Consider the following 144,179-nt stretch of genomic DNA (forward strand, 5'->3'; position numbering starts at 1 on the left):
ATCATCCCACAACATTCTTTGCTTCATGTGAGAAGAATTGAGGTTGTTGGCGTGAAGTGGAAGAGATGGATCTTAATGCATAGGATGATTTCTCCTTCTCTAGTGAGGACAATAAAAGAAAAATGTTTATTTGCGTTAAATGTTTTGAATTAGGGTAAGACAAGCTTTCTAATATCCCCTTAGCTTTCTTAGCCCTTAGCACCATCTGATATTGTATTGTTCAGGTATTTGTTTGCCTGGTAGGTTCATGAATTGACACATCCTCCCCCTAGATAAAAGCTCCGTGGTCCCTGTATGTCTTTTTCATTTCTATCTCCTCATGTGCCTGCTACGTACTAAAGCACTCGATAAATACTGGTTGAACGAACGGGATGGAGTAAGTAATGGAAAATTGTTGCTAAATTCTGAAATTGGTGGACAGGAACTTCTCTAGATGCCTTTGTTCATCTCTGATAATGAGGTAGATCTTCAGGAGGAAAGAGATTGGCCTAAATTACTCATCTTAGAATCTTTCTTTCCTCTCCTTGACTCCCAGTGAGCCATTTCCATTCATTTACTTAGCAAATGTGCATTAATACCTGCTACGAGCCAAGCACTGTTCTAGCTGCTAAGAATATCATGATGAAGACACTATGGGCCCTGCCTCATCCCTTTTGGGCCATACATGTGGCTTTCTCATTTCCTAGCTATTGGCCCCATTCCATCCAGTTCTTTAACAAGAAGAGGACTTTTTGAGTAGGTCCTCAATGTATGGCCTGTGTGTGTGTGGACCTACACACCCTTAGAGCAAGCATGTCTGACTGGAACGCTAACATATAGAAAAAACCAGCCTGGATATCTGGCCTTTCATTTATGATGGAGTCAAGAGGACTCATTTCTGGTTAATGTGAACCCCATTTCACACAATGTATACGCAGAAGACAACCACACCTCCACTGCGGCCAGAGACAGGGCTGGATCAGGCTGTCCCAGATGCTGCACATACAAAACCATCAATTCGTTGTAGAAATTCCTTCATGCATGCATTTATGCAGAAAAATAATTCACCTACTTCCAGGCAGAAATAGCATGAACTAACGCCCAGATGATCAATTGTAAAGAGTGTTGAATTTGCCTCGAGCAGAAGCTGAGGAAGACTGAAAGCAGACATCTATCACAGCTGGAGACAAAGGTCCTAGATGCCACAGAGCAGCCCAAAGATCAGCAGGCTCTCGCCAAGCAGGAGACTGGAAAGTTGTTCTCCATGGTTGTTAGTGCAGCAAAATCCACTTGCTGCAAATCCAAATGTCTAGAAACAAGCCTTTCAGCAGAATTGCTGGTAGTGCTTGTGGTTCAGTATGAACTCCTAACTACGCTTTCCTGTACATCATCTCGCACTCGCCAACCAGCCAACCAACAAAGTACCCAAACAGAAAAACAAAAATCATTTTACAACAAGACATTATATGATTATTCCTTTGAGACTAAAAGATATGATACTCCTTTGACTTGGAATATCAATTATTCAACTATAAAATTTGACTAAAGAAACTTATCTGATAAACCTACAATTCTACTTGTGGTCACCAGTTCTACTGGCTTGGAGAAAAAATGAGGAGAGTACTGTGCTTAATAGGAACTAAAATAATTAGAGAAACTAACACTGCATGTACCTTTTAGATTCACTCAACGTTTCCCCAAGTGTGGGGGATGTACCACCAGTAGTATGAAGATGGTATTTAACTGGTACATGGATGAACAATTTTAATAGTTTTACTTTATTTTAATGCATATTAGAAAATATACATCACTTCTTTAAGTCAGAGATGATTTAAATGAAAGTATTAAGTAAATAATATACTCACATGTGGACACGTATAGCAAACAGCATTAAGATGCTTCTCAAATAACTGAAGTTTGGAAATAATGGATGAATTTATTACTATTAGAGTTTGATGAGTTAGCAAAAAAGCTATTAAGATCAATCAATTAGTATACCTGTTCCTTCCATATTCCCATTTCCATTTTTTTCCCCAATGCATTGTGTCTTCATTGACTTCAAGTGGTTTCAAGAAGTATAGACATAAAAGATTAATATTGTGTTGGTATATAAAATAAGTCTTATTATTCTTGCAGTGTACATGAATTCAGTGTACATGAATTATCTTCACAAGGAAAAATTGTTTTGAATTAAGGATGTTTTCTCTGTTAATGAATAATATTAAATATCCAAGAAACATCAATTCTAAAGGGAAAAGTTTTGGATTATTGCACTGTGGATAGTGCCCTCGTGTGGCTTCAAAGTTCAGCTACATTGAAGGACTTAAAAACACATGTCTAACTTATGAACTCTAAAATATGGCAGACAATGACAAATGAGACATGTTAGAAAAGGAAACAGCACAAGAAAATGTGATAATTTGCCATTACCTAATCCTTTTGTCTAATGGAATGGGATACCAAGATGGCGGACAGGATGTCTGATCAACTGCTTGGGAATAATCATATATCCAATTCATACAGAATATCGCTTGTAGTAGTTTTGGGTAAAATGTTAACAAATCACAGAAGACATTTTCATTTTCAGTTTTATTTTTATCAAAACAAAATAATTTAACTATATAAAGAAGGAAATAAATTTCAACAAACAACCAAGAAGCCAATTGCTCCCATGATTTTGAACAATAGATAGAGTAGTAAGTTCTGAACAGTTGACTGCATATGTAAGACGTTGAGTCATCCTCTAGGACTCCAAGTGACAGAGGCTGACTATTTTCCCTGGCTCCTTTCCTTCCAATGGTGAAGCAATATGCTCAAATGTTTCTATACTTCTTCAGATTGAATTATATGTATTCCCACATAAGTACAAAGCATGGCTGAAAACAATTGTCCAGGGTACAAATCTAGCACACAAGAGTTTCTGGGTCCTGACACCTATATTTAATGAGTTCTGAAAGATAAGGACAAGAAATTGTGCTTAGGTATCGAGAAATGTAGTGTAGTGTTTCAAAAGCCAAAGAGTCTCCCTCATATAAACTATGGGAATTACAACTGAAGTGAGGGAAAATACACAAGCCCTGTTTGCTGCAGTTGTAGAAATATGATCGCCATAGAGCCAGGCAGACCATTTTCTCCTCACCATATTAAATTATGTCTGGGGAGTTGAGCAGCAGCACATTCCCATAATGATGACAGTTTCCATAACTATAAAAATCTGCTGCACCAGGCAAATTTTGTGCAAAATGCAAATTTCTATGCTGGGGAAAAAAATGAATAATGTGATCATTCTAAGTAATGAATGTAAATGCTAGGAAATACTTTTTGGCATGAGGCTGCAAATCGTTCATCTTTCATGCCAAGAACTGTGGTCACAATGCATTTTTGCAAGGCTACTCTGGCCATCTGAGCTTTAGAGGACGGATTTTAGGAAGAGAAGGTTTAACTTGCCCTCGGTTACCCACCGTGCTATTGGCTGGATTTTGATTAGAATCCAGAGGCACCTTTCCCATCTTTTTTTATCTCTTGGCAAATGAACCGTCAGTTCTCCTGGGTTGTGAATCAAGGGGATGTTAGCTTCATCCAGAATCTCAAAGGTTATACCTGACAGGAGGGATGAGTTGTTCTCCACCCTGCCCTACAACAAGGATGATCAGGTTGTCCGTTAAAAACCATGTGACTTTAAGAATCACTTAACAGTGCAGGTTGCCGAGTGGGGAGGTGAAACCTCTTTCCTCCACACATCTTTAACAAGTGAGATCTGGCCAGGTGTACGTACCGCTGGTAAGATAAACCTGCTGGTGAATCTTGAGCATCATGGCTCATGGTACTCATGTACCTCGCTCTGAGAGAATAGCAAAGAATTCCAAGTTGCTCTGATCTTAGTCCGTGCCAGCATCCCTGGAGCTATTCTCTGTGGAAGACGCTGAGGCATCAGTTCATTAAGACCCTTACTTGAAGTTACAATAAAATTAACAGCACTCGGGAAAGATCGGAATCCCTGATCTTTAAACTCTGTTTTGCCCTGTTCTAAAATAAATTTGTTTTCCCTTAACCATGGCAGAGTACACACTTGTAGAGTATAAAACTGCAGCAATTATCAATTGATAATACTGAAATTTTATTTTCAATAACCCAAATTGAGTTATAGGTCTCTGATGTTATCCTTAAAATATATCCCTATAATTGCATTCCGCTATAAGAAAGCCCAGAGGAAAATTAAGATTTATAAAATCAGAGATTGTTTGTTGCTTTATAAAAGGATTCTTCTTTAAAAAAAAAAATGTCTTTACCTTCGGATGATTTTCAATAGCCAACTCGCCTAGGGTCATTCAAAATACATTTTTTATTTGTTTTTTTAAAAAGCCACTGAAATATAGCTTTTCACAAATGCATGTTGATATGAAGTAAGGTATGCTTGTAAACATCGTCACCCACTAGCTAAATGGCCAGCTGAGACAGGATGGTTTGGCAACCTGCTCATCTTTATAAGAGAGACACAGGGAGCTAGAGATGGAATCAATGTTCTGCCATATTTGACCTGAGTTGGGAGGTGGCAACAGTGGCTCATAGAAGGACAGAGCTTCCACCACCATCCTGAGGTCAGTGCTATTTGGAGCTGTGACTTAACTGACTTAGGTCCAGTGATCCAGTCGACAGCTCAGTGGCAAAGGAAAGAAGGATCTGGAAGGTAGTGTTCTCCCCCTGACCAGTGCCTCCTAAGACAAAGTAGCCAATTCAGCCCACAGACATGTCTTCCACTCACATGGTAGTGTTCTGTTTTTGCTTTTAATTTTTGAATTATGAGCCCAAATTATAAACATGTATGACTGTACCCCCAAATCTGGAACTCTGGGAAAAAATTAGATAGAGCATCCCTGAGTCACGTTCTTCATGGCAGTAATTGGCTAAAGATATTTTTGCCTCAGTCGGCCATGGTCCCCACCCAAACTTCTTGCACACAGGACCTCTCCGTGTGGGGACCATCCCTGAACCACTGAGCCCTCGTATGTAAAGCAGAGGGCAGCTCCTCTGCTCTCACAGGGATCGGAGCCTGGAGACACATTCAGCTCATCCAGTCCGACTCTCTCCTTCTCAGTCAGAGAAACTGAGGCACAGACAGGGCACATGTCTCAACCAAGATTTCCCAGCTGTTTAAGGACAAAGTCAGGCCTTCATTCTCTCTCCCTCCTGGACTCAGACCACTTTCTGAGATGGCCTCTCTTATTACGGTGGCATGGATAATTCAAAGGGTAGATAATCACCACATCATTTTTGTTTGGCTTAAAAAGTACACAAAGTGAATGCCTAACATCCTTTTACCACCTTTCTAATGTTTTTCTTGACTGGGCTTGAAATCACTTGGCTATTTATGAGTGCATATGAAATGACTAGAGACATATGCTAAGTCACTGGGGGAAGCTGATCTTGCATTGACGTTTTCTATGAATAACCCTAAAATTGGAAAATTCACATGAAGACACTTGAAATTTGACCATCCTGAGTCACGGCCAAGGACGTATTAAAGTATATTCATATGTGTGAGATGTTTTGCATTGCTGCCTTGCCTTTGAAGTACAAGATGTCATATGAACATCATCACATCAAAGTTAAGCCAAAAGAGCTCAGCTATAAATTTCAAATTGTACAAAATCATACCAAAAGCAAGTATAAAATTTTATTGAAATGCAGCAGTGTAAATCTCTTTAAGTTTTTCCTCTCCCATTTAAGGAGAAGAAGAGGAAAGCAGTAAATCTGAGCCTTCGCTCACGGAGTTGGCTGACGTAGATCAGCTATTTTCTTCTGCACAGGGGTGCACTGGCTTGGAATACTGGGGAATTTTATCTGTACTGTTCTGACTTGCACAATACAGAGGCTGATTTAATTTGACAGCAAAGTAACACCAAGCCCCCAAAATAAAATTACTGAGATGTAAAACAGCGTCAAAACTCCAATTAGTTTTGTATCCTTGAAGCTTCTGGAGGAAATCTAAAAGGCTCCCGTCACGATGAGCAGGCATCAATTTAAGCTGTAGAGATTACTAAAATGTAACCCTCTAATTGAAATTGCTCAGAGCACAATATGACAGAAAGAATCAGAGGAAAATAAGTGAATTTTTCCCCCTCAAAAAATGACTCATTACAGAAACTGTTCTATTAACTTTTAACACAGCGTTCCTTTGCAAGAGCTGGAAAAACCAAGGGTTTCAGAGGTCTCAACAGAAAAGGCACCGGGAACAGGAGCGGTACATGCTTGTGTCACTGTGTCATACGTAAGCATCAACCATTTGTGCAACATTTAAAGATAATCAGCGTTTCACCAGATCATAGGCATTTTGAAGTATATTTACAACTTCCACCAAGGAGGCAAATTATTCTGATCAAACTTCAGTTTTTGAACGAATCTGGATTTTGTCTCCAGAATGAACAGAAGTATCTTGATGCCCAATTCACGCCCCATCTCCTTTGCAAGTTACCCCAATTATCCCAAGTATGCTCACCACCTTTGAAAGAAACCCTCAGCTTACTAATGGAGGAAGTCCATCACCTTGGCTCTGTGGGGTTCACTTGTTCATAAATGTGTCGATTGTGGCTCTCTTGGTTAATGCCATTTCACCACATGAGACAGTAGGGAAGTGATGCAGAGGATATGGCTGGGAGTCAAGCCACAGTCATTGTGTGTTGAGCATTCTTAGACTTTGCTTCCTTGCCACCTTTGCCCTGCCTGGCACCACGTGATCACCAGAGGAGTGTGCCCCAAGGGATCTGGGGAATGGTGAGGCTAAGTTGGGGGTTCAGAGTTGGTTGGGGATATCTTGGAAAGAACCCAAAATGGCTTTTCTAATCTGCAGGTGCTTCATGGATAGAGTTCAGTTCTCCTGCCAGCTTGACGACATTTACCCGTGAAGCATCAGCAGTCTTGGACCATAGACGCCATCCTTCTCTGGAAGCTTCATATTTCTATCACTAATCGGTCTTCGTCATCACTGCTGGTGTCGCTGAACTCCACTCGAGTTTGCTTTCTCATTCCTTCCAAACTCCTCTTCTTGATGGTTTTCAAAGGGGCTTCAGGGAGTTCTGTGTGTTGCCCTCGGTTAGAAGAAACCACACAATCCTTCAGAGTGATTAATCCAGATACTTGACATTTCCCACTGTCATTTCCTCCAAGAGGGCAGGGGACAACCACTTCTGCACACTCATATTGCCCCCTGGAAGGAAAAAATGTCTTGTGCTTCCCTTCCTCTTGATGTGAACTAGTTGAACCTGGTCCTGAAGCTGGTATTGCAAGATGAGTTTTTCCAGTTGACCCCAAGGGAACCGAACCTGAAATTCTTTGGCCAGATGAAGGTTTCCCTGGCAAGAGTGATGGTAATATGCCCTCTGCTCTAGCTTTTTTCTCTGGAGAGCTCTGTGTCAGAGTCTCCCCTGCAGCCCTGCCATGGTCTCGTCGCTCTGCATTGTGAATTCCCAGAGTTGTGTCACCTGCTCTTGCCCCCAGAGAAGTACAAGTGGCAGCTGCAGAGGTAGCAACGTCATAATGGGGAGGGGTTCCTTTGGACTCCAAAGAAGAAGGCTCTTGATCATCTGAGAAAATGCATGGTTTGGGATCTATTGAGACTTGCTCCTGGGAGGGCAGTAGCTGAGTCTCAAGCATTCTCACGTTGAGAACTTTGCCATGGACTAGAAGGCTCTCGTTAGCCACTGCCATGGAGGAGTCGGACTGCAGAGACAATCCTGACCCAACAGCAGTGTTCTGAGGATGACAGTCACCGTGCTCACCAGCAGATGGAGAAATATCCTGCAACAAAGTGCAAAGGAAAATAAAAGAGGGGTAAAAAGGTTAATTGGTACAAAAAAACTTGTGGTCATAAATGTGATCCTCAGTGAAAACAAGGTCTTGAGGTCATAATGATTCTTTACCTAGCGTGAACTTCAATATGATGTTCTCAATCAGTTTCCATTAATAACTAATTGATGCATTAACTTGAGTAAAATTTCCTGTTGACACAAAATAGGTTACTGAGATTGCCATGTATTTTTACCTGGCTTTGTGCAAGACCAAACCACTCAATTTTCCAACCAGTCCTGGGCATCCAATTTTAAAGGCTGCCAATGCTCCTGAGGTGGATATGCTATTTTACAGTACCGTGCATTTAAGTTTTTCCAGATTAGCATTTTTCAAAATGTGGTCTGGATTAGCATTTTCATAGTTTTTGACATGCAGTCCCCCAATCTACCTGGCAGTGAGGTCATGTCACAGTGACATCTACAGCATGGCAGCATCTCTATTCTATTCAGGTATGAATTAATAACTTAGGATTTTTAATAATCCATCAGATCGTTCCAATGGTTTCACAGCCGGAGTTGCCTATTCTTTCAGCACAGAATGTTTGGAGGTATTTGTTTGCCTAATGGGCTTTCCGTGCCGGGAAATTTCAGTAGGTGGTCCGAGCAAGTTCTGCCACACTGGACACAAACAAGAAGAAAAGGAGAGGCATAAATCTAGACAACAGACAGGCAGGGACAGCTCAGAGTCATAATTCCCACCTTCACGGTTACTTCATTTGTTTCGCCGACAGTCCTTGAAGTTGCTCTAGGAGAGAACTTTCCTGAGGTTTTTCCGCCGTCATCCTTCTCCTCTCCGTTTCCACAACGAGGAGACAATTCTGAGATGGCATAAGATGGCTCCCCTTGCAGATTTAGACCTAAAAGGGGGGAGGCACATTTATATACACCTGAAATTATGAACTCAACAAATAGTAATTTCCTAGGCGTTTATCTGTGTCTTCATGACCAGTTCTGAGCTCATTAACCCTCATCTCACATGGTGTGTACGAAAACTCAATTTACCTTGAATCAATTCACACAGTCAAATAAAAGGTCTCCACTTCTGCTAAGGAAAGAAATGGCAAAACCAATTCCCAAGGCAGAAAAATCCCTAAATGAAATATACTTAAAAAATATTTCATGTGGCTCTTGTTCATCAGAGTCATCTTCCTGGCCACATTTGTTTAGGTTCATTTTAGATTGGCTTGAATTCTCTGGCCATACAACGAGGAACTGAGAGTAGAAATTTCCCTCTATATCTCTTATGGTGTCTTAGTCTCCATCAGAGCAGCGGGCAGCAGGAGGGGAGGTTGGTTTTTGTTTTGCTGCTGTTTGGGGGTGGTTATTGCTGTGATTTGTGTGGGGAGAGGGGCAGCAAAGTTGTGCCCTTGACAATATCCACAAAACAGCATCCCCCTTTCATGGGAACAGCTGCCATTCCCTCGTCCCTCATTCTTACTCTCTCCTCCATTTTATTATATTGGCCTAGGATACAGGTCAAAAGGACCAAAGAATTTCAGAGACGGTAGATCTTACCATGGGATGAGATCAGAAAAACATTCTAGAAGGGCTGTGTCACCAGAGAAAAGCCTTAGACCCACTTTTAAATCTGCTTTTATTTCGATTAATGTTATGTATGCACAGCGTTGTAAAAGTCAAACCTTTCTGCTTATGAAGAAAAACAGCAACACCTGCCCACACACGCATCTCTTCCCACTTTAGATTCTTTTAATATTTATCTCCTTCACTCCTAATAACATGCTTACAGCACTACTATTTGATTTCTTGTTTTCAGTTTGGAGGATAGCTTGTGACTTCCCATGAGCGGAGAGGAGGGTTGAGGATGAGCTCCTCTCATCCACAACCTTTATCGCCCCCACACATACGCACACTGCCCACCCCTCTGTCCTCTCAACAGTTATATAACTATGATGTCATAAGTTTGTTTAGAATATTCGATGTTTACATTATTATGTTCAGGAACATGCTTTTTGCCACTGAGCCGTGTAGTATACTATGATTACATTGTCTTTTTTGCCAACACTGTTTTCCTTGGAATTAATAATTACTTTGTTTTTATCTTTTGCTTAGTTTTCTACGGACTTACTACTAAAATCATCCTCCAACCTCTTTCCCAGTTTGCCTCATTTCCTTAGAAATATCTCTCTTGAAACTTTCTGCCCTGCTCCCTGGCCCAATGCGTGGCTGTGCCCCTGGATCTCCCTCCACCCCATCCTGGCAATTCTCTTCACCTTCTTGGTTCCCAGACTCCCACACTTCTTTTTCCTTGGTTGACTCTCTTGTTTTCCTAACACAAAGCCTCTGGTAGCTTCAGGAGAAAGGGTGTATGAAATAAAATTGTTTAGATTTTAATTGACCACTTGTCTGGGTATAATATTCTGAATTGGAATTCATTTTCCTTCAGAATTGAAGATGTGGCTCCATTGAGTTCTAGTTGTTGAGAAGTCTGGAGCCAACATGATTTATGATTCATGATCCTTTGAGTGCAATCTTTTTGTCTTTCTCTAGAAGCTCCTAGACTCCTCCTTGGTCCACTGTCACCAAGGTCCAGGGTCTGTTTTCATTCATTGTCTGAGCACTCGATGGGCCCTTTCAATCTGAATCATGTCCTTCAGTTTTGGAAAAATAGGTTATTTCTTTTCCTTATATTTTGTCTGTTCTATCTTTCTAGAACTGCTCTTATTAGCTTATTGGACCTGCTAGCCTGATCTCCTGTTTTTCTTATCTTTTCTCTCCTATTTTCTATTCCTTTTCATTTTAGTTTACTTTTGGGGGAATTTCTTCAACTTTATATTCAAAATGGTATCTTTCCATTTCTGCTATCATGTTTTTAATTTCTAAGAGCCCATTATTATTTATTATTCCTTCTTTATAGCATCTTGTTATTATTTCATAGCTCTAACACCTTCTCTTACATCTCTGGCAATATGAATAATGATCTGCTGTTACTGTTGTTATTGCTGATGTCTGCTTCTCCCTACATAGTCTCTCTTCCTTCTAAGTTCCTTTGTTGCTGTTTGTTTTTATCTTTCTCTTTCATGTAAAGGCTTTCCTGAGCTATCCAGCAATCTTATCTACCTGCCCATGTTTAAGCAATAGGCACTAAAACATTGGCTGAGCACTCTTCACAAGTGCAATTTGTCAACCAGGGGCCACCCTGCAGGGTGATCTGGTTGCCCTGTTCAAGTGGGAAATCCTGAAGTAATTCTCTTCAGGTCTCCACATGGACTGACTGCCTTCTACACAAGGAGTCCTCTGGTCTCCTACCAGGAAAGTATAAGCCAGGCTGCCAACATTCTGGAGTTAAAATAGAGGTCGAGAGTTGGGGGCTCAATATGCAGTGTTAACGGTTGGGTTGAACCCTCTGTCTTCACTATAGGCCCCTCACTCCCTGCTGAACTAACCGTGCCTGGTGTCCCCCAGCATTTTGGACACTCTCTGGAGACTCAGCCCCTCGTATTCTGCGGGAAGAGAGCGAGGGAAATGACCATGCTCTGAGAAGTAGGAGATATGAAGGGTTTGACTGCTGCTTAGTCTTTCAAGCAATCTTCCTGTTTTCAGCCCCACCTGACAGCATGAATTTCTGCGTTTTTAGTGCTTTACCCACTGTTAAATCAGGATTAAGTTCTTGAGGGTCTGCTGAAGCAGTTGCCACTCCACCTCTGCACTCCAGCCTCCAAAATGAGGGCATCATTTCTTCTCCAGTCATTTTGTCCTTGCGGACCTGTGCATTACAAACATACTCCTCTACTAGCTTTCCCTGGGTTTCTAGAGGGAAGTGGAGGTAAATGAATGTGTTCTGTCCTCCATCTTGAACGGAAAGAACAGACCTACTCTTAGATCTCAGGGTAGGTTACTAGATCATCAAGTGCACTAATCCTGAGCAAAGGAACTTCGAAAATCTATCGAAAAGTGTAACGGTTTGGGAAAAGAAGCAATGATTTTTCCATTAATAGAATGTTCACTTTAGCACCTGCATGTTGGGATTGTCTAATGACACAGAGCCAGGCTTTTGGTATTCTATTCATTTGCTCAACAAATATGTCAAAGAACCAGGCACCATGCTCGACCCTGAGGAATTGGAGAAGAACAAGACACAAGTGATCTGGCCCTCAAGAGCTTTTGCTCCAATGGAGAAGAGAAAGAAAGATGAGAAAACTGGTAGATAAGATGATGTCAGGTTGTGACGGGGGTCAGGAAGGAAATAAACATATTGATCACAGAGTAAAGATAAATGAGGGTATTCCAGAGCATAAGGATAAACAGGGGTATTCCAGAAAGTAACAATAGGGGCACATTACAGTGAGTAGTGGGGGGTAACTGTTGTACACAATTGAGGAAGGTTTCTCTGAAGGTGACACCTGAAATGAGATCTTCTGGATGAGAAAGAACCTGCCCACAAAGGCCAATCCAGACAAAGGAGGAACAGGTGCAGAGGCCCTGAGGCGGGAAGAGCTTGGGGGGATTAAGGAACCTGTGGCGGCCAGCGTGGAAAGAGGGTGGTGAGCAGGGGGCAGGCGGCAGAATGAAAGTCAGGAAGCCAACAGGGGCTCCGGCCCAGTAGGGCGCAGGCACCCGTGGGAAGGGGTTTAGATTTTATTCTGCATTCATGTGAAGAAGCCAGTGTTTTCAGCAGGGCGTCTACATCTTTTAAAGATGATTGTTGCTACTATCTGGAGATGAAATTGGGGGCAGAGGGAGTAGAGGTGGGAAGACCAGTTACAAGGCTACCAGGGTCATCTGGGGACAGATGAGATGGCTTGGCTAGGGCAGTGGACGTAGAAATGGAGAAAATGGATGGATTCAAGATCTGTTTTCATTCTCACCCATGAAAAATCACCAAAAGATAATAACGATGATAAACGTTTCCAGAGCCTTGGAGTTTACCAAGCACAGGCGCCTCGCTCTAAGTGGATTAAGCTGTGTCCCCACGGTGACAAAACAACCAGGCAATTCATTCAATTCAATGAAGAAGTAAAACCAATTAGTATAGAGAAAATAATCAGATTGGCCAAATGTCTTCTCAGCAGGTTGTTTGGGTTTTTAAACTTAACGAAAGGCCATGTGCGCATTTGACCAATAACTTCTGACTCATCAGAGAAAGCCAGGCAAGAAAATCCATTGATTTAATTTGCTTTTGACCTACAGTCTACAGAGAAAAGTGAGTTATCTTTAATAATTGTGAAAAATTCCCAAATAATGTCACTGAAGTGTGTTAAACTAATTTGGATTATTGAAGAAGGATGCTAACTTGCTTTTAAATGAATGGGCCTTTTCAAAATGTAAGTCGTGCCCTGGCCGAATGTTAAAGCACAGAATGTGAGCTTGTTTAGGTTTTAGCATCACTGTATGAATCACTTCCTACCTCTTCAGAAATTACGATTCCGCCGTCTTAATGCAATCTTCAGAAATTTGACTGCTCTTACGCAATTATGTGAATCTTATTAGAGAAACCATCTCTCATCACAGCTCTGTGTGCTGTTCTGTTCTCTCTCTGATTAAAGCCTGCGTTTTTAATAATTTCCCTCAGAAATAATTGCCAAACCACATTTAGAGAGAGACTGCTGAAAGTGTTGCAGCAAATTTAAATTTAGCCATCTTGAAAAGGCTATAGGAAACTGTAAAATAATTAGAAAGAAAATGGAGGGAAGAAACAATATGATGAAACTTCCAACATAACCGTGGACATTTTTAATGCCGTATCTTCTCCCGACTGTCTGATTCCCAGGCCTTATTAAAATGCTAATAGACATATTACTCAAATATCATTATCCGAAAATCTAAGTAATTGGATACATTTCGTTTGGTTGCCACCATACACCAAAAACTCCATTAATTTGGAGTCCAAAGACTCTGATTTATAAGGAGAGGGTAAAAATGAGTCTACCACATTGGCCTTCTAAGCAAGCTATAAGTGTAAACAGGAATGCAGGACACATCTCCTAGACTATTAATTGATCAGAGACGAAACTGTTTAGAAGCATCCCTGCCATTGAAGGATGCATAATGTGCTAGCAATTAAAATTTGCAATTCCTTCAGGGACACTGGGCAGAACTCTAAAAGTAATCACTATGTGGGCAGTTATTTGCTCATTTATTCAAATATTTGTTGAGTCCATTTTTTTTTTAGAAATACTGGTGTTTTTTTTGTTTTAAGTTTTTTGTTTTTTTTTGGTGAGGAAGATCAGCCCTGAGCTAACATCCATTGCCAATCTTCCTCTTTTTGCTGAGGAAGACTGGCCCTGGGCTAACATCCGTGCCCATCTTCCTCCACTTTATATATGGGACGCCTGCCACAGCATGGCTTGACAAGTGACACATAGGTCTGTGCCTGGGATCCGAACCTGTGAACCCCAGGCCGCCGAAGCGAAGCAGGCGAACTTAACCACTATGCCACTGGGCCAGCCCAAGTCCATTTTTTTGAGTCCCTATTTTTTAGTGCTTTTTTGTGTGTGTGTGAGGAAGATTAGTCCTGAGCTAACATCCGTTGCCAATCCTCCTCTTGTTGCTGAGGAAGACCGGCCCTGAGCTAGCATCCATGCCCATCTTCCTCCACTTTATGTGGGATGCTGCCACAGCATGGCCTGACAAGCGGTATGTCGGTGCACACCTGGGGTCCGAATCCGGGCCACCAGCAGTGGAGAGCCCACATTATTGAGCCCATATTTATTGAGTACTGAGCACAGCCAATACGCTGTGCTGAACATAGGCAATTTATTCAGTGGCAAAAGAGGCAGACACGCCCTCATGGAAATTACAGTCTAATGGGGGAGAAATTCAGTCAGCAAATAATCACACAAAAAATTTCACCAAGCATGTGTAGTAAATACTATGAAGGAAAAAGTAGAAGGTGCTATGAGATGGCAAAACGGGGCCCTGACCCCACCAATACCTATATAGGTGAAAAGAGTAAAACCTCACATACTGTAAAATCGCTCCCACATGGCACCGTTTTGGCTGGTTTTCTCTCTACTGAGTCTGAATCATTCATTCATGTAATTATTCAACCAATATTTTTTAAGTCTCTATTTCATGCCAGACATTGTACTAAAATTTTTTGCAAGTGAATTCATTTCTTTACACAATCCTATGACTATTTTTGTTTATAAAGCCTCTATAGAAGAATAAATATGTGGCTAAAAATGAAGGAAGAAAGAGGCTTTCTTTCTCTCAGGCAGAGGCAAGGGGATATCGATCCTAATGAGAAAATGATCAGAAGGCGGTGGGCGGTGAGCGAGGAGGAGCAGCCTCAGACTTGAGTTCCACAGGCAGAGAGGGACTCGCGAGAGGACCAGGAACCACATTTATCAAGTACAGCCTCTTTAAGGGACTTCTGCACTATCCTAATGCAGTCTTTTGCAAGTTTGCCTCTAAGTAATCACAACAAATCTTTTATTTCAGAAACCACTTTTCTGAGTGGTTTTCATCTCTTTTCTATTTCTTTGATGAAAGGCAAGCAAGGCAGGAACTCTTCCCGCACAGAAATTCTTCACCTGAACCACGTTAGGGCAAAGCGGTGTCTAAAATCTCACTTTCCGTTAAAAGTTTTATCGTGCCCACAGAACAAGAGCGTGACCCTAAAATACAGAGCAAAAACAGGCTTATGAAATCACGTCAGGAAAAAGATGATAAAGGAAATGCCGTTTGAAGCATTCAATGCCGAGACTGACCCTAGCAAATCTACCTTATGTATCATTATTTTCGAAGTTTCTAGTTGCTAAATGGAAATTGTCTATGCGGGTCTCTTCCCTGGGACGTAATTGATATACTCGCAGCGGCTTCTCATCTTTCCTCAAGATTTACATCCTAGAATGAAGGAGAAATTATTCTGTTGCAGCAATTTCAGAGCACTATGACTCAACTAATAGCTGTAGGGAAAGAATTAATACTTCTCTATTAATTCTAATGGGAAGAGATGTAGGAAAGTCATTAGCTCCTGTCAGAGAAGGAGAGAGACGGCAGAGGGGGAGAGGAGCCCTGGAGACCCCCTCCTCAACCTTCCAGATTCTTCCCGACGCTCTGGAAGGCGGCTGAGGAGAGCTGTGTGAGAACAGGGAGCGAGAGGGCCGCCGAGGCCGGGAGGAGCTCACAAAGGAAACCGCTGAAGAGAACGGAGAAAACAAAGGCGACAGCCACCTCTATTCGGGGGATTTGTCCAAGCCTCTTCATACGGTCTTTAGAAATTGTCCCTTTTATGTGTGTGTAATTAGGTAAAGCTTTTACTGCAGAAACCACCTGTAATCACGGCCCTCTCTACAGTTCTCTTCCCGAGATGAAAGGAGAGTGTTTTGATCACTTTCTCCTCTCAGATATTTTCTCCAAACGCTGTGAATGGGGCTGGTTTGAAACATTTCTGTGATTTTAAAGCTTGGTCGTGTACAGAATTCAACAATGTTCCTTCATAAAGAGAAACGGAGGCTCACGAGAAATCACGAACACAGCTCAAGCACTTTTTGCTCGGAAAAGTTTATCGCAAAATCTGCAGAGGAAAACGGGTTTTGTGGATCTGTTTAAATCAGTGGTTCTCAAGCCGGGGGTGATGTCTGCGGACTTTGTGGTTGTCCTGACTTGGCAGGGGTGGGAAGTGTGGGCCGGGGATGCTGCTCAGCGCCCTGCAGTGCACAGGCCGGCCCACCTCCCAGAGCGACCCAGCTCCTAAGGACAGCAGGTCTGCAGTCGAGAAACCCTGGTTTAAACCAAGAATCACAAACGGAAATGCAACAAATAACCAGACAAATAACCTAAATGAGGAAAGTTGCCTGTGGTGAATGGAGGGCACATCCGGGCTCAAGGGCACGGCTGACCCTCAGCTCCTGTCGACTGAGACCGCCAAGGACCAAGGGTCCAGTTTTCCAAGAGAAATCTGGATTCCATGTGTTTTGTTTTGTTTTGTTTCTTAGTGAAGAAGATTGTCCCTGAGCTACCATCCATGACAATATTCCTCTATTTTTGTGTGGGGGGGACACTGCCACAGCATGGCCCGATGAGTGGTGTGTAGGTCCTGGCCCGGAATCCGAATCTGTGAACCCCAGCCCACCAAAGCGGAGGCTGTGAACTTAACCACTATGCCACCGGGCCGGCCCCAGATTCCATGTGTTTTTAGACACTGATAACAAATTAATTTTCAAACAACAGCACTGTGCTAACCAACATACCTGTGGCCTGAATGTGGCTGAGGAGAGGCCACTTGTGACCCTTGTTAGTTAAGAAGCTAACTGTGTGTGAGTGTGCCCAGCGTGAGGGCAAGACTTCAGGCTTCGCTCAGGCTTTGCTCTTTTGCTGAAGCAAAAGTTCTTTTAAAAAATACTGTTAAAAAACTATTTACAGGGACCGGCACCATGGCTTAGCGGTTAAGTGCGCGCGCTCCACTACTGGCGGCCCGGGTTCGGATCCCGGGTGCACACTGACACACCACTTCTCCGGCCATGCTGAGGCCGCGTCCCACATACAGCAACTAGAAGGATGTGCAGCTGTGACATACAACTATCTACTGGGGCTTTGGGGAAAAAAAGGGGGGAAAAAAAGGAGAAGGATTGGCAATAGATGTTAGCTCAGGGCCAGTCTTCCTCAGCAAAAAGAGGAGGATTAGCATGGATGTTAGCTCAGGGCTGATCTTCCTCACAAAAAAAAAAACTATTTACCAAAGAGTAAACCTGTTTCTGAAGGTAATTTGGTAGTATCTTAAAAAATGAAATATGTAATTATAAAACATGCGTGGATCCAGCAATTACTCTTTGGGAAATTGAGCAAGAACGTTTACTGCAGCAATAATTGTGGCAGCAAAAACAATAAGAATCAAGAGGAACGTCCATCCATAGGGGAAGGGTTGAATAAATCAGTTATGGTACAGCTATCCTGTGAGATTATATGGCATTATTGAAACAATCTATCTATGTATAATATAGGCCTAGTTATATATACGATATGTAAGAAGAAAAGAGTTGCAGCTTACTACATATGGTATGATCTATTTGTGTAAAACAACAACAACAGAATAAAGTGTCTGTCCATATTTGCATTTACATGGAGAAAGGTGTGGAAGGGACAGCAACCTAATTCTGGCAGCCTCAGGGGGCCGTGAGGCTGGGACTTGTTAAGCTCTCCTTGGATATGTCGGTGTTGCTTTCTTTGTTGCCACAGGCTTGGTATTGCTTTATTAGTTTGAAAGAAAGATAAGAGACAAATAACGACGTTGGCTCTAAAATTCAGACTGAAAATAATGAGGAAAAGCCCAAAATGTGCCCGAGCACGCTCATGTGAAGCCCAGGGTCAAGTCAGTCCAGTCAGAGCACACCGCTGACAGAGGGAGGTGGGTCCTCACACCCTCGTAACAAACGTGTAGCTTCTCAGCCAGAGAAAAGTTGAGAGACTCAAGAAAGGAAGAGAAAAATATAATTTTTCCATCTCTAACCAAATCTGGAGTATTTCTGTACTATCCTAATTTTTTTGAAATTACTCTACTGAGTAATCATTTTCCAATCTCTTTTTTCAGAAACCACTTTTCTCTATGGTTCGCATTTCTCTTCTCTTTCTTTGATGAAAGGCAATCAGTTTGAGAACACTTCACTTACCATTTTCTCCAAAAAAAAACATATTTAATGGGCAAGTATGCTTAAAATCTTTTGGTAAGTTGAAACTTTAATCATGCTCAGACAATAAGTGAATGCACCCTGAATAAAGAGAGGACAAATTGTGGGGAAGAAGAAAAACTAAGTGAAGAACAAAAAATTGCTAACATTATTTGAATTATTTAGTGCCAAAATTGAATCAAGAGAACCTACTTTACGGATCATTACTTTCAAACTTTTAACTCTAAATGAAAATTGTAGAGAAAAAAGTTCAGGCTTTGGAATATAATTGATGTGTTTAAGCAATTGCCTCATCATTTCTTAAGATTTACATCCTGGAGAAGGAGGTGCTATCCTGTCTCAGCAATTCTGTAAGCAATATTACTTAACTAATGGCTTTAGGAAAAGAATATCTCCCCATTAATTCTGACAGGAAAAATAATGGTGCAGAGCCATTAGCTCTAGTCAGAGGAGCAGGGAGGGAGTTCATGGATGAGGAACCCTGGAGTTCAGGCTGCCATTTTGTTTCTCTTAGGAAAACATTATGAGGTGATTTGTGACAGAGAGAGCAGGGTATGAGCAACACCAAGTTAGCCTCCCCAGCCCCACTTCTCCCAGTCCACTCATGGCCAACTACAGAAATTTGAAGGCTAAAAAGAAAAAAAAAATTCTAATCCACTTAACTTCAGAGAATTACATCACCATCCTCACATAACGTTTAGCCAGTCTACCTCTCAACATGATCAGGTAAACCTTTTATCTCAGAAAGTACCTGTCAGAGATGTTCTCTTTACCTTTCTATTTTTTCAATGAAAGACAGCTGCTTTGATAATGTTATCCCCAGAGGAATTTTCTCTAAACTGTGTGAGTGAAAAAAAAAAATCCAGTTAAAATATTTCAGTCACTTAAAAGCTTAGTTATGTACAGAATTCAAAAGAAGAGATTCTGGTGAGAAAGAAAGTAAATGAGACAAGGAGAAAGAATAGAAGTGCCCTCCTCACCCTGGAATTAAATAAAGGTTTATTGTCAATGCTGTAAGAAGCTCAATTCTACCTAGTTGATGTAGTATACATGTAGCTGACGAGAAGAAAATGAGGATATAACTGTACAATGATTGGTATTGTGGTAAATGTCACAAAAGAGATGGGTTATGAATCAGACTACAAGGACACCTAATCTGGCTGGAGAGTCGGAAGTGACCGGCCTGAGAAATCACTAACATGTCCCCTCACAAAACCTTCCAAGGAGAACTGATATGATGAAGAAGTCTCAACCCGGTTCTTGAGAGAGAACACAGTCGAAGGACCCATCAGAGGGACTGAAAAATACATATATCAAAATCTCACGACATGCCAGAGTATTTCTCTCTCCTAATGCAATTTTCTGAAAGTTTGTCTCTTAATATTTTATTTCAGAATCACCACACATTTTATTTCAGAGATGACTTTTCTTAGTGGTACCCATTTCTTTGCTATTTCTTTGATGAAAGGCAATCAATTTAAGATTTCCCTCTCAGAGAATTTTTTTTTCTCTGAAAGATGTTTAGTAGAAAGTCATGTTTAAATCAACCCTTAAGTTAAAAGTTTGTGCCCAGACCCTAAGTATGTACCTAAAATTTAGAGAGCAAATATGGACATGAGGTGAAAGGGAAAAAATACAACTATTGAAAATACCATTTGAAATCAATAATATCAATATTGAAATCAACAGTATCTACTCTTTGAATTATTATTTTCAATGTTTTTCATTACTAAATGAGTCTGTAAAAAACAGTCTATTTCTCGAAATATGATTGAGGTATTTGAGAGAGTTCATTTTTCCTCAGGATTTGCATCCTTAAAAAGACGAAATTGATCCATTTCAATGATAATAGCTGGGAAGAAAGATCTTCCCTTTTCTCCTTCATTAATCCTGATAAGGGAAAAAATGGACTAATTTCAAATGGGAAACAAAGACAAGAAAGAAAATATTGGAATTGGTCTCATCAATTTTGGTTTTCCAATCAATCTAGGAAAGAAAACATTCTGAGTCCAGTCTCTGGGAAAAGATCAATGTTCAGGGAGAATCTAGCTCTTTCCTCAAACCTAAAGTATAGACTAGTAAAACTTAATTTGACAAGAAAGCCAGGAAAAGGGGATGAGGGAACACTTTTCTGTTTTCATAGCATGTTTAGATACTCTATCCCGTGTGATACTCCGGTGCTTTTTTTTCCTCACCTCAGAACACCTGCCACCAAAGTTCTCTTTGCTTTCTGGAGGAAAGGCAAGTGCTTGGAAAGCTGAGAACTTTCTCCCACTCAGATATTCCTTCTAAACAGCATTAGTGGGAGAGCCAGTTTAAAGTATTTCAGTGACGTCAGATCTTGTACACGTACAGAATTCAATAGCATCTCTTAGATACTATTTAGGAGCAAGAGGACTGAAATAAAGGAAAAAGAATAAATGCGGCCCCAAAACACTCTTTAAAAACTTTCACACCAAAATTTACTCGAGTGGATGCTTTCTGGCTTATTTCATAAGTGCCGTTTTCTTCACAATAAAAGAAACTTGACTGGGTAGACTATGCCGTAATTGAAATACTTTCAACTGGGCTTCGTCTTTTCTCAAGATTTCTACCTCAAAAGAAAGAGCGCTTCTGTAACCGTAATCCTGAAGCAACGCGACTCGTGTAGTGAGTTTTGAGCAAAAGCCTCTGCGTGGTTTCTGTGGATCCAGATAGAAAATAAAGGAGGATGCTCATGAGTTCCTCCAGACCAAAGCAGGGAATAAAATATCAAGAGTTGGCTCTGCCCTGCTAGGAAGAGACCTCAGAGACTTGAACTTCAAGGCGATGAGTAACTCGGAAGCTGAGACGCGTAACAAAGGGGAGAAGAGGAATAATAGGAAGAGAGGAACCAAGTTCTTACAGAATTCGATGAAGTCACTCTTTTGTCTGCACACTGGCTTTAGAAATCCTGTCTTTTATGATGTGAAACTTGAATTACAGGACTTTTTTCACTTCAGAAACTATCTGCTAGATTCAGATCAGCACCCTTTATCTTCCTCTAAATTTAATCAGTCTGGTTAAAACGCACCGGAAATTTGAAAGTTCAGTTACACACACAACCAAAAGCTTACTTGAAAATACAGGTAGGACCATCAATGCAACATTAAGGAAAGAGAGAGAATAAAAAAGAAAGAATACTTCCCCAGAAATAATTTTTAATCCTACCAAATTAACAAATCTGATTTCTGGATTTTTTTTAGAACAGCAGTTGACATATTAGAACCATTTAGAAAGTCCACACTTTGAGGCATTTAAAAAATCTTTATACCTTTCCTGAAAATTTCTACTCCACCATCCACCAAAAGAGTCTGTTTTGCAATTCTAAAGACATATAGGAAAAGAAATTCATGATCTGACAGAAAATGAGAGGTGCCCCTTAACTCTTGTCTGGAAAAGAGTATAAACAACATCATGCACCCAGAAAATTCCACCCGAAGAAAGAGTGGAGAAAGAAGCAGGAGATGCATCTTGAGGCAGATACACAATTCTGCACAAATGACATACAGAAGCTAAAGAGGTTGTGGAAAGAGCAGAATTTAAAATATGCAAACCTTGCTAGAGGGAGAGAAGACAATCTTCAGAAACTCTTGCCTTCAAGCAGTTCCTGGAATCCTCCCTGGTGGTGGTCTCGGGCAGGGGTCAGGTTGGGGCATTGGTGCACCTTACACACAGCTGTCTGCTTGCTTTCTTGAATTTTCTTGAATGAAAGACAGTTAGGTCGATGAGATTACCTCTCTGAAATTTTCTCCCAAGAGAAGTCACAGGGTCTGTGTCAAATGTGTGCAGAAAGAAATGATAACTAAATCAAGTATATAAAACTACGGTCCAATAAAAAGAGATTAAAAGAGGGGAAAAAAACTGAACCTTAAGCAGTTGTCATCGAAAATTTATTGAGGAAATCTTTTTGAATTATCTTTAAAAATATGTTATTACTAAATTCAAATCAGAAAAAGAATACACAGCTTAAATTATCATGGAGTAAACTAACATAATGGCTTTGAAATAAAGTAGTTTACACTGTTTCTGTGAATGCTGTCAGAAAAATAATGAGAAAATTGCGTGAACATCCATCAAAGAAAGAGAGCTGGAAGGCACCAAGAGCAGGTCCTGGGAGGCTTTCTCACGCAGACCTCTCATGAAAGTCGAGAAAAAGTCAGTGTGGAGAAAGCAGAAGAAAAATGCGAAGTGGGCTTGAAGGGTGCTGGTACACGGAAAGAGAAAACCGACGGCAGCCTGCCAGGGAGGGAAATAATAATAATTATAATATCCCACGTGCTTTCTATCACTTCAAGGAATTTTGAACTTCTCTATGCAAAAGCAACCTTCAAAACTTCTATTTTGAGAAATTATTAGTCTATTTTACCTCAAATATTTCTCTTCTACAGAGGAAAACAAGGCTATCCATTTTCCTTGCAGAATATCCTCCAATCCTGTATTCACCATGAGCAACTGCCAAGTACACTTCATTATTATGAAAGTTCTCTCAGGGACAGAAATCCATAGCCAGCCTCTAATAAATACGAAGGGGAGAGGATGAGAGGAGATGAAATAGCATGAGGTAGATAATAAAATTTAAAATAGGTTTTAGAGTAGAAATACACCTTGTACATAAGATCACAGCTCCACTGATTACAGCTTCTGAGTGTATTTTCTGAGCAGAGTGGTACCGCTTTGATGCTTTCGCCCTCATGAATTTCAAAGAGAAGAGAAAATTAACCCCTTTCTTTCCATAGTTTAGCTTTGAAAAGAAAGTGAAAGTGGCCTTCCGTTATTGGTGAAACAGTGGGTGAATGCCCTGGAGGACCCCCACCTCCTTCCACCTACCTCTCCTCTGGTCGAGCTACCCCACAGAGAGGCCTCAGGCCCTGAGAAGGAAACCCCTTATTTGTGCCAAGCAACCCAGAAGGAAAAGACTAGCAGAGACACAAAGAGAAGTGAAGAGACAGAGAGAGAGAGATCAAAACGGACCAATTATAGGGGAAATTGGCGGGTCCCAGGGCCCAGGTGACCAGAACCAGCCTCCCACCCCTCTTGAGAAGTAATCACTTAAGAGTTTGAATAACAGACAGCCCAGAATCAACCCAATTGGAAGAAGGGCCCCAGGCAGACTGGACAGGGATGAGCAGGAACCCCAGAACTAATTGGGATCGAAGTGAAATCCGATTTCAAAGGAAATTCAGGGTACCTTTTCAAACATGCCAGAAATGTGGTCTGAGGGCCTTAAGGAGGGGTTGCCAGGTAAAATGTGGATGCCTGAAATTTGAATTTCAAGTCAACAATGAATTATTTTTAGCCTAAGTATGTCTTATGCAATGTTTGGGGCATACTTATGCTAAAAAATATCTACTCATTGTTTAGCTGAAATTCAGCTTTAACCAGGTGCCCTGTATTTTCCTTTGCTGACTTTGGCCATCTTGCCTTAGGGTGCAGGGAAAAGGGGGAACTGGCTGGGGACTGGTTGTCAGCAAAGCCTGATCGAAGATGCTAGGCTGGGCTCCAGGCCCTGTACGCTGTGAATCCAGGGATGGCTGTGGGGTCTGGATGGATTTGGGATGAGTAATTATTATTGATAAAGACATCTCCATAATCTTGATGAAGAAAAAACCCATAGGGGCTCCAAAACACCCAGAAGTCAAACCCACAGGCAAAAGGCAAAGCAAACACAGGTGTCGAGAGAAAGAACCAGCATCCTGCAGCCCTTCTACTGTTTTTAAGAATTTTTCACCACCACCATGAAAAAACAACCTTCAAGAAGTCTATTTTGAAAAATTATTAGTCTCTATGATCTCATAATTATTTCTCCCACTCCCATGTATACACAGACCCAAGGCTATCCATTTTCCTCCCCAAATGGTCCCCTAACCCATACCCGCTAGGCAAGACCATGGAGCACAGTTCATTATCATGAAGGTTTTTTTCTGGGTGAGAGACCTTGGCTAGCCTCTGATAACTGCGGGGTGGGGAGGGGGGAGGATGAGAAGAGCATCAGTGGCAGGAGGTAGATAATGCGCTGAAAAGGCCCATTATGTAGAAAAGCATTCTAGACGCCTGAATGCGCGGCCACACTCCAGCAACTGCAGGTTCGGACACATTTTCTAGATGAGAGTTTTGTTATGCTCATAACTTCTCCCTCAAGAATTTTAAAGCGAGGGGGGAGGGGAGAGGAAAAGAATAAACCCCTTTTCTTCTCTTTTTAAGCCGGAAGGGAAAAAGAGGGAAACTTTGGCTTTTATTGCTAAACTTGTCAATGGCATGTACTTCAGAAAAGGGCAAGCGTTGACTTTTTTCCAGCAGAAACAGCTCTTTCCTGTTCTTCTGAGGGCACAAGGCTCTTAGGAAGGCCCCCATCCGGAGGAGAGGACTCAGCCCTCAAGGGCAGGGCACCCTGTAGGGACAAATCAAGCAGCCCAGGAAGATGTGTGTGCATTCATTTCCCCTTCTGCACGTGGAGAGGAGAGAGAAGAAAGCAGAGGGACAAACAGAATGTGCGGTCCAGCGGCCAGCTGGACGGGCTGGAGGCAGACAGATATCCTCACTTTGGTGTTCATCGCATGGTTACACATCGTCAGAACAAGGTACAGCCACTTCATGAAAACATCTTGATTCTGGAGGGATCTCCGACAGGTCCAGCAGGAGGAATAAATTCACAAGGAGTTCAAATGGACACAGGAGGACACAATATGGAAAGTAAAAGATTGACGGATGGTCAGGCTGAAAAATCAGAATCCTATATCTTTCCTGTCAGTTCAAGACAATCTTAACCCCACTGTGCAAAAACAGCCTTCAAAACTTCTATTTAAAAAATTGTTAGTCTATTTACCTCAGAAATATTTCTCCGCCATATATGAGAACCCAAGGCCACCCATTTTTCTCATTGAAAATGGCCCTACCCTGCTACCTTGTGCTTGCTGGAAGAGAATTAGACGTGTGCTACATCACCATGAAGGTCTTCCGAGGGAGAGACGGCTATGCCCACCTGCCAACAAACTCAGGGAGAGGAGATGGGAGTCACTGAAACAGTATGGGGTAAACAGTAAGATTTAAAATAGGTCTCAGTGTGGAAATGTGCCCTATGGTTCTTTATTTTTTTATCGGTAACATCTCTCCTCCCATTATAGGTTCTGGGTGTATTTTCTCAGCGAGGATTTTAATGCAGTTCATATCACCTATTTTCAAGGAAAATAAAGGTAATTTACTTTTCCAGTAATGTTTTGGTTCGGGTAAAGACTATGGTGAACTTGGTCTCATGTAGCAGCTCCAGGTTATCCTCGCTCCAGAAACACGAATTACATCACCCATCACGGGAGACATGAATAGGCGGAGTGGGGAGACCCCTCAGGGCAGGGGGCAGAGTTTGCCAGGAAGGAAACCTCAGTAGAACAAGGAAACGGAGGCAGGTCCTGGACACTGCTGGTAGAGAGAAAAGGGATTCCTGTGGGTGAAAAGTCTAATGGCGGGAGCAGTTCTCAGGAAGGAACCCAAAAGCCCACAGTGGAACCAAAGTGACCAGAGGTAAGGAAAGCAGTGACAATGGGGGGTTCGTCTGGGTTGTTTTCTCTTTTATTCTTTTCCAGAAGGTGGGGGTAGGCTGGAGGAGGTGTTGGATACACACACACACACACACACACACACACACACACAGGCACTTCCAGAGAGAGGGATGAACTCGTCAACGGTGGACACACAATGAGCACACCTGTCAGTTTTGATCCTCAGGAAAATTGGGAAGAACCTGAAAGAATTCCTCAAGGTCTCTGCCTGATTCCTGCCATGTGTTTGGGTCAAGGCAGAGGAGTGGCTTAGGTCTGACAGATGAAACTTGCACCCAACCGCAGTCCCCAGAGGGCCACCTGGTGTTCCGTGTTCATGGAATTGGACCTGCTCTGGACGGGGCAGAGGCACAGATGGCTACTCGTTTGCTCTTCTTCCTCTAAAATTATCATTTTTGAAAGCCTTGGCTTTGGTAGCATTTAAATTTGGGGCTATTTCCTGGTGAGACTGGGGTTGTTTGTTTGCTGGTGGTGTTGTGGGCTCTCCTATTGTCCAGTGTGGAAACAGAGGCGACTGAGTCCCCCTTAGTTCTGGTGAGGCCGCCTGTGTCCTTGCTGCTCAAACTTCCCCTGTAGGAGGGGCCCAAAGGCAAACGCTGGGTGGGGACCCTTGGCCCAAATGGTGGCTTTGGGAGGCACGCGGCCACCTGGGGAGCTGGTTCAGCAGCCATTGCCACACACCCGGTGGGGTGGAAATCGACAGACGGCGAGTCCTGTACCTGTGAGTCATAGAGAAAACCTCACCTCCACGCAGAGGCCGAGTGACCTGCGGGAGGCCCCTCCCTCTCTGGCCTCAGTGTCCTCATCTGTGCAAAGAGAGGAACCCCAGCCCTTCCTGCAGGGGCGGTTGAGGGAGTTCAGTGAGTTGACCTCACAAGCACCACACTCAGGACCCGGCTGTGTGTACAGTGCTCCACAAATGTGGGGCTGTTATTCCTGTTATTGGCACCACCTTCATCATCATCACTGTGTCGTTGTGTTATTTGTTTGTGATTTGTGGCCCATCTTCCCTCAGCTGGAACGTCACTCCACGAGTGGGGGACCTGGTCTGTCATGCTCTTCAGTTTTTCCAGCACCTGAAACACTGAGTAGCATACAGCAGGTGCTCAATAAATATGCTGAATGTACTTGCCGAGTTGAAACTAGTCTGACTCCAAATCTCGCCCCATTCACTGCCTTTCCACCATTCCTCAAAATCGCAAATATAATCCCTGCCTAGAGATCTCCCCCTTCGATATGACTGTAGCTCCTGGGGGAGGGTCCTGAAAGAGTTAACCAAATGTCCGCATCTCGGGGGTCCCAGGGCGGAGGAGTCACAGTTGGACAGGCTTTACAGAAAATCTCCTTTTCTGATTAATTCACAGCAGTTCTTCCCTCCCACCCCCACCAGTGAGATCAATAATGATTTGACTCTGCTCCACTATTCTCACTGATTATAATCATATTTAAAAACCCTGATGGTTTTTTTAAACTCCAGTTAATGTCAATTTGCATTCATCAAGGGTGTTTTTTTTCTTTAAAGGGGTAGTTCTCTTTAAAGGCTAAACGTGAATTGCGAAGGTAATAGGTCCTGTGTCTGAAGGTAATTTGAAGAAGATTAAAGGTGTCCATAATTTTCAGCCCTGTTCTGTAGGGAGCCTGGTTGTGAAGGGAAGCGCAGCATCCGGGTTACAAGCCACTCACGGTCGCCTGTTCCACAGACTGTCTCTCGTCTCGGTGCCACACGATATTAATTTTCTTTTGGGGGATATCGGTATATCCACGAGCTCTCCCTGGGTGATCAGTGTGGGGACTGGGAAGGAACAGCACAATACACAGGAACAATGGACTCTCGTGCAGTTATGACAGTCTCACGCCTTGTTCTGTGTAAATAACAATAGCAAGGTGTTTTTACTACTGTTATTACTGTAGCTCACCATATAATTTGAGATTTCTTCAGTGGGCGACCGTGGAAAAGCAGCAGCGACTGAATGGAAGTGGCAAGGATAAACCAGCCACCAGCAGGTGCGATGCCTGGAATTATGCGAAAAAAGGAGGAAATTCTGTTCCTTGTTTTATAGTTGGTGGGGAGCACAGGCAAAGGGGTTCAAAACAGAAGTGTTTGAAAACGGCAGAACATAGGAAATAAATGCACATCCCCAAGCTTGTAAACATCAACACGGCTGTTTGGCAACAAGACTCTTGAAATGGTATCACTTGCTTTCTGCAGATAAACGAACAAAAACATATTTTTCTCTAACTACCATCTCGAAGTTCTATCTGTAATTTTTTTGTTAACTTGACTTTTTATTGTGATAGGGAGAACAATAAAGAATAAGATTTCACTACTCCCGGAAGACCCTCATAGTCAGGGCACAAAGGGAAATCTTAGCATGTAAATAGTACCTGGAAAATGGCATTACTGGCATGAATATTAACTGAAATTTTGCTTTATAAGGAAAAACATGTTGGACTTTCACCCCAGCCCGTCTCTAGCCGGTGTGGCAGAGCATGTGAGTGGCCTCCCTATTTCTGATCGTTTTTCTTAGTAATAAGAGCCCACTTTCTAGCTGGGGTGCTCTGCTGCTCTGCTAAAAGCTATATTTATTAGTTTTTATTGCAGCCAAGTAAGACCAGGTAACTAAGTTCTGGCCAAACAGATGTGAGAGGACATGATATATGCAATTTCCAAGTCATGCCCTTAAAGGGAGGGTGGGTACCCTCTCCTTCCTCTTATCTCCTTATAATTGGCTGGAATGCAGACCTAATGGCAGGAGCTGGAGCAGCCATCCTAGGCCACAAAAAAGGAAAACCTATGGTGAGGAGAGCAGAGTAGGAACCTGGATCCCCACCACATCACAGAGCCACCTTTCTAGACCGGCTACTTAAACCCCATGGTTATTTGTGAGAGAAACAAACTTTATGTATCTTTTTTAATCTATTGTTATTTTTAGTCTTTATGAGAGAAACCAAAGCTTTATCATACTTAATACCATGGTGATGAGAAATATTATAGTGCAAGAGTCTAACCTTTAGCCTATATGCTAAACCTTGGCTGTCCCCATACAACCTTGATGAATTTGCCATGTCTGCTGACTGCCAAGTATGAAGCCTTCACTATTTTGTCATATCTGCAAATTATCTGGACCAGGGACTAACAAACTACAGCCTGCAGACCAAATCTGGCCCTCCTCCTGTCTTTATAAATAAAGTTTTATTGAGACACAGCCAGCCCATTAATTTACCTGTTGTCTAGGCTGCTTTCCCCCTAAGAAGTCAGAGCCGAGTAGTTGCAACAAGACCTGTATGGCTAGCAAAGTCAAAAAAGTTTACAATCTGGCCTTTTACAGAGTTTGCTGACTCCTGATCTACACTATTAATTACATAAAAATGTTTAATTAACTTTTTTACTTAAAGATTATTTTTTAAAATAAACTTTATATTACTGCCTCAGATGGAACCCTGATATCGCTTGCTGTGAGTTGCCGATCCACCATCATTTTCCTTCCTTCTCATCAAGAGAACCCCAAAGGTACTTAGCGCCCCTCTAGAATACTTCTTTCCCAGACTCCCCGGGCAGGGCTGGCCTTGTGGCCCAGCCCTAGACAAGGAGATAGAAGTGGGATTGCCGGAGGCCATCCAGAAGGCTTTGTAAAGGCGCACCCCTTTGGGCCTTGGGCCTCTTCGCTGCCTGGAACGCATTCATGGTGCCTGGAGGGGTGCAGCGATCATGCCACCCACCAAATAAAGGCAGAGGGTGAGGACGGTGGGGTAGGAAAATAGAAGGGTCCTGGGTCACCGGTTAGCTCCTTGACCAGCTGTACTAGTCCAGATTACCTTTCCCTGGCCTACTCGTTATATGAAAAGGTGAACCGCCTTTTTTTTAAGAGCTCCTGACAAATGTATCCTAAATTGCTTCACATGTCCTAAATAGAAGACATGACTGATTGATTACAAAAACGAACACACACACACAAAAACAGCCTCAATTATTCACCATTCCATATATCTACAGCCTTGGCAATGTGATTTTTAAGGTGTCCCATCAGGAGGTGGAGTCATTTCCCCACCCCTGAGTCTGGGCTGGTCTTGTGACTCTCCTTGGCCAGTAGAATGCAACAGAAGTGATGTTGTGCCAGTTCCAAACCTGGGTCTCAAGAGTTCTGTGTGTTCTGCTCTCTTTCTCTGAACCCATATTCTTCATTTACCCCCATTCCCCTTGCTGGCAGCCAACCAACTTCCCCACGTGGGAGTGAGGCCATCCTAGACCAGCCAGTCCCCTGCCAATCTGCCAGCAGTCCCCCAGCTGACCCCACAGATACAGGAGCAAACCCAACCAGATCAGCTGAGCCTGGTTCAAGTCAGCAGAAAGCCCAGCCAGCCCAAAGAACCTACCAGCATTAAGTTAGCTAATGCTGTACAGCAAATACATGTATTGATATTTGATATAAGATATACGTATGTATTTATGATGACTAATATGTTAATTTTTTGATAATTAAAATTCTTTCAGAATATTTCTTTATAAATCACAGAGGTAAATAATCTATACTTTGGGGCTTCCAATTATAACTCGTGAGGTTTGGAATGACCCGGGTCTGGGGTCAGGCTGCCTAGATTGGTAGCACTTGCTTGTGTGTACTCTCCGATCAGTCACTCAACTCCTCTATGTCTATCCTTATCAATAAAATGAGTATAATTATAGCACTTGTATTTCTGTCAAAAAGTTTAAGGGAGATGATATAGTGAGAATAGTGAGTAGCTCATGGTAAGTACCCATTGACATTAGCTAAGATTATTCTTATTAGATAATATAAGATATTACAAACAAATCCAATTAAAAGAACCGAAGTTTAAGAGTAAAGATGTTCATAATAAAGAAGGTTAAAATGAATGACTATTTAAAATAATGCATAAGAGGGCCGGCCCCGTGCCTTAGCGGTTAAGTGCGTGCGCTCCGCTGCTGGCGGCCCAGGTTAAGATCCCGGGCGCGCACCGACGCACTGCTTCTCCGGCCATGCCGAGGCCACGTCCCACATACAGCAACTAGAAGGATGTGCAACTATGACATACAACTATCTACTGGGGCTTTGGGGGAAAAAAAATAAATAAAATTATTAAAAAATAAAATAATGCATAAGAAAATATAGTTGTTCCCAAATATCCCCATGTAATTGGATCATCATTTAGATATTGGGCCTTTTTCTACCTCTGTTTGTACTAAAATAAAGAAAGCATTCATTCTCCATGTCCTGCCAAATTTCATTTTACTTCCAGAATGTCACATCTGAGTCAAGCAAGACCAGTTGGTCCCATTTCACCTCCTCTGCTGATCACTCAGAAGATGCGTTATGCTAAGGACCACATATGCCTGAGTCTAAGAGAGATTCCCCCCAAAATTTATCCCTCAGAAAATGAGGGGGTTGCCTTATAATGAAATCCTTACAAAGCCTCCCATTTTGTAGGGAACTCTCCCAATTACTCCATTTTGAATTACAAAATACTGTTTAGGAAGACACATATTAGCCTGAAACAATGCCAATCAATGCTGGTTTCGGTCACTCATGGTTATCACCTGACAAAATCGATTTGAAAAAGGTGATGGGAGGGAGGACTTGAACACAAATTTAGTCATCTTTCCTTGGCACTTGGGACACAATTATAAGCATTGGATGCCGTTGTAAACAAGTCTCTTGAGGAGTGCTTTGAAAAGCAAAATAGCACATGTTTCTCTGGCGGAAATTGCAAAGAGACACCTACCTGAGAAATGAAAGCCGCTGTCCTAATGTCATGGAAATGGGTGCTTACGGCTGTGGATACATTTCTATAACAGTATTGTGCTCAGATTCTAAAAGGACTAAATCTCAAAGAACCAGGATGAAAGTGAAGATGCTGTGCTCTGAAAACTCTATTAGATGACCCAGACAAGTGGCTCTAGTGATGACAAAGGCCGCATCAAAGACGCGCTCTACGAGTTCAGCTAGAATGGCTTCCTGAAATGAGCAGAAACACAAGATCACTAAACCAATATTTTATGTGACGTGATTTAAAGGGGAATATGCAACTAGATTAATACATTAAATATTGGAAGTAGAAATTTGCCTACTTCATCTGTATCTTCATGTTATATTTCAGGTTAGACCCAAAACCTTTTTTGATCTTTGTGTTGAGAAAACAGGGGGCAGCCTTATATTGAGACATAAGTGATAAGTAGCGGCATTTCATGGCTTATAGATAATTGGTATCCTGGGTTCTTGGGTAAGTGATTTACTGGGGCGGGGGGTGGGGGGGAGTTCTCCTGGGAGTAACTTGCAGGAAGTGGGAGAAGCCGGAAGAAGTTTGACAAAATTGTGATTTCTGGAGAAGTCTAGCTTCTGCCTGAGCCCACAGGGAGCTCCATAGTATGAACTGCATCACAAATCTGTCCCACAAGGGACAAAGGGCTGGGTGGTCACATTCCCCCATCAATCAGTCAGTGGCTGTGCACCACCCCCCAATGTCTGTGTGTGTGTTGAGAGCAAAGTGGTTCCCATCAGCCAAGAGCAGTGCTTTGGAGAAGAGCACAGATAAGAGACTTAAGCAGCAATACCCTCAACAGCTAGGACATGGAGGGGTAGGGGGCGGGGCTGGTGGGGCTGCCTGGCCTGAAAAGGGATCTGGGCAGGGCACCAACACCATCCACCACAACTGTTAACTTGTAGCACACAGCATGTGGAAGGTAACTGACTGCACAATTCTTTGATCTCCTCTACCTAGGAAGCAAGAGTAGGTTGTGAGCCACTCCTCTACCTTGCTTTCCTTCAGGGAACATCCCTTCTCAATACAAATCAGCTGGTTTATCATCAGCACCACCTCCCATCTCCAGGAGTGGGCATATTCTACTCGTCTGGCCAAACAGAAGGTTCCAGGCTAGGTATATGACCCAAACCTCACTAAAATAGTCAATACTGGGACTTCAATGAGAAACTTCCTCCAAAGAGAGACTTCATCTCTTTCTACCACAAGGGCAAAATGAGTAGGACGTAAACAGGTCCCTGGGGCTACCACATCCTAGGGATGAAGGCCACCCAGAGGAAAGCCAACTCAGATAGGAAGAGAGATAAACAGAGCCCTGGAGACATCGTTTGAGTCCCTGGATCCAGCCAGGGCTTTTCATTACGTGAGCAAACAAATTCCCTTCTGTGCTTAAATCTTTACAAGTTGGATTTTGGTCCCTTGCTATCAAAAATTGTATCCCATACCAGAACATTCTCCTGATTCTTACAGACATTACTTACTTTCCTTGTGCCCCAGAGGATGAAATGGGTGGGTGCCATGGATACCTGCTGCCCTCCTCCTTCCTAACCATATTAAAGGCAGGATTAAGAACTTACCTAATGTACCCTGATGACAGACTTAAAATTCACATCTTGATTGTCTGCTCCCAACCCCTAGAAAACCATCTAATGAGTCTGCTTATGAGACACCATCATGACTTTGATGAAAGAAGCCAGTCTCTTCTGTAAAGAGGCATTTCCAACAGACATTGATTAATCTACTTTCCCATTCTTCTCAGCAAAATAATAGAGAAATCATCATTTTCCTCCTTATCTAACTGCACAGATGACTGCTTCGTGACTCTTCAAATTTATTGAGTGGCAAAACTAGAAGCAAAGAGGAAATATGTCCTGTGTCCTCAGAAGCATTGAAAGCCTCCAGCTGTCTGGACCAAAGCAAGTCTTGCTAAAGCCAGCTGTGGAGAAGCCAAGGGGAGCTGGGAAGGTAAACACAGGATCAAAAAGAACCCCTGCCCCTCAAGGAGACTTCCCAAGTAAACCAGGTTAAGTGGGTTTTCTTCACTTTAATGCAGAATTACTTCAAACTCACTGAAAATGTTCCCCATTTCTTAATTTATAAAAAACAATATTTATGCATTGAATCTATAATGAAGTGCTACTTAAATGAATCCAAATTAATTGAAATTAAACACAACATAGAATTTAAAAGGTAAAGTAGATAGAGATTAATAAGTGAAAAATGAAGAGCTGTCCCCCTCCACATAGCAGCAGACTTCAACCCCACAGAGTGAAAAGAGGAAAAAAACCCTGCAGACCCACGAGGCAGTTTTAAAAGGAAAATAATTGCTTTCACATTAAAACATACAAAACTAATTTTTTTAACCACTAATGTGTGGATTTTTAAAAATCAGTATCATACTATCTTTAATCCATTTGGACGAAGATAAACGGGGACTCAGGTCTGGTTCTCAGTAGTTTTCAATAGGATGCTTTTTGGAATCACCATAGCGTGTAATTTCTGTTGTTTTCTCTATTAAACTTGGAGAAGCTTTAAGGTCTCAACGTTTTAGGAGATAGGAACTCAGTGAAATGTGTTTGATTTGCCGTTCAAGAAACCATTTCAAATGCATAGTAGATGCTCAGTGAAGAGCAGCTGAGTACAGGGATGACGGAATGAAGACGCCACCTCGCCCAGGGCTGGGCCACGTGCACGGAGCAGCCAGATTTATCAAAGAGACCGGGCCATAAGAGTAGACAAGAAGTCACGTCCTCGGAGCATCAGGGCAGAAGGGCATGCCAATCAGAAGGGGACAAAGCAAATCTAGGATGGACTGGGCAGAAGGGGCAGCACCCCTTGGTCTCCTCTCCTGGTGCAGGAGTGTTGGCCCCAGAAACATATGAGAAGCCAGCCTGGAGGAGGATGCCACCAAACTGCAGACAGAAGCCAAGATGAGCCTGGAAGCACCAAGGCTGATAGAAATCTGGGCTGGTGACAAGCACACATTTGTCAGGAGGAGAGAGTAGAGTCTCCAGGGATAAGCAGAGGGAGTCCCCCCATGGTTGCCCACGGGCCATCACATTTCCACTGTGGCTTCTGAAGATTCCCTGGTGTTCGTGTACCCAAAGTGGGTCCTCTACCATATTCTCCCAGGGGGAGACGAGAAGGGTTCATTTCCCCAAAATCCATTCACCCCAAAAGAATTGTGACCACACTGGTTTCAGCATTTGGTTCAAGTGTCCTGGATGTGGGGGTGTGGATGACAGGGAGAGATGGCAGCCCAGCTCCCTCCTTCCTCCTCCCTTCTCTCCCCATTCTTCCTGGCAGCCTGTAAAGTAAAGGTCTCAAACTCCATGACTATATTTGGGGCCCAGATCAGTGTGTGTGTGTGTGTGTGTGTATGTGTGTGAGTGTGTGTGTGTGTGTCTTTGACAGGGAATTCATTACCATCATGTAAACAGTGGGAGATATTGCTTAATGGACAATTTTAGGTCTCTGCTTCTCTAGAGAGACAGGTCAGCAACAATGAGCTGGCATGTGCATCACACAGCACGCTGCTAAGCACTATTTTAAACTGTCTGTGATATAAATGGTGTCTCAACAGCCCTACAAATGGATACTCTTATCATCACCCCCATGTTACGGATGGGGAAACTGAGGTATAGAGGAGCTAAGATACGTTCCCAGGACCACACAACTCCTGGCGGTAGAGCTCCGACTGGAGCCAGAGCATTCTCCTCTTCAAGCCTGACGTCTTGTTGCTGTGCCACTGCTGCCTCTGCTGGGCAGGCTGCTGCAGGCTCTCTCCTCTCTGGCATCTCCATTTTAGAACATTTTCTTTTTAATACTTTTACGTGTGCTTTTCAAAAACATGGCCAGTTCTGAAAGAGAATCAGCGTGTTTCCAGGCTGGGCGTGGACAGAAAGACCGCACATACTGGGCGCAGAGAGACCCGGGAGTGCTGTCGCGTGTGCAAAGACTGGGGGCCTGGGTTTGCGGCGCGTCCTGGACTCTGCACCGCGTGCCTGGGGCAGGGAGCCCCGAAAAGGGCCCTGCGGCATCCTGTTGACACTTTCTTGCTTTTATCCCCAGCTCCTCGTCCTCCTCCTCTCTTGCCCTCTCTTCCCCTCCTGTTCTCAGCTGGGGCTTCGGCCTCTGCTCTTTCAGTGATCGTGTTTATCCTTGCACATCGGGGTGGTATTTATGTGAGAGCAATACAATAAAAAAACGACGTAAAACTACATTGAAAAGCTAGGGTCGCCTGCGTGCTGAGACGAGGCCAGAGTCGCTTCTTCAGCGGGGTCTTGCCTCTTTGAAAAAGCAGCAGGCTCTCGTACCAAAGCTCTCGTCTGCCTTTTGGCTGCAGCCTCGCACATCCGTTCAGCCACCTGAACTCCAAAGAACATGAAATGAACTCGTGCGGAGGGGTGCCCTGCTATGCAGAGCAGCCCTCCCCCCGTCAGCGCACAGGGCCCCAGGTGAAGCGAGGTCCAGGGCTTGGCCAGACACACACACCGGGGCGAGCCCAGGCCCGGCGCGCGGGAGGCGAGGCGGGGGCCGCGGGGGCTCGGCCGGCGGCAGGGACTGCGCCGCCTGTTCCGCAGACCGACGCTAGGGGGCTCTCTTGACGTTCGGAAGACAATTTCGCATCAAAGAAAAAGCCATGCTTCGCTTTTTCCGGCTAATAAATTCACAGGACTTGTTTTTTAACCCCCACCAGGGTTAAAATAGTTTCATAAAAAGTTTTGGTAAATTCATGGGTAACTTTTGAGGTTATGTGAGGTTTTGTCAAACGAAAAAAAAAAAAAAGAAAAAAGCAAAAACAGAGCCTGTCTCGGCTCCACTAAGACCAGAAGCACGAAGCCCGAGAGGGCGGGGGGGGGGGGGGGGGGGGGCTGGGGGCTTTCGTGTTCTTTCTAGAAGGGGCCACGCAGAGACGTGGTTCTCAAGACCCTCCCATGCCCATCAGCGGGGGGGCGGCGGGGACCCCCGGAGACCGCGGGCTCAGCCTGCGAGCCAGACTCCGCGATCAAGGGCCGCCCCCGCCGCCTTCCAGATCTTTCCACGGCTCCCACCCGCAGTCTGGGGCGAGTGCCGGCCGGGGCTGTCGCGCTTCCTGGCAGGCAGTCAGGAATAAGGCAAAACTTGCAGTCCCCGAGTACGGGTTAAAAAGAACAAGAACTTGATGGGGCTGGTAGGAAAGGAGACAGGCGGCAGGAGCAACGCGGCGCGGCCGAGGGAGGGGCGTCGCGCACCGTGAGTCAGGCTCAAATGCACCGAGTTCGTTTTTCACTCCGCCTTTAGCTAGGGGAAAAAAAAATATGGAAATTATAGAAAATTGAGAAACAAACATCTCCGAGAGTGCTTTGCACCCGGGGGTGCTTAATGAACACTTAATAATTTCACACGCTGGTACTTAGAAAAATGGCTTTTGTCCGTTCCCCGCACGCCAGGTGCCTCGCAGCAAAAAGGGAGAGCTGAAAATGACTGAAAATGATCACTAATGTCTACGTGGAGGGGGCACAAAAATTACTTTTTCACGTCTCTGGAAGTTAAGGAAACCTGCAAGCCAAAACTTGAAGAGTTTTGGCAAAGGAAAAACCTTAGAATTAAACTCGCAGTTCTTCTCCTCAATGTATGAACTTGGGCAAGACTCCTAACCAGGACGGAGAATGGTCACAACATCCCTCCCCCCGCCTCCCACGGGGCCATATTGAAAATTAGATGAGGAAAAACATTAAGAGGAAACTCTCCAAATGCTGGAGCAGGAAAGCAGTGCTGTTGTTGGAGCAGATTCTCCATGCTCCCTGCCAGCATCCAACGTTGGGGTAAAGGCCAGGGTGAATGCATGCATTTAGCAGGAAGGCAGAGTCCCTAAGCAGAGCCCCTGGTTGCCAGGGAGGCCTGAGATGGGATGGGGCGGGGGTGGGGGGGTGGGGGGTGGTATTCAGATCCTTTTGTCTTCTCTAGCTTTGGGGCCAGTTTCATCCCAGGGAGAGCACCATATGCATCCACGTGGTACAAGTTGAAGTGCCCGCAAATATCCTCCCAAATACCAACTGGCCCCCCATCTGAAGGTCACTGTTCGTTGACTCATTCCTTGGGCTGGCAGATGTCTTTTCCAGACCTGGGGTGGAAATTTAGTCCGAGGCACCCCCTGTCAGTCATGATAGCCACCACACCCACCAAGTCCTTCACAGTTCACACAGCCTCTTTCCACTCACCATCTCATGAGCTTCTCAACAATCTCACAGGACGATGAGTGGGATATTCCTAGACTGGCTTCATGGGGTTTTCAAGGGCCAGGTTAAGTGAATCAATGTAGGTGAACACCTCTGAAACCTATGGACTCAGAAACTGGACCCCCATTTTACAGATGAGGATCTGAGGCAAAGAGAAGGAATGACTCTTGCTCAAGGGAGTAGTAAGAGGTAAGGTCAGGAGTCAAAGTCTTCTGAATTCAAAACAAAATTTCTTCCCCTGCTTCCCTTTTAGCCTCACAGGAGACTGAGAGAGGGAGAGGGAATATTTGGCTTTCCAAGATCTGTTGTAGGAAGGAGCTGGGGGAGATGGTTGAGAAGGCTTTGAGTTGCCTGGCATAAGGTACCTGCAAAAATAAATACAATAAAAACAGAAGTGTTCTCAAATCTAGCTAGATGTTGAAACCTGACCTCTCTCTCTTCAAAAGGGAGATGACTAAAGGGTTAGCTAGGCAGGTGTTAAGGACATGTTAGCATCCAAATGAGACTTTCTCCATGATGGAATCGAGGGGCTTAAAAGGAAATTGAGAAGAGAATGACCTTCTCATTATGACTCAATGTATTTTAACGTTGGTCTATATATCATTTAAAGTTATTTCTCCTCTAGGCTCACCATTGGTGACACTGTTCTGCCTCACCTTGCCACTAACACTTTAGTTAGAATTAATCCTAAAGATTAATGTCTCCAAAACCAAAAAGGCCTTGCCCCCCTGAAGACCAGGTACCAGATGGAGGTGGGAGGGGAAAGACTCAACAAAGTGAGCTCTGAACTTTTCATAATTTTGTACCCCATCTGTAAGTTTATTGAGCACCATACCTCAGATCATCACTTCTTGTCCTGCCTCAACCTCTGATTCCGTTTAGCTACCAGCACTGCACCTAGAAAATTCTAGAGCAAGACCCAGCATCCTTTTGTGGGCTCTGCTGAGAAGAGGCTCTCCCAACTCAAAGGTGAGAAGGGTTTTTAGAAAGTCCCTCAAAAGCAGAACAGTCTCCATTTTGGGTTTGGCTTTGAAGGTATGCACCTCTTTTTGTTTGTTTTTTAATTTTTAACATAAGCATTTATCCTTCAAATACCCATATTTCAACCTCTCTTTAGATGGCTGTATCGTCCTGCCCTCCCACCTCCCCACCGGAACCAGCCATGAGTGCACTGGCCGTTTTTGCCTTCCCACCTTCTGCCGGTGCAGAAATAAGAATTCAGAACATGTCGCTCCGTTTCTACAGGAACCTGTTAGTGATTGCCCAGGGAAACACTTAGCATTTTAGATAAATCAGTAAATAGTAGTTAAGTGCTGTGTGTCTCCATTTCCAGCAGTTTAGTGTGTATGGCAAAAAGTCTTTATGATTCAAGGAGGGAAAAAGAATGACAGAGTGACAGCCTTTGGGCCCCCCACATGCCGGCTCACTCCCTTCTGCAGTGGGGGCCCGGATGGAGGGGCCTTTGGGATGGGCGTCGGAAGCACGGCCCCCTCCTGGTTATGTTCCTGTTTATGCTAGCCCACTCTCGCTTCTCCGCTCCAGCCGGCCTTGTCAGGATCCCTCATTTGGAAGCTTAATCATATCAGCAAGCTTACCGCATTGCATTTGTAATGACTTGTTTACCAGTCTGCGTTGGCTCCCTCTGCCAGACTGGGCTCTCCCTAAGGACAAGGGCCGTGTCATGTTCTTATTTGCCTCTCTTCCTGCTCCCACACACTGCCTGGCACAGAGCAGGCCCCGGTAATTGCATGTGAACCTCAAGCTGTGAGACTCTAATCTATTTCCCAAAGGTGTCTCGGTCCACCAACCAGTCCCTAAGCTCCTTAAGAAGAGGACTCATGCCATCTTCTGCTTCTCTCCTCTCAAGGGACATGAGGGGGCTCAAATGCTCACAAATGCACGCTGAATTGCGTTAAACCATGAGGAAGAGGTGGTTTGGACAACTGTGGGGCTTAACTGCCTGGTGCTCCCTTCTTTTGGGAAACCATCTCTCTACTCTGAACAGCTATAGCAGAGGTGGCCCCAACCCATCCCTCCATATGAGGACAGATGCATAACCCAGACTTGGCTGCTCAAATCTCCAGTGATGCATTCAGGAGAGACACATGGCCCCTACCAGGCCAACGAGATTCAGTTTGGGGCCTTGGGTTATGGAAAGGAGTCAAGCCAAAGTGAGTGTGGACAGGCTGGGCAGGCACCGGAAGAGCTGCTGCTGATGACCCGGAAGAAAGAGGAGCCAAGAGAAGCAGAGAAACTGAGTCCTGGTGACATCATTGGTACCTCTGGATTCAGCCAAGCCTGAAGCCATTGTCTCTATTACATTAAATAATGAATTCTTTTGTCCAGGTCAATTTAAATTGAGTCTCTTTTCTTCACAACCTAAAGAGTCCTTCCTAACACAGGCATGCAGAATTTAAATTTCTACCTCCAGTAGCAACATTTCAGAATAAGATAACCAGGGGATAATAAAACCTTGCAGAGAGAAACACGGCTATTGTATTGGCAGCCGCAGCCCTGTGAGCCTTCTCATTTTATTCCAGGAGTCTGGACTGTGGCCCCAAATCCCATAGTAAACCAGCAAGGGCTGAGAAATTCGTCTCTCCGGCTTCTGTTTATAATGAGGAATGAAGAGGCTCCTAAGCCTTTGAAGCCTCACGGAGGCTGTTTGCTCTGTTGAGCTCCCGGGCGGCCTGGGCTTTCTGGCAGGGAGCTGAGTAACACTTAGGGCTCAGCCGCCTGCAAATCAATTAATCTCTTCTGCAAATTGCTAACCGGGTGTAATGAATTGGCTGGGCGCAAAGGAAGTCCTGCGTGGCTTTGTGTCCTTTGCAGTGACGGAGCAGACTGAGACATCGTGCCTCGGCTAAGGAACAAATCTATTAATATTTGCAGAGAACATCAGATTGTACCCAGAGGACTTAAAGTTTGGTCAAGAGAAACTCACTTCTCTGTGATTTAAAAAAACAGTCTTATCATCCCTGCATGTTTGTTTCCACTGATAGTGCCTGCCTTCCTCATGGGTTGTCTGGGCAATGGACCCCCCGTGGGATGCAAGCTGGGGTGGCAAGGCCCTCCTGCCCACGGGCATCAAAGGTAGCATCCTTTACCCGTCTTAGGGATTTATAAAAAAGTTTGATAAGGTCAAGGAAAGAAGAGGTGCTCTAATATGGTACTGGTGGGAATGTAAATTGGGAAGCAATTTGGACATACCTATTAAAAATGTGCAACATAACACTTGAAGACCAGCAATTCCTCTTCTCAGGTCTTCCCTGAGAAACTGTCTGCTTGGGCCAAGGAATTACGAACAGTGGGTCCAAGGAGCATGATGCAGCAGTGAAGTACTGGAGATGACCACACTAGCCTCTCTTAGGAGAAGGCAACGTGAATGAGAGTGCCTCCTCTCGCGGGAGAGGCTCTGTCTCTATTCACGAGGTTGAGATGGGTCTCTGTGTATTCACGGTGTGGAAAACCATGAAACGTTTTTGAGTACAAAAAAGCAAGCTGCACAATGGGATGTGCAGTGTGGTACCACTCATGTGACACACACACACACACACACACACACACACACACACACAAGCGCAGAGATAACGATCTGGCGATGTGCTCCAAACTCCAAATACCAGTTTTCTCTGAGGAAGGGCTGGGAATGGATAGTTTTATCTGGGGGGGGGGGGTCAGGAATGGGAGGGGGGTCAAAGGGAACATCAGCCTTGTTGCTGTCTCTTAATGCATTAAAAGCAGTATCATTAGGGGCCGGCCCGGTGGCACAAGCTGTTGAGTGTGCACGCTCTGCTGCGGCGGCCCGGGGTTCGCTGGTTCGGATCCCGGGCGCGCACGGACACACCGCTTGTCAAGTCATTCTGTGGCGGCCTCCCATATAAAGTGGAGGAAGATGGGCATGGATGTTAGCCCAGGGCCACTCTTCCTCAGCAAAAAAAGAGGAGGATTGGCAGATGTTAGCTCAGGGCCGATCTTCCTCACACACACACAAAAAAGTAGTATCATTCATGATTACATGTGTAATTAAAAACTAATAATTAACTTTCTTATTCCTCTAGGTGGATCATCACTTTTTCTAAGATCTTTTTAAACACGAACTTGCTCAGCCTGCTTCAGGAACTTTCTAATCAGTCTCCCGATGTCCATTCTTTCCACCCCATCCTTGCTCCTCTCTGTGCCTGGAGTGATCTTTTTAAACCCAACATTGGATGGTCTCCCCCACCCCGCTTCCCTGCACCCAAATCCTTTAGTGGCTCCCCATTGTTCTCAGGAGAAAGGCGAACCCCCCCACCAGTCTGCAAAGACCTGCAAATGTGGCAGTCCCTTCGCCTCCTCTCACTGCACCCTGAGCATTTCTCATTGTCCCTTCCTGCCACAGACAGCGCTTCCACAGGGGGCTCCAGGTCAAAGTCTCAGAATCCTAGAAATGCAGAGTTTGAAGCTGCCTAGGAGGCCCCTGGCAGTCCCCACGTCCCCACCCCCGGGAGGCAGAGGGTCTTCAAGGAGGGTCTTTGCAGAACATCATCCCATGGGCTCTGCAGCCAACTCTGTTGAATGCAGAGTGTAAATCTATACAGGTCAAGGCCTTACAAAAGTTGAGGAAATACTAGATTAGACAATACAGGCCAGTAGGGATCCTATTGACAGAGAAAAGAGGATATGGCAGCATAAGAGTCCCAGGGAGGGGCTCAGACCCCCATGGGAGTGATTCACAAACTTAGAGTTAAATAAAACTGAATCGCACAGTGAGAAAGCTATTCTTTCTGTAATCCTCTGACTAAGGAAAGAAGAAAGTCTGTACTGGGTGCTAATATGTCTCCAACACAGCCCGGACACTTCCAAATCTCTTTTTAGCCAAGGCAGGATACCCAGGGCTCAGGGCCTTCTGCCCACTGCAGATTCTAGCTCGAATTTATGTACCAAAAATATTGTTCGTAGTGTTTTTATTCTGTAATGTTCTCTTAATGGCATGCGATACTGGCTTTCCATTTTCTGTGGTGACAGTTTCTCTTTAAAATGTATTTACGTTTTTTGTGAGTGAGCTTATAGGGTAACATAAGCAAATAATCGCATGGGTGACATGCAGAGGCAACAACATTTCTGAAGGTGGTACATGAATTATTTGAATTTAGAAAACACCGTTGACCACCAGACTCATCCTCTGGGTGGCCCTGGGCAAGTCACTGCCCGCCTTTTGGAGCCTCAGTTTCCCCATCTACAAAAAGAGAATCAGAGTCACTCATCACAGGTTTGTTGGGGGCATTAAATGTGGATGAGCCTTCTAAACTAAAAGTGCCTTCTGAGTTGAGTTGTTGGGAGATTTTCTGAAATCTCAGTTTGAAATGTAGCCCCGAACGTCACCGTGTTTACTGCTATAAGCCGTGCCAGCTGCAGGAAATTGCAAAACCATAAACTCAATGTAGTTCTTATCGTTCAATGAAACATCTCCCTCAATCAATATGACTTCGGATGTGTCATCCGGGCACAGGGCCACGCTCGGCTCCTCTCGGTGTTCCAGTTTTAGTCTGTGTACCGGCAGAAGCGGCACGACTTCCAGTGCGCCCAGCAAAAGCCCAAATAACTAACCTCAGCCACATCAATGTTCGCCACTCAGTTCCGCAAAATGCGTTTCTAAGGAAATATACAAGAACACTCTTTATACCACGGAATGTTTTAATGTATCCCAGCATCGGAGTAAATAGAACAGGTCTCAGTTAATGGACCAGGTCCTTTTAACACAAAGGATTTCAGTAATAAAAAAAGTAAAAGCTGATATGTTATCAGCTAGAGAGAAAGAGATGTGCGTATAAACACAAAAAAAGGGCAAACCTAATTATGAGATTCCTTTTTTGCAGCCCCGGGTCAATAACTGTGATATTAGGAACTGTAATAAGGCTATATGCTGATGGGTTTTAAGCTCTCAGAGACTAGAAAGTCCCACTTGAAATGCAAACAGAATTCAATGATGTTGCGTTCATCCCCACTGCACCCCACGTTCTGAAAAGAAAAGTATTCATTTCGGAGCAGTGACCTCATCAGGAGAAACGCATCTGGAATTGTGTAACCACAACAAAAGAGAATCCGTACTACCTTTCGCTCAGATGGTGTCACCTACTTCATATGGACATGTGGGTTTTCCAATTGCTTCTTCTAATGGAAAAATAACACTTGAACACAAGCGCGTTTGCACGCACTCACACATACCTGCAAAGCTTCTCTTCTTAAGTGAGACCCTAACTCAGGGAGTAAACACTAGAGAGACCATTTTCATAACAAGCCTTGGTGGTGAACTTCCCCTTAAGCTAGAAGCACTGGTCTTTTGCTGACCTACATTTGTTGGCTCAAGTTGGCACAGAGCAATTACCAAGTGCAGAACTGCCCCCCACTTCCTGAGCTGGCACCAGAGAGACAGGTGCTCGGGTGAGATGAGGAACCACTCCAGCAGGGTCCCATCACACATTTAACCCAAATCCTGCCTTTTGAAACTCGCTGGCCCCTACACTGCCCAGAAGACACAACTCCAATATCTTAGTTCATCCCCACCACAGCAAACCAGTCCATTAAGATGTCCTAGCAGTTGTAGAGACTTAATGCCAAAACCAAACAGCATACATGGCACAGCAAAGCAGGGACACTAAAGAATTTCTCACCCCCTCCTCAGTGGGAGTTTGCTGTTTATCTTCAGAGCAGCCCAGATGGACGGATTGCCTCTTTTCCTTCTTTCCTTTACCCCAGTGGTCCTCAAACATACTTGCATGAGAATTTCTGCTCAGAGTTGTAGATACCAATCATACTCTTATGATTGATTTGTAGAATTTTCAAAGGCAATTTTGACTACAGGTGGTTTTGACTAAAGTGCTGGCTTTGGAAACTAATCCCCCACTTAAGATTTGGTCCCACTGGAGGGTCAGAGAGGATTCCAGGTTAAAAGACATCAAAGTGAACATCTTCAGGTTCAAAGTCACCATCTGTATCTTGCCAGAGCTTTCATCTGCAAAACTGGGGTGGCATTCGGCAGAGAATCCTTAAGGCTGAAGATGACAGTTCCACAAAATTGAGTCCAGCAAGGGGGTGGAGGAAGCTGGAAGTTTCTTTTTAGATGAAAAAGTCTCTTTTAGGCAGAAAAGAAAGATGAAGTTTCTTTTATGCTGGTTAGCACACTGCCATCCAGACTAGATACCCACTGGATTCTTCTGTTGTTGACACATCCCCAAAGCACTGTCAGAAACAAAACCTCCAGGCTACACACCCCCATCTTTGTTCTCAAAGAAGATTTGGGGATTGCTTTGATTGTCTTTTCAACTGAAGCTGAGCTTCAAGGAAGCTCAAGGTAAGAGATTTATTCTGCTTGTTCAGTTGTTCATTCAACATACACTTACTGAGGACCTGCTACCATGCTAGGCACCAGGGACAAAGGTGGAGATGACCTATCAGCTTGGTAAACAGGGTTCTTATTAACTGAGATCATTGCCACTGGGGAAAGGCCAGCTAAAATGAATTTATTCACAATGGATCCAAAATTTCACAGGAAATAGTGGTGAATTAAGGACTTTGAGAATTTATCTTGAAAAACAATGAAACCAAAAGTTGTGAAACTAAGCTGATAAGCCTACAAAGATAAAATAAAAATAAACCTTCAGTTTGTGGGTTATAATGACAAACTCTGAGCTAACTGTTAAAATCAACAAAGCTTAATCAAGAGGTGACGGGGCAGAGTACATTTCTACACATAATTGTGGGGCAGACCAATGGGCTATTCTTCACTTTATGTTTACTTTCATCTCAAGATCATCGAAAGGGACTGTTTCCCACCCAAAATATATTAGAGGCCTTCCTCAATTTTTCCAAGGGCTTCTCTTAAGTCTCTGATGTTCATGTCACTCTCTTGAAGTTGTCTTCATCAGTTTTCTCTTGTTCATTTGTCACCTGGTCTGATTCTGCCAATGGGTATGAATCAACCCAATGGTCACTTCTATCAAATCCATGAAATTCTAAGTCTTGAGCACAATTTGTGGTTTCACTTGGCAATCAATGTACATTATATTGTGAAAATTAACCTGAAGGGCAGGGATGGGTGCTAATGGTAAAGAGAGAAGGAGAGTATGAGAGAGAGATGTTTGAGTGGGGTCTCCATTTATCAGCAATCAGTAAGTTTATCAAGGAAGGTTCTCACCCTGTGACAATCATTGCCTCCCCAGCCAACCCCTAACAGGGATGTCCCATAAAGAATGTTTGAATTACAAGGTCTTTCCTCAAGTAGATGTTTGCTTCCCTTGGGATATTCAGTGACTTGATACCTAAGAACTTTCTTTTCACCAATCCCTTCAGTGAAGCAGCTCGAGTTTCTGAGATCAAATCCACTTAACACCGTATCTCAGCCCTGATCCTGAAGTGACTGTGGGTGAAGAAGAATGTTCTTCGTAATAGCAGTACTCCTGCCCATGGTCACACTTAGCCTGGGGTGTCTGGTAAGTCAGCTCTGCCTGGTACCTAAAAAGAAACTTTCAGCTTCCCCCATCCCCTCGCTGGAAACTCGAATGGGATGGACCACTGAATTTAGGTTTAAAAAAAAAGACTCAGTTCTCAGGAGAGTCTCAAAGACTCCAATTACTACAAAATCTTATAAATTAGGTCTTTATCCTTCATAACTCCTCTGGCCTGCTGCTTGCAGATGACTTCATTGCCAAGCCATCTGTTAATTCTAATGATTAGCATCAAGCTATTGGAATAGTTTAAACGAGAGGGAAATTAAGCATCCTTTTAAAAATATTTTTCAAAAACATCCTCTGTCTCTCATCCCCATAAATTATTGACAGGAAGATTCTCCAAAAATAAAGAGAACAAAGAATCCGTTAGAACATCTTATTTCAGCCCCTGGACACAAGTATTCCTCACTACTTATTTTAAAATGTTTTACTGATTCTAGTTGGCCTACAAGGATCCAGGCCAACGGTTTTCCTTTCCTTTTCACTGGGAAATTCCTCCCACAGGTCATTCTCAATTTCTCTGTTGGATTTCATCAAGCTCCCCCAAGTACAGCTCCTCAGGTCACCCAAAAAGATCATCCTGTCACTGCACTGCCATGGAAAACAGGTCCTCCCCCAAAAAAAAATATACACACTTACACTTACATGCACACGCACACACACAGACACGGTGAGGTCAGTCCCTCACTGAGAAGCCAGCTCTGATCTCTCCTTCCAGGACCTGCTAGGTCAAAGGAGACAAGAAAGTTGTTTGTAAGTGGTGGACGAACAAGGTCCATCTTTAGGTCACTTTGAAGTTATGGTACTTTGTCTTCAAACACCCAACACTCTCAGAGCACCTGTCACTCCACTGTGAAATATTGGTATTGGCAAGTGGTGGCAATAAAGTCCCCCATCTCCTTTGATTTCCAGGTGGTGTTTATTTTCATGCACTCCACCGCCCTCTGGCGCGATGGTGTCCATCGTGCTCTGTCCACGTCAGGCTTGCGGGTTCACCCAACCAGTCATCCCTGCTCCCACTCTGACACTTCAATGAGGAACAGGGGCCGATTAATATTCCCTGGGCCGGTGCTTAGGTCACGTCCCGCAGGCTCACACCTGCCCTTAGTGGACATCTTCCACGACCTTTCTAATTGTGGGGGAGGGAACCCTTTGAAAATGGGCACCAGTGACCCAGGCCTCTGGCTCAACTCGCTGCTCGAATAATAAACATGAAAGTGTAGACATTTGTCACCACTCCAGGCCATTGCTGAGACATTATTACCTACGTGGGGGGCTGCACTCCCGGGAGGAGTTTGAACTATAGATGGCCTCTCATTTCTTTGCTCCATGTTCAGATTTTATTTCTGATTTTTATTTTTTTTACTGTTTGGGCCTGGTTTTATCCACCATTCATTGGCACCCCCAGTTTGCTCTTAGGATTTTGGTATGAAAAGCTGATGTTGAGATCAGAAGTGTATGGAAGTGGGATTTCTCCCACCATGGAGGAAGTCTTAAGATCTCCACTGTTAGTCAGTGTGGGTGGGAGCAGAACCATTCCCTGAGGCTGAGAGAAGCTTTCAAAGGGAAAAAGGGGGTTAAAGGACGAGGAACTATCAGAGGCTTTCCAGCTGGCCTCTCCGCTTGCACTGGGGCCCCCAGGGTCACCATGAGCACAATAGGTACATGTGCAAATTAGGAGGAGGCACCCACTTCCATTGGAGGATGTATGGAAAGGTGCCCTCTGTAGGAGGAGGAGAGAGAAGCCGGGGCTCCTTGCTTTGGTCCAACACAGCCCTGTAGCCAGACCACAAGTTCAGACAAACAGGGTGGTGGCTCGATTTCAGTCCCTATTGGCACAATCCACACAGCCACACACGGAGGCCCTGCCCAGCCCCCATCCGCCTGCCACCAGGCCTTCTTCCTAAAGAGAAGCCAATGGGTCCCAAAGCCCAACACACCCATCTTGGACAACTCTTCCCCCAAGGATGGAACATGTTGTGCTGCTGGTGGACTGGATGATTCCATTTCAATGATTATATATTGATTTAGGTTTATAATAGATCTTTCCTACCAAAACTGTTCGCACACAATAAGAGCACAGATGATGCGCATTGTTGTACAGTGAATGTCCATATGTGCCACTGCCTTTTTCACTTAGAAACACATTTTAAGGTCACTTCTGTTGGGTCACAGATAGGGGGAAAATTGTAAAAGTGGTGTAGTGGTTGAATCTTGGCCCCCACAAAAATATGTCCAAGTCCTAATGCAGGGTACCTGTGACTAACCTTACTTAGAAAAAGCATCTTTGTAGTGGTAATTAAGCTACGAATCTCAAGATAAGATCATCCTGGATTTAGAGTGAGCCCTAAAACCAATGACAAGTGTCCTTATAGGGGAAAGACAGGGGGGATTTGATCCACAGAATCACAGGGGAGAGGCCATGTGAAGATGGAAGCAGAGATTGGAGTGATGCAGCCACAAGCCAAGGATGCCTGGAGCCACCAGAAGTTGGAAGAGGCGAGGAAGGATCCTCCCTTTGAGCCTTTGGAGGAACTGCAAGACTCCTGGCCTCCAGAACTTGGAGAGAATAAATTTTTGTTGTTTTAAGTCACCAGTTTGTGGCAATCTCTTCAGCAGCCCTAAGAAACTAGTATAGGTGGTACCAAACGAGAACACTGGCTTCAGTGGCTCCCAGATCTTCGGCTGGGCCCAGTGCACACCAGCCCACCTGGACTCAACCTGCCCTCCCAGATTCCTGTTCTTGCCCCTGAGTCTTTACTCACCATTCCCCAGTCCAGAATACCTCTGTTCTGTTCTCCCTACATCTGGATCTCCTGGAGAAGCCCTCTCTCTCCCAAGAAAACTCCCCTTTTGGGTTCCTCCCCCAACACTGACCTCGTCCTCTGCGAAACAACACAAACACTTATTACCATGTGTCCCACTCTCATTTGGCACTCAGCATATGCCAGTTTTTATGCATGTTTGCTTCTTATGCTCAGTAGATAATAACAATCAGCATTTATCATCTGCTTTAGAGTCTGTAAAGCGCTTGCTGCCCTCAGTATCTCACTTCATTGTCACACTGAGCTGTTGGGTAGGTAAGACCTACATCCGAGGAGGAAGCTAACTGACCGGCCAATGTCATTCCCAATGTGATCTGAGCAAAGAGTGAACAGCTTGTTGGTCTGTCTGTTTTCACCCTGTACATTTATCGAGAGCAGAAATTTTCCTTTTTGCCCCCTCAGTGCCCAGCACAGAGCTTAGGAACATAAACATGGAGGCCGATGTGAGTTTCCAGGGGCAGCTTGATTCAGCCCTCTTTAAGGTGCTGGGAAGAGAGCTGGTGGGAAAGTTCTACCATTTGGGCCAACTGGCAGAGTTCTGGTTGGTTCTGTTGGGTCCTATGGTGAGGGTGTTATCACCCAAGCACACCCCAATGGGCTATTCCATTAGCTGTATCTATTGGAGAAGGAGGAAAGCAATGGAGTTGAAGATGAGGGCCACAGAAAATGAAGAAAGGACAAAGCTGGGTTCCCTGATGGCATTTCTGCCTACCCCCACCCTACCTCATCCCAGCCTCTCCCACACGATCTTAACCCTTGATGTTCCATATCAAAGACAATGCTTTTCCTTCCACAATTGGCCATCCAGTTGAGCAAATACCTACCTCGGTTTACATTCTCATGGAGAAACAAAAGACTAATCCTTGTCGTTGTCTACTGGGGCGGGCTTTGGGGGCTGTGGGGGTGGGTGGGAGGGGGAGAACGACAGTGCCATCTGCCTGCAGGGGGCACTGGAGCTACAGAAAGGTGGAGGGGGAGATGCCCAGGTCCTGTCCTGAGGGAGCGAATCATCAGATGTAGGACATCAGACAGAGCCCCAGGTCAGCCCTTGAGCCAAACAGACAACAATCAGCCACAAAAAGATGGTAATTCAGTCACCCCTGGCCAGATGGGACCCTGCAGCCTTCTCACAGATGGCCCTCATTTTTCCCAGTCAACACCCTGCAAGCATGCTGAGACTGGGTTCATTACTGCTGGGGACAGGGGAGAAATGGAGGGGAAATTGAGGTCCAGAGAAGTTAAGCGATTTGTCCTGGTTGCAACTTAAAATAGCCCTTTTTCCAGGAAGCAGTCTCCATTAGCTCATCCTTATTTATTTCCGAGCATGACGAAGGTGCACCTCTTACCGCTTCACATGTAAGCAATGTACCCTGAAGCTCTCGCACATAATAACTACTCAGATTGCTATTTCACGTTGACTTGCAAGCCCATCCTGACCCATTTTAGCCTCACAATGGCCCTGTGGAAAGAATCAAGTGAACTTCCTTTGTAAAGACAGGGGAAGGGGGAGGCACGGAGAGTTCTGACTCATGTTTTCCAGGTCCTGGAGGGAAGCTGTACCTAGTACAGGGCCCAGCACCCGTGGCCAGTACTCAAGGATGTTTGTTGACTTCTCAATATTGGATTCTCAATATTCTCACCCAGTACCCTTACCACTAGTTTAGGGTCACGTTGATTATCCCACAATTGTCACTCTTTTGTCATCACCCCGCATGCATCTGTCCCCCACTGGACTTCAGGTCCCTGAGGGCAAGGATAGCCATCTCCTGCTCATCCGGCATCCCCAGCAGCCTGGTGCCTTTGTGTGCCCAGTCTGGATTCACCTCCAAGGAGAGAGTTACCTGCAATTTCCGAAGAAGCCTGCCTGAGGATCCTGCATGGCTCCAGCCCCTCGAATGCAGAAGGGGGGCAGTCTTTTCTCAGCACCCAGAGTGGCTTGCGCAGTCTACCCGCTCGCAGCTGAACACGGCTCTGCAAGAAATTCCCTTTGTACCTGTGGAACAGAGATGCACGTGTGCAGTAACCAGTCTTAAGAACAGGTGCCCAGAAGCTCATGCCCACAAAACATCTGAAAAGGCGATGCTCAGACAATAAAACCCAAGTCTCTGTGGGGAGCTGGGGAACACACGGGCTCGACCTCTAAGTAGCTTGTCAGCTCTTAGAAGCTCCTCGTCCCTCCCATCCTTATTTTCTCCTCCACGACATGGGGAGAATAACAGGACCTAACTCACGAGGCTGTGGTAGGGACTAAGTGAGACATTGCTTATGAAATGCTTCCTATGCTGCTTAGCACATAGCAAGTGCTTAATAAAGACAGTTACTGTAATTAAATACTGTAATTAAATACATGTGGTCTTGACTACTTAATAAACAGGCTGTCCAAAACACTTTCGGCAGTGATGGAAATGTTCTATCATCTGCATTGACCAATAGAGTAGCCAGTAACCACACGCAGCTATTGAGCATTTGGAATGGAGTTAGTGTGTCTGAGGAACTGAATTTTGTGTTTTATCTCATTTTAATGAATTTAAATAGCCACATGTTGCTACTGGCAGCCGTATTGGACAACACAGGTCTAAAGGGTCTCCTTTGAAAAAATGGGCATCACGGAATTTCTATCTAGAGAAGCCCTTCCAGACCATCTGGTCTAATCTCCAAAACAGAGTAGTCACATCTGGGAGAGCACAACAAGAGTAAGGAAAGAAAGTTCTGGAGCTTCTATTTATATTTATTTTCATCCTGGCTTTCTTATATTTATTGCTGCATGCCCTTTATAATGTACATAATACGTTAGTAGAGTAGAACACACATATAATTTGTAAATGTACAATTATGCATTTATTAGAGTGCAGGCTCAAAATTTTTTGCTAATAGAAGTGTGCAACCAAAACCAGACCAGCAAGCCAGTCTAGCGCCCCCACTTTGCAGGTGAAAGAACTGAGACAAAGAGCAGCTGCGGTGCACCCTAAGACACGCTGACTGTGTGGCCAAGTGGGAGCTGGACTCTTGATCCAGTGCTCTGTACCATTTGGCTGGAGGGCCCCATCAGTGGTCAGCTCTTTGGAAAGATCTTTGCACTGCTTCTAGCTGCCTGGTCGAGCCACAGGACTCCCTCGCTTTAGAAGACTCAGTTTACAAGAACTCTACTCCCATGATGCTCTTCAGAACCACCTGGCTGGGAAGGACAGTGAGGCAACCTGCTTGGGCATTTTCCTTGCTCATTTGTCTGAGCCGCCGCCAAGATCCAGCCGCAGTCCCCTAATAGCCAGGGCTGCTGGCAGAATTTTAAATAAGATCTGCGGAATACAGTATCCTCTTGGGCACTGATTTTTACAGTAGCAACAATGAGAAAGTGACTTTTTATTCATCTTTTCTGGTGTCCATGTTGGAGAGAATCTCCACTTACACGGCCCTGTCGCCTCCCCTGCCTTAGGCAGGAGCTGTCATGCCCCATGGGTGCCTGCCTTGTTCTTTGAAGCAGTCCGTCCCTGCTCGTCAAGACCACAGGTTCTTAAAAGAGCTCTCTGAGCCAGGATGGGGAACGACAGGTCTGCCGTCTGCAGATCACAAACCCCTGAACCAGTCGGGGCTCCTGCTGGGCCGGGCGAGAGTGATTTCAAAGTGCAGAGACAAAGGGAGGAAGGAAGGTGGAAGGACGCAGGCTGAATTCTTCCTCTGAGTGCTGCAGCTCACCTTTGCCCCCAAGTCAGTGGGTGACTGCCACAAGCTTGCAAGTGTTAAGAATGGCACAGTTTGAACTGCAGGGAGGTTTCGCTTTTGGAGAATGGACAAGTGAGGGACTCCACTCGATGAAAATAACTATAGGACTGCAGAAGAGTCCCAACCTGACTTCAGGTCTCATTAACGTGGACTCTGGACCATTTCGCACTTAGGGGAGCCCAAGTTTAGTCATGGGCAGGGTCGATTTCTTTCTCTCCTGGGTTCTTCTGGAACATTCTGCGTGCAGCTCTCCTGGAGCAGCAACACCCTGGAACGAGCAGCCAGGGTGAGACCGGGGCTGCGAGCTTGCCATCACAGTCGGGCAAGGCCTCTCGCACGCAGTTTAGCAGAGGCCATGAGGACCTCGTCCCCACCGCCTGCACCAGACTGCCATCCATGCCCCGCTGCTGGGAAGTTGGCTACAAATGACTCACATGTCCCCCTTTCCCAAGAGGATTGCTCTTGGCCGATGGGAGCCATGTTGCCTAGAGAGGCCCTCGGGGGCGGGGGGAGGCACGTGCCTGTTGCACACTCCCCTAGGAAAGGCCCCCCCTAGCTATTGACTGTCCCAGAGTATGCCAGCTCAGTCCCTTTGCCTCTGAGCAGAACAACCTGTGGGGCGCATTTCACACTCCAGAGCTCCTCATAGGATCCGGCAGGACTGGACACCCCACACCACATCTTTGCTTGGTTCTTCCCTTGCCCTGTCTGAATCCATCCCTCCCTCACAAGCCTCCTGAGAGCCCTCCCTCCGTGAATCACTTGTATAAGAATCCCTGTCTCAGGCTCCGCTTCAAGGGAACCCGACCTCATACACACGATTCTCGTGTTTCCTCTTACTTCTGTCCTCCTCGCTCCCGTTCATCTGCTTTCCCCCAAGACACTCACTCAAGTATGTTTGACAAACATCCTTAAATATGTGTGTGTCCCTAAAACCACGTAGTATCCCTTTTGTGCATGATATTGTAGCACAGAGCCATTCTTTTTGTCACTTTATTTTTACTTGAAGCTATGTTTGTAAGATCAATCTAGATTTCTGTATTTATGTCTAATTTGCTGCTTTTAGCTGGCCTGTATACATTTTTTAAAATAAGCTGCCATTTAAGGTCCAGATTTTAAATTCTGCTCCTACACTCAGCACACCCTCTGCTCTCTTGGTCTCTCTCTAGGTCTTCCTTTAAGAGCCTACATTATTGACACTTATGGAAGACCAGCACAATTCCTTTGTTTATAGGCCTCATGGAAGACACATCAGAAAAAAGCCTTCTTACCCCACGGTAGCTCCAGCAGGGACACTGATGGCTGGTTGGCCAAGGTCGAGGGCTCAGGGGACACCAGTTTTGACGAGAGGGGGCAACGAGAGGTTTTTGTCATGTATCTTGGTGCTGGCTGAAAGCCACAGACCACTCTGCCCACTCCATCCCCACCTGCCCCCCACGCCCGTTGCCCCTTTCATAAGCCAAATCTGAGAGCAGGAAGGTAGGTCCAAGGAGCAGGTCTTGCAGATTTACACTGCCTACCTCGCACATGCTCATCCTGGGGAGAGAATATGTGGTCTGTCCTTTATTCCTCTCACCTTGCTCTCTGGATCCCACAGGGAAGAACAAAGCCAAGAGAAGTGGAGTGGAGGTATGGTGGACCCTCGCTATCCCACCAAGAAGGACTTGGGACTGTGGTCAAAGCTTCCAGTGCTGTGGAGAATGTGACAAAGTGTCTCGGCCACATGTAGTGGCAGCCACCACGTCTCCAGGTTTGTGTCTCCATCTCACTCCAGAGATTGTGCTGTCATTCTGAGGGCACTATCTCGTGGAGTAAGCAAATTGTGTGACGACTAAAGGGAGCAGACGCAAGCCTCAGACAGACAGACACCGGCTTTATAAGGAAAAACATCGTCAATGAAGAGAATTACATTTCCAGTGCCCAGCTTTTCTTCTTTGCTCTCCCCTCAAGGCTGAATGTGTATTTTAGGGTTTACAGAGCGCCCTTCTCCCCTATATCTTCCAATCTCCTCCTTGCTCATTCCGAATCACTTGGGACTTCACAATTCATTGTCCCATTTGCTGGAAGCTTCCTAGAACAAGTGTCTGAGCATTTCATGCTTCCTACGGCACTATACACAGCTACAAATTAATCAGTGAAATCCGATTCCACGGTCCAGTACTTGACTTGGGCCTGGCAGAGCTGTATCCTGCAAGCACTCTGAATCTCTATGCCTCTAGTTAATGTCAGGCCAATTAGACATCCAAGTACGAATTTTCTACATTTTTCCATTTCCACTCTGAAAATGGATCCTGCATTTTCTAATCCCTCTCCTTTAACTCCCATCCTTTCATTAATGGAAACAGCCATTTTCATTTCAGGGCGGTATTTGGACTTGGCGACAAACAAAGAGATGAATGGAACAGAATGGAGGGCTGGAAGGAACTCCAAATATAAATGGGAAGTTAAAATATAGCAGATAAGTGAGAAAAAAGTGGATTAATCCAGGAGTCTGCAGGCTTTTGGTATAAAAGTCCAGATAATAAGTACTTTAGACTTTGCAGGCCACGTACAACCTCTGCCACGTATTCAAATGGAAAAACCACACCTCACTCACTAGGGCATACAAAAACAGGTCAAAAGCCAAATCTGACCCACAGCCCATAGTTTTCCTTATGGACGAAAATAAAAATAAATCCTTCCTTACATTAATATAGAGAGAACATAAGAGAATATATTTTTGTATTGGTGATGTTGGGAGATTAAGAGTAAGGAAAGATTTCTTAGACAAAAGGTAGCTCCATTTGACTACATCAAAATATATAACTTCTTGATGACAAAAGAATAATTAACAAGGTTAAAAAATAAGTCCATTTCCAACAGTACGGTGAACTAGTTACTCTGATTGACTACCAACCATACTTACTCTTATGCTGAAAACAACTAAAAATGCAGGTTAAAATATAAAAATGTTTAAAACTTATATTTAAGGGCCGGTCCAGTGGCATAGTGGTTAAGTTCATGCATTCCGCTTTGGTGGCCCGGGGTTCACCAGTTCAGATCCTTGGCGCAGACCTACTCACCGCTCATCAAGCCATGCTGAGGCGGCATCCCACATAGAAAAGCTACAATTCTACAACTACCATACAAAACTATGTACTGGGTCTTTGGGGAGAAAAAAGAGAAAAGAGGAAGATTGGCAACAGATGTTAGCACAGGGCCAATCTTCCCCCCAAAAAGAAGGTAAGATATATTTAAAAATCAAAAACCAAGTGAAAACTAAAACCTGAAAAGGTAAGAGATCTTTCATTTTGAGGGCCTTTGCCACAGCAGGTGAGCTTGATCTTCCTTCCATTTTCATGGTCTGGTGGGGTGCAGGGTACAGGACTCTAACCTAGAATCTACCCTTGGTGAGTCAAGTGACAGATGCAACCTCTGCTGTGCAAAGCTGAGACCTCAGAGGGTCAAATATATGGGAAATTAGAAATATACACTCTACCTCCACCACCTGCCCCGGGGACATTAAAAAACTCGAATCTTATCACTGAGTGAAAGAAGCAAAAGTCTCTCCTATTAATTGCATAACAATAAGACAATCTTCTCATGGGTTCTAAACCTGAATTCACTCTACACAGTGATGTTAAATTACCTAAAACCAAGAATTTTATTTAAAATAGCACCCAACAGAAGCAAAACAAATCATTACTGGAGAAACTCACCTCCAACCCAAGTCTCAAAGTTCCAGAAATCTCAGCTCACCATCCAAAATCCAAAAACAAATAAGCAAACAAGTTATCATAAGTGAGAGCTAGTACATAAATCAGAGTCACACATGCCAAGACTTCCTATGCTGGCATTATCATAAGCAAAATATTAAGTGCGTTTTTTAAAAAGATTGAAAATAAGAGTAAAAATTACAGAGATAGTAAAAGCAATTTTAAATTCATATGGAACCACAAGAGACTCCAAATAACCAAAGCAATCTTGAGTAAGAAGAACAAAACAGGAAGCTCAATTCCTGATTTTAAAATATGTTACAAAGCCACAGTAATAAAAACAGTATGGTACTGACATAAAAACAGACATATGGACAAATGGAACAGAATAGAGAGCCCAGAAATAAACCTACACGTTTACCATTAACTGATCTTCAACAAGGGAGCCAAGAATACACAATGGGGAAATGTTAGTTTCTTCAATAAACGGTGTTGGGAAAACTGGATAGCCACATGCAAAACAATGAAATTGGACCTTTATCTTACACCATACACAAAAGTCAACTCAAAATGGATTAAAGACTTAAACATAAGACTCGAAACTACAAAACTCTTAGAAGAAAACACAGGGAAAGAACTTCTTAATATTGGCCTTGGCCGTGATTTCTTGGATATGATACCAAAAGCACAGCGCATAAAAGCAAAAATAAACAAGTGGGATGACATCAAACTAAAAATCTTCTGCACAGCAAAGGAAATAATCAACAAAATGAAAAGGCAACCTACAGAATGAGAGAAAATATTTGCAAACCATCTATGGAGTAAGGGGTTAATATCCAAAATATATAAAGAACTCATACAATTCAATAGCAAAAAAACCAAATAACCTAATTGTTTTAAATGGGCAGAAGACCTGAATAAATATTTCTTCCACAGAGGATATACAAATGGCCAACAGGTAAATGAAAAGGTGCTCAACATCACTGATCATCAGGGAAATACAGATCAAAACCACAGTGGACTATTACCTCACACCTGTTAGGATGGCTATTGTCAAAAATCAAAAGATAACAAGTGTGGGCAAGGATGTGGAAAAAAGGGAACTCGTACTCTGTTGGTGGGAATGTAAATCGATGAATCCACTGTGGAAAACAGTACGAAAGTTTCTCAAAAAATTAAAAATGGAACTACCATATGATCCAGCAATCCCACTTTTGGGTATATAGCCAAAAAAATTGAAATCAAGATCTTGAAGAGATATCTGCACACCTATGTTCATTGCAGCATTATTTACAATAGCCAAAATATGGAACCAACCCAAATGCTCATCAATGCATGAATGGATAAAGAAAATGTGGTATATATATCCAATGGACTATTACTCAGCCTTAAAAAAGAAGGACATTTTTCCATTTGCTACAACCTGGATGAACTTGGAAGACATTATGCTAAGTGAAATAAGACAGAAACAGAAGAACAAATACTACATGATCCCACTTATATCAGGAATCTAACATAGTTAAATTCACAAATACAGAGAGTAGAATGGTGGTTACCAGGGGCTGGAGGGAGGGGGCATTGAGGAGGTGTTGATCAAAGGGTACAAAGTTTCCCTTATGCAAAACAAATCAATCCTAGAGATCTATGGTACACTATAGCACACATAGTTAACAATACTGTACTGTATGCTTAAAAACTTAAGAGAGTAGATCTTATGTCAAATGTTCTTATTAGAAAAAAAAAAAAAGGAAGGGAAAAAACCTGTAGAGATGATAGATAAGTTTAGGACATTGTGTGTACAAAGAAGGAAAATTACAGGCCAATATCACTGATGAACATAGATGCAAAAATCCTCAACAAAATATTGGCAAACTGAATACAGCAATACATTAAAAAGATCATACACCATGATCAAGTGGGATTTATACCAGGGATGCAGGGATGGTTCAACATCCACAAATCAATCAACGTGATACACCACATCAACAAAACAAAGAATAAAAACCACATGGTCATCTCAATAGATGCAGAGAAGGCTTTTGACAAGATACAACATCCATTTATGAAAAAAACTCTCAACAAAATGGGAATAGAAGGAAAGTACCTCAACATAATACAGGCTATTTATGACATACCCACAGCCAACATCATACGCAATGGGAAAAGACTGAAAGCCATTCCTCTGAGAACAGGAATGAGGCAGGGCTGCCCACTCTCACCACTCCTGTTCAACATAGTACTGGAGGTTTTGGCCAGAGCAATTAGGCAAGAAAAAGGAATAAAAGGAATCCAAATAGGCAACGAAGAAGTGAAACTCTCACTATTTGCAGATGAATGATTTTATATATAGAAAACCCTAAAGAATCTGTTGGAACACTATTAGAAATAATCAACAACTGCAGCAAAGTCACATGGTACAAAATCAATCTACAAAAATCAGTTGCATTTCTGTATGCTAATAACGAACAAACAGAAAGAGAACTCAAAAAGATAATACCATTTACAATTGCATTGAAAAGAATAAAATATCTAGGAATAAATCTTACCAAGGAGGTGAAAGACCTATACAGTGAAAACTACAAGACATTATTGAAAGAAATCGATGATGACATAAAGAAATGGAAAGACATCCCATGCACATGGATTGGAAGAATAAACATAGTTAAAACGTCTATATTACCTAAAGCAATCTACAGATTCAATGCAATCCCAATCAGAATCCCAATGACATTCTTCACAGAAGTAGAAAAAAGAATACTAAAATTCATATGGGGCAACAAAAGACCCCGAATAGCTAAAGCAATCCTAAGAAAAAAGAACAAAGCAGGAGGCATCACAATCCCTGACTTCAAAATATACTACAAAGCAATAGTAATCAAAACAGCATGGTACTGGTACAAAAACAGACACATAGATCAATGGAACAGAACTGAAAGCCCAGAAATAAAACCACACTTATACGGACAGCTAATTTTCGACAAAGGAGCTAAGAATATACAATGAAGAAAGGAAAGTCTCTTCAATAAATTGTGTTGGGAAAACTGGACAGCCACATGCAAAAGAATGAAAGTGGACCATCTGCTATCGCCATTCACAAAAATTAACTCAAAATGGATCAAAGACGTGAAGGTGAGACCTGAAACTATAAAACTCATAGAAGAAAATACAGGCAACACACTATTTGACATTGGTTATAAAGGAATCTTTTCGGATGACATGCCTACCCAGACTAGGGAAACTAAAGAAAAAATAAACAAGTGGGACTTTATCAGATTAAAGAGCTTCTACAAGACAAACGAAACCAGAATCAAGATGAATAGACAACCCACCAGCTGGGAGAGAATATTTGCAAAACATACATCTGACAAGGGGTTGATCTCCATAATATATAAAGAACTCACACAACTGAACAACAAAAAAAACAAACAACCCGATCGAAAAATGGGCAGAGGAAATGAACAGACACTTCTCCAAAGAAGGTATACAGATGGCCAATAGGCACATGAAAAGATGTTCAACATCACTAATCATCAGGGAAATGCAAATCAAAACAACACTGAGATATCACCTCATGCCCGTTAGGACGACTATAATCACCAAGACAAACAACAGCAAATGTTGGAGAGGATGTGGAGAAACGGGAACCCTCATACACAGCTGGTGGGAATGCAAACTGGTGCAGCCTCTATGGAAAACGGTATGGAGATTCCTCAAAGAATTAAAAATAGAGATGCCCTATGATCCAGCCATCCCACTACTGGGAATCTATCCAATGAACCTGAAATCAACAATCCAAAGAGGCTCATGCACCCCTATGTTCACTGCAGCATTATTCACCATAGCCAAGAAGTGGAAGCAACCTAAGTGTCCTTCGACTGACGATTGGATCAAGAAAATGTGGTATATATATACAATGGAATACTACTCAGCCATAAATAGACAAAATCGTCCCATTTGCACCAACATGGATGGGCCTGGAGGGTATTATGTTAAGTGAAGTAAGCCAGAAAGAGAAAGACAAACACTGTATGATCTCACTCATATGTGGAATATAAACCAACACATGGACAGAGAAAATTGTATTGTGGTTACCAGGGGCAGTGGGGGTGGGGGGTGGGCACAAGGGGTGAAGGGAGACATATATATGGTGATGGACAAACAAAAAGGTACAACCCAAAATTTCACAATGTTAAAAACTATTAAAACATCAATAAAAAATAAAAATAAATTTAAAAAAAGGAAGGGAAATAACCTATAGAGATGATAGATAAGTTTAGGACACTGTATGTGGTGATGGTTGCAGGGGTGTATACTTATCTTCAAGATGCATACATTAAATATATACAGCTTTTATGTATGTCATTCATATCTCAATTAACAAAAAAAAAGAGAAGAGAGGCGCCAGCCTGGTGGCATAGTGGTTAAGTTCATGCTCTCCACTTCAGCAGCCCGGGGTTCACAGGTTCGGATCCTGGGTGCGGACCTATGCGCCGCTTATCAAGCCATGCTGTGGCAGGCATCCCACAGGTAAAGTAGAGGAAGATGGGCACGGATGTTAGCCCAGGGCCAATCTTCCTCAGCAAAAAGAGGAAGATTAGCAGCTGATGATAGCTCAGGGCTAATCTTCCTCACCAAAAAAAGAAAAAAAGAAAGAAAGAAAAGAGAATAAAGAGCAAGAGACTATAAAAATGACCAAGCAGATTTGAAAAATAATTACATGGGACTTTTTGGAAGTAAAATGTAATATACATTAACAATTAAATTTAAAACTCGACAGATCAGTAAAAGCAGAGGGACCAATTCAGAAGCCATTCCAATAGTCCAGGGACTTCTTCAGCAACTGGATTTACCCTCCCAAATAAAAAACTGGACAAATGCATGAAACAATGGTTTTCAGGACGTTGGGCATCAAGCTATGAAAGCAGCAATCCCTGAGAAAAGAGAAACAAATGAGGTAAGCCTTGTGATTGCCTCAGCTCACTGGTGGAGAGTTCCAGGTCCAGCACTGTTGCTGAAAAGGCTATTTCCTTTGAACCTTTGTCAAAAAATCAATTGACAGTATACGTGTGGTCAATTTCTGTATTCTTTATTCTGTTTCATTAATCTATTTGTCTGTTTTGATGTCTGTCTCGAATACTTTAGCTTTATAGTAAGTCTTCAAGTCAGGGAGTGTAATCAAGACAGTGTGGTATTTGCATCAAAATAGACAAATAGATGCACAAATGGTGCTGGAATAATTAAATATCTACATGCAAAAATAAGAACTTTGATTATCCATTGCACCATATACAAAAATTAAGCAAAAATGGATCATAGGCCTGAATGTTAAACCTAAAAGTATAAAACTTTGGAAGAAAACTTAGGAGAAAAATCTTTGTGTCTATGAGTTAGGCAAAGATTTTTCAGTTATGATACCAAAAGCACAATCCAAAGAAAACAATGATAATTGAACTTCATCAAAATTAAAAGTGTCTGCTCTTTAAAAGACACTCTTAAGAGTATAAAAAGACAACGCAGAGACTGGAAGAAAATATTTGCAAATCACACATCTGATAAAGGACTTATAACCAGAATACATAAAAAACTCTCCAAACTCAATAATAAGAAAACAAACAACTCATTCTTTTTAACGGGCAAAAGATTTGAACAGATACTTCACCAAAGAAGATACATGAATGGCAAATAAGCACATGAAAAGATGCTCAATATCACCAGTTATTAGGTAAATGCTAACTCAAACTATTAGATACCACTGCACACCTATTAGAATGACTAAAATTAAAACTAATGGCCATACTAAGTGTCGGCAAGGATGTGGAGAAACTGGAACTCTTACACCTGCTGGTGGAAACCTAAAATGTACAACCACTTTGGAAAATAGTTTTGCAGCTTCTTAAAAAATTAATCATGCATCCACCATATGATCCAGTCATTCCACTTGTAGGTATTTACCCAAGAGAATTTAAAGCATATATCCATACAAAGACTTGTGTATAAATATTTATAGTAGTTTCTATTTGTAACAGCCCTAAACTGAAACAAACCAAATGTCTATCAACAAGTGAATACACAAATTGTGACATATCCCCCTGATGGCCTACTCCTTAGCAATAAAAAGGAATGGATCACTGATACACACAGTATCATGAATGAATTTCAAAACAGTGATGGTGAGTGAAAAAAAGCCAGGCCAAAAAACCAAAAATCAAAGAACATATATTGTATGATTTCATTTCTATAAAATTCTAGAAAAAGTCAACTAATGTATAGTGACAGACAGCACATCAGTGGTTACCTGGAGATAAGAGAGTGGCAGGGTGGGCAGGAGAGAGAAATTATAGAGGGACATATGGAAACATTGGGGATTATGGATAGATTCATTATCTTGATTGTGTTGTTGGTTTCACAGGTGTGTACATATGTCAAAACTTTTTAAATTGTACACTTTAAATATGCATAACATTCAAATTCAATATACCTCAGTAGAGCTTTTCAAGAAAATAACTAGTGGATTAAGAAAACTAGTGAAATTTTAAAGAGACATCTGAACAAAGTGTCTAGATGATAGCACAAAGATACAAAGTTACTGAAAACAGAGGCTAAAGGACATGAAAGAGAAGATCTAAGATACATTCTCTCAGTGTTCCAGAAAGAGAGGACAGAGCAAAGGAAAGAGGCAATGTTTGAAGAACGAGGGCTGAGAATTTCCTACGTAGACATCAATCCATGAATCATAAAAGCCCAATGGATCCTAATGGAATAATAAAAGAAACGTGTACCTGTATACATCAAAGAAAAACTATGGAACACCAAAGATTAAAAGAAGATCTTAAAAGTAGCCAGAGATAAAAGAACTTCAAAAGAGAGATGAGTAGACTAATAGCTGACTTCTCCACTACAAAATGGAAGCCAAATAAAAGTCCCACAATAGCTTTGACGTGCTGAGAGAAAATAACTGTCAACCCAGGACTGCATACCCAACAAAAATATTTTTGAACAACAAGGATGAAATAAATGTATTGTCAGACTAATGAAAACTGAGATTGTTCTTCTCTAAAGGAAATCCTCAAGACTGTGCTTCAGACAGAAGAACACAGTCCCGGAAGGAAGCTCTGATATGCAGAAAAAAATGAAGGGGCAAGATATTTGCAATTACGCGGGTAAATATAAATGAATGGACTTAGAAAGATCAATAATAGACGTGGAAAAATATTTGCAGTCTATATAACAGCCAGTGAATATATACAAATCTAGAATATATACAGAATCCTACAAATTCTGGATGGGCAAAACATTAAAAATCTGCTAATAACAGACATTAGTAAGAACACAGTAGCAGCTGGAGGAAATGTGCAACCATACACCCACTCTGGGAGGGATTTGGTGATAACTTGTAAAGTTAAAAATGTGACTATCTGTGGGTTTGTCATATATGGCCTTTTTATGTTGAGGTACTTTCCTTCTATACCCATTTTATTCAGAGTTTTTATCATAAATGGATGCTGTATCTTGTCAAATGCTTTCTCTGCATCTATTGAGATGATCATGTGATTTTTATTCTTCATTGTATTAATGTGGTGTATCACGTTGATTGATTTGTGGATGTTGAACCATCCCTGCATCCCTGGAATAAATCCCACTTGATCATGGTGTATAATATTTTTAATATATTGTTGTATGCGATTTGCTAGTATTTTGTTGAGGATTTTTGCATCGATGTTCATCAGTGATATTGTCCTGTAGTTTTCTTTTTTTTGTGTTGTCCTTGTCTGGTTTTGGTATCAGGGTAATGTCAGCTTCATAGAATGAGTTAGGGAGCTTGCCCTCTCCTCAATTTTTTGGAAGAGTTTGAGAAGGATAAGTATTAAGTCTGCTTTGAATGTTTGGTAGAATTCACAAGGGAAGCCGTCTGGTCCTGGACTTTTATTTTTGGGGAGGTTTTTGATTACTGTTTCAATCTCCTTATTGGTGATTTGTCTATTCAAATTCTCTATTTCTTCTTGATCCAGTTTTGGAAGGTTGTCTGATTCTAGGAATTTATCCATTTCTTCCAGACTGTCTAGTTTGTTAGCATATAGCTTTTCATAGCATTCTCTTCTAATCTTTTATATTTCTGAGGTGTCCATTGTAATTTCTCCTCTTTCACTTCTGATTTTACTTATTAGTGCCTTCTCTCTTTTTTTCTTGGTGAGTCTAGCTAAGGGTTTGTCAATTTTGTTTATCTTCTCAAAGAACCAGCTCTTGGTTTTATTAATTTTTTCTATTGTTTTTTTAGTCTCTATTTCGTTTATTTCATGATTTTATATACAGAAGAGCCCAAAGAATCCACCAAAAAACTTTTAGAAGTAATAAATGAATACGGTAAAGTTTCAGGATATAAAATCAACATACAAAAATCAGTTGCATTTCTATACACTAACAGCAAAGTAGCAGAAAGAGAAATTAAGAATACCATCCCATTTACAATTGCAACAAAAAGAATAAAATACCTAGGAATAAACTTAACCAAAGAGGTGAAAGATCTGTACACTGAAAACTATAAAACACTGCTGAAAGAAATTGAAGAAGACACAAAGAAATCAAAGATATTCTGTGCTCTTGGATTGGAAGAATTAACATAATTAAGATATCCATACTTCCTAAAGCCATCTATAGATTCAGTGCAATCCCTATCAAAGTTTCAACACATTTTTCACAGAAATGGAACAAAAAATCCTAAAATTTATATGGAACAACAAAAGACCCCGAATAGCTAAAGGAATCCTGAGAAAAAAGAACAAAGCTGGAGGTATCACACTCCCTGATTTCAAAATATACTACAAAGCTATAGTAACCAAAACAGCATGGTACTGGCACAAAAACAGACACACAGATCAATGGAATAGAATCAAAAGCCCAGAAATAAACCCACACATCTATGGACAGCTAATCTTCAACAAAGGAGCCAAGAACATACAATGGAGAAAGGAAAGTCTCTTCAACAAATGGTGTTGGGAAAATTGGACAGCCACATGCAAAAAAATGAAAATAGACCATTACCTTACACCATACACAAAAATTAACTCAAAATGGATTAAAGACTTGAATGTAAGACCCAAAACCATGAAACTTCTAGAAGAAAACATAGGCAGTACACTCTTCGACGTCGGTCTTAGCAACATATTTTCAAGCACCATGTCTGACCGGGCAAGAGAAACAATAGAAAAAATAAACAAATGGGACTACATCAAACTAAAAAGCTTCTGCACAGCAAAGGAAACCATCAACAAAACGAAAAGATAACCTAATAACTGGGAGAAGTTATTTGCAAACCACACATCTGATAAGGGGTTAATCTCCAAAATATATAAAGAACTCATGCATCTCAACAACAAAAAAACTAACAACCCCATTACAAAACGGGCAAAAGACCTGAACAGACATTTCTCCAAAGAAGATACACAGATGGCCAACAGGCACATGAAAAGATGTTCAGCATCATTAATTATCAGGGAAATGCAAATCAAAACTATGATGAGATATCACCTCACGCCCGTCAGAATAGCTGTAATTAACAAGACAGGAAACAAGTGTTGGAGAGGATGTGGAGAGAAGGGAACTCGCATACACTGCTGGTGGGAGTGCAAACTGGTGCAGCCACTATGGAAAACAGTATGGAGAGTCCTCAAAAAATTAAGGATAGAACTACCATATGATTCAGCTGGAATTTACCCGAAGAACATGAAAACACCAATGCGTAAAGATACATGCACCCCTGTGTTCATTGCAGCATTAGTCCTAATAGCCAAGACGTGGAAGCAACCTAAGAGCCCATCAAGGGAAGAATGGATAAAGAAGATATGGTATTTATACACAATGGGATACTACTTAGCCATAAGAAACGATGAAATCCAGCCATTTGTGACAACATGGATGGACCCTGAGGGTATTACGCAAAGTGAAATAAGTCACAGGGAGAAGGTCAAATACCGTATAATCTCACTCATTAAGTAGTAGATAATAACAACAAACAAACACATACAGACAGAGATTGGATTGGTAGTTACCAGAGGGGAAGGGGGGAGGGCGAAAGGGATAATTAGGCACACGTGTGCCCCGATGGATTGTAATTAGTATTTGGGTGGTGACCAAGAGAACACGATGTAATCCATGCAGAATTAGAAGTATAATGATGTACACCTGAAATTTATACAATGTTATAAACTAATGTTACTGCAATAAGCAAAATAAATAAATAAAGTTATATACCAAAAAAAAAAAAAAAAGTGACGATCTTTTAACCCAGTAATTGCACTTTTGGGTATGTGTCTTAGAAAACCTCTTGCATTGTGCCTAAGGAGGCATGTATAAGCATGTTCATTGCATAGTTAGCCAAAAAAAACTAGAAACAATTTAAATGTCCATAAACAGAGGAATGGAAAATAAAACGTGTTATCCTCATGGGATGGAACTCTCTACCACAATTAAGATGAATGAATTTGATCTGTATGTACCGACATGGCTAGATCTTCAAAAACACAATACTGAGTCAAAAAATCAAACTGAAGAATGATAAATTCAGAATGATATTTATATAAATAGTTTAAAGACACAAAACAATAGTATATATTATTAGTGGATACACTGATTTGCAAAGTATGAAAACATAGATTGAAACAATTAGTGCCAGATACATAAAACTACATAATTATCTTTTTGTTTTATTTATTTTATTGTATATAATATATACAATATAATAAAGTAACATTCTATTTGTTTTATTTTTTTAAAGGCTCAGAAGCAAATATGACAAAATGTTAATATTTGTTCATTCTGGATCATTATCCAGGAGTCTGTTATATGTTTTCTGAACTTTCCTGAATTTTTTCTTTTTCCCCAAAAAAAGAGAGAACACATACTCTGATATATGAATTTTACCATTCTCTGTGAGCTAAGGCCTATAGGGGAATCTTCGCTACAGTATTTCATGTTCTGTAAAATGTTAAGACAACTGAAGTGAAAATGGGAAAGTGAATCAAAAAATAGACCTCTTTCTTGAGGAGGGAACACACAAGTTGACAGGTGACAGAGATGCGTGCATACATACATACGTTAGCGGGTAGATGGATACATAAACTGATACATAGATGCGTATATACGATCATACATTCGTGGGTGGGTGGATGGATGGATAGATATTGTGGTAGCCAGTAATGCACCCCCACAAAGTTTTCCACATCCTAATCCCCAGAACCTGTGACCATGTTACCTTCCACAGCAAAAGGGACTTTGCAGATGTGATTGAGGGTATGGACCTCAAGATGATGCGATTATCCTGGATTATCCAGGTGAGCCCAATTGGACCATGTTGAGTCCATAAAAATGAAAGAAGCAGCAGAAGATTGGGTCGGAGAGATGAGACTGAAGAACGAGGAGAGATTCGAAGTGTGAAAAGGACTCGACTCATCCTTACTGGTTTGGGATTTGGCTGAAGGGAGCCACAAGCCAACGAATGGAATTCGGCCAACAACCCGAGCGAGCAGGAAACAGGCGCTCCCTCAGAGCCTCCAGAAAGGAGCGCAGCCTGCGGCACCTGCCTCTCGTCCAGTGAGACCCGTGCTGCATTTCTGACCTACAGAACTACAAAAGATTAAGTTTGTGTTGTTTACAACAACACGCTAAGTTGGTAATTTGTTAGAGCAGCAACAGAAAACTAATACAGACAGATGACGGGGGAGAGAGAGAGAGAGATAGGTAGATGATAGACCCTTTACTTCATCAAATAGAAGTTTTTCTGTTTGGTTATCTGCAGAGCGAATATATGTAAAACAAACCCTATGTTACTATTGACTTCTGTTACAAATTGCTCATGAGTTACTATGTGGAAAATGGATGGATTTCAATATATAGAGCTGAAAACTTTTTAAGAGAAAAAATAAGCTCTGTGTTTGGCCTCCTGAACAGTGAACTTGAGGCACTTTTTTAAAGCACTTTTCCACTAGACATCACCTTTCAGCATTTTCCCAACCCTGGCGCTCAGAATTGAGCACCAACTCCACATTTCTGAAGACGGACTGAATGTGAGAGAGAAATGGAGAGGACATTTCTCCAGGAAGCTCTATCATCTACCCATGCCACTCCACCGCCAGAAAATTAATTAAATTTGAGACTTCATGCGGGTCATATTGATAGAATGCTATAGAACCAGTGGCCTAATAGGAAATTTGCCTTTAAAGGGAAATTTTCCTTATAAGCCCAGCATATTCCCTTACAAACACCTCCCTAAACATGCGTCCCCATCATTAAAAGGACAAATCTTAGCAACGGCTCACCATAAGCAGTACGATGGGAAACACTGGGTCAGAAAACTCAAATGCAATCCTAATTCCACAGCTGGGTGAGCTGGGGAAGCCATTTCTGGCAGGCACACCCTAGGGTGACCCTGTGAGTCACACCTTTGTGTAATCCCCTCCCCTTGAGTGTGGTGGAAACTATGACTTGTTTCTAACTAATAAAATATGTTGCTAATGCAATTAAAATTCCTAATCAAAAGGTAGATCACCCTGGGTGGGCCTGACCTAATCAGGTGAGCCCTTTAGAAGACGATCTAGAGGTCAGAGATTTGAGGCAGCAGAGACACATTCTCTCTCCATTGTTGGCTTTTAAGAAGCAAGCTGCCATGAATTCTCTGCCTCAAGAAAATGAATTCTGCCAACAGTCTGTGAAGGAAATAAAACTAGATGATGGATGGAGAACAAAAGGGGGAACCACTGAGTTACAGACGTCTGGGAAGTCCCTGCTGCCATGCTGATGTCTTTGCTGGGGCAAGGGGGAGCCAGTCATGTGAGAGGAGCCAGAGGTGGGGTGTGCAGATAGAGGTAGAGGGGTCTGCAAGTGGAATTAACTCAAAGGACGGTCTTGAGCTGATAAGGGCATAGATGGGGGTCGCCCAATAAACATTTGGTGGATATTAAAATTTCAGTGGTGTCATCCTCATTTCGCCCAGTCGGAGGCTCCAGGATAGAGTCGCTAAGTCTTATTTCAGACCCCTCCTTCTTCTACGTGGGGCCCTCTGCCCCCTCACTTTCCCACCTGCAGGATCTCACTGAGGAGCTCGCCGACTGGGGAGGCAGTGTTTTGGCTCCCACAAGACCAGATGTTAAGACCAAGCTTTGCAAACTCAAATGCCTATAAGGGCCGGGCAGACAACACAACTGAGAGAGGCAGGCTGAACGGAAGGCAATAGGGAGAGGTAGGGACTGATGCAGGCTGGAGAGCACAGGGGCTGTCCACAAGGGGTGGCCACTACTCAGCTCCAGCCAGTTGCTGCCATGTAAGAAGGCAGGCCCAGTGTCTTCAGAGCTTCAGCTATTTCAAGAGAAGCTGGAAATCCAGATTTTTATGTGAAATCTCCTGATATTTATTATTTGGATACTAAGTGTCAAAACTTCTTAAAATGGTCCAGGCCCAACGAGATTCTTACATGGGACGTGTTTGTCCGTGGGCGGCTGGTGGGTTTGCAAGGCATCCTGGAGAGCTGTCTCCAGGCCTCTCGGAGCACAGCCTGGGACCATCTGCCTTGTTTGGGAAAGTTTCCCCGATGGCCTCCTAGAGGGTGCATGATGAACGTTTGTTGATTTAGTCAAGTGAAGCCTTGGGAAGGAGGGAGCTGTTAATGAGGCCCCCCCACCCCACATCTCCAGGGACCCTGACTGATGCCTGGAGACTGCAGGCTTGTCAGCTGTCACTCAGACGTAATTAGTGCTTCCTCCATGTCAGTTCCTGTGTGAGAAGCTGCGGGGGGGCAAAGCCACACGCCAATGTCCCTGTGCTCCCAGAATCCCGTGAGCAGCTACTCTTTGGTCCGGCCGGCATTCATTCCCTTGCTCTGAGAAAGGCACCCACGTTTTCCCTGCAGGGGCCATCCCTCCCCAGTCCCCACAATTTAGGCTAGGGCTGGCTGTCCCTGTGACATAGGCAGTGGTCCTTTTGTCGTTCAGGCTACTTAGAGTTGGGCTTCTGTCACAAGATCCCTGAATGACCTGTGAAATAAAGAACATGTGCAAAAAAAATGACGGGCGTTGGAAAGGACAGGATGTGGCTTGGGGCCCCGTAAAGCGTGGCTACTCCAAGCGTGCTCCGGGGCCAGCATCCTCAGCCCCATTGGATTCGACCCAGCGACACAAGAAAACTCCAGGCAGCTCTCATGCCCATTACAGGCTGGGAGCACTGGGGCAAGCCGCTGATTGGCACACGGGCTCTGGAGTAAGATGTGCTGGATCAAATCCGGGTCTTGGGGAGGTCGCCTGATCTCTCTGTGTCTCGGTTTCCTCGTGAGAAAAATGAGGAGTCATTGTACAGTGCCTGGCACACAGCGTGCCCTCAGTGACATCCGCTCTGGAGACCTGGTCTTGGCAGACAACTGGAACAGGGGCGGGGGCCTCAGAAGAGGGTGCCATCTGCAGCCACTGAGGGTCTGAGCGGCTCTAGGGAGCCGCTCCTGAAGAATACCTGTGCAGCTTCCTGAAGAATATCTAGGCTGCAGATCCAATATTGACAGTCGGGGGAGCAGGGGAGGGTGTGCGGGGCCGAGGTGTGGAGTGGGACTGCGGGGCAGCATCAGGGACCTGGGTTTGGAGCGGGAATTAGAGAATGAGAGAGGCAGAGACAGCGCGAAGTCATGCTGAGTGGCAGAGGAGGAGAGTGTGGGAAAATGAGCCAGAAAAGCTTTGTTGGGGGCCGAGAGGGGGTGGGAGCTGGTTAAAGAATTTTCTTTTTAACTTGTACGCAGTGGGCAGCCTGAAGGGTTTTGAGCAAAGGAGCAAGACAACCAAAGAAAGAGACGATGAGAGAGTGGTATTAAAATCCACATGTCCTCCCATTTGTTGTGGGGAGGTTACGTGCATGCACGTGTCACAGAGAAAAGTCCAGAAGGGCATGCACATAAATGTCAGCAGTGATTATCTCTGCGTGCTGAGATTACTAGGATGTTTCATTGTCTTCTCTTTGCTTGTCTGTATTTTCTAATTTTTCTGCAAAAGACATGCATCGCTTGCATAATTAAAAAAGCAATAAAAGCTGTAAATAATTAACACGCTCTCTCTTCAGGACTTAAGCTGGATGGATGTGTTTTCAACTCAGTTATTTCAAATATTTGCTGGATTCCTGGCCTTAGAAAGGCTCCATTGAAAACACACAGCCAGTGAGGCTGTGCCTGGTGGGCTGACGGGGAAAAAGATTGAGGCCTTTAATCGTGAGACTTCAGACCCCAGCTCCTACACAGGAACTCTTTCTCTGGAGCACAGAGATGCCTTTTGAGTCCCAGGTGATATTTTTCTTGGGGGTTTAGGGAAACCGCAATTTGCAGTTCCTGACAGTATGGGCACACGTGGAAATGACAGAGGTGGCCACACACCCTACCTTTTGGAGTTGAGGCTCAGTTTTTTCTGCTTGCTGTTCCCACGAGACATCTTCGTCCTCCTACGAGGCAGTCCTTTCTTCCATTCTGGCTCAGACACCCAATCCTGGGATGTCATCCCTGGGGCCATTGGGTAGGAGAGCTGAAAATACCAGGCATGTTGACATTTTATTGCTCAAAGCCCTCACGGTAGGAACAACACAGAGGGTTCTCTCTCTGCAGACAGGATGCCTGTCTGGGGAAATCAAGGCATGGAAATACTGCATCGCCAAATGGTCTGAGCATTCCTGAGTGGAACCTTCTGGAACCCTGCTGGGGCTGGATCTACAAAGGAAAGCCCAGACCTTTGGTGTTACCTGGAGGCCTAGGGAACATCATGACAAGCTCTTTTCCCTCCCCCCCTACCTTTCCAGGAACCCCCACGCCCAATACCTAATTGCCTTTTAGAAGAAGGAGGGCTACGTTGGGCATTGGACTCCCCCTCTCTCAGACCCAATGCATTCTTTATTAACGTACTACTCTCAGGATGAAGGACATGCTACCACTCCCTCAGGCTCTGCCTGAGAGAAGAACAGCCTGCAAGGCTCTGGAGTCCACTCCCTGTCGTTGTTCCATACTGTTAAATTAGAACTGAGGTCCGGGGCCCTCTTCAGTTGCTCAGGCCCAAGACATTCCAGAGCAGGACTATGCCCTCAATTATAAAATCCAGATGCATGGACTTGCTCTCAAGATGGGACTATAAATGTATCATTTAATCACCAAGTGAAAACTCTCTAGAGTACCCATCTCCTTTCCCTTTTGGCCACTGCTCCCAGGAAACTCAGAGGGAAGTTGAATCTGATCATAGTAATTATTTCTCCAGAGTCCCTGGTACAATAATTCTCTCCTTTTAAGAGATAGTTTTTTGCCTGGAGTCTCTCTCTTTCTCAATAAGAGTTTCTGGTTTATAATCTTAGATTACTCAGAGAGCTCTCCTGGGCAGCATCTCATTTCACTTTTTGCCTCTGTTACGAGGAAGCTCAGAGTTAAATTTTATGTCTAGTTATGAAAAATATTTCACCCAGAGTTTTGGGTACAATAATTCTTTCTTTTGAAATTCATTTTTTCATGGTTTTCTTTTGTTTTGCATCTTGGGTCTTTATTCTCTCCTGCCCTGTGTATGGTAGCCCCCACTTCCCTCAGGAGCAGGCTGAGAAGACTTTATAATGGACAGCAGATGCTACAAGGATGGCTTCATGCTTTCTCTCCATCATTACAAGCCCTGCCTGCTGTGTGCTCCCTCAGCCCCCAGGGCCCCAGGGCCCCAGGGCAAAGCTGGGTTACCTTCAATGTCTGCGCCTGCCTTCCCTCTCCTGGGCTTGTCCTGGTCCATCCTCCCGACACAGCCTTGCTCACCAGCCGGGCGTCTAGACCCTTGTCCGGGGGGGTGCCACCAGGGAAGTGCAGCGCTGAGTACACGGAAGCAGCCTTCTCCTTCTGCTCCATGGGCAGAGGGAGGCTGCGGCTCAAGCAACACCATGTGAGCTGGGGCTCGGCCTTCAGCGTGGGGAAAGGGCTCTGGGCCCTGCAGCTCCCAGGAGTCTCTGAGTGGGTACACGAGGCCAGCTCAGGCCAGCCCGGGGGCATGCGGGCCGAGAGGAAGGAGCTGGGCTGGAGGGAGCAGCAGGGACTGGGCCCTGCCAGGGCCCCAGAAGGAAAGTCTTCTGGGTCATTCTTGGGAGGACCACTTAGCAACCTGTTGGGTGCCCAGGGATCCAGGACACCCCCAGAGGGCCTGGCCCTCGCCAAAGCACTGCTGGTGCAGAGGTGTCGGGTGTCACGGGTCTCCTTCCTCGGGTAGTCACACGTTGGGGTAGACAGGAAGGATGCTGACTTCCTGGGGGCTCCGGCGGCCGGGCCAGGAGACTCTCCGGCTGCCGGGGTGCTAGTGTCCAAGTCTCCTTTCTCCTCTCCCTGCACCCCCTTTCTCCAGTCCCAGGGCCTGGACCAGCTGGGGTCCTCCTGGCAGCTGTCTGCTCCACTGGGGGCCAGGCCTGAGGCTGGGCTGGGAGGCAGGATGGCCCGCAGTCCCGACTCAACAAAGGATTCCCGCTCCTCCGGACACCTTCTCCCACAGAGAGGGTCCTGGCCTCGCCCCGCCCCTGGGGGGACGAGCGGTGGGGGGTGGGCCTCTCCCTGAGGTAACCTGAGGAGGTACTGAGGAGGAAAGGCAGTGTCCGCCAGGGCAGCAAGGACGCCGGGAGCCGGAGGCTGGGCAGCCAGCGGGGAGTGGCTCCTGGCTACTGCAGCTGCAGGACGCAGCGAGGGCTCCTTGTCCCTCGGCGCTGCCTGCCACAGGGCCACTGAAGACCCAGCAGAGGAGGTGCCGGAGGTCCCCAGGGGCTCACCCAGCTGTCCAGCCCTGCCCCTTGCCGTGCAGTCGCCGCTCCCTTGCAGCCCTCCTGGCTTGTCCCCGGGCCCACTGTCCTGGTTCTGAGATGGTAGGGAGGTAGCCTGCACGTGGCCACCAGGAGCCTCTCCTCCTGCTCCCAGAGACTCCGATTGCTCCTGGCCGCTCAGCTCCTCCACCTTCAGCTTCTTGCTCTCCGAGGGGAGCTGGTCCTCCGCAAGCTGCGGCTCCCCAGAGCTACCACTGGGCTGCCTCGGGATGGCTGGGGCCCGCTGACAGGTCCTTGCGTCCCCACCACTGCGGGTGCCTCCTTCCAGTTTGGGATCTGGTGAAACCAGCCTGGGAGCCTCTAGGTCACTTCCTTTGAGGAGACCAGGTGGTGGGGGCAGCTGACACCCTAGCTCCAGCCTCCCATTTGTAGGAATCAGAGGGCTCTTGCTGCCCAAACAGGGGGGATCTCTGCAGCTGAGAGTAGGGTGCGAGATGGCCCTGTTCACCCCAGGCTGGTCACTGCCTCCTGCTTTGGCCACCGTCTCCCTCTGCCTGGGGGGCTCAGTCACCAAGAAGCCCTCTGGAGCTGGCAGACTTCCCCGAGGCCCTGGCTTGGCCCCCACAGAAATGTCCCCATGGACAGGGGTCCTCCCATCCTGGGCCAGCGCTGTGCCCTTGCCCCCTGCCTCTTCCTGCAAAGGAAGGTCCAATCCTGTCCCACTGCCTGCTGTCACCTCCCTCGCCTTCTTGCCTCCGGAGTGGCTGGGTCTCATTTTCTGGTAGATTCTCTTGAACGTCTCGCTCCCGTACACCTGCCACTTCTCCTGGGAGAACATCTTCAGCTTCCTCTGGCTGCATTTCTTACTGGCTGCTCTGCCCTGACCGGCCACCCCCTCCCCTACAGCAGTTCTCTTTCCACCCGGGTCATCTACAGGAGCAGGGGTGTCTCCAGCGGGGGGACACGGCAGGTCCTCCACTGCGGCCTGTCTGACCAGGGCCCGGGGGTGACCGCTGGGGACGCCCACCAGTCGGGCAGGGGCAGGCCTGGGACTCATAGGCTTCTGCCTCCTGGGGAAGGCGTCCTGGGGGTCCGGCGGCTCCTGCCACATCCTGGTGCCCTCGACGAAGGGCAGCGAGTTGCTTCTGGTGACGGGCACACACTCCACGGTGGTGGAGAGCTGAGTGGGGACCGAGTGAAAGAAGAGGGGCCGTGTCTTGTCCAGGGGGCTGAAGCTGGAGCGGGCGGAGCAGAGGGTGGCCTGCCTCCTCCGGCCGGGCTCCAGGGCCCGGAGGTCGAAGTGGAAGGAGTCCTTGTAGGTGTAAGGCATGGGCAGGTCGATGCTGCCCTGCTTGGACAGGACCGTCTTACGGGGCCGCACGTGGTCCAGCTGGGGGTCGTCCACCACGGCCTGGTTGTGCGAGATGAGCCTGGCGATGCGCTCCTCCAGCTGCTTCTTCTCCAGCTCCAAGCTGGGCCTCCGCCCCGCCGGCTGGGCCCTGGCTTCCCCCGGCCCCGGGGCGCCCTCCCCCTCGGACTCAGCGCTGTGCTCGGACAGACTGTGCAGGGGGCTGGCGGGGGCCAGCGGCTGCTCCGCACTGTCCGAACGGGACAGGTAGCCCGAGTCGGTGCTCTCACACTTCCTCAGCCGGCCCTCCGAGGCCTTGGGGTCCCCGGGCTTCTCTGAGGACGTGGCCTGCTGCAGGGAGCACCCGCTGGCAGTCGGCGGCTTCTGTTCCAGGAGCTTACGCCGCGGCTGTGCGCCGGCCAGCGGGAGCCCGGGGGGCGCTGTGTGGGTGCGGGCCAAAGGGGCCTCGCTGTCAGCAAATGTGGACCCTGGACAGGCAACCGCTTCCAACCTCAGATCCAGGTTCTCTGCCACAGGAAGATGTGTGGTGGGCACTGGGCAGAGTCCAGTGCCCTGGGCGGCTGGAGAAAGGGGTCTTTCTGATTGGGCCCCGTCGCCCCCTCTCTGGCTCCAGCTGTCCCCCCTGCCATCTGCTCTGGAGGTCCCTCCAGCCTTGTCCCCCTCCTCCAGGAGGCTGCCTCCACCGCCATCGGACTCCGAGGACAGCCGAGAGTTGCTGAGGTGCGTCTGGGTGCGCCTGTGCTTATACAGGTTGCTCTGGGTCTTGAAGGCGATGCCGCAGGTGGCACACGGGAAGGGCCTCTCACCGGTGTGGGACCGGATGTGCTTCTCCAGAACGCTGGGCTTCAGGCAGTCCCGGCCGCAGTGCGGGCACAGGTGCTTGCCGGCGTTCCGCACCTTGCCTGGGCTGCCCAGCGTGGGCCCCAGGCCCGGCGACAGGACAGGCAGAGTGCCCACGATGTTCACGGTGAGCGCTGGGGCCGCTGGCTTCCCCATCTGGGTGGGGCCAGGTCCTTCAGGCTGCAGCAGGGGGCTGAGAATGAAGGGCACGCTGCCCCCGTCCAGGCTGCCTGTCACGAGGGGGGCCCGCGGCTGGAGGCCCCCGGGAGGCACTGTGTGGTACAGTGGGATGGGCAGGGCCTTCAGGAACACGGCGGGGGCCAGGCCCTGCTCTGGCGGCAGGATGACAGGGCCCAAGGTCAGGTGAGGTGAGGCCTGCCCAGCTGGGGCCCCTGGGGGGCCAGGAGCAGGAGCTGGCTGGTCCCTGGCAGGTGAGGCAGCGCGGGTGAGTTCTGGCACCTCCATCCCACATCATCTGGGCAGCCCAGGATGCCAGGCAACCTGTGGGCAACAACCAGACTTTACCATGCATATTTCTTGTCTCTCATCATACCCTAAACTCTTCCCTGCCCCCACCAGGCATTTCATCACTCCACTGAAGCCTGACAACAATCCCCCAAGAAAAGTGCCCTTGTCTCCATGTGAGGAAAGGAGAAACTGAGGCTCAGAGAGTGGAAGTGACTTGTCATGCAGCCAATACACGGCAGAGCAGGATTTGGACCCAGGTCTGTCTGAATCCTGCCTCTTATTTAACACGTCCAAAGGGAACTCTTGAGTCTGGCCTTCTACACAGGTGCATGGAAGCCTTGTCACGGTCATCCCCTGACACCCAGAACAGTTCCCATGCGGAGGAGACACCCAGAAAATGTGCTGACTTCATGAAAAAGAAAAGTCGTGTAGCTCAGCTCAGTGAAGTCCCCAAAGTTCACCATGATTCCAGGCACTAGGACCAGTCCCTTTCGTTATCAGGGGCTGGGTTTCCAGATCTGTAAAATGGGCAGAGAATCAGCACCTCCCCAGGTCCCTTCCCACTCAGGAGTTCTGAGTCTCTGCTGTTGGATGAGGGCAATAAAGAAGAAAACTGACCTGAGGGGAAGCTTACCAGATTTAGCAAATGAAAATACAGGAGTCCCAGCTAAACTTGAACTTCAGATAAATAATACTTAATTCTTTAGTATAAGTATGTCCCAAATCTTGCATGGGTCATGCTTATACTAAAAAATTGTGCATTACTTACCTGATATCCACATGTAACTGGGCACCCTGTATTTTATCTGGCCACCCTACCAGGAAAAAGAGCACTTCCCCAGTCTCAGGGTCAGGCTTGCTCTCTGCTCCAAGGTGGGGCTTCCAAAACACCCCCAGATCCAGCTGGAACACAGTTGGCTCCCTCTCAGCCAGGGGAACAGCAGGGCAAATTTTTGGCAAGGGAGCAAGAGACTCAACCATGCTCTCTGAACCATGGGACAGAAAGCCAGATGCAATGGGAAAATGAGAGATAGGCCCATGGCTAGAGGATTGGGGGTCTCCAGATCCTTCTTCCTCAGACACCCATCCCCCAGGAGCTCCATGAGCACACTTCCACCATCCCCCAACTCAGCTCCTCAAGAAAAACAAATCCAAGTTCCAGCCTTCAGCAGCAAGACTGTTTAAGCAGGGTGCAGTGGAAGTAGTGGCATGCTGGCGCCAGCTCAGACCAGCTCATACTGGCTCGTACCAGCTCACGCTGGCTTAATGAGAGCTGATTGTCAAATTTTCAGGAATTTTGCAAGCCAGTTGTTAAACATGACCATAATTAAAAGTTAAATTATATAAACTTACAGTTAAATAACTTATATTAAAAACCAAAGTATTACAACTGTATACTCATATGTAAAAGAATGAAGTTGAACCCCTACCTCACACCATACACAAAAATTAACTCAAAATTGTTGAGCAAGAGCTAAATGTAAGAGCTAAAACTACAAAACTCTTAGAAGAAAACATAGGAATAAATCATCATGACCTTGGATTTAGCAATGGATTCTTAGATATGACACCAAAAGCACAAGCAATTTAAAAAAAAAGATAAATTGGACTGCTTCAAAATTAAAAACTTTTGTGTATCAAAAGACATTATCAGAAAAGTGAAAAAACTCACAGACTGGGAGGAAATATTTTCAAATCATGTACCTGATATATCCGGAATATATAAAGAACACTTATAACTCAATAACAAAAAAACAAACAATTCAATTAAAAAATGAGCAAAGGACTTGAATAGACATTTCTCCAAGGAAGATATACAAATGGCCAAAAGTACATGTAAAGATACTCAATATCATTAGTCATTACAAAATGTAAACCAAAGCCACAATGAGATACGACTTCACATCAACTAGCATGGCTAGAGTAATAATAAGACTGAACTGAAAATAACCAGTGTTTTTGAGTACATGGAGAAATTGGAACCTTTAAACACTGCTAGTGGGAATATAAAATGGTGCAGCCACTGTGGAAAACAGTTTGGCAGCTTCTCAAAAAGTTAAACATAGAACCACCATGTGACCCAGCAATTCCACTCCTAAGTATACACCTTTCAAAAGAATTGAAAATAGGCGTTCAAATAAAAACTTGTACATAGTTTATTATTATTAATAGCTGCACAATTCAAAATAGTCAAAAGGTGGAAACAACCCATAAGTTCATCAACTGATGAATGGATAAACAAAATGTAGTGTATCCGTACAATGGGATATGATTCAGCCATGACAAGCAATGAAGCACTGACACATGATACAACATGGATGAACCTTGAAAACATTACACTAAATGAAAGAAGCCCTACTCAAAAGGTTACATATTCAATAATTCCATTTTTATGAAAAATCCAGAATAGGCAAATTTATAGACACAGAAAACAGATTATACTGGTTGCCATGGGAGGAGAAGGAGAATGAGGAGTGACTGCTTAATTGGGTACAGGGCTTCCTTTTGGAGTGATGAAAATGTTCTGGAACTAGATAGAGGTGGTGGTGGCACAACATTATGGGTATACTAAATGCCACTGAATCGTTCACTTTAAAAGTTAAGGTAGTTAAAATGGTGAATTTAATGATATTTAATGAATTTTACCTCAATAAAAAAGGTTCTAAATACTCAAAGCTCATCACTTACTAATTGTTTTATTACATCCTACCATGATCAGCGCTCTTGAGGTTATTTATGCTGATTGCGTTGGTACAGTGGAAATACTATGTAATGGTGTGGCACTCCACAGCTCCATCTCTTTCCAACTTCGGGGTCAGTAAGGTCAAGTTCATAGTTTGGAACTGGCCATGGTGAGAATATTACACCACAGGACTTGGTCAGTCCTGTTTTTCAATCCTGAAACATCTCTCTCACTCTCTGTTCCTCATAAACCCGTCTAACATTATGGAGCTCACAGCATCATGCCTCCTGCCTCAAAAAATTTGAGACCTTATAATTTTTTAAAGAAAGATTTAAAGACAGAAATTTTTGGAAATTAGTAGGTGGCTACTAGAATTCCTCAGCGCTGATGTAAGGGGAAGACGATGGCTGACCTCAAGGCGCTGCATCCTCTCTGCTAGCTGAGGGATTTCAAGATGCTTCCCAGGGGAATCGTCAGACCTGAGTTCCTGTCCCTGCTTACCCAGCTTGCTGGTGAATATCCCTGAGACTCTGTTCCCTCAGCTCTGAGAACATGTCACTCCAGTGGAGCTACTGGGAGAATCAGATGAAACAGTAACTGAGTGTAGTGTCAGGCACGGAGTAAGTGCTGCACTCATTTGAGTTTTCAATGATGCGCCATCATATTTTGAGCTGTTAACTAGCGATTCCTCCTCGTCCTATCTTTCTTCCTACCCCTCTTCTCTTCCGCATCAGTCAGCGCAGCAGGCTCCCTTCACCGCCTCTGGGAAGTGATGCTGTCTCAGATTGGGTTCACAAAATAAGGATGTCATAACAGGGATTTTATTTGGGAGGTGACCCCAGGAAACACTCGTAGAGGAGTGGGAAAGGCGAGGTGATGGAAGCTGTCAAGTGTGTCATTGAGCAAGTCCCCGCTGTGGGCAGCAGGAGCTCAGCTGGGCTGAGGAAGGCGAAGGGATCATATAGAAGACATGCCTCAGTTACCCGACCCGGGGGTGAGGCAGCTGTCCTGATCGAGGGTCGCTCTTGGGAGCAATGATATGCTGGCGTGTCCAGCTGGCCAAGTGGATGCACCGAGCCAGCTCTGGTGGCCCCAGAAAGCCGTCAGGCACAGCAGTGCTGCCCGCAGCTGGCTCCAAAATGGTAAATGCGGAGGGACATAGCCGGGCAGGGCTTCTGTTGGAGCTGCTGTGGCAGAAACAGGGTACAGACTCCTGAATTCCAAAGCCTAAGCCCTAAGGGGAAATCTCAGGAGGATGAGCCAGTTTTCCCAATCCTCGGGGGATAGTCCCCGGTTGGGAGGATGTGAGAGGCAGGAGAGTCAGGACGGAGGGGAGGAGAGCCTCCAGCTTTGGCTTCAGTGGGCAGTTGGGTGGAGGGGTAGCCTGGACTCCATTCCCTAGAGCCACAGGGAGAGGCCCCAGGACACAGAGCAGCCACAGCCCACGGCACATGTCCAGGTCCAGGGGAGGGACAGAGGAAGCCCTCAGGATTCCTGCACCCGAAGCCGGGCAGCCCCAGAATAAATTCCAGAGAACCCAAGAGGGGCCCAGAGTGACCAGGAAAAAGGGTCAGAACCAAGGGCAAAGCTGCGTGAGGGGGGTCTCCATGGGGGCCTGCTTGGGTTGCTAAGCCCTGAGTGCCACCTGTCCCCCGGAATAAGACCAACCAGGGGCAGAGAGAAATGAAGCCCAGAATTGACTGCCTTAGGTGGGAGGAATGGGCCTTCAAAATAGAAATTCCAGAAAAAGCACGTCACACTTCTGACACACCTGCCACGATTATTATTTTGCTCTCTCTACAGCCTGTTCTGTGATCACAGCAAAATCGACGGCTTTTCATAGCAGCTGATCCCTGCCAGCGAGATAACAAGCCAACTAACACCTTCCCCGAGGAGATGGCACTCTTCTCAGGAGAACCTCAAAGGGCCACCGCTAATTCCTCTCACTCTGAATCAAGGAGGTGCCGGTCACATTGTCCCCGCTGAACTGACGAGGAAACTGAGGAATGGGGCTGGGAAGGTGGGTGTGCCAAGGAAGGCTCTGGGAAGACCACCTCGTCAGTTAGACTCATTGTCAAGTGCTCAACCCAGTTGCCTTCCTGAGGGTCCACCACGCAGAGAGCTGGAGGGAGCCCTCGCTTCGTCTGTTCTGCCACCTATGTGGCTCCCCACCTCTCCCGAGCTCCCCAAGCCAGTCATATTCCTTGGAGCGAGTACACAGCTTTACCGAGAGGTGAACAGAGGTGGGAGAAACTGGAGGGGAAGAAGTGACTGTTTCCAAAGCCCGCTTTTTCAGAAACAACCCATAAATTGGCCTGGGCAAAGAAAGAACATGGAAATGCCACGAAGAGGTTTTAAAAAGTCATGTGTGGGGCCCTGAAAGAGAAGCCCATAGAAAAACATACTAAATGCGTTACACAGATTGAAATTTTCGGAAAGAACCTGGGGCTGAAACTGTTGTTTTAGTCCGTCCTGCACCTCCATCACCTGCTGTGCCATGTGCGGGGACCACTCAGGCCATTACTTCCGCCCCAGCCCTGGGTACCCAGGGTCTGTTTTGCTGGAATACCATTACTTCCAAAGGGAACTGTGTGCACAGCAATGTGAATGTACTCAGGGCCACTGAACTGCACACTGAAAAATGGTTAAAATGATAAATTTTACGTTATGTATATTTTACAACAATTTTTATAAAGTGAGAAAAAGGAGAGAGGAGGAAACTATATCATTACCCAATGAGCCAAAAACTTGTATTCATTCAAAAACCTGCACATGGATGTTTATAGCAGCTTTATTCACAGTTGCTAAAACTGGAAGAAGCCAAGATGAGCCAAGATGTCCTTCAGTGAATGAGTGGATAAACAGACTGTGGTACATCCAGACAATGGAATATTATTGAGTGCTAACAAGAAATGAGCTCTCAAGCCATGAAAAGACTCAGAGGAACCTTAAATGCGTATTCCTAACCGACAGAAGGCAACCTGAGAAGACTAAACACTTTATGATTCCAACTATATGACATTCTGGAAAAGGCAAAACTATGGAGACAGTAAAAAGATCAGTGGTGGCCAGGGGCTAGGAAGAGATGAATAGGCAAAGCACAGAGGATTTTTAGGGCAGTGAAACTATTCTGTGTGATATTATAATGGTGGATACATGTCATTATGCATTGTACATACATTATGTATATATACGTATACATATAGGTCAAAACCTACAGAATGTTCACCACCAAGAGCCATCCTAATGTAAACTGTGGACTTCAGTTAGTAATAATGTATCAATATTGGTTCATCTATTGTAACAAAAACACCATAATGCAAGATGTTAATAACAAAGGAAACTCTATGGGGGGTGGGGGTGAGGCGGTATATGGGAACTCTCTGTACTTTCCTCTCACTTTTCTATAAACGTAAAACTGCTCTATAAAAATTGTCTATTAATTTTAAAAATTAAAGACATCAAAACAATTTTTAAAAAAGACATGTAAAAAGATGCTTATCCTCACTAGCCAAGAAATGCAAGGTGTATACCATGATGCCATGCTTTGCCCATCAGAGTGAAAAAAAACCAACCAACAAATAAATACTTGTAATAACTGGAGCAAAAAAGGGGGGAGGACTGTATCATTACCAAAAAGAGAAGATTATTATTTTTTCTAAGAACTATTAAAATAAATATATACATTTATTTATATATATTTATGTAAATAAATATATATGTTTATAAGATTGATATAGCTATCAATCTTGTAAAATGTCTATCTGTGGGCCCCTCATATGATCTTGCACACCCAAGTGGTATGGCCCCATACCTTGGGGAATGTGCCTCTAATTTAAGATCTTGACCTGGGACACCTTCAGGCTGGGCCCTCCGGATAGATCCGATCTTTCCCTCTGCCCTGGGCCCCCGAGGTTGTGGCCATGGGCTCCCTGGTCCCCTGATGTCCACTCCCAGCAGGTCAGAGCGACGAGGGAGGACAGCAGGCCAGGGCTGGTTCTGAGGTTCTCTGTCCCTCTACTGAAGGCTACACTTCTGCAGGCAGTGTCTCGAGGTCCCAATTACAGTTCCCCCTCTGGCCTCTGGGGAAACAGCACCCACTGCTGCCAGCCCTCGCCCCCCTCGTCAAACTCCCCTCCATTACCCACTCGTGTGCATCCAGGCCTGCCAGGACCCAAAGTGAAATTACAACTTGAATTATGTGCATGGGCCGGCCCCGTGGCTTAGTGGTTAAGTGTGCACGCTCTACTACTGGCGGCCCGGGTTCGGATCCCGGGCGCGCACCGACGCACGGCTTCTCCGGCCATGCTGAGGCCGTGTCCCACATACAGCAACTAGAAGGATGTGCAACTATGACACACAACTATCTACTGGGGCTTTGGGGGAAAAAAAAAAAGGAAGAGGATTGGCAATAGATGTTAGCTCAGAGCCGGTCTTCCTCAGCAAAAAAAAAAAGAGGAGGATTAGCATGGATGTTAGCTCAGGGCTGATCTTCCTCACAAAAAAAAAAAAAATTATGTGCATGGGTGAATTTTCCCAGAAAGCGAGAGCATCTCTGACCTTTCTCAGATTCTGGAGCAGTCTAGAAGGCTCTACGAGAGTGGGACTGCCTGGTTCAGATCACCACCTCTCTAAAAGTAGGATCTCTCCCCCAAGGCTGCTCCAGGACCCAACAGGGCCACTACAGTTCTCACTACAACTTCACCCAAATAATTCTGCTTGGTGACGAAACGTATTTTGCTTAAACAAATTGAAATAACTGAGCAGGCCAAAAGAGAATTGACAAACAAAAACACGATGTGCAGAAGGCTTGTGCAAATCAAAGAAGAAGAGGGGCCCCTGCAATTGGCTAATTTTCATACACAAATTACACGGCTTCCCTGTAGATGGTCAATAGGTTTCAGATGTTTGGAGGAAAAAGTCTGATGTCAGAGTGGCTGTGGCAAGATGGGGGCTGCCGTCTCTGCTCAGCTGCCCTGAGGCCTGGGTGCCTCAGTTGAAGAAGGAACCCCCTCCCAGGTTCACGTCCAGTTTTGCCACTTACCCACTGTGTGACTTCAGCAAGTTCCTTTAACTTCAGGATTCTCATTTGTAAAATGGAGATGAACCCGGAGGATTAAACAGGTACTATCTACATGCACTCATCACAGTGTAAGCGCAAAATGGGAGCAATCTGCTGACATTATTAATACACTTTTCTCATTTTTCATTTTCCAAGTCAATCCATTTTACCTTGGTCAGTCTGAGGAATCTATCTGCCTAAAGCGAGATGAGGATTTTTACAGATTTGTAGCAGATATGGCTGAGCCTCGTACAGTGCCTACCAGGTGTCAGTCACTGGGCCATGTGCTCTCCATGTACTAAGTCACCCGAACCACAGGATAACCCCATCAGGTAGGTGCTGTTGTTGTCCCAGTGGTAGGAAGAAAACCCCTGAGAGACAGAGAGAATTGCCCAAGGTCAAGTTGTTGGGAAGTATGTTCCTTCCTAAAGAAGGAAGACAGACAGAAAGAACAAGGTAAGAGTCAGCTTCCAGCAAGAAAATAGGATTTCTGGTAAGATAATCATCTTGACAGCAGACATTGTTGTAGAGAGTTAAAGGTTTCTCGAAACTACCTTCTTTCTTTCTTTGACGTTTCTGGCTCCAAGGTGGGAGGACCTGTGCCCGGAATTCTCCTGCAGTATAGAGAAGGTGGCCCTTCTAACAGTGACACAGCAAAGATACGGGGCTAGCTGCTCGGTGGTTAAAGGAAGCTGTCATGTAAGGGAAGTATAGTGGGTTGAATTGTGACCCCCAAAAGCATATGCCCACGTCCTAATCCCTGCTACCTGTTAATGTGACCTTATTTGGAAATAGAGTCTTTGCAGATGTAATTAAGGATCTCAAGAGGAGCTCATGGCACATTTAGGGCAGGCCCTAAATCCAATGACTGCTGTGCTTATAAGAAAAGAGGATGAAGAGGTACAAGAGAGAAGGCCATGTGAAGACCCACGTGACCACAGAGGAAGAGATTGGAGTGATGCAGCCACAAGCCAAGGAATGCCCGGAGCCATCAGAAGCTGGAAGATGCAGGAAGGATCCTTCCCTAGAGCCTTCAAAGGGAGTACAGCCCTCTCCACACCTTGATTTTGGACTTCTAGCCTCTAGATCTGTGAGAGAATATGTTTCTGTTGTTTTAAGCCTCCCAGTTTGTGGGACTTTGTTACGGCAGCCAGAGGAACCTAATACAGGACATAAAAGAAAATGCTGCCATTTTCCTAGCCCTGGAAGATGGTGACAAGCGGATGGCCCAGATGAGGAAGGCAGGCAGGAGAGTCAGGTTTCAACTAAGACAGGAGAAGACGTAAGTCAAGGCAACACCAGGGCTGCTGCCCAGTTCCCCATTGAAGGAGCTCGGACAGAGGGAGCCCTCCAGCGTTGAGCAGCATGGCTTGGAGTTCACAGAGTGCTGGGAAGGGGCAGCTGACAGGAAGAACAGCTCTGTAATAAGAGCCCCCAGTGGACCAGGTGGACTGGCAGGTGCCATCTTGAAGACAGGGGCTGGGGGAGGGGTAAAAGAACAGGAAATGTGGGGACACTAAGGAAACTGGACATTGATTTAATTTGCTTGCAGAGCAGTTATGAGAGAGGGCTCTGGAGGCAGGGTCCATATCCTGCCCTGCACTTACGAGCGCTGTGACCTCAGATGACCTGCACAACCTTCTTGTGACTCAGTTTCCTCATCTGTAAAAGGGAGAAATAGAAACACCTCCCATAGGGTCGTGTGAGAGTTGAATGAATTATAAACGTGCCTGGCCCAGAGCACCAGTGCAAGAGAGTTGATAAATATGTATTAGGTTTTTCAATTTCCTCCCACTAGCCAGGGAGTAGGGCTTTAGAGAAGATCCAGTCAGCTACAGGAAAGGAAAAGAACATTTTCTCTTCATGTATCCAAGATGTAGAGTGAGTTACGTTTTTTCACGCCATGGAACTGTATCTGAATCATTACATTAAATGGCTGCATAATGTCAATCATTGGCCCAGGATGGCCCAGTGTCCTGAACACTGCCGGCCAGATAGTAGGTGTTCAACAAATATTTGTTGAATAAACGAAATGCAACCTTAGAGAAGACTATCAAGATGGGGCCTAACTGAGAGGAAGAGCTGTGTCAGCCCATGGCAGGCTCAGTGAGGTCTTATGGGTCAGAGCTCAGTCCAAGACCCACCCAGTGACTACCCACCCCACCCACCCAAAACAGAAGAGGTCACCTGCAAGCAACACCCCAGGGAAAGCACAGGAGGAAGCTCCTGGCTCCTGCCTCCTCAGTTGTCATATTTGAGGAGCAGCTAAGACTTATTTCCATGAAACTCCAGTCTGTCTAAAGAGATTCCTCACTTAATGTGGGCCAACCTATGCTGCTCTGGTCTTTGATTTTTCAGAAACTCCCAAAGGTTCATACAGTGGGGCCCTCAACATGCAGTGAGGTTGAATTCAACCTCACGCGTTGGACAAAAAAGAAAATAATTTCAACCACTTGGCAACGCCCCTAGCCATCAACTCAGTAAGCAAATACCTGGTTAAAATGACGAGATTCATGGGGCTGGCCCGGTGGCGTAGTGTTGGGTTTGTGCGCTCTGCTTTGGCAGTCTGGGGATCGCAGGTTCGGATCTCGGGCGCAGACCTACACTGCTCATCAAGCCGTGCTGTGGTGGCATCCCACATACAAAGTGGAGGAGGACTGGCATGAATGTTAACTCAGGGACCATCTTCCTCAAACAAATAGAGGAAGATTGGCAACAGATTTTAGCTTAGGGCCAATCTCCCTCACCAAAAAAAAAAACAAGGTGGGGGGGAGACTTGAAGCCTTGATGGGCTCAGCCTCCTTGGCCTTCACACCACGAGCATGTCACTGCTGAGTGCAGTTCCAGTGTTTGCAGTATTCTGGGTACAATGTACACCAAACATACATCCCCCCTACTGCGTTTGTTACTTAAAAAAGGAAACAAGACAAGTTTCAACAACAAAGTTAAAACTGGCTAAGTTGGAGATACTGAGAAATACTGTTAGTAGGTTGCAAATAATGGCCTCAATCCTTCACACCTCCCTGTTTCCACAGGCTTTGCAAGGGGACTTTGCTGCACTTCCCATCCAGAGCTGGAAACTTTTTATCCACCCCTGGACTCTAGGTAATAGAATGGCATTAGTGATGGTGAGCTGGTTCCCAGCCTAGGGCTCCAGAACACTGCCTGCTTCAGCTCTGCCTCAGCCATGAGAACAAGCCCAGGTTGGCCAACTGGAGGACGAGAGACCATGTGGAGCCGAGACAAGCCCTCCCGGGGACCCTTCTATCCCAGCCAGTCCCCAGTGAACCTGGCTGCTGCCCACAGACACGTGAGCAAGCCCAGCCGAGACAAGAAGAAACACTCAACCCAGCACAGCCTAAAATACCAACCCACAGCTAAATAAATGGTGGTCATTTTAAGCCACTATGTTTTGGGCTGATTTGTTAGATAGCAAGAGCTAACTGAACAAATAGTGTGACTTTAACAAGCGCCTGACTAAAGAATTTCAACGGTGATTTTGACCAGTGGTGACTTTTGCCTTACCACATCCCTCATGGGCTGTGACTCCACTGATAGCCCACATTTCCCAGGGCATATTGCTGGGATAGATAACTGCACCAGCGCTGAAAGGGGTCATTATTGATTAACCCCTCCGGAAATGGCATTGTGCTTGCCATTTTCTTCAAATATCACAAGGTCTTGACACGCCTCAGACCTGAGTTTCTCCAGCTTCCCTTTTTCCACGATCGGTCACCCTTCCAGGCTAACTTGGTGACGATGATGGCCTCTGTGTCTCTGACCTTTACCCTGTTTTCTCACCTGTTTCTTTGAAGGGCCTTGACAGCACATAAATTAGCATTTTAACATCCAGCAGATTATCCTCCTTTGTTTCTTGGGGCAATCCAGCTCAAGCACTTGCATACTTTTTGATATCCATTTTAGGTCAAAAACGTTTGCTGGAATGCAAAACAAACAGTGGCAGAGAAGCCACAGGGCACACAGCAGAGCTCTGAGTGGCCAAGAGAGTTGGCAGCATGGAGCTCCACTCTCCTTAACCAGAGAGCACTGTGTGGTCTGCCATGCTGGGTCTCATCAGCTAGGAGCAGTGCAAGAATGTTTGGGGCTCTCACGCTAGTAAAGCACTAGGCTGACTTGGTAAAATATTTTAAACAGAAAGTGGTAGAATGAATTAGCACACTTCAGGATGACATTAAATGGAGTATATGACCATTCCAGTTTGGTTTCCACCCGTTGAAAATTCATCTTTTCGTCATTCAGATGTCTATGGAGCACGTCCTCTGTGTCAGGGGCTGTTTTGTGCGTTTGTCTCCCTCAGGGTACACCATAAACAAAAGAGCTTATGGAACCTACATTCTAGTTAGAGAGATAGATAGGCAAGTTTTTAAAAATAAATTATATAATGTGTCAGAACATGATAAGTGTTATGGAAAAAACAGAGCATGGTAAGGAAGGATAGGCGGGTGGTGGAGAGAATGGGGGAGGGGCCAGCAAGGAGGGAGGGTTGCCATTTTAAATGGGATGGGTCAGGTGAGCCTCACCAAGTAGGTGATGTCTGAACAAACACAGGAAGCTAGTGATGGAGCGAGGCATGCTGGTATCCGGGGAAGAATATTTCAGGCAGAGGGAACAACAAGTGCAAAAGCCCTGAGGTGGGAATGTGCCTGGCATGCTCGAGACATGACATGCTACATCTAAAAGAAATGCACTCACAGATGCCAGCCTGCCCAACAATTTTTTGTGATTCTTTCTGAGAAAATCTTCTATTTCCCTGGGCCTTTGTTTCCTCAACTGCAAAATGGGGAGAAAAATATCTGGGTACAAAAAGACCTGAAATTGTAGATATAGAGGCACCGTTCTTAGTTAAATGACAAGTAAGAGGCTTGTCTTTATTACTGTTGGGACTATGACTCTCCTCTAAGGCAGATGGAGAAAGCATAGCTTAAAGGTGTGTTGTTGGCTGAAAGACAGGGCTATCAGAAAGATGAGAGAGATCATCCAGGACCACTCCCCTTTCTCCGTGGAACACGACTTTGAAGGTGGCCTTTGCTAGCCATCATGCATCCCAAGAGCAGCTCTTCCCACTATGGGCCTGGCCATGCTGGGGGGTTATCATGATCCCTTCAAGCTTAGAACTCATAAAATGAAATGGTACATAACACCACAATTCGCAATTGCCTGGCAGGCTGTAAACATATTTGTTTGTGCATAATGTGAAATAACATAATTCAGAGTATTGTTCTGAATTCATAATTCAGAATAGAATTAATTACATTAACTCACCAGGAAAAAAGCAAACAGATACAATGCTGAGTTTAAGGCAGGGTAGGAAAAAGGGTCCCAAATTCAGATGGGATTCAGAGGATTACAAGAGTTAACCCCTACATATTAAACTGCCCACTTTGGAAATACAATGTATGGATAGGCGCTCTTTGTAAATACACACAGTGTGTACACTAAGTCCAATGCACAAATACACATTACAGGGCACCTGTGGGTCTTACTCATAAAAGTATGTCAATTAGGACCTGCCAAGATGATCTTCCAGCTGCAGACTCACAGTTGACAAGAGATCATCTTCCTCAAACTTCCCCATCTTTCAGTAGTGCCACCTTGCACTGAGCTTTGTTTTTTTAATTAAGGCACAATTTATGTACAGTACTATTCATGCTTTTTAGTGTATAATTCTGTGAATTTTGATAAATAGATATCGTTGTGTAACCACCAACAGAATCAAGATACAGAAGAACGCCTTTCCCCCACAAATTGCCTCATACTTCTTTTGGTCAGCTCCTTCCTCCACCCCAGCCCCTGGCAACCACAGATCTATTTCTGCCCCTATAGTTTTGCCTGTTACAGAAAGTCATATAAATAGAGTCACACACTATGTAGCTTTTTCAGTCTAGCTTCTTTTGCTTAGCATAATGCCTTTGAGATACACCCAAGTTGTTTTATGTTTCAGTAGTTCATTCTTTTTTATTGCTGAGTAGTATTCCAGTATGTGAGTGTGCTGAAGTTTGTTTATCCACTTCCCCTCCCTGCTGGGTGGTATTCTGAGGAGATCTGGGTGGAGAGTTAGGACATTCACCACCACCCAGTGAGGCCCCCCTTGCCCATGGTGTCAGTGGAAGCCATGTGGGGAGCAATAACAAGGCATCCTAACTCTCCCAGGCATTCCTATCTCCCAGGAAGATATCCAGTGACAGCCTAGTGAGCAGGCACAACTACCACCCTTACAAAGCAGTAATGAGAGGTTCCCACTTGGGGGTCAACAGAGACTGAGCAGGCAACCTGGACTTCTATCCACCCTCTTCCCTTGCTGAGCAGTATCAAAGGAAGCCAGCTAAAACAGAAGGTTTAATCAGTCCAGACTCTCACAATACAGTACCCAAAACATCCAAGTTCCAATCAAAATTCATTTGTCATGCCAAGAACCAGGAAGGTCTCAAAACAAATGATAAAAGACAATCCATAGATGCCAACACCAAGATACAAGAGATATTGGAATTATCTGACAAAGAGTTTAGAGCAGCCATCATAAAAATGTCTCAGTGAACATTTACAAATATGTTTGAAACAAATAAAAAATAGAAAGTCTCTTCAAAGAAATAGAAAATAAAAGAACAACCCAATGAAAATTTTAGAAAAACAGAAAAATACTATAACCAAAATTTTAAAAACTCAGCGGATAGGCTCAACAGCAGAATGGAGGGCATAGAAAAAAGAATTCATGAACTTGAACATAGGACAATAGAAATCTCCCAATCTGAACACCAGAGAGAAAATAGACTGAAAAAATGAACAGAGCCTCAGGGACCTGTGGGACTAACAAAAGATATAACATTCGTGTCATCAGAGTCCTGGGAGGAGAGGAGAAAAAGGACTGGGATAAAACAGTATTCAGAGATAACAGCTGAAAACTTCAATCTGGCAAAAGACATAAACCTATGGATTCAGGAAGCTAATGAACCCCAAACAGGATAAACTCAAAGAAATGATCACAACACACATCATAGTCAAACTCCTGAACTCTAAAGACAAAGAAAAAATTCTTGAAAACCCTGATAAAGAAATGACATCTTACTACAGGGGAAAAACAATTCTAATGCTAGCAGGTTTCTCATTAGCAACTTGGAGGCCAGAAGGAAGTGGCACAACATTTTTCAAGGGCTGAAAGAAAAGAACTGTCAAGCCAAAATTCTATATCCAGCAAAAAGATCCTTCTTTTGTGTGTGTGTCTGTGTGTGTGTGTGTGTGTGTGTGTCTCTGTGTGAGGAAGATCAGCGCTGAGCTAACATCCATGCCAAGCCTCCTCTTTTTGCTGAGGAAGACAGGCTCTGAGCTAACATCTATTGCCAGTCCTCCTCCGTTTTTCCCCAAAGCCCCAGTAGATAGTTGTATGTCATAGTTGCACATCCTTCTAGTTGCTGTATGTGGGATGCTGCCTCAGCACGGCCGGACAAGCAGTGCGTCAGTGCGTGCCCTGATCCGAACCCGGGCCGCCAGTAGCGGAGCACGCACACTTAACCGCTAAGTCATGGGGCTGGCCCCAAAAAGATCCTTCTTGAGTGGAGGGAAATCAAGACCTTCTCAAATAAAGGAAAACAAAGAGGATTTGTCACCAGCAGACTTACCTTATAGGAATGGCTAAATGAAGTTCTCTAAACAGAAAGGAAATACTAAGAGGAAGACACTTGGAACATCAAGGATAAAGAACAATGGAAAGAGTAAAAATATAGGTAAATACGATATTTTCTTTTGAATTTTCTAAGTGATGTTTGATGGTAGACACAAAAATAATATTGTCTGATATGGTTCTAAATGTGTGCAGAGAGAGCCAGCCCTGATGGCCTAGTGGTTAAGTTCAGCGTGCTCTGCTTCAGTGGCCCGGGTTCAGTTCCCAGGGGCAAAACCACACCACTTGTCTGTCAGTAGCCATGCTGTGGCAGCGGCTCACATAGAAGAACCAGAAGAACACACAACTATGCGCAACTATGTACTGGGGCTTTGGAGGGGGAAAAGGAAGAAAAAAGGAGGAAGACTGGCAACAGATGTTAGCTTAGGGTGAATGTTCCCCAGCAAAAAAATAAAATAAATGTATGAAGAGAAAATATTTAAGACAACTATAAATGCAGGAGAGTAAAGGAAGGTAAAGTTTCTACATTTCACTCCAACCAGTAAAATAGCGACACCAATGGACTGTGGTGAGTTCCAGATCTATAATATAATACCTACAGCCACCACATAATCAATATGAGGATATCCCGTGGAACCTGCCTGAACCACAGGCCAGAAATGTGATCCCCCTGCAACCACACAGCCTCAGATTGCAGATGATGTGTCTGCAGCCTCCTTGACTGTGAAACGGGGGCCTGTGCCACCAAAGCACAATCCCCCTTGGCTGGGGGTCCACATAGAGTGGCCGCTCCGTCTGCAAGCCCTACCTCCCTCCACGCGGCCCATGAGCTCTGAAGGCCTCTGTCCCCACTGATGTCCAGACTCCCGATGTACACCCATGTCTCCTGTTGTCCACTGCCTGCTTCCTGCCTGCACTCCAGAGTGTTGCCTGCTGTTTGCCCAGCAACTCCAAACAAGCTCCCATCTGGCTAAACCAGCCAACTTCTGTGCTGTTTGATGGCTAAACCACAGCTTCTCCAGTGAGGTCTGAACCCCTTCCAAGTCTGCCCTTTCTTGACTGCTCTCTCTCAATCCTAGGCACCGTATAGAGTTTCCTTACATCTTAGAGTTATTCTTTTATTGCAGGTAACCATTCTCATGGTAAACTTCCCAGTGTGACCTACTTTGTGATTTCTATCTCCTGATTAGATACAGACTACCACAGAGTTGGTACTGGGAGTGGTCCCAAGAGCTAGATCCCTAAAGATGGGATCTGGGGATTGATTTGGTCACGCCCTTGGATTTGAGTGCGATGCTGAGCTCCTTGCCAACAAGAAATGCGATGCCTGCAACCCGTGACATGCAGTGGTATCACAATTAACCAAGCTATCACCTGTGGCTGACTGCGATAAAGTGCCGAGTGGAGTACGTGCTTTGGGAACTCAAGTGGCTTCTGCTCTTCCGGCACAGCAGTAATGTGGACCATAAGGGCTGTGGTGTGAGAGGAATTGTTTTGAGTGCCTTTGAGCGCTTATAGAGAGAAAATGACAAGCTCGGGTCCGTTAACTCCCACCTCAAGTCACGGTCTGAGGATCACACAGCTTCCATGACAGCCCTAAAAGAATCTCTTATTCCTTATAGCCTCAGGGCTGACATTGCTGAAAATCAAACACAGAATTTAATGGTGCAAGTTGCTGAATTAAAATAGCAGCTGGATTCAGAGTCTCACCAAGTTTCTCTTGTGAAAACTAGGGCATTAATCTGGTAAGAAAGAGATCCTGAAGCTTGGAATAAGGGCATCTTGTTGGACGTAGCTAGAGAAACTGACACTGTTGACCTCCAAGTCATTCTGAGCCTCTCTAACCAGTAGCAGTAGCTGTCCCTCCAGTGACCTAGAAGACTAGTCCTCCTCAGCTTGAAGACCTTGTGATACCCTCACTTGGGGTAGATGCTTTGAAGGAGGATGCTCATTCTTCTCAGAACCCACCACAGCCACCCCCATCACCAGCAGAATCATAACTAGAGTTAAGTCTCAACATGATCCAGGGGCACAGGTACACACTATGACCCAGGAGGAAACAGCTTAGACTCCAAAAATGTTGGAGGCCCTTGCTAATAAAAATCAGCAGAAACCTTGGGAACAAGTGTGTGGGAATGGATTCTAAGGGTATTACACCAAGAAGGGCAGAATAAAACACCAGTGATCGGGCCAAATTCATCAATATGAGTGTACTTACTAGAGATCCTCACTTTAATGTACTAGTTGTACAGCTGTATATGGCTTTACAAGCTTACTTGGTTGGCTGTCTGAAACCTGGACATAATGGTGACCTACACTTAATGAGATGCCAGAGCTTCCCTGGCGTGATGTGGAGGAAGGAGTCCAAAGGCTTAGGGAAATACGAGTGCTGGACTAGAAGCTTCAGGTGCATCCTTCAAACTCACCCACTCACCCCCTAACTACAATCCTCAGAAGGCTCTCCCTTCTCTAGGCCACTGAGAAATACACTAGTGAGGGGGCACGTGCATCCCTGATAACCTCTGTGGTTGCTCTTTTTGTAGGCCAAGTATAAGTGTAAGGGATGCCACCCTTAGGATGGGCTCCTTGATTTCAATGGGATGATGGAATCCCAGGATATCAGAAGCAAGTGGCAGTGCTTAACTGTCAAAGGAAAAGTGAGCATGTCAACCACAGGACAATAGGGACAGGCCAGTAGTCACAATTCTTTGGGTCGCAGAGATCTTTAGCCGTAGCTGACTGGTGATGGGGTCCCTAGGAGTGAAATAGGTGGTCAACCTACTAGGATATTGCTTGATCCATATGACAAAAAACACTTTAAGTATGGTAGCCAGTACTCTGACTTGAGTCACCACAGAGAGAGTCACAGCCTGTCATCCAGTTTTCAGACCTAAGTTCAAAGACCCAGAGGCCCTTGATTGAAGGGAAGCCTGGGTCCCCTTAAAAAAGGACCCCGTACTGTTACTGCCATAAAGACACACTAAATCTTCCTCCTAGCCTTCCCCAAAGGGACCTATGGCCACACACTGGAGTGACTGTGATTTGGGAAAAAAGTAAATGCTCAAACTTTTCAGGGATTACTAGATACTCCAAGAAATAAAGAACCCAGAGCAGGTGAAGAACCCAGAGGTTCTGCCCTGAGGGCAAGGGAAATATGGAATGGGCAGTTGAAGAGGAAAGTCAAGACATGAACTACAATCTCGTGGCCAGTTACAGAGATTAATCACACTAGCTTTGTGTATCATCTCCAGGCACGGTATACGATGCATTCATTCACTTATACTAATCATTCTCTAATTCTTTCTCCTTCTTCATATTTCTAAATTTTATACATGAGTTATTGGAGGTTAACTTTACAACTTAACCTCCAGGGAACAGAATGCTCAGCGATCCCTTGACTAGGTTTGAGGAGTAATTAACATAACCCATGATGGATACAATGACTGGGTCTTCTCGTTTTTGAAGGGTGAGAACTTCACTTGCAGGAAGGATAGATGTTCCTTGCTGGGTAGAGACATAGAGTTGTCTTGTTGTTTTAAGGAAGTCCTGATGTATATACAAGGACGCATATGGAAGATGAGTAGTCAAAGGGATCGACCGTGTCAGTTATTAACTTATTGCCTCTCAGCTCCAAAAGCACCTTTCAACACATGCTGTATGATAAACAATGCAATTCCTTTAAGATTTTCCCCTTTAAAGTGCGCACAATACTTTTTTCTCAATAGATGATGCTGGAGAGACACTCCAAGAAGGAAAGTCTTCCTGCAGTTTCCAGCAGGGGCCAGGGAGAGGGTCAATGGTATGGGTGTGAGAACACTTGCTGGAGCCTACTCCCACCAATGTCCCCAGACACACTCCCTGCGCAACCTCACAGCCTCAGGCTGGCACTAACTGGTCTGCAGTCCCCACACACGGAAACCAAAGTTCCTGCTCAGTCTGCACACAGCCTGCCTGTGGGCCAGAGAGTCCACATGGATGTACAGCTCCTTCTGCCACCCCGTGCAGCCTGCACACAGCCCACAAGTGGCCATGGTGTCCACAGAGAATCAGTCCACCTCCCATCCATGCAGCCCATGAGCTCCAGTGGCCTCTGTCCCCACTGGTGCCCAGACTCCCAGTACACACCCGCATCTCCTATTCTCTATCATCTGCTTCCTGCCCGCACTCCAGAGTGTTACCTGCTGTTTGCCCAGCAATTCCAGACAGGCTCCTGTCTCGCTAAACCGCCCAACTCCTTTGCTGTTTCATGGCCAACCACAGCTTCTCCAATGAAGTCTGAACACTTTTCAATTCTGCCCTGCCTCTCAGTCATGGAGTACAGAGTTCTCTTGCATCTTATACTCACTCTTTTTAGAGTTAATAATTCGTATTGTGAACTTCTCTTGTTGAACCTACCATGTAGCTTCCACTTCCTTTTGGACCCAGACTGCTACACCAAGATAGATCATATCCTGGACCATAAAACAAATCTCAGCAAATTTAAAGAATTGAAATCATATGGAGTGTGTTCTCTGACCATAACGGAATCAAACTGGAAATCAATAACAGAAAGATGACAAGAAAATCTCCGAACACTTGGAAACTAAAAAACACACCACTAAATAACCCACAGGTCAAAGAGGAAATGTCAAGGGTAAACAAAAAATACATTGAATGAGTGAAAATGAAAATAAAACATCTCAGAATTTGTGGGACACAGCTAACGCAGTGCTCAGAGAGAAATTTATAGCATGAAATGCTTACATTAGAAAAGCGAGTCTCAATCAATAATCTAAGTTCCTACCTCAATAATCTAGTAAAAGAAAAGTGTAATAAACTAAAAGCACACCAAAGGAAGGACATAATAAAGAAAAGAGAAGAAAACAAAAAATTGGGACAGAAAAATAACAGAGAAAGTCAATGAAGAAAAATCTCATTCTTTAATAAGATCAATAAAATTGATCTTTAGAATGTCTACAAAGATTAAGAAAGGAAAAATGAGAGAAGACACAAATTGCCAATATCAGAAATGAAACAGGACTATCACTACAGACCCGCAGGTATCAAAAGGGCAACTCTGTGAATAACTCTATTCACATAAATTTGGCTACCTAGATGAGAGGGACCAATTCCTCCAAAAGCACAAACTACCAGACTTCACCAAATATGAAATAGATAATTTGAATAGCACTATAACAATTAAGCAGACTGAATTTATAATTTTAAAACTCCCAAAAAAGAACTCTTCAGGTCCTGATGGTTTCACTGAAGAATTCTATCTAATGTTTAAAGAAGAATTAATGCCAATTCTACAAAACCTCTTCCAGGAAATAGAAGAAAAGAGAATGCATCCCAATTAATTTTATGAAGCTATGTACTATCCTGACACCAAAACCAGACAAAGATAATACAAAAAAGAAAACTGCAGAGAAATATCTTTTATGAATATAGACACAAAGTCTTTCACAAAATATTAGCAAATAGATTCTGCAATATAAAAAGAATTATACACCATGGCCGAGGATTCCAGAGATGCATCAGTGTAATCCACCATATTAAAGTAAAGAAGAAAAATCACATGATTATAACAATTAATGTAGGAAAAGCTTTTGACAAAAGTCAACACCTATTCATCATAAAGTCTCTCAGAAAATAAAAATAGAGGGAAGGCTTCTCAACTTATGAAGAACATCTACAAAACATTTACGGCTAACGCTATACTCAATGGTGAAAAACTGAAAACTACCTTCCTAAGATCAGAAACAAGACAAAGATGCCCCTCTTATCACTCTTATTCAACATAGTGCTAGAAGTTCTAGCCAGTGTGATAAAGCAAGAAAGGAAATAAAAGACATACAGCTAGGAAAGGAAGAAATAAAACTGTTCCTATTTGCAGATGACATGATTGCCTACATAGAAATCCCAAGAAATCTACAAAAAACTTCCTAGAACCATTAAGTAAATTGAGCCAGGTCAGAGGATCCAAGATCAACATACAAAAATCAACTCTACTTCTACATGCTAGTATGAACAGTTGGAAACCAAAATTAAAAATACAATGCCATTTATAATCACTCAAAAAAATGAAATGCAAGGTATAAGTCTAACAAAACACATACAGGACCTATATGCTGGAAACCACAAAACACTGATGAAAGAACTCAAAGAAAATCCAAATAAATAAACAGACATGTTGTGTTCATGGATTGGAAGACTGAACATAGTAAAGATGTTGATTCTCCCCAAACTGATATACAGGCTTAATTCAATTCCTATCAAAATCCCAGTAAGATTTTTTGTGAGCATAAATAAGATTATTCTAAAATTTATATACAAATGTAAAGGAACTAGAATAACTCAATTTAGAAAAAGGAAAATAAAATGGGAAGAGTCAGTCTACCTGATTTGAAAACTTATCATATAGCTGCAGTTAAGACCGTGTCATGCTGGCAGAGGTATAGACATGTAGATCAATAGAACAGAATTTAAAAAAAAAAACAAAACAAAACAGAAATGGACCCATACGAATATACCCAACTGATTTTTAACAACTGTTCAAAAGCAATTTATTGGAGGGAGTATAACGTTTTCAACAAATGGTGCTGGAGTAATTGACATGAACAGGCAAAAAGATAAACCTCACACCTTAAACGAAAATTAACTCAAAATGTAAAACAGACTTAAACATAAAATGTAAAACTAGAAAGCTTCAGAACAAAAACATACGAGAAAATCTTCAGGACGTAGGACACAGGAAAGAGTTCTTAGACTTGACACCAAAAGCATAAGCCATAAAAGGAACAATTGATAAATGGGACCTCAACAAAATTAAAAAGATTTGCTCTTTGACAGCCCCTGCTTTTAAGAAGATGAAAACACCAGCCACAAAGCAGGAGAAAATATTTGCAAACCACATATCTGACAAAGAACTCATGTCTAGAAGATATAAAGAACTCTGAAAACTGAACATTAAAAAAGTCCACCAACAATCAAATTAGAACATGAGCAAAAGACGTGAAGAAGTGTATCGCCAAAGAAAATATACAGATGGAAAGAAGCTCACAAAAAGACGTTCAACATCATTAGCCATTTGAGAAACGCAAATGAAAACCACGCGAGATATCACCGCACACCTACCGGAGTGGCAAAGATAAAAAAGGATGACAACACCAAACGCAGGTGAGGATGTGGAAAAACCACATACATCGCTGGTGTGAATATGAAGTGGTACAACCATTCTGGACAAGAGTTTGGCAGTTTCTTAAAAAAAATTAAACATGCAATACCATTCAACCCAGGAATTGCACTCCTGGGCATTGATCCCAGAGAAATGAAAACTTATGTTCACACAGAAGCCGAATGTTCATAGCAGCTTTATTTGGAAGAGCCAAAAACTGGAATCCACCTAGATGTCCTTCAACACGTGAACGTTTAAACCGACTGTGGTACATCCGTGTCATAGAATATTACTCAGCAATAAAAAGGAGGTAACTATTACATGGAACAATTTGGTTGAATCTCCAGACAATTATGCTAAGTGAAAAAGCCAATCACAAAGGCCACTCACTGTATGATTCCATTTATATAACACCCTTGAAATGACAAATGATGGAACCGGAGAACATGAATGGTTCCCAGGGGTGAAGAGGAGGGGAGCAGGAGGGAAATGAGTGTGGCCACAAAGGATCTTTGTGATGATGGAAATGGTCTGTATCTGACAGTATCAATGTTAATATCGTGGTTGTGATTTGTAAGATGTTACCATCGAGGGCAACTGGGTAATAGGTACACAGAATCTCTCCAGATTATTTCTTACAACTGCACGCCAATCTACAATTATGTTCAAATGAAAATGCTAATTTATAAAAATAATAAATGGTAAATCAATAAATAAAAAGAGAGAGAATTGAAACAGGAACAAACTTCCCAGCATGTGAGTCAATGTTATTTAATGCAGCATCTATACTTTACCTAAACCGTGTCCCTAGCCCTGAGGGCCACAAAGCTACCCTTGGAGAAACATTGACTCAACATATATCATTTTCCTTGACATAGTTTTCTTTGTATCAACTCACTTTTCCTTATATACCCTTATATTCAAAGGACATTTTACATCACTACTATATATGGAAAAGCTCTGCCATTGCTCTGAATACAAATCATAATGAAACTAGAACTAAAGCAATAAAAACCTGCAAACACCTCTCAATTGGTTGCAAGAAAGCAGAGAAAAGGATTCCCCAAATGAGCTCTGCAGAAATTCCTAAATTTGACCAATCCAGGGGAGCTCAGCCATCATTAGGTCCTTTTGGGGTGACTCTGCTCAGGTGGGTCAACAGCTTCTCCTCCTTCACAACCATCCCCCTCTCCAGACTTCCAGGTCAAAGTGCAACTGAGGAAGCAAATCTTCATCCCCTGGCTTCTCAGAATCTTCCCACAGCCCCCAAGATTGCAGCAAAAAATAAACACTTGCTCTAATTAGTATTAGCCTTTGTGATCCCAAATGCTTGCTCTTAGGGGTAATATTAGGGTGGTTAAAAGGCACATTATTTTAAACCGGCCCTGACATTTATTCTGTTTTTCCCAGTCAGCCGATGTTATCGTTTTTCTAAGTTGCATCCTGTCCCCCGTTGCATTTTGTCAGATAACATCTCTGGTTTCATTCTTACAGAAAGATTTGCTACGGGAACCGAGGAGCCCGTTACCTCTCAGAGCATGGGCTCCATGGCTTATCTGACAGACTCTCCAGTTCTTTGCTATTTTGGATACTGGGAAGCCAAATCTGTGCATAAATACATGCTCCAGGGTCCATGGTCCCTTGTAAATCTCATTGAAAAATGCTACCCTTGGGTGGTTGATCAGCAGAACTGCTATAAATAGGACCTCTATCAAATATCTTGATATTTAGATTATACTGTACATTTTGTTTTTCAAACTCTTGGGCTAATATAACTGATGTTTCTAACTAATTCACGTCATCTTCGGTTTAAATAGGTCCATCATTAAAAAAACTGCTTACAAGCAACGAATTTCTTTATAGGTTGGTTTTATGTTTAGCAGAACATGGATTGTGGACCTGTTTCTGACAGCCATTATGAATTGCAGTAAATATTTTGACAAAAGCAACAGCGGTGGTAAGCCCACAAGAGAATTACTGAACTGGGTCAGACCCAGTTTTATGTAGCATTTTCTTTTTAATTGTATGCCTGAAGATAAATATATCATTAAGAACAGAGGGTAAAAAAAGAGCTGCTTATTTTAAAAGTGACATCCTCTATATGCTTATCTCGTGGAGCATGTTACATACCTGTATGAAGAGTGATGTATTTCCAGCCAATGATACTCCGATTCAAACACAAATGACCCGGCCTGAAACTGAGAAGACATCCACAGCTCCAGAAAAGACACCTGGGCTGGCCACCCAGAGGAAAGAGGCGCTCACATGCCCTCCTCCCACTCCGCGGAGGGAGTTTGCGACTCTTTGCTGAGAAGGCATCTTAGGATCCTCTGCCAGTGCCCACTCTGCAAGCGGCATCACAGAGGACAGAGACATGCTCCCTGCGTCTTAGAAAATAAAATAAAAGAGGATGGCCTCCCATTGCTTGGCCTTTGAGTCAACCCTGTGTTTCACTGAGAAAAGCACCATTTTGAGCAACCTAGAGGAGATTCAAGCAGAGATGAAACTTGGGCTGGCTCAGAAATAGGAAGTAAATTATTTTCATACATTACTTAATGTCACAGAAGCAACCCTTAGAAAACAGGAAGAGAGAGACACAGAGAGGGAAAAAAATAGAGCCACAACTCACGTTTTTAGTAATTGTGACTATTGATCTAACAACCCATAAACAGAGACTGCTGCCTGGAAGTGGAGGCGTGCAACCCATTGCATTAGAGATGGGGTTGTTCTGTGCAGGCTAGTGAGAATCAGAGCCAGTGTGGTTGTTGTCCTAGATATGGGTTGGAGCATCTGCAGAGCCTCCACGGGTAAGCCTGGAGGTTTCCGCAGGCCCAGAATGAGCAGGTATGATGGCAAGAGGCCTCACAAGGATCTCTGTGATGCTGTCTTTATTTAAAAATTTGATATTGCATTCAACATGGAATTGTTTGCATTCTTTTTATTTTTAAGATATTGTACTAAAATATTGTCTTCATGGCTGAGTTTTGGGTACCCCTTAAATTCTGTACCCACAGTAAGATCCTCTCCCTCCCCACCCTAGTGCCTGCCCTGCTCTCTGACTTTGAAAGGAGCAAATACAGGAGCGATGGAGGGTGAAGAACACAATTATTCTAAATGGTGGAGGCTGAAAGGCAAAATGGATCTCTAAACCAGGATATGAGCTAACGGAAAGAGACGCATTTGAGGGTGAGACAGGGCAGACCAGATGCAAAATTGGCCACGCAGAGTGGTAGTGTGTCAACCCCTTTAGGCGGTTTCCCGTTGCTTTGAAATGTGCCATTTTTTCACTGGGGAGAGGGATGCTTTCTTGTTCCACTTTGCCGTCAATAATATCCAGCTGGTCTTGTATCCAAGCCTCATGTTTAGCTAGATTGGATTTGGGGGGCAATTTCATCTGGTCATCTGAGCTGGGCTTTGGAAGAACCAAATTATGTGGATTCTCATGATTTCCACTCCCCCTACCCCCAGCATCAATGCTCAGGCACCTCGTCAGTTGTGCAAGCCACTATGCATGCGACAGGCCACAGGGAGCGTGCAGTTGAGAATGAGAAAGGGACCGACGCAGAGCCAGGAGCAATGCGACTCGTCCATGCGAGCAGGCCTCAACTCGGCTGGCACGTGTACACAGCTACCCCTCCAGTGTCCCTTCCCCTCCCGCCGGACCCCAGACATCCCCAGAACCCAGCAACCAGAGAGTAAATGCCTGCCTGGCACTGACACCAGCATTCGTTCTGATTTATTGGTACTTGCACATGTCCCACTGTTAAATATCGTAAGAGCCACCCCTGGTCTCAACAGACATATAAACAAAGCATTATGGGAGCCCAGGGGAAGAAGGTTTGGGGAGTCTTCCTGGAGGAAATGACAGATGAGCTGGGCATTGCATGATGCATAAGAGTTTGATGGGGAGAAGCAGCAGCAAGAGGCCAGCTGGGCAGGCCTGAAAATGCACAGAGGTTGAAGACTTGGGAGTGCTCCTCTGCCCCTGACAGAGGGCAACGGGCAGCCATGGATGGGGGGAGGAAGAGGAGGAGCTGGAAATGGAGCTGGTGCCAGCCAACGAAACACCCAAACTCTCATGCTGAAGAGATGGGCCTTCCCTGGGGTAGGGGAGATCTCCCAGAAGCTTGAAGAAAGCTTGGGAGCAGAGAGCTGTGGAAAAGGAGAGACTGGGGGAGGGAGGGTGAGCCAGGCTCCCTAGGCAGTGCCATGCCCACTCTCTGGGGTCTGGGCCAGATGTTGCCCCAGACTAATCAAGGAAGTCCTCAGGAACGAATCTGTCTCTATATCCCAAAAGGACTTCGATTTGCATTTTTCCTCCAAAGTTACAGTCTGAATGCACTTCAATAAAATATTAATGAAAAGATTTCCTGTACAAAAGTTGCTTAAAACACACACACCTTTGGAGATGATTGAAAATAAATATATCAGTGGATGAATGGATAAACAAAATGGGGCATGTCCGTCAATGAACTGTCATTATGGAATAAAAAGAGAGAGGAGCGCTGACACCCGCTACAACGCGGATGAACCTTGAGGACGTGGTGCTGAGTGAAAGAAGCCACACACAACAGGCCACATGTTGTAGGATTTCATTTATGTGAAATGTCCACAATAGGCAACTCTGTAGGGACAGAAAGTAGATTAGTGGTTGCCTGGGGCTGGGGAGGGAGGGGAGTGACTGCTAATGGGTGCAGAGTTTATTTTGGGGGTGCTGAAAATGTTCTAGAATTAGATAATCGTGATGACTGCACAATTTTGTGAATATACTAAAAACCACTAAATCATACACTTTAGAAGGGTGAGTTTTAAGATCTATGAGTTATATCTCAATATAATAAATAAACAATCACTCCCCTTCCAGTTTATCTAAGCACCATAATGTAATTCAACTCTCCAGAGCATGCGACAGATAACCAATGAACTAAGCATGTGGCAATAGTCACCAAAGAAAAAGAAAAATGATTTCCAAAGAATGATGAACTTGCTTTCTCGGGTCTCTTTTTCCCAAGGAAACAAACAAAAAAGATACATCACCCCCTTGCCAAGAGCCGGGCTCATTTGGCAAAATTGCAGTCTTCAACGACTGTTCTTTAAAACAAAGCTATCTCATGCAGAGAAAAGAACAAGCAGCAAAACCAGACGTGGTCAGACATCCTGGATCTCCAAGTGAGACCAGGCAGGACGAGGGTGATGCCTCGTCGTGCCTCCACCTCCTCGACACACAATCCCGTCGAGAAGCCGTGGAGGGGGAGCAGAATGGTCCCCTGCCTTTGGGTCTGGGTCGCTCCCTAGTCTCCACATGTGTAGTCACATGGCAGAAAGCCACAGGGAGGGGGCTGGCTGCAGCTGGCCACCCTCTTGCAACTCTGAGTGCAGCCACCTGGCTCACCCAGGGCTGAGTGGTGAGGATGAGTCGGAGCAGGAAAGCTGGGGCCTGGGACCTGGCCCAGCCTCGTCTGCAAGCAGGGCGCTAAGAGGCGCTTCGCAGTGCCTCGGGTGAGTCAAATCAATAGTGACGATGAGACAAGTCTCTCAGGCTCATCCCCAGGTGCTGTCTGTCCCCCACATCCTGCTGTCTGCCTTTCTCTCCCCCACCTGCAGTGGCCCTCTTCAAAGCACTGAGCTGGCCTAGAACAGCGTCCCACACAGCATCGTGGTCCCAGAAGTACGTATTAAAGAAATGAATGGGAAGGGATGAATATGTTTGTTTGTTTGTTTGTTTCAACGTGGTATGTTTGTACACACCACGGAACACAACTTATGAAGAACTACCCGAGACAGACCAAATCCCTTCCTCTCCAGAGACTGTCCCAGGACGGACACTCAACACATCTCTTGTTTTGTGTGTCTGCCCCTTCTCAGGGTCCCAAGTGTCATAAGTGATCCTTCGGGCATTCCCCTCTGTCCCCACCAGGCCCTTGCGCACACCCTAGCGCAAACTGGGCCAGTTGCAGATGCAGAGTCAGCCCTCAGTCAACGCTGCAGAATGACAAACCCCATCAACTCCCTCACTTCCTGAGCCAAACTCAGACCTTGCACTGAGAGACCTACAAACTTACAAACCAGGGAGGACCTGCCTGATGTGGGAAACCTCAAAGGCTCCTTACAGTCTCTGATCGAATGCAGCGGGCTTCTCGCGGGGGCAGTGGGACATGCCCGCTCTGGGGCTCCACAGCCCCATGCCTTGGGAACACACACACCAGGATTTTCACGTAAGCCCGTTCTCTCTTTGGGTTCAGTTCCCCTTAGGGTCCTCCACACAGCTCTCATTGTCAAAAGAAGCTTGTAATCACAGTCCACGTGTGATGAGAAATGGAGTTGTACCTGTTGAGTCCCTTTGGAAAGGAGCCCTCCACAGATGTGTGACATTGTGCTGATGGCTATTGTTCTCGTTTCTGGGCAGAGGGAAAAGTGCCTCCCCCTGAAGCGTAATTGCACGAGTGCCCCATGCAATTATCTGTCTGCACGTCCTCAGGGCCACTTAAACAATGTTTTTATTTAAAACATGATGCATCCAGCCAGTTTTTGATTATCCATGGTAATAGGGGTCAAGGATCAGCTGAATAATTGAAATGGAAACTTTATTCCCAGCAAGTTTCCCTCTCCTCCACCTCCTTCCTTCCTTCCGCCGAGGAGAGAGGCGCTGTTGGATTGTGGAAGGGGCGCTGGGCTGAAGTCTCCATCCTGCCCGGCCAGGGCTCTGTGACTGGCTTTCTGGGGGATGCTGAACAGCGCCCTTCCCTTCAGGGGGGCTGTGAAGGGAAAGGGCTGGACCACAGCCTGCCTTGTTCCTCATCACCAAGCTGCCTGTCATCTTCATTTATATTTATAACATATTTCTTCAAATTAACTTACTTTTATCATGTAATTTGTCCCAAGCTGTCATCATAGTTGATGTGAATATAGTTTTGTAATATCCATTAAAATAACTCCCAAAGGATTACACTTTTTAAAAAAGATCTATCAAAAGATACCACCTGACCCTGGCTTGGATCCTAGAACAGAAAGACAACATTCACAGAAAGACTGTTGAAATCCTCATGAATTCTGGAGTTCAGTTCCAGTCATGTGCCAAAGTCTGCTTCTCAGGCATGACAGATGCCCCAGGCACCCGTAAGATGCTCACAAGGGGGAACCTGGGGTGAAGGAGGGCGGGAACTCCCTGCGCTAACTTCACAACTTTTCTGCAAACCTAAAATGATTCCAAAATGAAAAGATTATTAAAAAGAAAAAAAAATGTTCCACGTAAAGTTAAAGAAGTTAAGAAGTTAAAAAAAAAAGCACACCCAGGGTCTGCATAGCAGTCTTTGGGAAAGGCCAAACCAGACTGTGTGTTGGCCATTCCAACTCTGAGTTTTCTGATACCAGGGATGGGTTTGGGTGGGTTTCTCTAGCCCAAATTCCCCCTGGGGAGGGCTGAGTGAGGAAGCAGAAGGATGCCCATTACCAGAACCAGTGGCTCAGTGGGCACAGGGCAGAAGTTGGCCAAGACAATGTCCTTCTGACTTGCAAGAGAGTTCCCCCCAAACTGTCCTAGTTCCCTCTTCCTGTGCAGCAGAGGCTGTTTGGGGACAAATGCCCCCCTTCCCCGACCCTTTCCGGAACAGCTCCGATCTCGCTGATGGAGATGACTCCATCAAGCTGGCTCCCAGCTCGCACTGGGCGGTGATTGCGGCGCGGACGGGGAAAGGTACAAGCCTCCCAGGGCCCATTACACCCAATGTTCTCGCCATAATTACCTGCTGCAGTTAATTTGACCAAACCATCGCCCCTGGCTGCACTCTTGCAGAGTCACGCATAATGAAAGGGCCTGAGCGGCAGAAGAAAAGCGAGGGGAAGGCAGGGCATTTAGGTTCCCTACAAATTGTATCCCTATTTAGGACAACGTGATGTGGCTCCTGAGCACTTGGCGATCAGACTTTTAATCATAGAGTGTAAAAGGGAAATCATTTTCAGCACCTGAAGTGATTTTCTTGGCGTCACCCACTGTTTCTGTAGATTAATTTTTTACTCCAGAAAGAAAAAGCCTCACATTTCAGCTATAACAAGAAAAATTGGTTCCCCCCTCCTCTCGCTCTCAAAAGTTTCTGATGTAAGGAGATTGTTTTCTTATTTTTTTCTAAGGGGAAGAGTTCACTGGTCCAGATGGGGAACAAAATGGCGGGGCTAAGACCCCACCCCACCCCACCACTTGGGAGATTGGCTAATCAGTGTCTTTGGGATGTATTTACAAAAAAACAATATGTTTAAACATTCTAATAAACAGATTAAAATGCAGATTTGTATATTAGCCTCTGCCAGCTGCTTCTCCAAGCCAACACCCCTTTTGTCCTTGTGAAACCAAATGATGATTGCTCCTCGAATCCAAGTCCTGGCCTGAGAGACCCTGGCCCTTCCTGGAGATGTGGTTTTCTCCTCCTCTGGTGGCCTCTGCTCTCACACTCCGGCTTTACTTCCCACTGTCCTATCCTCTGCACGCGTTCTTACTGTGAGTTCTCCCAAATCCGTTTTCGAAGGAAGCAGAGCTCAAATTGTAAGCCACCCCATTTCCCTCCAAAGCCAGAGTTCAGAGTCCCATCTGCACCCAGAGAGAAGAGCTAGCATGACCTCGGCGTCACTGTTCCCACAGTACAGGGGCCACCAGCTCCAGCTCCCAGCAGGACTTGTTTTTAAGTGCTGGGAATTTCAGCGTCTTTAGTTGAGCACCAGGGAAAACACACAACTCATCCAGACTTGCTTTAGGTTGCCCATCACTTCGTACCTCCAGGAGAGGTTTGCCAGCACATCTCTCAAGGCCAGACTCAGACGATGGTCTTCCCAATGTAGGAGAATTCGCCCTTTCACTCAGGGTCCCCCACCCATCTCTTACCATTCCCAAAGGATGAAGGCTCCTGGAAGTTAGAGCTAAAGGTACTTCAGGGATCGCCTAACCCAGTAATGCCAAGTACAGGTGCACATGTCCCCCTCTCTTCCGACACCCATGGTGACTTGGTCACAGCACTCTTCCCACAGAGCTGGGCATCAGAAGCCTCTTTTCCTAGACCTCCAGGAAATCATTCCCAGTAAGATGCAGCATCTGAGCTAAAACCAATTTGCCACCCCCTCATCTTACAGATCATAGAGGTGGGACCAGGACCCACCTCTCCTCAGTGTCCATGCCATTACCCACACCACCAAATACTGGCTGCCACTGTTTGTGTCATTGCGTTATATGCTTGCACATGCAAATGCGGACACATACACAGGTGTGTGCAGACAAGAACATTGACGCATGCGTGTGCCCAGGCTTGCCTTCCTGTCCTCTGAAAGGTGTTCTGGCTTTGTGCAATCTCTTCCTTCACTTCCCACTGCCTGGAGAGGGTTTTGTCTTCACTAGACTGCTCTTTAGTCTTTTATGTAATTCATAATCAAGATTATTGGGGAGAAAATGAGGACAAAAGCCAAACAGGCAGATACTAACAAAAAAAGCAATGAAAGAAGAAGACATTACCCCTCCCAGGTGTCAGGGAAATTGCGTTTGACAGCTACTCACTCACCAAATAGCTCCTGAGTTCCAGCCAGGTTCCAAGCTCTATTCAAGGTGAAAGGATCAGGGGAGAATAAGATGGAGAAGGTCCTTGTCCTTGGGGGGCTAACATTCTAGTGAGAGAAATAACCATGACTAAGAAAACCTAGAAATGAGTGAGATAACTTCAGGTAGACATAAGTGCGATGAAAAAAGAAAAATGGGGTGGTATGGAGAGTCATGATGGAAAGGGAAGGAGGGGCACCCCTGAGGAGAGACCAGGAAGATGAGAAGGATTCAGCTGTGGGGAAATCCGAGGGCAAAGGCTTCCAGACAGAGGGAGTGTTAAGTGCAAAGGCCCTGGGGTGAGCGCACACTTGGCAAGTTAAAACCAACAGAAGACAATGGGTGTGCAGAGTAATAGCAAGAAGAAAACGCCAGAAGATGAGGCCAGAGGGTGTGCAGAGGACAAACAATGAAGAGCTTTTTAGGCCACAGGAGAAATTTTATTCCAAGTAGCATAAGACTTGGCATGGAGGTGAGGAAAGCAATTGAGAAAAATGTGAGGGCCAGAACAGAGGAAGGAACTTCTCACAGAGTTTGAAGAAGAAGGACATTGGAGTTGCCACAGAATGAGAGCGAGTGGATGGAAAAGAAGAAACTTTACAAGTAGTGCTACGGATCATGTGTCTACTTCCAAGTGCCCAAGAAACGCAGGCAAAGAACTTGCTGTTTGCTGCACTGAATCTGGTGCTCATAAAGCTGCTCGAGACCGGACCACAGAGTCCCCGCCCCAAAGGGTTATATATGCGTTCTGTGGAATTTACCAGTATGTGTGAATATGCGTGTATGCATCCTTGGAGGTGTCCCAGTTCTGGATGCATGTTTCCCCATCCTTGAGGTGGGAAAATCTGCTCCAGACTGTTTCAACACTCCATCCTCTAGGAGGCATGACCCGACTCGCCCAGGAGCGGGAACCTCCTCCACCTCCAGGTCCCGTGGCAGAGTGCACCTTCTCATGGGTGCACTCAGGACAGTGTATTGTCATGATTGGTTTATACGTCAGTTTCTCTCACCAGACCATGCGCTCCTTGAAGATGTGGACAAGAATTGAGCTTTCTTAGCCTAGCTCCAAGTAGGTACTTGGGAAGCAACTGTTGAAGGAAGCCTCTCAGCTGTGTTGGGAGAGCAAAAGTAGCTTCTGGCTTTTTCAAAAACAGAGTTCACTCCCGCAGGAAGCAGCAGTGCAGCCATTCCCTCTCGGAGGCCATGCTGGCCAAGGCATCGTCCTGCCAAGTCCACGGCCCTCTGTAGCTCAGCATGGCTGGGGCGCCCTCCCTCTAACTCGCCCTTCTTAGGGTGGGCTGGTGGGCCTTTGGGACAGTCAAATATGTTCGTCCAGCCTCCCAATCAGGCCTTGGCAGCCAGGACACCAGGCTGCCTGGGCCGCAGCCAGCGCAATTAAGCACTTCACCTTGTGGGCCTTGGAGCGCGCTCTCTTGGTGAAGCAATCGGTCCCTCCTGCCAAGCCTTCTGCTCCTCGGGAAAGCCAGCCCTGAAGATGCGCCCGGCTCAGCGAGGAGGGCCAAACCAAAATCAGGCCCTGACCTTCTCAGAAGTTAGGCAGTGGTTCTTAGGCATGCTTAATATCTCATTGACTCCTTCCTGTTCTCTTTGGGTCCAGTTGTGCAGAATTTGGCTCAGAGAGGAGGAACTCCGAGAGTGTGGGATAGGAGCCAGTGCACATGTTCTCCGAAGGAAGGTGGTGGGGAAGCCAAGCTGGGCGGTGAACTCGGAACAGGGTCTGCATGAGATACCATTCAAGGGGCTAAACAGTGAGCCACTCAGCCTGTTGGGCTGGGGATGGTGGCACCAGCCAAGCGGGATTTTGATTGAATTGTGCGGACCACAGCTGGCTAAAGTCCAGTTACCTACCTTGATCCTTTCCCCTCACAAATCCATGCTCTGCTCCATAACCAGAGGGATGTTTTTCGAACACAAAATTAGTCCACACATCCTCACTCTAGTCACAACCCCTCAGCGGCCCCGTTGCTCTTGGGATTAAGCCATCTCCTCTGCCTGCAAGGTCCTGTGAGCCCCAGCCTCTGCTCACTTCCCAGCCCCATCTCCAGCCCCACATCTGGTGTCTGTACCCCAGCTACACACCGGCCTTTCAGCTCCTTCCGTTCCCGCCTGAGCCAGGGCCCCCGCAGGAGCCTCACTCGTGGCCTGAAGTATTCTTTCCTGTTCTTTCCATCTCATGGCCTCCCATTAAAACTTCATATCTTAGCTCAGTTCTCTGGTCCTCAGGGAAGCCTTCTTAGATGCCTGCTCCCGACCAGGTCTGATTCCCCTACGCTCATCACAATGATAATTAAACAATCAAGGTAACTTCTTAACGATGCAAAACCCATCGGGCAGGGACCTTTCTACCTTGTGGCCTGGCAGGGGTGGATGAGTGGACGAACTCTCTACCCCAACTGAACAGCTCACAGATCCCCCTCCTCACTCCTTCTCTCGCTCTTCCTTCAGCCTGGAGCTCCCCTCCTGCCCGAGGGCCACATGCCCAAAGCTACCGTCTGTCACCGTGGATCCAAACGCGGCCTCCTCGACAATGGCCTCCGGGTCTTCCCAGCTAGAAGTGACCCCCCTGTCCTGAACCTCAGCAGCACATTCTCTGTGGCCCGTTTTGGGGTACATCTTTACCAATCTCCCCTTGCAAGAGATTTGGCTTGGTTTCCTGGGTTCTAAGATCTTCAAGGTAGAGCCACACCTTGTGTTTTGCTGGAGCTCTTAGCACCTAACGTGGTGCCTGGCACACGGCACTGACTAATAAAAGCCTAAACTGATAGGGAAACAGGCCAGGGAGACCTCAGAGCCCTGCCGTGAGCAGGGCAGTCAGTACACACACCACTTCCCTTCAGAGGAGGGAAAGGGCGATTGTCCAGGGGAGGCAACTTGCCCCCAACCGCTCAGCCAGTAATCAGCACAGACCCTATTTGGATGCAGGCTACCTGGCCCCAGCCCTGCAGGCTTTGCCATTAAACCAAGCTGCCTTCTTTGGCAGACAAGAGAGAGGGGCCGGGGACAGCCCCCTCCCCATCAGTGTTCCCTGGGCTCAGCTCCTCTCTTATAGAACATCTCCCAACACATGGGGTCAGCTGGCACCAACATTTGAGACCAACCCAATTAACTCTAAGAGCACAAATCCCAAACCAGCTCTGTTAAAACTGTTGTGAATCTCCATCAAGAACTTTTCAAAATAGTGCTCCCTCCTCAGACGGTCCGTGCCCAGGATCCAGACTTTATACTCTCTTCTGCTCACTTGGCAGTGATCCACCTGGCCAGATCGCAGAGCGAGGGAGTGAGTGGCACCTGGGGGTGCACCTTGGCTCAGTGTCCCACTAGTTGTGGGCGAGTTACTTTATCTTTCAAAGCCTCCCTGTATTCATCCATCGAGCAGGGACAATAATAACACCAGGGGCTCGTGAGAATTAAGTACGAAGTGCTCACACAGGCCAGGTGGACCTCCAACAGCCATTGAATGCTAACATAGTATGATTGTTGTGATTATTCTTGTCAACAGTCTCCAATCCTGGGCATCTCAGCAGGAAGACGCCCAGGGAAAGGGGCTGCCTCCTCCTCTCCAGAGAGAGATGCCAGAGAAGCCTCCGGAGAGGTTATCCCAGGAGACAGGAGCCATGTGGCTTGCTAGGAGCTCACAGATCAAGGTGGCAAGTCACGCACACATCAACATGCTCCCCCAGCCTCACGCCTCCACCTCCACACCAGCCCCCTCGCATCCTCATCAATGCCGCGAGAGCACGTGCGTGCACTCGCTCACACACCACACACACACACACACACACATGCCTCCCACCACAGCCCACGTGCACCCTGGGAAAGTGGACCTCTCCAGGGGCCCAGCAGTGCTCAGCCTGGTACACCTGCCCTGCCAGAAACCCAGGGTGGCAGGAGGCCATGCCCATGGGTCTCCCATCCATGTAGGTGAGACTGTCAGGCGGGCCAAGAGTATTTGCATATAATTTGCATGTGTTGACACAGCGTTCCCATCTCTGCACAGAGCTCTTCCAAGCTAACCTGTTATTACTGCTCCTCCGAAGCCTGGTGCTCCTCAGTGCTCACACTGCTCCCCCACCCACTGCCGGAAAGTACTGTGAAGTGAGACAGGAGGGAGCTGACTGAGTGCCCGGCAAGTCACACTAGCCTCCCTGGGCCTCAGTTTCTCCCCTGGACAATGAATAACAGCACTCCTCTATTGAGCAGACCCAGGAAGACCTTCCCCCACACGCGTTAGCGTGTGCCCGGAGCTGAGCCCCCGCTGGAGGGCAGTAGGCTGCTCTATTATTATCAGAGGACCAGGAGGCAAGTCTCACAGAGAAGCTGGCCCCATATGTCCCAGATGAAGTTTCTGAGTCTCACCTGGTGGGTCCACTATGCTACAGTTACTAGTTGTAGCAAATATGTAAAAATACAGGATGCCCAGTTAAATTTGAATTTCAAAGAAACAATGAGTACCATGTTAGAATAAGTATGTCCTGTGCAATATTGGAGGCAAGCTTATGCTAAGAAAGTATCTGTTGTGTACCTGGAATTCAAATTTTAACTGTATTTTATCTGACACCCCTACCTGGGGCCTGAGCCCCATTGGCTTCGATGATTACTAATATCCTGTTTTCTCACAGCTTCTACTGAAGCCCAGAGGAACATGGGCTTTATTTCCTACATGTCCAGCTTCCCAATGTGGGGTAGGAAGGGAGGGCAGAGGTTACATGGGAGGTAAACTGAGAATTGCTGAGGGGGAGAGAGAGGGAGGGAGGGAGGGAGGGAGAACATGTGTTTCCTAATTTAGTTAAAAATCTAAAATCTGTTCCTCTCTGGTTTCAGTGAGGAGCCTGATGCTTATCACTGTGAACGTGAGGCCATGTTTCCTGTGGCAGAGGGTACGTGTGTTTGCATCAACAGGGCCCGTTTCTAGGGCTCCTCTCAGGATGTGAGGCCCACGGCAGGTCACAGAGGAAGAGGAGTGGCAGGCAGGGGGGCTCCTGGGGGCAGGGGCCGCTTGGGAGTGAGGGTCTAGCTCTGGGGCATCCCTGGAGAGCTCCAGCCCACGTGAGATAGGAGTCTCCCCTGCAGCTCTCAGCCCAGCTTCCCCATCGCGTGCCAGTCAACTGGGACCCTCCGCAGACACAGAGGTGATAATGTGTCCAATTCCTTACTTATGCTGGGGGGCCTGAGCAAGGAAGCACAGACTCAGGGGGCTCCACCCTTCACTGGGAGTCATGATCAAATGCAGAAGGCTCATGCAAAAACATGTACGGAGAGCTCTGTACTCGGGGCTCTGCAGTCTGTCCCTCCAATGGGCCGAGCTCAGGCTTTTCCAGCTGGGGCACCTGTTCTTCCAGAATGGACAGAGTACCACAGGGGTGCCATCTATTGATGCTACAGTTAAACATGTGCCTCATCTGTTGACCTATAGGTCAACTGATGCTGCAGGTAAACATGTGCCTCACTCAGGAGTGACAATTTTCCTTCAAGATTTTTTTTTAGGGGGAAGTGTTATTTTATAGTAAAATCAATGGACATACTATGGAGTGCAATACAAAATTTTTGTATTTTTAAAATAAAACGCAAAAAATAAAACATGTAAGGCTCAGTTTCCTCCTTCATAAAGTGGTGATGGGGACCGTACCAACCTCGCAGGGCCGTTGCAAGGATTAAATGAAGAACTGCCGGTAAAGCCCTTCACCAGCAGCACATCAGGCCATAGTAAGACCTTCTCTAACTAGAACCTTGATTACCACTGAGACAGGGGTCAATGATGAAGATTCCCTCATCTGCTCTTGCGTATCAGACCACCCTGTAGATAAAGAAATCACAAAGCAGATAAAGGACTCTAGGTTTTGGGGACCAGATAAATCTTTCACTTGATTTCCTGATGGCATCCTCTGGCCAGGTCTCAAACAGAGGACAAGAGCCCAAAACCTACCTGCCTTGTCTGACATGCCAAGATGGAAACGCATCTTGTGCATTTGTGGCCGCAGACATGGCTGGCCTGGAATGTGCCAGAGATCCTCGATACCAATGGAGAGACCGTCCACTGGCTCCACCTCATGGCCTCTTGTCAAGGCTGGACACAGGTGTTGCCAGCCCAGAACTGTGCCTGCTGAAAATGCCAGGCGGAAGATGCCCTGGTGAAGGATGTAACCAGTAATATTCAAGGAGGGTGGTGTGGTCAGGAGGGCAGGACTCACTCAGACGCACATAGCTAAGATGAGTGGGCTCAGGTTCTCTGAATCAGCTGTCTGGGCAAAAGGACAGAATTGAGCCTCATAGCATGAGACCCAAGATCAACTGCCTTGCTTGCTCACACCCTCTGGGTTCTGACCCTTCTTAAAAACTTCAGAAATTCAGTGGTGGTAATGCTTCTTGAGGACCTAAAAACTAACTTTGCCAACAGTCATCAGAGATCATCTACACTCTTTGTATTTCTCCAATCAATAGAGAGGCCACCCACGTGGCATGGGAACTCTCCCAGCCTACTCTGAAGAGATTGTCCATGCCCCTGTCTTGGATGGATCAACCATAAATGACTTATGAACTAAATGAAGACTACACATAGGCCTTGAAAAATGGCGCTAAACAACTAGTAGTCAATGACACATTCTGACTCTAGGATAGTAGGAGAATATTCCAAATAATTTAACAGAGTATAAGGGATGTCTCTTCTAATTAGGGGCCATGATGTCTTCACACTTTCTTGTGTTGACCTAATAATTGTTGCAAATGTATGAAAACAATTGTCCCAACATTTCACCTCCCACTTGGACTTCCATTGCTCATTCTTGCCTCTTGCTCAAGCTGGCTGTTACCCTGTTATCACCTCAGAAACTGGGGTGCCATGCTCATAATAACTCCTGCATTTAAATTGCTCTTCAGATTTACAGCCTTCGCTCTGAAATAGGGATAGGCTTTTTGGGGGTAATTAGCCTCACACACAATTTCAGCCAACATCCAATCAACCCCAGCCCCATAGTTAGGTCCCGCTCAGATATGACACTCTGCCTACACTACATAGGAGGATGTTCTCCCATCGTGAAATCTACTTTGTCAAAATCAGCCTTGTTTGGAGATTGAGGGACCTCATTCTTCTTCTTTGTGGTGGTAGAGCTGCCCCTAAAGCCATTTTTTTTATTTCAAGCCATGATCCAACATCTTTTTTTTTTTTTCAATTTCAGCTTGTACAGCCTTTCCTTTTTGAAAAACAAAGCATAACAATTACAATTCTTCCTTGGCCAGTGGCCAGACATCGAAGAGCTAGCGCCAGGAGATGAACGGATACACCCGGAGAGGGCAAGGTCAGAGAGCGGAACATTCTGGACACGTTTGCATCGGACATCAGACTCTGAAGGACCAGAGAGCACCCATACGTGAGGGTCGACGCCTCTGTTTGAATGACACGCTAAGGCCCTTCAAAACCCGTGGATGAAACATGACTTTGACATTAATTAATGCCAGGCAAAATGTAACAGCAGATCTTGGAAACTAAAAATAGACCTATGCCAACTGATTCATCCCCTGACTACACAGAATTCAGAGCTTTGTTATCTGCTTCTCTTCTGCATGTACGTTACATTATGGCCTTTTTTCCTTCCCTCCATCTTTGTTGTTCTTCTTTTATTTTTCTCCTTCTTGTCGAAAGGTTTAAACCTTCCAGAAGAGATCTCCCCACTCGGCTACCCTCCGACCCACAAACATGCTTAATAAGCAAGGAAATCATTTCTTTTCCTGGCTCACATGGTTGTGAGCTATGTAATTTGTACTTAATATTTTCCATGCGGATGTTTCTGCCTGTTGCATCACACACAGAACTCTATAGCTTCGTTTCCGATTACAGTCCCTTCTATTTTAAACTTTGTTGATTTCTACTGGGAAGGAAGCCTATTTCATACAGATTAGCTGGACAGCTGGGTCTGATTGCTTCTGATTACCGGGCTTGGGGCCACTGGGGAAACAGGTTTCCCAAAGCCCCTTGGATGGAGAACCAGTCCATATGGCCCCAAAAGAATGGGTCAGTGCTCGCTCGAGGGAGGCAGGGTCAGCAGCCTCAGTTGGAAAGCAACAGGTCAAGCCAAAGGCAGGATCAGACCTTAATCCACATCTCAGACTTAGGAGGCTGTGCTGAAAGGTGGAGGAGGAGGGATTAGAAGCCCCCTGCTTCAAAAGCTCTCACAGGGACCTGAGTGGGGGCTTGTGTCAGAGATAACTGCGTGTGCTTGGAAGGAAGCATCCATCATGCTTGCCTCATATAATCACTCGGGAGGCAACAGACAAGGCTCAATGATTAAGGTCCCTTCATCTGGCCTTGCATCCCAGACCTCCAGGTGCATAAAGAAATCACAAAGACCTCTCTCACCTTTAAGTGGTCAGTCCACAGGCAGGTGGGGGCTGCCGCGCTCTCCCGAAAACCGGTGGCTCCGATGAGGCAGGAGTATTCTCCCTGCTCGTCCCATCTCTGCCTTTGCTTCTCTTTATGCCTTCTCTAGAGAAAACCGAGTGCTGGAAATTTTTTTTAAAAACTTGTGTGTGTGGAGGGTGGTGGGTGTCGGGGGGTGCTGGGGTGGTGGGGGGTTGGCAGAGGGACAGCGGGGGGTAGGTGTGCAGCCTGCCCTGGTGTGGGTTCGGGTTTAATGGCCGGCGCTGGTGATATGGTTTGCCTGCTGAAGCTCATTGCCACTGCAGCTCTGTGTGTGGGCGGCGGCAGCTACACGGCTGGGTTTCAAACCATTACACTGAACATTTGCAAACAGATAAAAAAACAAAACCATCCAGTACAAATGGAAACTTCTGTTTTCCTTTCTCTTTCTGCACTCTCCGCCCTTTCACCTCTCCTTTTCGGTTTCGGAGGAGGAGGGCAAGGGTGGGCATTTCTCCCTCTGAGCTCCCCCCGCCCCATGGCGGCCCCCATGGCGACCAACATGGACAGGTCAGTCAGATCATCAGGACGAACCCCACAGCTTTGGGGATGCCCAGATTTTGAGAGAGATTTCCTCTTCGCCAGCATCTTGCTCAGAATCCAGCCACTGAGAGCCATCACACCCAAGGAGGGCTTGGGCTTCCACATTTGGACATCTCTCATGCTTTCCAGTTTCAAAGCTACCTTAGAACCAGCCAATGAAGCGGGCTGAGGTGCACTTTCGTATCTCAGTGACACTTTTCCCAAGGAATATTCTGTGAAGGGTAGCATGAGATACTCCATGAAGAGAAAAAGTCAAATTACTGTGGTCAAATTGCTCTGGGAACTGTTGCATCCTGTATTGCTCTGGGATAATCGCAGACCACAGGAGCAGGTTAAGGCTCTGAGAAGTCCTGCAATAAAGAATCCTAGTTAACTTCATTTAATCCAACATTTCCAAATTGTGTAAGACCTAAGACGAAAGAATCCTGTCTCCTTGAACACCATCGTTACCAGTGACAACACACACACACATATATGTACTCGCATGAACTCCTCCAGTGGTGGCTTGACCCAAATCAACTCTTTCAGCCAGAGAGCAAGAGAGGCAGACAAAGATAGATACTGGGAACAAGGCAGGTCAGAATTCACTGCCTCAGGACACTCTCAGCTTGGTATTAACACGGGTGCCCCAAATGGTTATCAATGAACTTGAGATTGTGGTTCTGGCAGCACAGGGAACATAAAGGATGCAGAGGATTCCTCAGGACCATAGGGTGCTATCAGTGCATCTTCTCTCCCACCCCAGTGGGTCCACTCCTCAGTTCTCCAGGCTGAGGGGATGGGCAGCCTGTGGCCAGGAGCTGACCAAGCTCCCAGGGTCACTGAGGGGCAGATTCCCTGAAGGAGTTTTATAGCGTCCTGCCCACAGGCCTCTGCTGGACACTAGAAAGTTCAAATGAGGTGTCTGAGCTGTCTTCTAGAGTGTGCAACTTAGGGGGCAGAAGAGCAGAAGCAGAAACACATAAACTCAGGGAAATAAGTGTGCTGAACAGAGGCATTCGTGTTGGAAATGCCTAGGACAGGAGAACAGGCGCGAAAGTTGAGCAGGGGATGGGAGGGGAGTAATGGTGCACTCTGCTGGATTTGGGGGCTACTGTGGTCCATACAAGCCAGCAGATTCCAGCTCTACAGCTCCCACGGATAGGGCCTTGGGCAAGCCCTTTAAGCTTTGGCCTCCTCATCTGAAAACTATTTTCAACTAGGGGTGATTTTGCACCCCCCCCCGGGGACATTTGGCAACATCTGGGGACATTTTTGATTGTCACATCTAAGGGACAGTGCTATTGGAGTCCAGTGGGCAGAGGCCAGGGATGCTGCTAAACAGTCTGCAGTGCCCAAGACAGCCCCGCCACAGAGGACGACCCAGCCCCAATGACAATGGTGCAGCAGAAGTGGAAAACCGGGTCTGGGCAGATCCTCAAAGCCCCCACGTTGGACTCAAAGGAGACAACGCATGTGAGGATTCTGAGCAAACCAGAAGGCAATTATGTTATACTGGGTAAGAAAGAGCCCTCCATATCACTTCGATGGCATTTAATTTCTTATTGGGTGACAAGATGGAAACAGATGGAAAGTGGAGGAAAACCTCTCTGCTTCAGACCAAAAAGAGAGAAGACGCGCCTGCCTTATAAACACTCCGAATTACATGATTAAAAAAAAAAGTAAGGAAAAGAAAGAAAACAAATGCCTCCTCTTGCTTAAGTACACCAGAGAACTTGAACTCTGTGTGAGCAAAGTGAAATGGGTGTAGAAAAGCTTTAAAAAGCTTGCAAGCGCTTCGGCAGATAATCATTGGTAATTAGAGCATTTTATAGAATCCATTAAAGAGGCTTTAAACAAAGCTGAAATTATTTGTTGACCTTTCCTCTGAAGGAGGGTAACGGTCATGCTGACAACACTAATGCGTCCGGCCTGGTTGGGGGTTTTCTTTTAAGGAAATCTTCAGCCGGGCTTGCAATACTACCCTCGGCAAATTATTAGAGGCCAACAAAAAGAGAAAGTGAAATTAAAGTTCAGGCTCATGTTCCAGCTGACTGCCCACCCTCAAAGAAGAAAAGCTAGCCATCTCACTCTGCACCTCGACTCTGGTAGGACCCCCCAGGGCAGGACCCAGTGCAGGCACAGGAAAGTTTTCTCCTGGACAGTGAAGTCCCAGGTGGGTGTGAGTTCTGGAGAAGGTAGGGCCAGGCTGCTGTGGCTGAAGTGAGGAGGAGGCCCGTCCCAGGAGGGAAGGAAGAGAGTATGTGTGTGGGGGAATAAGTGCAGAGACCAGCACCCACGCAAAGAGGCTTTCAAGGAGGGAACAATGAGCCAAGTTTCTGACGTGGACACCAAACTGGGCCTACACTAGCCAGTTACATCAGCTTCCTCCCAGAGCCAAAATGGGCAGCAAGGGTAGCCTGAAAGCCTTGACTTTCTGGTGCCTTCCAACCCCCTATCCACTCACTAACCAGGACAGGCAATGTTCATGTATCTGAGAACTTCCTATGCCAGCACTTTGCTTGGCCCCAGGAACAAAATGGTAAAGGAAAAACAAAAGCACAGTCCTTGCCTTCATGGAGTTCATAGTCAGTTGGAGTAAAAAGACAAAAACCAAGGAATAATGAAAAAAATCCAATTCATTCAATCATTCAATGGCTGAGAATTTGAACCTCTGCTATGTACTAGGCACTATATGTGCAAGCAAATTACTATTTTAAAAAAAAACACAATGAAAGAGAACGATATTATGAAACTCTAGCTAGAGAGTATTGCTCTTCCAAAGCTCTAAAGCCCAGGCCACCTCTCTTTGTTAAAAGGGGTTGGAGGGGCCAGGTGTTAAGGACCTACTCATCTAGGCTGACGTGGTTGGAAAGGGAGTAGTTTCCCATTTCGTCATGCAAGGGAAGCGCCAAGTTCTGCACCACCTGCAGTCGTCTTGTGCTCCACAACTGCTGTGAACCCCAAGCTTTGGAAACACTACCTCAAACACGGAGTAGTTGTTTAAGAAGGGGACTCAAACTATCCCAGCCACAGAGGTGAGGTCTCCTGGAGGGAAGAAGGCTGTTCAGAACCTAGGACAGCTCTCGTGTGCCTTGTGGTCTAGCTCCCCATCCTCCCAGGGTGCTGCCAGCCCAGAGGAGGTGCGCAGGTCCCTGCTCAAGCACTTCCCACCAGGGGAATCAGTTACTCTTCACATCGGTGACTACTGCTTTCTGCATGCATCGCTCCCTCACCTCTCAGCTTCCTCATGGCTTCCATCCTATTCCCACTGCCAACTCCTGACTCTTTCTGCCTGACACTCAAATGTGCCAAGAGAATATCTAATTGGTTCACTTAGTCCATGTAGGTCCTCTCAGTTGGGCAGAGCTTGCCTTCTGGGCCAACCCATAAGCTGCAAGCCATCCTAAAGATGACAGCTGTGGAGTCAGTCTGCCACCACTGAGCCAGCCCTAGACAAAGGACAGAACCATGTGAGTTTCCCCAAGGGGGCACAGCCAGCATTCTGCAGAGAGCCTCCCTCCCAATACAGGGTGCTGGGAGATGACGGTCCAGACCAATCTGGTGGTTCGTGAGATCATTTCACATGGTTTACAGATGAATTTTTTAATTGTAGTAGTTATAGTTTTTATGTTAATGTGACTTAGACAGTATAGCCCTAGCTAACAGACCAAACTTGAGGGTTTCTCTTTTAAATAGATTTAATCACCAATTTAAATAAAAATACTAATTTTATTCTGAGGCTTAGATGGAAATCTAAATGAACTAGAATAGCTAAAATGATTTTGAAAAGGAAGAATAAAGTTGGAGGAATCACAATATCTAATTCTAAGACTTACTATCAAGTTATCAAGACAGTGTGGTATTGATGGAGATAAACACATAGATCAATAAAAAAGAATAAAGAACCCAGAAATGGATCCACACAAATACGCTTGACTGATTTTGACAAAAGTGCAAAAGCAATTTAATGGAGGAAGAATAATCTTTTCAACAAATGATGCTGGAGCAATTGGATGTCTCAGGCAAAAAAAGAAAAAAGAGGGGCCAGCCCGGTGGCGCAAGCGGTTAAGTGCGTGTGCTCCACTGCAGCGGCCCAGGCACGCACCGACGCACCACTTGGCAGGCCATGCTGTGGCGGCATCCCATATAAAGTGGAGGAAGATGGGCACGGATGTTAGCCCACGGCCAGTCTTCCTCAGCAAAAAAGAGGAGGATTGGCAGATGTTAGCTCAGGGCTGACCTTCCTCACAAAAAAAAAAAAAGAAAAATCTATGCTAAACCTCACACCTTATTCAAAAAGTAACTCAAAGTGGATCATATGTTTAAATGTAAATTTAAAACCATAAAACTTTTAGACAAAAACATAGGATAAAAGCTTTGAGACCAAAGCAAAGAGTTCTTGGACATGACACCAAAAATACAATCTATAATAGAAAAAAATCAATAGTTTAGACTTTATTAAAACTAAATCTTTTGCTCTGCAAAAGACATTGTTAACAGGATGAAAAACAAGCTTTATTGAATAAGTGGTGCTGGAACAACTGGACATCCACATGCAAAAAAAATGAATCTAGAAACAAACCTTAAACTCTTCACAAAAATTAACTCAAAATTCATCATAGACCTAAATGCAAAATGCAAAGCTATAAAACTCCCAGAAGATAACAAAGGAGAAAACCTAGATGACCTTGGGTACGGCAATGACTTTTTAGATACAACACCAAAGGCATGATCCATGAAAGAAAGAATTGATAAGCTGGACTTAATTAAAATTAAAAATGTCTGATGTCCAAAAAACAGTGTCAAGAGAATAAGAAGACAAACCACAGACTGGGAGAAAATATTTGCAAAAGACATCTGACAAAGGACTGTTATCCAAAATATACAAAGAACTCTTAAAACTCTACAACAAGAAAACAAACAACCTTGTTAAAAAATGAGCCAAAGACCTTAAAAGACACCTCACCAAAGAAGATATACAGTTGGAAAATAGGCATATGAAAAGATGTTCAACATTATATGTCATTAGGTAATTGAAAATTAAAACAACAGTGGGATACTACTACACGTCTATTAGAATGGCCAAAATCCAGAACACTGACACCACCAATGCTGACTAAGGTGTGGAGCAGCAGGAACGCTCATTGCTGGGGGGAATGCAAAATGGTGCAGCCGCTTAGGAAGACAGTTTGGTGCTTTCTGATGAAACTAAACATACTCTTTCATATGATCCAGAACTCGCACTCCTTGGTATTTACCCAAAGGAGTTGAAAACTTATACCCACAAAAAAACCTGCACATGGATGGATATAGCAGCTTTATTCGTAATTGCTAAAACTTGGAAGCAACCAAAATGCCCTTCAGCAAGTGAAGGAGTAAATAAACTGTGGTACATCCAGACAATGGAATATTATTCAGTGCTAACAAGAAATGAGCTATCAAGCTATGAAAAGACATACAGGAAACTCAAATGCACATTACTAGTGAAAGAAGCCAATCTGAAAAGGTTACACACTGTATGATTCCAACTATATGACATTCTGGAAAAGATAAAACTATGGAGACAGTAAAAAAGATTAGTGTTGCCAGGGGTAGGGGGGAAGGAATAAATACGAAGAGCACAGAGGATTTTTAGGGGAGTGAAAATACTCTATAATAAGGATACATGTCATTATACATTTTTCCAAACCCACAGAATACATAACATCAAGAGTGAACCTTAATGTAAATGATGGAGTTCGAGTGATGGTGTGTCAGTGTAGGTTCATCAGTTGTAACAAATGCACCATCTGATGGGAGATACTGATAGTGGGGGAGGCTGTGCAGATGTGGGGTATATGGGAAATCTCTGTACTGTCCTCTCAATTTTGATGTGAATCTTAAACTTCCCTAAAAAGATTGTATTTATGAAAAAAATACTGAAGAAAATATTTTCAAACCACATACCTCACAAAAGACTAGTATCCAGAATATATAAAGAACTCTCAAAACTGAACAATAGGAAAAACAATCCAATCAGAAAATGGGCAACAGACATGAGCAGACACTCCACCAAGAGGACAAGCGGAGGGGCCGAGAAGTACCCGAGGAGGCGCTCAGTGTATCAGCTATCAGGGACTGCAAACTAAAACCAGCATGAGACATCGCTGCACACCTATCAAAAAGGCCAGAATAAAATTACCAACAATACCAAATACTGGCAAAGGTGTGGATGAACTGGGTCACCCACACACGGCTGGTGTGAATGTAAAACGTAACAGTCACTCTGAAAAACAGTTTGGCAGTTTCTTGTGAAGTTAAACACGCACCTACTAGACAGGCCAGCAGCTGCACTTTGGCATCTCTTCCAGAGAAATGAAAAGTCATTTTCACATACAAGCCCATATATGCATGTTTATAGGTGCTTTATTTGCAATAGCCAATAAATGGAAACAACCCGAATGTCCTTCAACAGATAAATGATTAAATAAACTGTGGGGCCTCTATACCATGGAATACTATTAAGCAATAAGAAAACAAACTATTCATACACTCAACAACTTGGATGAATCTCAAGGGCATTATGCTGAGTGAAAAAAACAATCATACATACTGTATAATTCAATTTATATAATACTCTCAAAATGACAAAATTACAGAAATGGAGAACAGATTAGTGGCTGCTGGGGGGTGAGATGATGCAGGGGCAGCACAGGGAGCTCCTTCGTGGTGACAGACAGTTCTGTATCTTGATAGTGCCCACACGTAATAAAATTGCATAGGCCTACACACACACACACACACACACACAAGTGCATGCAAAAACTGGTGAAATCTGAATAAGGCCTGCAGCATAATGAATTGTACCAACGTGAGTTTCCTATTTTTGATATCGTTTATTTGATATCTTTATTAAGATGTTACCACTGAAACTGGGTGAAGGATCAACAGGACCTCTCTGTAATATTTTTTAGTCTACAGTTATTGAAAAATAAAAGTTTTCAAAAGAGAAAAATATTAATTAAGTAACAGTACAGGTGATTCATGAATTCAGCAGAAAAATTGTGATGGTGAGACAAGACATGCCCAAGGTCTGGGGATGGATATTCCTCTGGTGCCGAGGGGCCTAGTCCCACCCAGAGACACCTGTGGGCATCTGAGGCTTAGACACCCAATGGACACGAGAAGCAAGACTCCAGCTCTTCTCCGGCTCAGGTATGGTCAAATTTAAAATCACAGTGGCCTCTGAGTCCAAATGAGCCAACTTTCTAAACGGCCAGAGGCCTTGTTTAAACTCAACTGAAATTGAATTGAATGACACAGCAGATGTCTTTGTGATGAGAGAAGCCTCAGACAAAAATAACACATTTCGTCAACTCTAAGACACACAATTGCAAGAAGCACCATTATTTTTTGTTCATCTATGAAAGAAAAATACACTCCCAATTAAATCATGACACAATGCTTTCTTATCGCTTAGAATTTTTAATTTTATTTATTGAAAGAGTTCTTTGAGACTTAATTAGACAGATTTTTATCACATATTACTATTGTGCATACATAAAAATGAAAATACAAGTGAAATAAATTGGTTGTTATTCCTCAAACTTCTTTATACTGAGCCCAACCCTTATGACTCACTTTTCAACTCAAACTCATCAATGCCTGGGTTTTTCCCACACTCACTTATCCTCTGTGCATTCCCCCATAGCACTGCCGATGTGCCATTTCTCAAAAGAATCCATAAAAGGATTAGAAGTCGTGAGTGCTGGGCTCTTCAGCAGGCTTTAAAATTGTATACAGGTTTTCTGCTTTGCTTCCTACTTCAACAATGTTGCTAAACATGTATGATTTGCTCAAGTCCTCCCCTCCATCCCTACAACCACGACATTCATAGTGGTTCAAAGAGGGCTCTCTGTCCACTCAAGATTTCCTCCCCATGTGCTGACACTGGTCAGTTTCATATTAATTACATATGTTCGCTGCAGAAGGGAACTGCAGACTTGGATGCTGGTCATTTTGATGTTCACGCACACCCAGGCACTTCGACTATGTCATGGCCTTAATGACGCACCATGGATGATAAGATCCACTCTGATTTCAGAAATACAAACGTGAAAAAAAATGTTCATCTTAGAAATAACAAAATGCAGTAAGTAGACAAATAAACAAAATAATGTCAGATGGCCTTAAGTGCTACAAAGAATATAAAGTAGGAAAATATGATTAAGAGTGGCTGGGGGGAGGTGGACAAAGAACCCTTCTGAGGACAGGGTATTTGAGAAGAGTGTGCAACATAAGAAGGCATCAGCCAAAGACAACAAGAGGGAAGTGTCCCCAACTCTTTCTGCAGGAGAAGTTAGATTATGCTGCAGAACAAAACAACCCCCAAGTCTCGGTGCCCTCAAACCATAGAGGTTTGTTCCTAATTTATACTTTGCGTCCATAAGTAGGGAGGCTAAAGTATCGTTCTCACTTCAAGACCCAAGGTGGATGCAGAAGCCACCGTCTGGAAAATCTCCAGTTGCCATAGCAAAGGGAAAGAAAAGAGGTAAATTCCTCACTTCTGCCTAGAAACAACACATGTCCCTCTGCCCACGTTACCTTAGTGAAAGCAAATTAATAGGGCTACTTAACTCCCAGGGGGTGGGGAGCGGAGTACAATCCACCATGTGCTTGTGAGAAGAACCAAAATGCTTTGGTGGACAGCAGAAATGATGACCCACAAGCATAGAGAAGAGCAAGCACAAACTCAGTGAGGTGCAAAGAAGCATGGTGACCCGGGCACAGGGAGCAGGTCACTGCCACTGGAGAAGGGTTGAAGTGGGGACAAGCGGCAGAAGAAGACAGCTCCCTGAAAAGTGGAGACACCTGTGCTAAAGCCCACATACTCTAGGAACCACAACTTCATCCTAAATACGACCTCAAATGCACGTAGACAGAATTAAACAAATAATTATATAATGAGGTGGTTGAATTACACCTAATTTCCACAAATCCTTTTGTTGAGCAAACATTGCAATGCCAGAATGTGGTTTTCAATCATTTAATTAGTCTTCCAAAATGCTCCAAAATCGGTGTTAATCACTGTTTTAAAATAATAGATTTAATGTGTCTTTAAATACTGTGTCTCAGCATTAATCCTGCAATTAAATACATTGAGTAATTGATACACATTTAACACCTGACACTTGGGATTTTGAAAATAATACATTTCTGAAAGCAGGTAGCCAATGGGTGAGGTCCAACGGGCCTTAGCAATTTTCTTTGGGATAGCCAGAAAGGACAGGCCTGGCTCTTGGAATTGGGGTGGGTGCAGAGATGAGGAAGGCATTGAAATGAAGGGCTTGGGCTTGATGCAGGGTCAGAGAGAGCCTATCTCAGAATAACACAGCTGTGCCCACAGAAGTCTACAGGCACTGCCAGGGCCCTCCACCAGGCGCTGGGTTGCTGTGAATGCTCTGTTGGCAGTGCTCCCACCTGCCTGGAGACTCTGCCTGGATGTAGACTTGTCGGTGATGCTGCTGAAAACCAAAGGTTGAAAACTGCTGGTGGACTCCCCACTCAACACAAGATCCCTTCCCTGCCTCAGCTGAACTGCTAGGGAGCTGATGTAAGAGTCAAGGAGGTGAGGACCTGACAGGGACCCCAGCCTTGATGTCCCCATAAAGTGTGAGCCACCAAGAGAACCTGAAAGGCTGAGTTTGAGATTGATGGCCTCTTGGGATCCAGAGATGTCAAGGAACATCTCTACACTCCCAGTTCTTCATCCCAACTTCACCAGTGAAGAGAAGCAAAGAGGGATTTGTCACATTTACTAGAAAAAAATAGTGGAAAATGCAAGATATTTTTATCTTGTATACTATGTTTCATTGATTCACGCCAAAAGAGGGTCTATTGGGAGCACATTAAAGGAGTCTTAGAGTATGTGACGTGTCAACAGTTTGGATATTGCTGTCTTGGGGTAAAAATTTTCACTTTTGTAATAGAGACCCCAAAATCACAGTGGCTTAGGCAAGACAGATATTCATTTTTCTGCTATATAACAGTCCTGACACAGGCAGTCCAGGAATGGATGGCGGATCTGCAGAGTCAAAGGCCCAGGCTTCTTCTAACTGGTTGGTCTGCCTCCCTGGTATATGCCCTGCCCACATGATCCAAGATGGTGCCCCACCTCCTTTTAGGATGGACCAAGGGGTGGGAGGTGGGCACACTCTTTCCTTGTAAGGGCTTGACATGGAAAGTGTATAACTCTTTTCTCTTCACAGCTCTTTGGCCAGAATTTAGTCGGAGGGCCCTATTTGGCTGCCAGAGAATAGGAAAATCTTATTTTTATTCTGGGTGACCAAGTGTTCAGCTAAAAACTGGGAGATGAGTTGCTCTGACACAGAAAGGAAAGCAACGTAGGGGGATAACTTGCAGGCCCTGCCATGTTGCCCTCCATAAGTTTGGAGTCAGCTAGGGAAGAAAAGCATGTGGCTGAATTTCAACATTTCATCCTAGAATGGGCCAAACACCTATTAGTATGGAAGCTCCCAGGAGGGGGTCGTTTTTGGACCGAAATTAAGAGGGAGCTACAGTATCTACCGCAAAGGATGGTTACAGGTCTAGCCTGAACTCAAGAGGGCAGAGGTAAGCTGGGTGCTGGAAGGCAGCATGGGTTCCAAGGTTGCAGAACAGAGCTTGAGTCCTTCTCTACCACTTACTTTCTGGATGACTGTGAAAGGCAGAACTCTAAAGATATCCCCCCACAAGATTCCCTACCCCTGGTTATTTGATCATATATGAGTCTAGGTATGGCTGAAAAGAGACTTTGCAGATGGCATTAAGATTACTAATCGTCAGACTTTAAAGCTAGGGAGAGTTGGGGCCAGCCTGGTGGCATAGTGGTTGAGTTCACATGTTCTGCTTTGGCAGCCCAGCGTTCACAGGTTCGAATCCCAGGTATGGACCAACACACTGCTCATCAAGCCATGCTGTGGCAGCATCCCACATACAAAATAGAGGAAGATGGGCACAGATGTTAGCTCAGAGCCAATCTTCCTCAGCAAAAGGAGGAAGATTGGCAACAGATGTTAGCTCAAGGCCAATCTTCTTTACCAAAAAAAAAAAAAACACAACAAAGATAGGGAGAGTATTCTGAATTATCCAGGAGAGGCCAATGTAATCACATGAGCCCTTAAAAGCAGAAGAGAAAGGCAGAGAGATTCAGTGGAAGAAGAAGGCCGGAGATAAAGCAGAAGAGGAGGGAAGAGAGATTCAAAGCATGAGAAGGACCCAATCACCAATGCTCGCCTCAAAGGGGTCCGTGAGCCAGGGAATGTGAGTGGCCGCCAGCAGCGGAGAATGTCCCTCAGCCCATAGTGAGTAAGAAAATGAAGCCCTCAGTCCTATAACTACATAGAACTGAATTCTACCAACAACCTGAATGAGCTTGGAAATGGGACTTTCCCCAGAGCCTCCAGACGAGAACATAGCCCTGCTGACTCCTGGATTTCAGCTGTGTGACGCCTGGAGCAGAGAACCAGCTGAGCCCCACAGATTGTGAGATAATGAATGGGTGTTGCTTTAAGCTGCTAAATTTGTGGTAATTTGCTTCGGCAGCAATAGAAAACAAATCCAGTGACCTTGGGCAAGTCCCTTCTCAGTGGCTCATTTTCCTCATGGGTCAACAAGAAGAATAGCAGTTACTCCTTAGGACTGTTAGGAGGCTAAAAGAAGACAGCTTGAGTGGCTGGTACCTGGGAAACAGTCAACAAATGCTCTTGTTGCAGAACAGATGATGATTATTCCCACCTTGGAGATGACGGGGCCCTTGAGCACAAATGGAGATGGCACTTTACATGCATGGTCTTACTCAATCCTTGCCACAACCCTATAAGGCAGATACTTTTATTAGCACCATTTGCAAAAGAGAAAATTGAGGCACAAAGAGATTAAATGACTTTCCCAAAGTTATACAGCTAATAAGAGGCAACGCTGAAATTCCACCCCATGCTGTGTGGCTCTAGAGCTCTGAGAGGAAGGATCAGATACTCCCATCCCACCCCCATTGTACAGATGAACAAAGAGAGGCTTGGAGTATAGGAGTCACACAGCCAGTCTACAGTGAGCCACACGCCACCAGAACAGTGGGTCTTGGGTTGAGACAACAATGACCACATGCCTTCCAGGCATTGCCCACAGTGGAGCTGGTGGTTTTCTCTCATCCTTCCCAGGTTGCAGAGAAGTCCATTGTCTTGATGCTCAGCTTCCAAGAGCAGGCTGCCCGAGGAGAAATACCACAGCTTCCATCTGTTTAAAGCCCAAAAGAGAGAAAAGTAGACAAAAGCCCAGTAGAGTTCCTCTATTTACTCAGCAATCATCGGGCTCCTTCTAGATGCCAGGCGCTGTCCTTGGTGCTGGGTTATATCACTGAGCAAGATGGGCACAGTCCCTGCAAGGAGATGAGGACAGGAAGCACGTAAATAACCAGACGAGTAAATCAGAGTTTTGTGGAGAGAAGGAGCCCCCCAGGCCTGGTCTGGCTGTTTTGAGGCCTGTAGGGGGGGGGAGTTGTCGATGGGGGCAGTGTTGGCTGCTGTTGCTGCTACCCTCTGTCCACTGCTCAGTAGGATTCTGGGCATCACTGTCCATGTTAGAGGGGTCTGGAATGGTCCCCAATGCCACTGGGAAGCTGGCAAGGAGCTAACCCAGAGACATGCCCAAGACGTCCCCTGGGAACCAAGGAAGAGAGTCTGGACTGTGACTTGTGCCCATATCAGGGTGCTAGTCTTCCCTGCTGACCGTCAGTGACCACACTTCATGATAATGACAGTCAAAGCTCTGGAACTCGAGAATGAGCAGAATGGAAGCCAAGCAAGGCCCAAAGGAGAATGAGAAGGAAGAGGAGGCATGGTGTCTCCATCCAGGGCCAGCCCTTGCCACTAACTTGCCTCCCCTCTCTGAGCCTCCATTTTCCAATCTCTAGAATGAAAGAATGAAGGGAGATGATCCCTCAAGTCTCCTCCAACTCCCGGACTCCAATATGTGCTTATTCCTCACTCACTCAACCAGCCCTGGTCTACCGCCTGCTGTATACCCAGCCTGGCATTCATAACTGTAAATTAATGCTTTCGGTTCCCTCTTCCTGCTTGGCAACTGTCAAATCGAGCCACCCATGGGGCCGCCTGGTCCACCCATGGGCAGGGCTGTCTGGTTCTGCACAGAGATGCCTATGTGCATACCTGTGTTCACATACGTTGCTTTAAATCATCTTGAAAACTGAATTTCGGCAAGAGCTTGACAGGCGAGGTGTGTTTTCCTACTGGAAAAACAAGCAGAGCAACAGCCCAAGGCGACCCCACAGAAGTCATGCGAGACCAGAGGTTGAATGGACCCTAACAGATCAATTGAGAAGCTTCCAGCTGCAATCAGCAGCACAAAGGGTCCCTGTCAGGCCCTGGGAAACTCAGTGGAGCCTCAGCCGGGCCGGGTTTTCACCTGGGTCACCAGGGCCCGCGAGGCTGAAGAAGTAGCCTGTCTCTAACCTCTAACTGGCTCACCTTCTTCCAGTTGAGGGATGCTTGAGATAGAGTTGAGGGTTTGCAGAGGACTTGAGTTAATTCACTAGTTTAGCAATCCAGTGGTTTACAAATAAGTATGCAAAGAATAAAGGGTCCAAAATGGGCAAAGATATTTCCAGAAGACAAACAAATGTCCAAGGAGCACATGAAAAGATGTTTCTCCTCTAGGATCATCAAGAGAAAAGCAAGTGAAAATGAGATTGCGATGAGGTAAAATATTGCCGACACTTGGGTGCCAAGGGTGCTGGGAGACCGGCATTCTCCTACCCCGTGGACGGGCATGCAAAATGGTCAGCTTTTTGGAGTCCAACTTGGCACTACTGGCACAGCAATTAACCGTCGAGGAATTTTTGCCTGACAACAAAATCAGACAAATTCACAATATATATGCACAAGGTGGTTTGTTGAAGCAAGAAAATGCGACCCCCCCCCCCCCGGGGAAAAAAGTTAAATCCCCAACAAAAGAGGCTTGGCCAGCTAAATTATGGGACATCCACGCTATGAAATGTGATGCAGTCATTTAAAATGCTGGTATAACTCTACATTTTTTGACTTAGAACGATGTCTCTATCATATTATTGGGCAGAAAAATAGCAAATTACAGAACAGCACACAACAACGTTCTCATTGATTCCAAATTGCTCATACCATGGGGCGTGTGTGCCGTACACAGTGAGACGCTGCAGAAGACGCGAATACAATGTTAGCCCTCCGTGGAGAGAACTGGAGGGATTTTAATTTTCATCTTTAGGCTTTCCTGGGTGGTTTGAATTCTTTACAATGATCGTGTATCATTTTTATCACCAGAAAAAGTATAATGAAAACAGTTTCCATCTTAAGAAGAGAGCGAATTCAATGAGGCACAGAGAATGCAGGCATTCTGAAGGCCTTTGCCGTGCCTGGGGGGAGATAAGTCTGCCTCACACCCTGGAGAGCAGGACCCTGCAAGGCCGTCCCTGCCCACGCCTGCACGTGCCGCGTCAGACCTCCCCGCTCACCCCCCACTTCAGCCGGCGAGTTCCCACCCGCGCCAAGAGGCAGGCCTCCCTGCTCCAGCCCCGGGCCCCATAAGGATCGCGACGCCCAGAGCGACACATGCACAAGGGCTGGGAAGCGGAGGACGAGCAGGCGAGGGCCCCCACTGGGGGCATCATTTGAGGTACAGGGCAGAGTGGGCAGCAAGAAGCACGGCGAGGCCAAGGCTTCTGGAGCCAGACAAACTGGCTGTGTGGCAGCGAGCAAAGGACTCCGCCTCCTCTCCTGTCCAATGAGATGCGACGGTACCTGCCTTGCGGGATCCCGGGGCCCAGCACAACCTCCGGACTGGCGCCTGGGCCTCACAGCGGGAGCCGCCACTTAGTAAGAATCATTATCGTTATTAGCAGCGTGGTTCCCGCCCTCCGAGGAAGTCGAGTCTCCGGCTGGAGGTGACCTTGAAGTATCTGGTGACTTTGGGCATCGACGATCAGGGAGCGTACTCCAGCGTGAGGAGGGCGGCCTCTCTGACCCCAGACCAGGCGGCGCCCCGAGCTGCGGTGCGGTGAGAGCGAAGCGCAGCCTCCCTCCACCCTCGCTCGGCCTCGGAAGAGCGTTTCACACGGAGGCCGGCTCAGAAGCACTTGCGGAGCGCCTACTGTGCGCTGCACACTTTCACACCCGTTTCGTTTGGGCCTCATGACAACTGTGATGGGAGGGTCACCAGCCCTCCTCTCAGATGAGGATGCCGCGGCTCATGGAGCTGAGTGACAGCCGGAGTGGTGCCACCAGGAAATGTCAGAGGCAGGAGCTGAACCTGGACGCTGGGTCCACAGTCCCAAAAGAACCCAAACTCCTGGACCTCCCGTCCGAGAACCACTTATAACACCCCTTAAACCCCAAAGTCACAGGTGTTTTTGCACCCATAGGGAGTTTGGGGCATTCTATCATTTCTGGGTTAATCTTGCTATCAGTGGCTTCCAAGATCACTGTCAAGCTCTGAGGTGGAGAGAGAGAGAGAGCCTTGCATTTCAAAAGTGCTCCCGTACTTTCGGGCTGAAGTGCATGAGCATCCGCAGCCCACACTTGTAAAGCCCGTCTTACACGGAAGGAGGGGAAGGACCAAAGGCCCCAAACATACCTTCTGGTGCTCACCCAGTGATGTGCAGGATGAAAGGAGGCATGTTGGGTGACCGTTTGATCGGACCGCCAGGGCCAGGACACCAGCAGAAGTTCAGTGCGCCCTGGAAATGAGGGGGCCTGTCACACTTCAAAAACCCACACATCTCCAGATGGTTATGATGGCTCACATCCTGCTGGAAAAACACAGGGAGGGAAGGAGAGTGATGCCGAGGCCAGGATTGTGCTTCCAGGCCCAGCCCAAATGCATGCCCCTCACAAACCGGCCCAAGAGAACACTCGACCAGCATGTTAAGAGCCCTCTCTCTCTAATAACGGCAAGTGTTGGTCAATTTTGACCAGATCCCAAGCCCTCTCAGTCACACTCCCACCACGCCTGTGTGGAAAGTACTGTTACTCCCCCCACTTGACTAATGAGGAAACTGAGGCTATGAGGTTAGGTTCATTTTTTTCTCTCTCATGCACACCCAACCCAAGTGCCATTGGCTCTACCTTCGATATATATCCAGAATGCTAAAATCTGCGTAAGACCTGAGTTTAGTTAGCAGTATAAATTGTATAAATGTGCTTCAATAAGGGAATGGCTAAACCATAGTACATTCATACTGTTACGGACTGAACGTCTGTGTCCCCCCCAAAGTTCATACGTCGCAACACTACCCCTCAAGGGGGTGGTATTAGGAAGTGGGGCCTTTGGGAATTAATTCAGATTAGATGAGGTCAGGAAGGTGGAGCCCCCACGAATGGGATTAGTGCGCTTAAAAGAGAAGACACCATGGGGCCAGCCCAGTGGCACGGTGGTTAGGTGTGCACGCTCAGCTTTGGCGGCCCAGGGTTCACAGGTTCGGGTCCCGGGCACGCACCGCTTGTCAGGCCATGCTGTGGCAGCATCCCACATGAAGTGAGGAAGATAGGCACGGATGTTAGCCCAGGGCCAGTCTTCCTCAGCAAAAAAGAGGAGGATTGGCATCAGATGTTAGCTCAGGGCTAGTCTTCCTCACAAAAAAAAAAAAAAGAGAAGACACCAGAAAGCTCGCTTCCCCTCTCTACTCTCCACCACGTGAGGATACGAGAAGACCACCATCTGCAAACCAGGAAGCAGGTCCTCACCAGATCTACCAGCACCTTGATCTTGGACTTCCCAGCCTCCAGAACTGTGAGAAATAAATGTTTGTTGTTGAAGCCGCCCAGTCTATGGTAATTGGTTATAGCAGCCCAAGTGGACAAAGACACATCCGTGGAGTACTACGCAGCAATAAAAAGGAACAAGCTATTATACACCCAACAACTTGGATGAATTTCAAGAGCATTCCACTGAGTGAAAAAAGCCAACCCTGCATACTGCAGACTTCAGTTTATATAAAATTCTCAAAATGACAAAATTACAGAGATGGAGAACAGATTAGTAGTTGCCAGGGGTGAGGGATGGGGAGTGGGGTGAGACCATGCAGGGGCAGCCCAGGGAGCTAGACAGCTCTGTGTCTTGATGGTGTCAAGGATCACATGAATCCACAAGTGATAAAATTGCATAGAACTACACACACACACACACACACATACACACACACACACACGAGTGCACAAAAACACTGGCGAAATCTTAGTAAGGTCTGTAGCATGACCCAGGCAGAACAAGGGACAGGAAGACGCAGGGCCTCGAGGCCATAAGGATTTGGGATTTTACTCTGAGTAAGAGGAAAGCCATAGGAAGATGTGACCAGAGAGTGGCATGATCTGACTTAGGTTTTAGTAGGATGCTGTAGACCACTCGGTAGAGGAAAGACTGTGTGAGGCAAGGGAAAGGCAGGGAGAGCCGTGAGATGAGGAGGTCATCATCCTGGGGAGCTGGGACGGTGACTTGGACCTAGCGGATAGCGATGGAGGTGGTGAAATTCCAACTATACTTCAAACCGTAGAGTCAACAGCACACGCCGATGGATTAGACATGGGGTGTGAGATAAAGAAAGGAGTCAAGGATTGCTCCAAGAGTTTTGCCCAGAGCAACAGGAAGAAAGGAGATGACATTTACTCAAGAGTAACTGAAATTTCATCCACCTGGGGAGCAGCATCCTCAGGGGAGGAATCAAAAAGTCAGGGAGAGTTGGGCAGCAAAGGCAGGTTGGCGGCCGAGGCGAGGTCCAAGCAGCACAGTAAACTCAGAACCCACTGGCACACAGCGGGCATATGGAGCCTCGCTTTCAATACCTCACCTGAGCAGGAGTCAGGGGACGAGTCCCAGGGCACACCAGCATTCAGAGACCAGAAGCTGAGAAGAATCCAGCAAAGACTGAGACAGAGCAACCGGTGAAGCTGGCAAAGAGTCAAAGAGCTGAACCCAGAGGACAAACAAAGAAAATGTTTCCAGAAAAAGACCGTGAAAGACTATGTCAAATGCTGCTGCTAAGGACAGACCTGAAACCCAGCCGCCTCAGGCCTTTAGTGAGCACAAAAAGAGCCACATCCTGGGACGTGGGCATGAAGGCCAAATTTCAGTGGATTTGAACAAAAATATGGGACAGGTGGAAGGAAGGGGAACAGTCAACTCTTTGAAGAGATTTCGAGTAAAGGGGAACAGAGAAATAGGGTGGTGGTGGAGGAGAATACGGTATGAGATTAGCCCTTTTTTTAAGGTGACAGAAATAACATCAAGACAGAAACAGCTGCAGGGGAGGGGGCAGGGGAGTGGGGACTGATGTCGAGGAAGGGAGAGGGACAAACACGAGAGCAAGTGCGTAAGCAGACGCGGAGACGCAGAGACGTTGGCGGTAGACAGGAACACAGACCATTGAAGAAATTGCATTTCCTAAGAAACCCATTACTTTCCAGCACGGGTGATGATTAAAAGTGTCTTCTAACAAAGAGTGTTCTGCCAGCCAGGGACATGTGCATAAAGGACACTCGATAAATATTTGTTGACGGATTGATTTTCAAGTACCGTTCCCGCTGAACTTGAACACACCAAGGTTCGTTTATAATTGGAAGCATCTTGTTGCATCCACCTAGTGAGCCAAAGTCCTTAAAAACAGTTTGCTCTCCATCTCGCTCTCCCTCCAGCCAGCCCTCAGCCTGGCCCCAATTTAAATTATCACTTCAAAATTGGTGAGGCCTGAATTAATGAGATTTTACTGCACTCCCAGCTTCAGATTAAAATCAGTGCTGAACCCAAATGCAAGACGATGAGAAATTGTTGGGTAGAGCAGAAACGAGTAAACAGCTCTCCCATATTTTCCTGTGAGATACTGGCCGAGGCTGTCCTCCACCTTCCTGAGCTTTTCCCCAACCCCTCGGAACACCTTAGATGAGCGTGTCAGGACCCGCAGACCCAACACCGACTTCTCTGTCTTGGGGGGAAATGGAGCCCATTACTGTCAAAACCGAAGTCCTCTTCAGTAGGCCTTGTTGAACAAAAGTATACCCATTAGGGCAGGGCTTCTCAAACTTTGGTGTGTGCACGAATCGCCCTGGGGTCTCATTAAAGAGCGCAGTCTGAGGCCCAGGCACAGGGTGAAGTCCGGGATTCTGCCAGTGCCACTGGTGGGAGGACCACTCTTGGAGGAACAAGGCATTTAGGATGCACTGATCTGCAAGTGACAGCAGCCAGCACTTCATAACAGCTGAAATGATAAGGACTTTGTGCTATCTCAGGTAACAAGAGGTCCCTCAGTAGGGCAGGGCCAGGATGGCAAATTCAGGGGCTCAAGAGTTCCGAACAGAGATCCTCATCCTTTCCCCTCTCTGATCTTGCATCCCTGGAGTCCAAGCTTTGTCCTGGGGCTGTCACTGTGACAAGATGGCCGATGCCATCCCAGGCATCACATCCAGTCCCGACAATGTCCAGCAAAAGCAAAGAGCCATCTCTGCCTTGAGTCTTTTTTCCTTTTTTTTTTTTTCTGAGGAAGATCAGCCCTGAGCTAACATCCAATGCCAATCCTCCTCTTTTTTTTGCTGAGGAAGATTGGCCCTGGGCTAACATCTGTGCCCATCTTCCTCTACTTTGTTTGGGATGCTGCCGCCACAGCATGGCTTGACAAGCGGTACATGGGTGCGCACCCAGGATCCAAACCTGTGAACCCCAGGGCTGCTGAAGTGCAGTGCGAACACTTAACTGCTGTGCCACCAGGCCGGCCCCCCTTGGGCCTTTTTTTAAGAGAAGTGTTTTCCAGAAGCCCCAGCTGACATCCTCTAGTGCCTCGTTGGCCAGGCCTGAGACACTTGCTTGCCACAAAGCTAGCACTGGTCAGAGGGAGGGGATTGCCAGAGCTGACTGCCTCCAATCAGAATTCAGCCCCTGCATGGGGATGGGATTGTCATCCCTGAACACAGTCCCAACTTGAAGGAGGGTGGGCTCTCACACCGAACAGAGTTTCCGTCACCACGGATGAGGAGTGGTGGCCAGCAATGCCTGCTATGGTAACAGCCGGTACATTCCAGACTGTCTTGCAAAGGGGCCACCCCATTACATGGGAGGAAGCTGAGGTTCAGAGGGAGGTGACTTGACCTGAGCCCCTTCTTCTGACTGCAAGCTCAGGGTCGCCTCGTATGACCTCCGCCTTGCTCAGATGGGGAGCCCGGTGGAAGGAGCAGACGCTCCTGGACATGCTGTACCCGCGAAGGCCTCTGACCTCACGGCAGAGCTTGCTCAGGGGCATCTGTAGTCTCCAACAGAGGGCTTAGAGTCAGTAAAAGCCAGATCAACCACTAGTTGTGGTTGTGGAGCCTGAATTATCGCAGAACTTGGATTGCTAACCCTGAGACAGATGGCGTGTCGGGTACACAAAAACAAACCTTACGTGGCATTGGGGGACGTTGCCCAGGGACAAAAGAGGAGACAATTTTATTCAGAATCAGAACCTGTACCCAGCTGTGCTTCTAGCCCGCCTATCCTAACGCAAGGCCACACGAGGCCACTAACACAGCAACCATTTTTCTTTGCCAGCGGAGCCTGAGCAATGACCCTGGAGGCTGACGTCACAGACACAAACATAGACGGCCCTGTGTCTGCCTCCCCCTCGGAGCCTTATGAAAAGAAACAGCCATAGGAGGAAAATTTGTTTTTCCTGAACTGTTGGATGATCTCCTGACGTGTCACCAACACAGATTATTTTGCATCAGATACCCTCCCTCGCTTGCTCCCCACACCTGAACCAACACTGCTGACCTTCATGGGTAAGGGGCGCGCACTCTCCCGGCAGAGGGGAGGTCTGTGTCGTCTGCTCCTGTGTGCCCTGGCTAAGCTAGCTAGAAGGCGAAACTTCGATATCCTTTCAACAGGCACCCCCCTCAAAGATGCTTTCCAGAGCTTCTTAATCTGGTTGATGTTCTGTGAATGAGAAGCCTGGTCAGGACCCAGAAAAGCTGCTATTAAGCAAATGCCCAGATCAGAGACATTCACCGGAAAGCAAGATCTCTCTGTTGCTTGTTGACCCTGACAGTGGTGGGAAGACCGCTGCCCAGCTAGGAGTTCATGGGTAGCCCACTACCCTGCCCTGCTCTGCCCCTACCATTGACCCCCTCCATCCCACCACCTCTTACCCCGCTTCCTCCTGGCCGGTGCTTGTCAAACATAAGGGCTGTTGATTTGCTCTACAAACCCACCCCTCCCCAAATAACGCCCACCCATCCTGCCTTGATGCTGGCTCAGCTTGCCCTCTGGCGGTGATCCCCTTGCACCTCTGTGGGCCCCTCCTCTCCATCATCACACCAGGCTGTGCACAGAGACATTTCCCTCCCCTTACAAAAGTTCCTAGCTGGAGTTGTTTAGGTGGGACAGGATGTTCAGGTCTCAAATGTGCCTCTGAATATGCAAGCGATATCTGTCCATCATTTATTTGCTATGCATAAGATTTCCACGCACGACTGGTGATTTTCCCTCATAAACAGGTGCCCCAAACTTCCTTCCTCTCACTCTGTGTTAAACCCCACATCTGGGCCATCTGTGTGGATGTGCCATTCTGCGGGGGCAGTCGCATGTGGGGGAAAGAGATGCAGTGGGGGGAGCTGTGCTTCAGCCCTCCAGCAGACGGAAACTTCCTGGGGACTTTGGGCAATTTCCTACTAGACAAAGTGAAAAAAATGAAGCTGTGTTACCCCTCCTGCTGCCTGGCTAGGCTGCTATGGAGAGGAAATGAAAGATGTGACTGCTTTGAAAATTATAAGCTGCGACATCCAACTGTAAGAAATAGAAAATGACAGTGGGCATTTTAAAAGTCACCATCAAACCTTTCTGAGAAGATTCTGCATCCAGTTGGGCCTCCTCAGCATGACTTCAATGACACTGAAGAGAAGAGGCAGAGTGACATGGTACTGGTAAAAATAACAGCAAGCAATTTATTGCAAACTCATTGCAGGGTGGACACTGTGCTCAGTGCTTTCCACGCATTAGCTCATTGAGCTCTTACCACCTGTGAGACTGATAGTATTACCATCCCCATCTTACAGAGACAGTCTAAGAGGTCAGCTGGCTCGTATGACATTGCACAGCTTGTAGATGGTAGTAGGTCTCGTACCCAGGGCTGGCTGACTCCAAGGCAGGCTGACTCCAGGGCTGGAGCATGTACCTACTGTGCTAGATGAAAATTCTACCATCATATCTGCCCTGGAGCAGCCCCCTGCCCTCTCTAGGCCTCGGTTTCCCTGTCTGCAGAAGGAGAGAATGAGCAGGGGACTGGAAACTGTAAGACCCCTTCCAGCTTGGGCAAGCTCTAATTCTTAGAATGAAACTTGGTTGAAAGCAAATTGCAAACTCTTCAAGGCAGCACTTAGTGACTGCGCTTCCCGCTGCTCCCTGGCTGTGCTCTTTCCTGGCTGCGGAGATAGGCCGTGAAAAGAGAAGAGCTTCCTGTTGCTCACTTTATAGCCCCCAATTCAGGCAATGCTTGCTTCTAATAGACTGGCAACTACGTGGAGGCAAGTTGTTTGGGGGGCAAGCTTTTTTAGGCTAATTTCCTCCCTCCTCCTGATTCTTCCTGTTTTTTAATAGTCTTTTGCCTTACCAAGACTCAGCTTTTCAAACCTGTTGTCAAGGCAACACTAGGTTTCTCTCTTTGCACTCCAATGTCTCAATGGGGGTATCCATAGCAACAAGAATACCTTGCATTTTCAAAGTCAGTGACCTCCCAAAGCTTTGTGGGACTCGTGGAGATAAATTATGTTTAGACAACTTTTTACCATGGCAACCAATTTAGTACCCAACAAGCCTAACTGATGACGTCTGTAACAGTTAGCTTTTGCTGCGTAACAAAACTTGGTGGCTTAAAACAGTAAGGATTTATCATTGCCCTAAAGGTCGGTTGGGCCTTTCTTCTGGTCTCAGCTGGGCTCACTCATACATCTGTAGTAAGTTCCAGGTGGGTATGAAGCCCTGCTCATCTTGGCGGAGCTCTCTCACATATTTGGAGGTCATCTGGCCATAGACTGGATCAGGACTGTCCTGAACTAGGACAATCAGGCTCTCCTGTACAAGGTCTCCCATCCTTCAGCAAGCCCAGCCTTTTCCACATGGAGGCAGCAGGTTTCTGAGGTAGAGAAAGAGAGAGACTGAGACCAGAAGCTCAAGGGCTCTTGAGGCCTAGGTTTGAAACTGGCACAGAGTCACTTCCACCACATTCCAATGGCCAAAGCAAGTCACAGGCCAGGCAAGATTCAAGAGGTAAAGAAATAGACTTCACTTTTTGGTGGAGAAACTGAACAGTCACATTGCAAAGAGTGTGGGTGGATGGAGGGGAAGGGTGGAGAATTGTGGCCATTTTTGCAAACAATCTACCACAGTATCTCTCCACTTTTCTTGTGGAAAGATTCAGACACCACTTTTGTGTGCCAAGTTTCAATGGCCAAGAAATGGTCTTAGCACAGATGGAACAGAACCCTCAGAATTCGCAAGTCTCCCCTGCACCCCTCTAGAAAGAACTCTGGATTCCCTCTTTCTCACAACCATTCAGTTTTAGCTGTAGCATTGCTTCCGTCTGTGCTTGTTGATCAGTCCACTCGATCCACGTGGGCTGAGAATACAGTGGGTCCCCACAGAAAAGAGAGATGCTGTCACCAGAAAAAGGGACATGAGTGCTGGGCAGCCAAAATCAACAGGTAACTGTGGCAGACCTCACCAACCACCACCAGCCAAGGAGCAGGAAGCCATGCTGGGTCAACAGTCACCTCTTTAGCAAGAGCAATGGAGTCATTTCTTGTCGGGTAAAACCTCTTCCACCTGTGAACCTCTGGCAGGTTTCAGAAATCTAGCAAAACTATTTTAAAAAACAAACTCTAGAAGTCTCAGCTGGCCTCATCCTAGATCAGGAAAGCAGAAGCAGCTTTCTACTTTGCTAGAGGATTCTGCTTCTCTCTTGAGGCTGGTGAAGGATGCTGTACTCCAGAATGGACCAGAATGGACGGTCACAGCACACGTGGGGCTCACCAGCCCAACAAAGGTGATGAAAATCACTCTCGAAGGAGCGCTCACCATATGCCCAGAGCTGCCCTCACTTAGCAAATGTTAGTTTCCTGTTCCTAAAGATTCTTGTGGTGGTAAGTGACAGATCCCAACCCAGACTGTCTTATTTCCAGAAGGAATTTACCAAGTCAGAGACTGACATCAGGCTCAAGCAGGTTACTGCAGGTGACACCAGCAGCCACATCTCTCCCTGTCCCTCTGATCATGAACAGGATCATTCAAAATACTGGCTGATTCGTGGGCTGTCTTGGCCCCACTGCAGAAACCCCAACATCTTCAATTGTGCCTGGGACCTAGTAGGTGCTTAGAGAAAGAACTAGTGAAAGAAAGATTGTGAAAAAGAAATTTCTCATGCATCAGAACTTCTTGGGCAACAAGGCATTTTCCACTATGACCTTGAAAACTATCCTCTCTGCCCTTGGCTCCAGCAGGGAAGAACCGGAAAGGGCTGAGCCAGAAGCTCAAATCCCTTCTCCCGCATTCCCCTCAGAGGCAAGGAAAGAGTTAACCCGCTTCTGGAGCAGGAGTCTGCCTGTCACTTCATTGGTCTTCGCCCCGTCACCCGTCTCCCACTCCCTGCTCTCTGCGCGTCAGTGAAATAAGTTATTCTCCACCATTTGCCTTCAAAAAACAGAAGCACAGTGTCGTATTTCGGAATAAGCCATGCGATCCGTTGTAAGGTTCTCTCTCCAGCTGCCGTTGCTCCAGAGCTAATCCCCCCGTGATTCATCCACTTTCAAATTCCCGCTTTCCTCCCACTCCTCGAAATGTCAGCAGTGCTAGGCCACCACATAATCAGTTCCCTAATCCCCAGTTTGAAAATCTATTTTTTAAAAGGTGGTTGTTTTAAACAGAAGCAAAAAAGAACATCACAGTGTGAAGTCATGACAGTCCGTAGAGGGAAAAAGTCGAAGACAGAGATGATTGATGGGACTTTCTGGATACTTTCTTTTTATTATTTTTCAAGGGAACTTGCAAAGTGCATCCAGGGGCAGCGATGATTAATTTACATTTATCTCACTCCTGTGGAAAACAGTGGCTGGAAATCGTCACCCAAAATAACCCTCGCTCGACTTCGCTTCTTACCCGAGATGTAATAAGAGAAATCCTGGTCTGATCTTTATTAATAAAGCAGCTTTTTATGAAATGTACTTCAGAGAAGCAGCCAGTTCAATGGCTACAACGTCAACAAAAAAGCAATATGTCAAAATTGATTTATCTCCTGTGCTTTTAATGCTTTCAGATCATTTTCTAATTCACAAATGTGCTGATTTTCAATGACGATGCTCCATTTTTGTCTAAATTTAATATGAGGAAATTGGACTGATAGAAGAAAGTATGAGGCATGGTCGCCCCATGGGTCGGAGATTATGTTGTTGGCTATTTCAGTAAATAATTGCTTTTAACCCAGTTTAACTCTTTTCACCTCCATGGGCTTTGTGTGTTTCTGTTTGTTTGTTTTGTGATACAGATATACCTCACATTTTATAATACCTTTGTAAAATATCCATATTTGTGAATTAAACTGTTGTTACAGCACAGTCGGGATACTTATCTCCAAGCTCCTGCATTGGGCCTAGCCACATCCCCAGCAACGTGTTTCTGACACAGGACAGGCTGTCAACAGTTGCCAAAATAAATGAAACCTACTTTTAAGGCTCCTTTAGTATCGTAACAAGTGGTCCTTGAATTGATAACTATGTTGAGTTTTCCTAAAGTAGCCCACCAGAGGCAGCCAGCTTCTCAGACTACAGGGAGAAAGCCAGGCATTGTCTTGAGCTAGAGGACAAACTATTGGCACATAAAGAAAAGCCGCTGCTGGTCACCTTCTCTGTATAGCTCAA

General features: G+C 45.4%; 1 protein-coding gene across 1 annotated transcript; it reads right to left on the minus strand.

The window, feature by feature from the left end:
* Nucleotides 1–6,927: 6,927 nt before the first annotated feature.
* On the minus strand, nt 6,928–77,160 carry ZNF831 (zinc finger protein 831). The gene is made up of 5 exons (XM_058562388.1): nt 73,432–77,160; nt 72,111–72,250; nt 51,138–51,289; nt 8,523–8,680; nt 6,928–7,773 (listed from the first exon to the last, which is right to left on the minus strand). Exons 1-5 carry the CDS (start codon nt 77,158–77,160, stop codon nt 6,928–6,930), a joined length of 5,025 nt encoding a protein of 1,674 aa, XP_058418371.1.
* Nucleotides 77,161–144,179: the final 67,019 nt, after the last annotated feature.

The sequence above is a fragment of the Diceros bicornis genome, chromosome 19 (genome assembly GCF_020826845.1).
Source record: "Diceros bicornis minor isolate mBicDic1 chromosome 19, mDicBic1.mat.cur, whole genome shotgun sequence".
Classification (NCBI taxonomy): Eukaryota; Metazoa; Chordata; class Mammalia; order Perissodactyla; family Rhinocerotidae; genus Diceros; species Diceros bicornis.

Coding starts and splice junctions, on each gene's coding strand:
- ZNF831 (XM_058562388.1), bottom strand. CDS start 77,160: ATGGAGGTGCCAGAACTCACCCGCGCTGCCTCACCTGCCAGGGACCAG. Junction 72,251..73,431: donor GGCAGGCGCAGACATTGAAG/GTAACCCAGCTT, acceptor TGGTATTTTCAG/CTCTCCTACCCAATGGCCCC. Junction 51,290..72,110: donor CTGAGCCTCAACTCCAAAAG/GTAGGGTGTGTG, acceptor TCTGTTCCACAG/GTACAAAGGGAATTTCTTGC.